The 116,298-nt window shown below is 39.9% G+C and overlaps 3 protein-coding genes and 1 pseudogene across 3 annotated transcripts; all 4 read left to right on the plus strand.

The window, feature by feature from the left end:
- The first annotated feature begins 30,193 nt into the window (after positions 1 to 30,193).
- Positions 30,194 to 63,332, plus strand: SLC30A5 (solute carrier family 30 member 5). Its single transcript, XM_070357550.1, has 16 exons — positions 30,194 to 30,581; positions 39,555 to 39,677; positions 44,905 to 44,971; positions 46,403 to 46,488; positions 49,126 to 49,213; positions 51,815 to 51,902; positions 53,129 to 53,205; positions 53,398 to 53,568; positions 54,076 to 54,364; positions 54,525 to 54,733; positions 55,344 to 55,501; positions 56,321 to 56,450; positions 58,760 to 58,967; positions 59,740 to 59,966; positions 60,928 to 61,056; positions 61,655 to 63,332. The coding sequence occupies exons 1-16, from the start codon at positions 30,493 to 30,495 to the stop codon at positions 61,823 to 61,825; spliced, it is 2,310 nt and encodes a 769-aa protein (XP_070213651.1). The 5' UTR covers positions 30,194 to 30,492; the 3' UTR covers positions 61,826 to 63,332.
- A 14,522-nt stretch (positions 63,333 to 77,854) lies between these two features.
- Positions 77,855 to 87,598, plus strand: CCNB1 (cyclin B1). Its single transcript, XM_005889358.3, has 9 exons — positions 77,855 to 78,014; positions 78,609 to 78,779; positions 78,876 to 79,028; positions 80,697 to 80,879; positions 85,451 to 85,609; positions 85,822 to 86,058; positions 86,335 to 86,475; positions 87,090 to 87,200; positions 87,380 to 87,598. The coding sequence occupies exons 1-9, from the start codon at positions 77,994 to 77,996 to the stop codon at positions 87,485 to 87,487; spliced, it is 1,284 nt and encodes a 427-aa protein (XP_005889420.1). The 5' UTR covers positions 77,855 to 77,993; the 3' UTR covers positions 87,488 to 87,598.
- A 5,513-nt stretch (positions 87,599 to 93,111) lies between these two features.
- CENPH (centromere protein H) lies at positions 93,112 to 114,154 on the plus strand. Its single transcript, XM_005889357.2, has 9 exons — positions 93,112 to 93,358; positions 96,755 to 96,810; positions 103,005 to 103,053; positions 103,426 to 103,500; positions 105,475 to 105,531; positions 107,890 to 107,953; positions 108,279 to 108,330; positions 110,625 to 110,788; positions 111,436 to 114,154. Exons 1-9 carry the CDS (start codon positions 93,234 to 93,236, stop codon positions 111,526 to 111,528), a joined length of 735 nt encoding a protein of 244 aa, XP_005889419.2. The 5' UTR covers positions 93,112 to 93,233; the 3' UTR covers positions 111,529 to 114,154.
- On the plus strand, positions 94,064 to 95,670 carry LOC102265376 (mesoderm-specific transcript homolog protein-like; annotated as a pseudogene).
- Positions 114,155 to 116,298: the final 2,144 nt, after the last annotated feature.

Raw genomic sequence — 116,298 nt, forward strand, 5'->3', positions numbered from 1 at the left:
AGTGTATGTGGCAATAAACCCAGAACAGAGCAATGCTAAGAAGCAGGTGCTGCTCAAAACGATTATTTCTGGTCAGAATGAAAGCAAGTATCTGAGAGCCACTGAGACTCCCAGGAGGGCAGTGGCAGTAGGGTCTCTGCTGGATTCATTCAGTGGAGTAAGTTCTGTTTCTCACATTAAGAATTGAGGCTGATCGTTTACTTCACATTGGTTTCTCTTTCCCTCATAAGCCCCTCCCTCCTCCAACCATAAAAAGATGCTTTATTTCACTCAAATCAGAGAAATGCAAAACAAACCAAAATAAATATTGTTGGCAAAGATGAAAAAATTCGATGAACTACCTTGGTGTGAACATGGGAAAGCGTGCTGGTGGTGGAGAGTAAACCAGAACAACCTTTACAAAGAGACGTGGATTATGAACTAACAAGTGTGAACGAAACCCTCGATCCAGCAATTTCACCTATAGGAATTTATCTTACAGATCAGAGGTGAGCAGACTTTGTCTTTCAAGGACCAGGTAGTAAGTGGTTTAGGCCTCTGGGCCAGGTATCACTGCTGCTATCACTCAGCTCTTGCAGCATGAAAGCAGCCACAGACATTATGAAAACAAATGGGCATGGCTGTGTTCCAATAAAACTTTATTTACAAAAACAAATGGCACTTTGAATTTGGCCCACAGGCTGTGGCTTGCCAACCCCTGCTAGGTACTCTTGCCCAAAAAAACAAAAACATATGTACTATATTCTTCATAGCAATACTCCTAAGAATGGAAACCACCTTGATAACCATCAAGAGAGGACTGATAAGTAAATTATAGTACCTCCATTCAGTAGAATACTTGCAGCCATTAAAGAGAAGAAGGCAGCTCTATGTGCCCTGATAAGGGTTAATATCCAAAATGTATCAGAAAAATTCTATTAATTTATTTACTTATTTTGGCTGCACTGGGTCTTCGTTGCTACAGGGGATTTTCTGTAGTTGCAGCAAGCAAGGATCTCCTCTTCATTGCAGTGCACGGCCTTCTCGTTGCTGTGGCTTCTCTTGTTGAGACTCGGAGGCTCTGGAGCTCAGGCTCAGTAGTTGTGAACACGGTCTCAGTTGCCCTAAGGCATGCGGATCCTCCCAGACCAGGAATCGAACTGGTGTACCCTACCTTGGCAGACGGATTCCTATCCACTAGACCACGAGGGAAGTCCTCACAATTTTTAATATATTAAAACAAATTGTTTTTTATATTTCATTACATTGAGTTTATTGGATGATACCACACTGAACATCTTTAATCCCAGAATCTGCTTATTCTTTTTGTACAATTGAAGTATAGCTGCTGTACAATATTATACAAGTTACAGGTGTATAATGTAGTGCCTCACAATTTTTAAAGGTTATACTATAAGTTGTTATAAAATATTGACTATATTCCCCATGTTGTACAATACATCCTTGTTAATTACTTTATACCTAATGGTTCATACCTCTTACTCCTCGACCCCCATATTGCCCCTCCCCTTCAATTTTTAAAAAAATTTTTAAGTGGGGAGCAAGGGTAGAATACACTTCCAATTTTTATAAAAATTATATACATATACATATATATATATATATATTTGCTCATCCAAGAATAGCACATATCTGATGAACACGAAAGAGAATGAGGAGGGAAACTAGATGGCTGGGGAACAGGAGCATGAGGCAGACCTTTTTTCACCATATGCCCTTCTGTGCTCTTTGAATTTCATACCACGTGCTTTACCAGTGAAGGACTGAACACTGTCCTTCATTGAATGAATACCAAGAATACTGGAGTGGGTAGTCCCTCCCTTCTCCAGCAGATCTTCCCAACCCAGGAATCAATCTGGGGTCTCCTGCATTGCAGGCAGATTCTTTACCAACTGAGCTACCAGGGAAGCCCCACTAATGAAGGACAGATAAATACAATTAAATTTTTTTAATGCAAATGCTTTTTCAGTAGTATTTTGAATCATCAAGTACAGACAGAAAAGTAAAACAGGGCTCCAGATAGCAGACCTAGCTATTTCCAAAGTCCCCTCCAGTACCCAGAGGCTGCATGAAAAGAAAGTGAAAGTGCAAGTCACTCTTGTGTCCAACTCTTTGCAGTCCATGGAATTCTCCAGGCCAGAATACTGGACTGGGTAGCCGTTCCCTTCTCCAGGGGATCTTCCCAACCAAGGGATTGAACTCAGGTCTCCCACACTGCAGGCGGATTCTTCCCAGCTGAGCCACCAGGGAAGCCCAAGGCTGCGTGGTGTCCCTCAAACAGCATCCCAGTGGGAATCAGACTTGGGCTTCAAGTCCACCCTCTGTGACCAACTCCCTGTGCTGCCCTGGACAAGTCACCTCAACTCTCTGATCATCTCTTTCCTTGTCGGTAAAACAGACACAATAGTACTTTCGAGCTACATAATACAAAATAATGTTATTCTTATTGGAGAAATCTCTTAATGTCTCTGGGCCTCTTTCCTAATCTGCAAAATTGAAAAGTTGGACAAAATGAGCCTTTAACTTTATTATTCTGTTATTAAACAAAGTTGTCATTTACAAGAATTCAAGCAGAATCATAGACTTGGCAAGCAAGTGAGGATCTCATTTTACTTATCTCAGAGAGTGACCTCCAATTCCAAAGAAGAAAATAAGATACATGTTTAGACTCAGAGATCTCAGAGGTGGGAAAGGGCTCCTTTTGCCAAGGACACCACCTCTTCTTTCCTTAATCCAGCCAACCCAGCAGGTGTCATCCAGGCAACTTTTTTTCTACCTGCCACTGAGTACAGAAGCCCTATTGGGAAAAAAAGGTTAGAAAATGTGACTCATAAAGAGAGGTGGACACATTAATGTCAAATGATAGACTCCTGAGGGCTGACAAAGAAATGGAAGGGCCGTGCAGGGAGGCCCATCCTAACTCTGTCTTCCGCTAAGAGTTATCATTTGTGTTGTTTCAGGAACTCCAAGGGGATGAGAGGGTGGCAACAAAGAAGAGCACCATTGCACCACCCCATTTCTAAGAATTTCTGGTTATTGTTAAACAAGAGTTTGGAGAAGTTAAACTGACAGGAAACAACACACATGTTGAGTTATAAGGTGGAAAATGTTGGGAAATTTGTTTTCAGCAAAGTTCAACTGGACGAGAGTGTGCTGATGTGATGAGGAGCAGAGCTCTCAACACCATCTCAGTGGGTGGAAGACTCTTTTCCTGTCCCTCCTCATTTCCATGGGCTTGGGATAACTACCTAGCCACTTTGAAAAGGCTCTTCGTGTCTTTGGCTTCAAAGAATGTTTTACTCTTGAATAAACCACGTTTGTCCTCTCAATCTTAGAACCAAGGCAACCAACCCAATCTAAGGCATTTCAACAAATCACAGACTCTACCTGGACATGCACAGAACCTGAGAGGGATACATCCCCCAAAATGATGGTCTGAGACAAGAGAGAAAGAATATGGGCCTTAAGGCATCAGAGGAAAAAGAGAGTGGGATTTCAAATTTGAGTTGAAGGATTGCACTTTATCTCTCTCTATCTCTCTGGGCACGTGGCATCTGGACCAGGGATCAAATCGGCAGCCCCAGGAGTGGAAGCCTGGAGCCCTAATCACTGAACCACCAGGGAAGTCCCAGGATTGCACTATCTTTATGAGAGGTGGGAGGAAATATTATTACATAAAAGATGCAGGACAAAAGGGTTTGCTCAAAATTTCAGTGGGCTGTGGAGCAACTAGAAATAGGATGGAACAAATGAACATATTTATGAAACAGAAAGACAGACTCACAGACAGAGAACAGACTTCTGGTTGTCATGGGGGAGAAGGGGTAGGGGAGGGATGGATTGGGAGTCTAGGGTTAGTGGATGCAAGTATTATATATAGAATGGGTAAATAATAAGGTCCTCCTATATACAAAGGGGGGAGAAGGCAATGGCACCCCACTCCAGTACTCCAGTACTCTTGCCTGGAGAATCCCATAGACGGAGGAGCCTGGTGGGCTGCAGTCCATGTGGTCGCTAACAGTTGGACATGACTGAGCGACTTCACTTTCACTTTTCACTTTCATGCATTGGAGAAGGAAATGGCAACCCACTCCAGTGTTCTTGCCTGGAGAATCCCAGGGATGGGGGAGCCTGGTGGGCTGCCGTCTATGGGGTTGCACAGAGTCAGACATGACTGAAGCAACTTAGCAGCAGTGGCAGCATATACAAAGGGAACTCTATTCCATATCCTGGGATAAACCATAATGGAAAAGAATATAAAAAAGAATGTATATATTGATCAATTTGCTGTACAGTGATATGAATACAACATTGTAGATCAATTATATGTCAATAATAAACAAACAAATAAATTATTTTAATAACTTTTAAAAAGAGAGGAGAAGGGTGGGCGGTGGGGGCGCTTTCCAGGTAGCTCAGTGGTAAAGAATTCACCTGCCAATACAGGAGACACAGGAGACATGCATTCAATCCCTGGGTCAGAAAGATCCCCTGGAGGAGGGAATGGCAACCCACTCCAGTATTTTTGCCTGGAGAATCCCATGGACAGAGGAGCCTGGTGGGCTAAAGTTCATAATGTCACAAAGAATCGAACATGACTGAGCAAATGAACACACACACATGCAGGAAGGGTGGGAAGGAAGGATAGAAGGAAAGAATAAGATAGATACATGCCTATGCTCAGAAAATGTACTAAATAGAAGTATATCAATATATTAATAAGAAGTGAAACTATGGGAGATTTTTTTTTCTTCTTATGGATTATCTGTGTTTTTTACAATGACCATATTTTATTTTCTATTCATTTATCGGAAATGTCATCATGGAAATGAGAATTATGTCTGGTGACCCTATTATACTTACAAGTACTTTAAATAATTTTCATGGAGCTCAAAATAAAATAGAAGAGAGAAAAGAAATCTGTTTGGAGCAGAGAAAGGTTTATCACGAAGGCTAAGCCAAGGAGAACAGGTGATTCATGCTGTAAAGACCCAAACCCCCCAACTGGGCTTTCAGACAAGGGTTTTTAAAGACAACATTAGGGGAGAGGGTCCTAGGATGCATGCTCAGCTCATGGAACTTCTGATTGATTGGTGATGACCTATCAGGGTGATATTTTCAGAATCTCAACCTTCTGCTTCCAGCTGCCATCCGTGTGCTTGTGGTCAGCATGTAGTCACCACCCACCACCTGGGTGAAGATCTTAGTTCCTACAAAACAGCTCAAAGAAATGCATCAGATTGTTATCAATAACCTTTCAGGAGGAAATAGGGGTCTTGTCACTATCGTCCTAATCATTAACTGTTTGAGCCTGCCCTTTAACACTGGAGGAGACTTTTTTCCCCTATAAATAAGAAATAGGGGGAGAGGCACACAGAGGTGCTTTGTACCTGTGAGGACCACTCAGGGTCCTGTGGGGTTCCACTAAAACTTCTATCTCACTTGGCTATGAGTTGGAGCTTTCCGTGACCTCTTCCTGGTGGCTCAGACTGTAAAGAATCTGCCTGCAATGCAGGAGACTCAGTTTTGATCCCTGGAAGGGGAAGATGCCCTGGAGAAAGGGAATGGCTACCCAATCCAGTATTCTTGCCTGGAGAATTCCATGGACAGAGGAGTCTGGAGGGCTACAGTCCATGGGGTTGCAAAGAGTAGGACATGAATGAGCGACTAATACTAATGACCTCTTCTCCTTTAGATTCAGTTATTTCCTAGAACAGCTCACAGAACTCAGGAACACTCGCTTATGTTTACCAGTGTATTAAAGGACATGATAAAAGATACAGATGAACAACCAGATGAAGAGGTTCATCGTCAAGGCAAGGTCAGGAAGGGTTCTGAGCACAGGAGCTTCTGTCCCCATGGAGCTGACAGGCCTCACTCTCCCAGGAAGTGGATGTGTTCAACCCACCTGGAAACCCCCCAAACCCCACACTATTGGGATTTCGTGGATGTTTCATCACATTGTGTGTGTGTGTGTGCATGCACTCAGTCGTGTCCGACTCTTGGCAACCCCCTGGACTACAGCCCTTCAGGCTCCTCTGTCCATGCAATTTGCCAGGCAAGAATACTGGCGCAAGTTGCCATTTCCTTCTCCAGGGGATCTTTCCAACCCAGGGATCAAACCTCTGTCACTTGTGTCTCCTGCATTGGCAGGTGGATTGATAGGCATGAACAATTACTAACTTCATTTCTAGCCCCTCTCTCTTGTCTAGAGAATGGGAGTAGGGCTGAAAATTCCAAGATGTAATCATGGCTTGGCCTCTCTGGCGACCAGCCCCCATCCAGAAGTCTATTAGAACAGCAGATGCTCCAGGACTACAACCCGCCAGGATCCTCTGTCCTCCACTATCTCCCAGAGTTCGCTCAGACTCATGTCCATTGAGTCGATGATGCCATCCAACCATCTCATCCTCTGTTTCCCCCTTGTCCTTTTGCTTTCAATCTTTCCCAGCATCAGGGTCTTTTCCAATGAGTCAGTTCTTTGCATCAGGTGGCCAAAGTATTGGAACTTTAGCTTCAGCATCAGCTCTTCCAATGAATATTCAGGACTGATTTCCTTTAGGATTGACTGGTTTCATCTCCTTGCTGTCCAAGGGACTCTCAAGAGTCTTCTCTAGCACCACAATTCAAAAGCATCAATTCTTCAGTATTCTACCTTCTTTATGATCCAACTCTCACATCCATACATGACCAGTGGAAAGATCATAGCTTTTACCATATGGACCTTTTTTGACAAGTGATGTCCTATGTTTTAATACACTGTCCAGCTTTCCTTCCAAAGAGCAAGCATGTTTTAAGTTTATGGCTGCAGTCACTGTCTGCGGTGATTTTGGAGGCCAAGAAAACAAAATCTGTCACTTGCTTTCTCATAGGGGAGCCGTAAGAGATAGTAACAGTGGAGCTGTCACAAACCACAAAGGAATAAGGGGAAGGAAAGCTTGCCTGAAGCTAGAGATGTTGCTAAATTCAGGCTCAGCTGCTCACAGCTTGATGGAGCAAACTCCGGGCGATAGTGGAGGACAGAGGAGCCTGGCAGGCCACAGTCCACAGGGTTGCAAACAGCTGGACACAACTTAGCAACTGAACAACACCAACTGTTGTGTCTCTTCCTTGAGGAAGAATCAGAACCCTGCTCCGAGGGTACTCTTGTTTCTTGACTGCTCTTCCTTTGTTTCTTCATTCCCTCCTTCCCCCGATAAGCAACTGTTTGAATCTGCCCTTTGGAACTCAGGGAAGGTCAAGGAGAGTAAATACAGCCTTTTTCCTACAAACAGGAAACAGGGGACATGGACAGGATCTGTACTCAGGAGGGCCCCACGGGGTCCTGATCCGTTTCAGAAAGGGAGTAGTTCAGAGTGAGCCACCTAGACAGGAATGATGATCATCTGCTGAGGAATGCAGCAGCCTCTGGCAACCTCCCAGGCAAGAACCAGAGAAATGAACCAGTGGAGCCTGACCCCAGGCTCCACTCTCTCTCCTTCCCACCTCCTGCAGAAAGCCAAAGAACATAGGTGCCTTGATGTAATTCACGCAGGACAGCCTCACAGGAGAGAGAAGAGTATGGAGAAAGGTGGAGAATGGATCTAGAAGGGCACAGTGAAGAAATTCAACCCCTTTGCCCAGCTAAACAAGCTCAGATTCTATCCCATGTGTAGGAAAGGCAAAATGCTGTAAGGAATTTTGAAACATTTTTCTTTCTTCCTGAATATGAGTTTAAATCATGAGTTGCTAAGCCAAAACCTCTACTCTAAACCCTACAGAGCACAGACTATAATAGTGCCAACCCAATAAAAAAGACATTTAATAAAGATCAGAAATGTTGAATAACTCACAGTTCTTAGTAAACCCAAGTGCCCTACTATAAACTTTCAAATGTTACGGATGACTTTTTGAGATTACATAGGAGTTATAAGGACAAGGAAAGCAAAAGAATGGTAATAGGGGCATACTTAGTTCACGGAACATTTCTTCTATTTTCCATCTTTCATCTCTGCCAAGGAGAAAGTTTATTGGACAGAAAATAGAAGAACAAGCATTCAAATGAGAGACCAAAGTCCAAACTGGTTTAGCGATTCTAAGAGAGCACCTGGATTCACTACATCAGTGCAAACCTTCTGGTTCTGACAAACTACATCCCAGCCTAATACTGAAAGAACTTGGAGATAAAATGAGCTACTGTTTGTTATCTCAAAAGAATCTTAGAAACTGGGGCAGGCATGGGTGATAAATTCTCAAACAAGTTATCAAACATGATCCTGAACACAGAGAGAGAAACGGAGGGGCACTCGAACATACCTAGGTGTCAAGAAAGGCCAAGTCATGATTTAGTGAATTCACAGAACTTCCCTCCTTCTCCAGATTGTGCCATATTAGTAAATCAGAGAAATCTGTTGACACTCCGCTTCAGCATTTGAGATCAGAATTTGATAGAGACCCTCACCTTGTGAACAAGATGGACGAATGTGGCTCGGATGATCACAAAGATAAATAATAATTATGAATCAATGTCAGCCCAGAGTCTTTGGTGCCACAAAGAATTCTGTCTTTAGCCTTGACCTGTGCATTGAGCAAATAGCTGAGTGTACAGCCAGCTTGCTTTTCTTCTTCAATGGCTAGAAAGATAACCAAATATATTGAATGACAGTGTGGATCCAAAGGCCATAAAAAACAAAATTCAACAATAAAACTCTTAATTGGAATAAATGCAAAAGCCTACACTTACATTGTTTGATGCATAAGAACAAAATCAGAAAAACATGGCTAGGCTTCCATATAAAAACAGTCATGTTTTACTTCTTACTTTTACTTCTTCTCTCTTCCAAAGCCGACCAAAATGACAGTAGGTAATTTTTAAAATAAAATTATAAATCATAAGAACAAAAAGAATGAGAGGGGATAAATAGAGGACATGAGATGTGGGACTTCCCTGATGGTCCAGTGATTTACAACCCTGTACTAACACAGGGGGCACCGGTTTGACCCCTGGTCAAGAAACTAAGATTCCCCCACGCCACAAAACCCTTAGAAAAAGCAAAACCCTTAGAAGGAAGGAGATGTGAGCAATAATTCAAAAGATGGAAAGCCTACAGTAACTGATTTGACAGAACCCACCACCAGATAGCTCAGTTGGTAAAACGTCTGCCTATAATGCAGGAGACCTGGGTTCAATTCCTGGGTCGGGAAGATCCCCTGGAGAAGGAAATGGCAACCCACTTCAGTATTCTTGCCTGGAGAATTCCATGGACAGAGGAGTTTGGTGGGCTACAGTCCATGGGGTCGCAAAGCGTCAGACACAACTGAGTGACTTCACTTTCGTTCACTTTCACCACCAAAGTACCTGCAAAGAGGGATGCCAGTGAGAAAGCAGGCAGTTCTACATGAAGAACCCTGGAAAGGCCTCGAACCAGGAGGCCCAATAGTGCAGAAGAGACTGGTGAAGCCCAGAGTGAGAAGTAAAAGTATATGAACATATGAATAGAATGAGCTGCTCCGTGAAAGTGTGTTTCCATTCACTGAGGAGGTTCAGGCAGAATTTAGACAGCCACTAATCAAATATACTATAAAAGTGATTCAAGATTTGGATAGAAACCTGTCTCTGATAACCTTTAAAGTCCCATGACCTCTGAAATCCTGTGATTCTAATCCTGTGAACTGTGATGTTGAAGAAGACGCTTGAAAGTCCCTTGGACTGCAAGATCAAAACAGTCAATCCTAAGGAAATTAGTTCTGAATATTCAATGGAAGGACTGATGCTGAAGCAAAAGCTCCAATGCTTTGGCCACCTGATCCAAAGAACTGACTCATTGGAAAAGACCCTGATGCTGGGAAAGATTGGAGGCAGGAGGAGAAGGGGACAACAGAGGATGAGATGGTTGGATGGCATCACCAACTGGATAGACATGAGTTTGAGCAAGCTCAAGGAGTTGGTGATGGACAGGGAAGCCTGGCGTGCTGCAGTCCATGGGGTCGCAAAGAGTCCGGCTGGACTGAACAGCAGAACTGAACTGTAGACAGGACTCCCACAGATTCAACTTTATGCATGTAGTTCCGACAAGAGTTCTATAGGTGGCGCTGTGGTTTAAGACGAGAATAGGCAATGGCTCCTACCTGATTCTTCTGGGCTATTCTATTGGCTAAAAAAGCAGGTCCGTATAGTCAAAGCTTTGGTTTTTCCGGTAGTCATGTATGGATATGAGAGTTGGACCATAAAGAAGGCTACGCCCTGAATGGATGCTTTTTAACTGTGGTGCTGGAGAAAATTCTTGAGAGTCCCTTGGACTACAAGATCAAACCAATCAATCCTAAAGGAAATCAAGCCTGAATATTCATTGGAAGGACTGATGCTGAAGCAATAGTTGTAGTGACGCATAAGCCTTTGAGTGTATTAGTTTGATCACCCTTCTCGGTTCAAGCCTTCTGCCTCATTCATATCGCAGTTGTGAAACTTCACCATATTTGTCATTCAGGGACAACAAAATAAGTCATACACCAAAGCAACTGTTCTTTCACATCCCAAATGTCCTGCTTCGCTATCTGTCCTGCCCTTTATCTCAGGGCTCCTGGGAGTGTGGGACTCTACAAGCTTTATCCCCCTTGTTTTAAAAAACAAGAAGAACAAAACAAACACTGTATTTTTTCAAGTTTAAGTTTAGGCCAGTAACTCAAATATGATGTCTCTGCTCCTCTTCCCTTTTCCATAGCTAAAGATTTATACTCTGCTTTCTAAAAGCTATTTACTTAATATCCAGCTCTTCCTGACAAATTTTGCCACTCATCAATACTGTAAAATTTGGTTTATTTCTCTTATCGGCTTCAGATTTACAAGGTCTTTGGGGAATTTCTGCTTCTCACCAAGGAACGTCTCCAACAACTCCATCAATTCCATAGATTCAAAAGGCTCCTCCATTCAGATCTCAATTAGAGGAAAACTTCTTACCACTTGGAATCTATAAAACTGTTAAATCCACTCACTTTTGGAAAAACTAGCCTCTTCCAACCCACTGATGGGAGTGATTGTTGTTGTTTAGTCGCTAAGTAGCGTAGGGGAGTGCCAAATGTCATTAGTCTAACCAAAAGCCCAGACTGCCTTCCTTCTTTATGTTGAATCTAGTCGAGTGAGAAAAAAAATCTCATACTTCTTTTCTGTTATCGTCACTACTTTGTTGTCTTTTTCAGATTCCAGGTATAAGTGATAGGGGCAAGGGTGTGAGCGGTACAAACTATTACATATGATATAAGCTATGAGAACATATTGTACAACACAGGGAATATAGCCAGTATTTTATAATAACTATTAATATAAACGGAGTATAACCTTTAAAAGTAATCACTGTATTGGGGCTTCCCTGGTGGCTCAGAGGTAAAGAATCTGCCTGCCAATGCAGGAGACACAGGTTTGATCCCTGGTCCAGGAAGATCCTACATCCTAGCCTCAGAGCAACTAAGCCCGTGTGCCACAACTACCGAGCCCATGCACCCAGAGTGTGTGCGCTGCAACAAGAGAAGCCACCACCATGAGCAGCACACACACCACAACTAGGGAGCTGCCCCACTCACTGCAACTAGAGAAAAGCCCGCTCCCAGCAACAAAGAACCAGCACAGCCAAAAATAACTAAGTAAAATACATTTTACAACAATGACTATATTGTACACCTGTTCAGCTCAGTTCAGTCCAATCGCTCAGTCGTGTCCGACTCTTTGTGACCCCATGAATCGCAGCACGCCAGGCCTCCCTGTCCATCACCAACTCCCGGAGTTCACTCAGACTCACGTCCATCGAGTCAGTGATGCCATCCAGCCATCTCATCCTCTGTCGTCCCCTTCTCCTCCTGCCCCCAATTCCTCCCAGCATCAGAGTCTTTTCCAATGAGTCAGCTCTTCGCATGAGGTGGCCAAAGTACTGGAGTTTCAGCTTCAGCATCATTCCCTCCAAATAAATCCCAGGGCTGATCTCCTTCAGAATGGACTGGTTGGATCTCCTTGCAGTCCAAGGGACTCTCAAGAGGCTTCTCCAACACCACAGTTCAAAAGCATCAATTCTTTGGCACTCAGCTTTCTTCACAGTCCAACTCTCACATCCATACATGACCACTGGAAAAACCATAGCCTTGACTAGACAGACCTTTGTTGGCAAAGTAATGTCTCTGCTTTTGAATATGCTATCTAGGTTGGTCATAACTTTTCTTCCAAGGAGTAAGCGTCTTTTAATTTCATGGCTGCAGTCACCATCTGCAGTGATTTTGGAGCCCCCCAGAAATAAAGTCTGACACTGCTTCCACTGTTTCCCCATCTATTTGCTATGAAGTGATGGGACCAGATGCCATGATCTTTGTTTTCTGAATGTTGAGCTTTAAGCCAACTTTTTCACTCTCCTGTACACCTGTAAATTGTATAAAATTTTATCCAACTATATTTCAATTAACAAAAAAAGTATGTGATTACCAAATGCAAAAAAAAAAAAAAAAGAAAGAAACCTCATACTCATTCTTTTATGACTAAATTTTCCATTGTAATGGCATCCTTGTCACCTGTTCCAAGTATTTATCCTAATTACCTTGGTCCTTTATAGTTCCAGGCCCTCAATATCTGATTGACTCAGGTTGTTCTGTTTGTTTTCTGAACTGTCCTTTCTACTAATTTGATCTAAACCAAAGACTATGATGTAGTAGCTCACGACATCCACCATCTGTCCTAATTCTTATACCAACTTTCTAGACTTGATCTTTCTTTCTCTGAAGATAACAGAAATAATTTATGTCCTATTTAGACCAATTAGTAAGGACTTACAGAAACATCTGTGAATTGTTTGTCTCACAGAAGGAAGGGTAGCACCTGGTTAGTTAGTCCTCCAACTAAATCATTTCTATTGTTTCAAAAATATTCTTAGCATTGCCAGCATCATTTGTGCAAGTGAGTACCCCTCCACCTCTATATCACAAAATGGAAAACTTTGAAAGGAGTGCTGTGCATTGGGGCATACTTTTAAAAATTATTTATTATATTTTGGCTGCTCTGGGTCCTCGGTGCTGTGCATGGGCTTTCTCTGGTTGCAGAGAACAGGGGCTACTCTCTAGCTGTGGTGAGTGGGCTTCTCATTGCAGTGACTTCTTGTGGAGCATGGGCTATAGGCACGCAGGCTCAGCAGTTGTGGCGCACAGGACCTAACTGCATGTGGGATCTTCCCAGACCGGGGATCGAACCTGTGTCCCCTTCACTGATAGGCAGATTCTTAACCACTAGACCACCAGGGACGTCCAAGGCATACAAATTTGTTTTAAATTTCTTATGATCTTATCATGTTCATAGCTCATACTTAAGCCCTTAAATGGCTTATGAAGGGGGGGGTAGTGCTCTAGTGATCCTTGTAATCTACTGCTATAAGGCAAATTACAGTGTATTGAAAAGAGAAGAATTTAAACTTTATGGATTCAAATTAAGCATTCAAGTCCCCATTTGAGCCAAATTCATTAATGTTGTGTTAAAACTGTGTGCTGGGAGACCCTAAGGATGAAACAAACCAGCATCTCTGTTCATGCATTTTAAATATAGCTGTGGCTTGCATCAAACCAGGATGTGGGAGAAGCTTCTAAAGCTGATGAAAGAGCTGCTCAAGAAAGCATAAAAGGTCTTAGTTTCAAAGGCAAAAAAAAAAAAAAATCAACAACTTGAGCCTATACTTGCTTCAAGAAAATCTGCAGTGAAAATTAAAACAAACAAATAACAAATGAAAACAGCTTAATAAATGCTCCAGAATTAGTTTCTCACTAGGGCACGTGGAGGGGTACTAGGTCTCTAAAAGTCTACTCAAAAAGTCCAACAAAGATTCTCCACTCTGTGGCTGTTCTGGTGTTTGTCTCCTGATGTTTATAGCAAAAATAAGGCTAGAAATATGAAGATAAGAACTTTTGACTAGGGTTTTATAACATTATCTCATGTGAAGTGTAATTTTATATACACTTGGCCTGCTTGATCAATTAAGAAATAATTTGGAAAGCATCTTTTAATATCTATTTGTTTGATTGCACTAGTCTCAGTTGTGACATGCAGAATCTTCAGTTGGGGCATGTGAGATCTAGTCCCCCCCACCCCCACCAGGGATAGAACCTGTGACCCCAGCATTGGAGTGCAGACTCTTAGCCCCTGGACCACCAGGGCAGTCCCTGGAAAGCTTAATACTGTGCAAAATCAGTTCCTCGAGTCACCTCTCTAAAAAGAATTCAAGCTCCAAAGCAAGACTATCACCTCCCTATTTCACTCTTGTTTCTATGAGAAGCCAAAATTCAGCTTGCTTTACTTCAATTTACAGAAGCTTTTCCATGTTCATACCCATCATGAGAAGGAACTGACTCATGAATGGTACATAAAGTTAGAACATGCAAAGCGTATGAGAATGTCTGTATGTTTGTGTGTGTTTAGGGTTTTTGATGTCAAGGCAACTTCAGTTTGAGTACTAGGGGATTTACTGTGTGTTGCACACAGGGTTAATAAAATAGGAATATGGGCTACATGGCCAGGCATCGTGGGGCTCGGTGGAGCAGGACAGTAGGTGTTACGGGGCCTGAAGGGCGGTTCCCAGAACTAAAAGGCACTGGTGCAGTGGCAGTGACGAGGCACCCAGGCTGCCAGCCTCGGCCGCTGGGTTCTCTGCCTCTCCATCCTCACGCTGATTCAGCAACTCTCTTTCTTCAGCTTGTCAGGCTGAGACAACCTCCTCACCTCCAGAACCAACCACCCCACGCCAAACATCTTTTCTCTCCCTCAGGGCTTACATCACTCATGGCTTCTGCTAGTTCATGGTTCTGTGTCCTCTTGGCATCGATGTACTGCCTTCCGTGGGGGGAATCCACACCCGCTTGCATTATCACTTGGTTGTCTCTTGCCCTTTATTGCCAGCACAAATTCTTGAAAGAGAAAACTGCTTGACTTCGTAACTGTAGGCTACCTCAGGGCTTCCCTGGTGGCTCAGTAGTTTAAAAAAAAAAAATCCACCTGCCAATGCAGGAGACGCAGTTTCAATCCCTGGGTCGGGAAGATCCCCTACAGAAGGAAATGGTAACCACTCCAGTGTTCTTGCCTGGAGAATCCCATGGACAGAGGAGCCTGGAAGGCTACAACCCATGGGGTCACAAAAGAGCTGGACACGACAAAGCAACTAAACAACAACAAGCCACAACATAGGCTACCTCATAGGCCTCTAGCCCAGTGGTTCTCGAATTAGGGCATAAAATCACCAGGAAGATTTATTGAAACACAAATGGCCCACCCCTAGGGTTTCTGATTCAGTAGATCTGTAGTGGGATCCAATCCAATTCTAACAGAACCCCCAAGTGACTCTGATGCTTCTGATCTAGAGATTACACTTTAATTAAAAGTCTCTGCTGTAGCTGCAGCTGATGGTCCTTCATGTGTCGGCAGGGGATAAATGATATGATTTAGAATATATGGCCACCTACAAATAAGGACCTTACCAGTGCCAGTTTCCTCAGCAGGAGACTCTGAACAGAAAAGCCTTAATATGGTCTATGGATAGGCACGCTCTGACATATTCCTGTCTACTCTTCTTCTAAGTGAGGTTCTACAGCATTCAATGAGTGTCTTTTATGTGCCACACCTTTAACGTACTAAGCATTGGAAATACCAAACCAGATGATAATAAATTATCACCAGGGACTCAGCTAAAGCATTTTAATAACATAAAAATCAAGATAAATGTTTGCATTCCCTTTTGAATATAAAGACACATCAAAAGAAAACTACAGAAATCCTCGTTTCCTTTCCAATCATACTGTGATAGAAACAGAAAAAAGTGCATAAGCAGGAAAAGCACATTCAAAAAAGTTAATTAAGATAGGGGGCTTCCTGGGCCTTCCCTGGTGGCTCAGTGGTAAAGAATCTGCCCACCAGGGTAGGAGACTGGAATTCGATCCCTGATCCAGGAAGATCCCACATGCTGTGGAGCAACTCAGCCCACTGGCCACAATTATTGAGCCTGTGCTCTAGAGCTCGGGAACCGCAACTACTGAGCCCACGTGCCCCAACTACTGAAGCTCGGTGCCCTGGAGCCTGTGCTCGGCAACAGAAGAAGCCACTGCAATAAGCAGCCTGTGCAATGCAATGATGGAGAAGGAAATGGCAACCCACTCCAGTGTTCTTGCCTGGAGAATCCCAGAGACGGCGGAGCCTGGTGGGCTGCCGTCTATGGGGTCGCACAGAGTTGGACACAACTGAAGCGACTTAGCAGCAGCAGCAGCAATGCAATGAAGAGTAGCCCCCACTCGCTGTAACTAGAGAAAAGCCAGTACAGCAACAAAGACGCAGCGTAGCAAAAATAAATAAATAAACAAGATTTATTAAAAAAAAAAAAAAAAAGATAGGGGGCTTCCCTGTTAGTACAGTAGTTGAGAACCTGCCTGCCAATGCAGGGGACATGGGTTCAATCCCTGCTTTGGGAAGATCCCACATGCCTTGGAGTGACTAAACCCATGAGCCACAACTAGAACTGGAGAGCTGCAACCACTGAGCCCACATACTGCGAATACTGAACCCCCCTCGCCTAGAGCCTGTTCTCTGTGGCAGAAGAAGCCACTGCAGTGAGAAGCCCACATACCACAAAGCCCCTGACCACTACAACTAGAAAAGCCAGCACAGCCAAAAATAAATAAATGTTTTTTAAAAAGAAAGAAAGAATACATTACAAGTGACTCAATTTCTAACTCTGAGTAAAACCAAAGTATATTTTGATGGGGACTTGCCTGGTCCGACTAAGACTCTGAGCTCCCAACACAGGGGGCCCAGAGTTCAATCCCTAGTCAGGGAACTAGATCCCTCATGTCACAGCTAAGACCTAGAGCAGCATCCAAATAGATAAATAATAAATAATTTTTGAAGTATATTATAATGGAAACAAATTAGGCTCTGTGCTTTCAAATCCAAGTTGCATGCAAAAGAGTCAAGTAAGCAGATGGTGATTACAGCCATGAAATTAAAAGACGCTTACTTCTTGGAAGAAAAGTTATGACCAACCTAGATAGCATACTCAAAAGCAGAGACATTACTTTGCCAACAAAGGTCCATTTAGTCAAGGTTATGGTTTTTCCAGTGGTCATGTATGGATGTGAGAGTTGGACTGTGAAGAAAGCTGAGGGCCGAAGAATTGATCTTTTGAACTGTGGTGTTGGAGAAGACTCTTGAGAATCCCTTGGACTGCAAGGAGATCCAACCAGTCCATCCTAAAGAAGATCAGTCCAGGGTGTTCTTTGGAAGGACGGATGCTGAAGCTGAAACTCCAATACTTTGGCCACCTCATGCGAAGAGTTGACTCATTGGAAAAGACTCTGATGCTGGGAGGGATTGGGGGCAGGAGGAGAACGGCACGACAGAGGATGAGATGGCTGGATGGCATCACTGACTCAATGGACAGGAGTTTGGGTAAACTCTAGGAGTTGGTGATGGACAGGGAGGCCTGGCGTGCTGCAATTCGTGGGGTCGCAAAGAGTCAGACACGACTGAGCAACTGAACTGAACTGAAGCACATCTTAAAAGGAGAAGATGTATCAGCAGCAGATCTGCTTGGGGCAGGAAAAAGCCACATAATATACAGGTTTTAGAAAAGGTCACATTTAACCAGCCTGAAAAGTGGGTGCTGTGAAGAATAGTTTATACTATTTTTCCCTGACAGGAGAACCCCAGAAGATCTGGCAACAGACTTGTCTCTTTCTCTAGTCCAGGTTGCAGTGCTGTCTCTGTCCTTCTCTAACTTTCCTGAAGCATTCACTGCCTAAATTCACCATGGATTGTGTTGTGTTATATCGTCCTCTAGTGGTTTCAAAAATTTCTTATCTCCCATTTTTAAGGACAGTATTTATCACAGGGCCATACACATACATGATGCTTAACATAGGTCTTTAAATGGATGGAAACGACTAACAGAGATCCTACAGGTGACTGCAAACAAATAAGACAACCTACCTCAGCATTCCTGGGAGAATGAGTATTCTCCCAAGCAGGAGTATTTCAGGCTCAGGTCACTTATGCCATCCCAGGCTTTCCTTTAAAGTACATAATGCTTGCATAGTTTCAAGAAATTCCCATGTAACTTTGGGAAGTACAACAGCCTGAGAGTACAAAAATTCCCAAAATGATAACTACAAGCAAAATGTTTGAAGTTGGTCTCCATTCCAGAATATTGTACCACAAGGTACTTTGGAGTGAGGCTTCACTTCTCAGTCATATCTGAATCTTAATAACACCTCACCGAATAAGGAAACCATATAAGTTTATGGCTTATTAATTTTTTTAACCAAGCAAAATGAATTTGTTTGGAAATAGCAGAGAAATTGCAATTCGCAACATGCGAACCATAGACTAGTCCCTCCTTAATCTTTCTTTTGTGTCAGCTTGCTGTATTGTGTGGTTGGGTTGGGTTTGTTTTGTTTGTACTTTATGTATCCATTCTGTAGGTGTTTGTTGTTCTGCTCTGTGCAAGGCATCCTGATGTTAGTTCCGGGAGGAGCTAGAGACACAAATGAGATTCATCCTTCCTTTCAAACTGCTTACCCTGTAGAGAGAAAGCAGAGTACACACTAAGAGAGATAGAAAAGGAATTTTAGGAGTTCAAGGAAGGACGAGGTCCCCTCTGAAATAATTCTTTCTGAATGTCTGGCACATATCTTTCAATCCTGATTGAAGACCGCTCAACAGCCAACAAACCACAGCAAATCAATAATAACCAAGAGCTGATATTATCATCTATATTCAAACTGTGACTAAGGACAAAAAAATCCCACTCCTGTTCTTCAGATAACAAAAATGCCACTGGATTTCAACCCAGGAGAAAATACTCACTCAGAAATTTCCAGCTTTAAAATACTTTAACCAGGTACTGAAATGAAAACCAAAAATAGCTAAGATATTCACTCTGCCCTGAGAGAATTCATCACATCATGGGAAACCTGCTCAGGATTAACAGTTACACAGTGTGTCAGAGCAGAGATCCTCTGAACGACTCTCAAAGCTCAGCTTTTTTTCCCTTTGTTCTGTCAAAATATTTTGTATATAAAAAAAATCAAATAAATAAAAATATAAAAGCATTTTATAAATATCCAGGGGTTAGTATTGAGATTGTTTTTTTTAGGCTTATCTTTTTGCTTGGAAGAAAATACTGCAAAACATTTATTGACAAAGGAATGGTATAATCAGAATACAAAAAAATTCCTACAACTCAGTTTAAAAATACAAATCACCCAATGAAAAATTGGGTGAAATACTCAAATAGACACTTCTCAACAGAAAAATGGCCAATAAGCAAATGAAAAAGCACTCAACTTCTTATTAGTCATTGGGGAAATGTAAATTAAATGAGATATCACTATATACCTATCAGAATTGTAAACAGTTACAATTGAATGATTGATTCCACCAACCACAATGAGGATGTGTAGCAACCAGAACTCATATGTTGCAGGAAGCCTGGAAAATAAAACAGCTACTTTGGAATAACGGCTGGCATGTTCTTAATAAACTAGAACATACACCTACTCTGTGACTTGGCAATTCTACTCCCAAGGAAAAAAAAAACACCTTTCTACACAAAGACCTGTACAAGTATGTTTAAAGCAGTTTTATTCACCATACCCCAAAACTGGAACAACCCAGGTATCCATCAGTAAGAGAATGAATAAACTGTGTTAATTCATGCACTGAACCAGAAGTACCAAAACACACAGCAAGAAAAAATAATAAACTACCAATCTATGAAGCAACTATGATGACTTTTAAAAACATTATGCTGAGTGAAAAAGCCTTTCTCAAAAGAGAACTGTGGCAGGATTCCACTTATGTGTTGTTCTAGAATAGGCTAATAGGCTACTGGATGGTGGGAAAGAAATGAAAGTAGCTGTTTCCTCTGTTGGAAGTCAGATTGATTGAGAAGGGACATGAAGGGACTTTGAGGGGTGACGGGAACAGCCCATAACTCCATAGAGGTGTAGGTTACAAATATTTGTCAAAACTCAGCAAATGTACAGTTAATGTGTGCATTTCATTGTACATAAATTTTATATCAAAAGAAAAAACTGGTAAGCAAATATTGAAACATGCTAGGCTTCCCTGGTGATCTAGTGGTTAAGAATCCAGCTTGCAATGCAGGGGACACAGGTTCAGCCTCTGGCCTGGGAAGATCATACATGCCACAAGGCACTTAAGCCCATTAGCCGCCAACTACTGAGTCCATAGGTCCCAGAGCCTGTGCTCCACAACTAGAGAAGCCATGGCAAATGAGAAGCCCCCACTTGCTGGAACTAGAGAAAGTCCACACACAATAGCAAAGACTCAGCACAGCCATAAATAAACATAAAAATTTTAAATAATAATAAACATGCTGAAGAATTTAGGAAAGGCCTGGATTTGCCCCCCTTTTAATTGCCGATGTGAATGTTTTAAAAGGGTCTGACGCAGGTTGGGTTCTCCAGGTGCAGACACTGGTTTGAAATTTGCACACAAAGTATTTATGAAGCATCGACACCTATGGGAAAGAGTGGGAGGGAAGTAGGACTGGGCAGAGAGAAAAGTGGAACTTCAATCCAACCTGCTAGGAACCTCAACCCCAAGATGTGCTCTGGGGTGCGTATGATCGATCAGAGTTGAAGAGCACTGAGACACAATGGCCAAGCCCTGGAACCCGGCCTTGGTCAGCATGATTGCAGACCACCCGTAGAATGAGGGCACCCAAAAGGAGTCACAGCTGAGGACTGCAAGCTGCCAGCTGGACAGCACGTCCCGCCTTGAAGTGGGATCTGGGACACACATGTCTGTGCCCGCCACAGCATATTTCCTGTTTTAATTTGTGCTTCTTTCATAATTAATGACGCTTTTTAAAATTGATTAAAGTGCAAATCTAACCATGCTCTAAGACATTTCCAAGTTAATGTGCAATCGTGTCTCCAAATAAGGAGCCACTGAAGGCTTTGGTGTCTTGAAGCACCTTTGAGCCCGGATGCAGTGGAATGGAAAAGACAGGGATGAAGTTGGATGGGAAAGGAAGGACAGAACCAAATTAAGGAGAGAGAAGGGAGGTTGAAACTTTACATAGTCTGGGAACACAGGAGTCAGTCACTGAATGTTCCAGAATAGGGGAATGGTGTGATGACATGGGCATCTAGCACAGGGATTCCACCAGAATATGTCAGCACAGCTAACAACAGATGAGCTTTCTCCAGCCATCTTTCAAGTTTGACCTTTCTGACTTCTTCCTTACCTAGTTTTCACTGGCCAACCACCCACCCATCATGAATAAGGTAAGATCAAAGACTAATGTGGCATCAACAAGCAGTGGTTCAGAAAATACAGAAGACAGTGTAGAAATTATACCTCAACATGGCCCAGGCAAAGAATCCAAACTGAAATTAGAGTCAAAGGAATTTCCTTAGTGTATAAATTTATTTTTTTGTATGAACAAAAGATAAGTCCCTTAAGAGAAAAATGAGAAAGATCGGTAAACAATTTCCATACACTTGAAAATGAAGCAGAAGAGTCAAGAAATATGTCAACAGATGTTCAAACTCAATGGTGAAAAAAAGTTTTGCTTTAATTAAAATACCAGTGATATACAATATTTTAACCCATAAAATTGTCCAAAATCTTTGTCCTTTTTCTTTGGGGGTATCCAAAAATGCTGGGAGCATGAACCTCAGGTTTGCATCACGTTGTCTTGTTTCCTCCACCCCCAAATCCCATGGAGATGATGCATGTTAGCCTAGATGGATGCTAACATGCAAGTGAGGGTTGGGGAAACCCCCGTCTTTTAATAGAGCTGCTAGCCCAACCTTGTCCTAGAGGGAAGTGATACCTTTGTTATGTGTTAGTCCTTCAGTCATGTCCAACTCTATATGACCCCATGGACTGTAGCCCGCCAGGCTCTTCTATCCATGGAATTCTCCAAGCAAGAATACTGGAGTGAGTTGCCATTCCATTCTCCAGTTATCTTCCCGACCCAGGGATCAAACCCAGGTCTCTTGCATTGCAAGCAGATTCTTTACTATCTGAGCCATCCAGGCAGCAAACAAATCTTCCCTCTGTTTCAGAAGGAGATATTATCTCTATCTTCCAAGGTTGTTTGCTATACAAACATCCTTGAAAACAGTCTGGGGCAAAAGCTATCCACGCTCCTGCTCAGAAGACATGCAAAACACAACAGACCCATGAAGAATTGCCTTCCAACAAATTTCTTTTTTTAAGTTTTTTTTCCACAGCGTGTTTCTACCAGTTAAATTTCCAATCAGTTTGAGAAGAAGGGTAACACCGTATTTTTCTCCATTCTGGGATATAATTGGTACTGGCACATAGGAGGCCTTGAGTGAATATTTCCTTTATGATTACTGGGTATATGTGTGGGTGAATGGCAGGATAAATTCTTGAAAAACTTGGGACATAATTATGACGAAACTTCTAGATCCACTGTTCTGCTAGTTGAAAATGTCAAAATAGCAATTATTTCCCTCCGTCTCCTCATTTGCACCCTCCCGATCATTCCTATAGATAGGGTTTTTCATTTTTAGCTGCCCACATTTAATGTCTGCTAAAGAGATTACACACTAATGTGCCTAACTGGTAGCACCTCAAACCCTTAAAAAAATCCAGCGCTTCCTTCTATAGCTTAGCATTTGTATTGCAAACTCAGTGTCTCCCTTACAATTCCAGGGCACACACACACTTTCCTTCTTCTTTCTACCTTGTCAGGAAGGATAAGGAATTAGTGAACATTGTCTCATTTCCTTTTTCCACTTTCAAATAGATGACAAGAATATATTTGACATCAAATGAAGTCATCTGATGAGTTTGGGGAAGCTTTCTCCACTATGGTGCAACATTTTAGGAGTTGATTTTTATAAGCATCATAGTGTTCCCCACTCACACTGTGAGTGAAATAAAATGCACTCACAAAATCTGTGAGCTGATTACTGTTCTTAAAGGGTTGCTGCCGTTATCACCTGTACCATTCAGTGATTTAATTACCAACAGCAACCTCCATTCTGACTAGTTTAGGCAGGAATTTATTGAGGGGTATTGGGTAAATCACAGAACTTCTTGGAGGACCAGAGAGCCAGGCTCTGAAGCTAGGCAGCCAAAAACAAGGTCCAACCATATCATGAAGGCCATTCTGCCCAAAACACCAATGGCATGGCCACTGGGCACCAAGGACACCCAGAAATGGACACCAGAAGCTCCGCCACCACTCTTCCAAAGTACTGGGTCTTTTTTCCCAAGTAAAACATCAACTCTCGATTTCCTGCCTCCTCAGCTGAGGTCAAGTTATGCCTGGATAGTCTGATTGTGAAAAACCCAGGTCATATTCCCAAACCCCAGGTGAAAGGAAGTCTGGGAATGTGAGGTTTCTGATTTCAACCTTGAAAAAGTAGACCATATAATGTGGGAAATGATCAAAATATTTGTAGTCTTGCAGTGGACATTATCATCAATAAGTCCCTTGCCCATGCCCCCTTGATCCCTTTCCTACCCTTACACATGCCAGGAGCACTCCTAACAGCCAGCCAGCACCTTCCTCTCTTTGTCGGTGAACTACTCCTGAAATATCCTCATTCCAAATACTATGGTCTCAATGTTGTGTCTCCCTCAGAACACACACATTGAAATCCTAAACCCCAAGGGGATGGAATTGAGAGGTGGGCTTTAGGGAGATTATTAGGTCATGATTTGGGTTAATATCCTTGTAAAAAGGACTCTAGAGAGTTACTCCCTCCTTCCACCACTTGAGGACACAGTGAAAACGCACTGCCTATAAACGGGGAGGACGGCTTTCACCAGAGACCAAATCTGCCAGCACCTTGATCTTGAAAATCCCAGCCTCCAGAACTGTGAGAAGTAAATTCCATTGTTTATTTATAAAACCACTGCATTTACAGTGTTTTGTTAATTACCGCTGTGCAGATGGACTAAGACACCTCACCCCAACCAGGACCCTCTGAAGCGGGACCTTCACAATATCCAAGCTCCCCAGTGGAAGTGAACCTGCTGTCACTTCCTGCTCATCTTTCTTTCCCATCCCACCTTCCCACACTCCTACCAGTTTTTCCTGGGAACACTTTTCACACAAATCCTCATTTCAGAGTGTGCTTCAGGGAAACCCAACAAGTACCTAGAATTGGACCTACACAAAGTAAGCACTCAACAAGTACTCATTAGAAGGAAGGAAGCAGCCACTAATTTGCTCTGCAGGACGATGGCCGCCATATTCTTTGATCCAGATTCCTAGAGGTGGCTTACAAAAGAGGCCCTCCCCGCATTGGGTTCGCTTACATCACTGGAACAGTCGTCACTCGTGCAAGCAGAAGAGAAGAGAGGAGCCAACAGCTGACACTAGAGTGCACTTTGCCCAGTTAGTGGGGAGTCTTGCCTTACCCATTATATAATTTTGGACAGTTTACATAATGTTTTTTGGGAGCCAGGTTTTTCACCCTCAAGGAAGAGAGATACAGACATAGAAAGGGGAAAGTCTAGGATAAAAACATCTAAGGTTGGCTTGCACTTGGAAGTGTTGGTATGAACTTTTGGTTTCCGGTGTATGATAAATAGAAAAATATACTTAGGTACACAAACACACACCTAGTTGTATACATATGTACATACATAATTCCTAACTCTGTCCACTGAGAAGTCAAAGCAGCAATAAGCGCACCAGCAGCAATGCGATACCCAACACCTAGACCTCGGTCTTTGTTTTATTGAAGTATACTGGATTTATAATATTGTGTTAATTACTATTGTAAAATGACTCAGATATATATATATATATACACATATACTCTATTTTTGCATGCATGCTCAGTCGTGTCTGACTCTTTCCAACCCCATGGACTGTAGTCCACCAATTTCCTCTGTCCATGAGATTTCCCAGGCAAGAATACTGGAGTGGGTTGCCATTTCCTCTTCCAGCGTATCTTTCCAACCTAGGGGTCAAACCTGGGTTTCCTGCATTGCAGGCGGATTCTTTACCACTGCACCCCCTGGGAAGCCCATATATTCTATACAGAGAGAATATGCAAAATATATATTCTTTTTTACAGTCTTTTTCATTAGAGTTTATTGCAGGATTTTGAATACAGTTCTCTGTGCTGTACAGTAGGACCTTAGATTTATCCATTCTATATACACTACTTTGCATGTGCTAATCCCTCCGGATCCATCCCTCTCCCTCCCTCATCCCCCGTGGCAACTACAGATGTATTCACCATGTGATTCTGCTTCTGTTTCACAGATAGGTTCATTTGTGTCGTATTTTAGATTCCACATATAAGTGATATCATATGGCATTTATCTTTCTCTTTGGAATCACTTCACACCTTGGTTTCTTTTTTTGGCCATGACATACCGAATCTTAGTTACCCAACCGGGGATGGAACCCATGCCCCCTGCAGTAGAAGCACTGAGTCTACGGGACTGCCAGGGAAGTCCCATATAGACCTCAGTTTCTAAATACCACTCTCCTCAAAAGGAACCAGAGCTCCTTGGAGAAATGGCTAATTCCAGAGCTAAATTAGGGAAAGTATATAATAAATCTGGAACCTCTTATACCAGAAAATATGGAAATTCTGAAAGATTGATAGGAATATTTCAAGACTGTACAAAAACCAGTGGCTTAATTTGGGATAATTTAGCATCAAAAGAGTCATAGCAATTGATTATAATCCATTTAATAAAACAGGAACCCATGAACTTAATAATACTAAGATAGATAGCTACATTGGGGGCAGTATAGGAAATTTTTACCTTACAGTAGAAGGTCAAATAATAAATGTAGACAAGATGATGGAACAGATGATTAGCATGTAGCAAACTTTATAGTAAAAACTGTTTTGATCGAGGACCAAAAATGGATACTAATACAAATGACTGAAAGTGTGATCAGAAACAGAATTTTAACATGGTCTCAAAGTATCTCCAGACAAAACACTCATTCAATAACATTACACTGAAAAATCTAGCAGATGTCTTATCAAATGATAAAAGTTAACTTTTTACTAGTGAATGAGACAAATCAACATCATGTCCCTTCTGATATAATGCAACAAGAGGAATACAGAATCACTTCTGTGCTATTCCTGCCAAAAATGCATACCTAAAATCCAATCATGAGGAAACATCAGACAAACGCAAGCTGACAGACATTCTGCAAAGTAACTGCCCCATTCACTTCAAAAATGTCAAGGTCATGAAAAAAAGGAGAGACCAGGAACTGTTCCAGATAAAATAAAACTAATGAGACATGACAATTAAACGCAATTCATGATCTTGGATGAATCTTGAACCTATAAAAGACTTTATTCGGAAAATAAAAAACTGTAACGTACGTCTCAAGAACCATTTTAGCTCCAGATGCGTCCGTGAGGTTTACTGTGGCTTTGGCTGGTATGCACCACTTCTCAACTTCTTCTGCCCAGCTGTGTCCTTTCCCTCCCCTTTACAGCTGTTGGTCCCCAAAGCACTCCTTAAAAAGTATCTTGCACACTAAACTCCATCTCTCAGAGTCTGTTTCCTAGAGAAACTCAACCTGAAGCAAAAGGAACAAGTAATATCTTAACAATCAAAGGTTGAGATGGGGTGCATTCTACACATGAAAACTGGTCTGAGAAAAGTCTTATATTAGAAAATAAACAGCACAACTGATGACTGGGATCTTGAGATTAGAGGGCAGCTTGAAATGAGATAAAGCTGAAAAGATACATTACGTCAAGCCCATACAGGATGTTGCTGGCCACGTTAATGGCTTGATTTTGTCTTAAACCCTGCGTGCTCAGATCAGATCAGATCAGATCAGTCGCTCAGTCATGTCCGACTCTTTGTGACCCCATGAATCGCAGCACACCAGGCCTCCCTGTCCATCACCAACTCCTGGAGTTCACTGAGACTCACGTCCATCAAGTCAGTGATGCCATCCAGCCATCTCATCCTCTGTCGTCCCCTTCTCCTCCTGCCCCGATCCCTCCCAGCATCAGAGTCTTTTCCAATGAGTCAACTCTTCGCATGAGGTGGCCAAAGTACTGGAGTTTCAGCTTTAGCATCAGTCCTTCCAAAGAAATCCCAGGGCTGATCTCCTTCAGAATGGACTGGTTGGATCTCCTTGCAGTCCAAGGGACTCTCAAGAGTCTTCTCCATCACCACAGTTCAAAAGCATCAATTCTTGGGCGCTCAGCCTTCTTCACAGTCCAACTCTCACATCTATACATGACCACAGGAAAAACCATAGCCTTGACTAGACGAACCTTTGTTGGCAAAGTAATGTCTCTGCTTTTGAATATGCTATCTAGGTTTTTCCTTCCAAGGAGTAAGCGTCTTTTAATTTCATGGCCGCAGTCACCATTTGTAGTGATTTTGGAGCCCAGAAAAATAAAGTCTGACACTGTTTCCACTGTTTCCCCATCTATTTCCCATGAAGTGATGGGACCGGTGTGCTCAGTTGTGTCCAATTCTTTGAGACCCCATGGACTGTAGCCCGCCAGGCTCCTCTGTCCTTGGAATTTTCCAGGCAAGAACACTGGAGTGGATTGCCATTTTCTCCCCCCAGAGGATCTTCCCGACCCGGGGAATAAACCCGAACCTGGGTCTCCTGCATTGGCAGGAAGATTCTTTACCACTGAGCTTGTGTTAAAAAGGATAGAAAGTCACAATGGATAGGAATCCGTCTACCAACGCAGAGGACATTAGTTCCACCACAGGTCCAGGAAGACCCCACATACCTCGGAGCAACTAAGCCCTCGTGCCGCAACTACTGAAGCTTAGGTGCCTAGAGCCTGCGCTCCGCAACAAGAGAAGCCACTGCAATGAGAAGCCTGTGTACTGCAACAGAGTAGCCCCCACTCACCGCAACCAGAGAAAGCCTGCACAATGCAACAAAGACACAGCACAGTCAAAAATAAATAAATAAAACCTTTAAGAAAAGAGTAATGGGAAGCCACTGGAAGGCTGGAGAGTAGGGTCGGGTGGGGCAGGCAGTGCATAATAAGATTTGCAACTGGAAGAGATTGTTACTACTGTGGCAGAATGTGGAAAACAAGACTGTAGAAAAGGGAGAGGACTTGGAAAGACTAGTAAGGAGGTTATGGTAGCCGTCTGAATAAAACGCCACGGTCATTTAGACTAGAGCGTAGCGATGAGGATGGAAAATTTTGGATTGATTCAAGAAATACTGAGAAGGTAAAAAATGACATGACTTCAGTGTTGGATACAGACTGTAAGGAAGGGGAGGTGTTAAGGATGATACTTGAGCTTTTGGTTTACTAAACTAAGTAAATGGTGCCATTGGATGAGAGAGAAGCATCAACAGAGGATCAAGTCTAGTGGAGAGAGCATGAGTTTGGGAGAACATGAACTTCCGCTGACAACCAAATGGGGGGCTCTGGAAACCAAGGAAAGAGAATGTTTCCAGAAGAGGGAGAGATCAACTATGTTCAAAGTTAGAGAGAGGTAAGGTAATACATAGCTCAAAAATACCCATGAGAGAGCTGCTTCAAAGGAATGGTGAACGTAGAAGCCAGGTTGGACTGGGCTGAGAAGTGAGCAGGAAGAAAGAAAAGAGAGTCGCTTTTCCTTCCACTAAGGAAAAAAAAAACAACAACAGGAAACATATCAGCCTAAAAGAACAATGTCCTAATTCTAACCAAATCAAATATCAACTGAATTCAAGCTCTGCTTGGGATAAAAATTAATCTTAATGTATACATGTCATTTTACCTAGTTCTCTGAACTCCAAAGGGATGGAATCAGCTCTAGAAAAACAAGATAGCTAGTTGTTACCACCACCATCTGGATTAGAAAATAACAATTCTGCAAAGAAATAGCTACAAGGAAAAAAATGCTACAAAAAAGTCACTTCAAGAAAGTGAAGCAAGAAAGTCATTCTTTGTTCAGCTTTACCTGATCTACTCCACTCTGAGTCAATGACTAAAATTCAATAAACAAACATCCTGAATTTAAAACCCAATTCACTGATGGAGTATTGTATCTTTGCACTCTTCTTTGCCTCAAATGGGAAAATATGCATCCTTAGCTTTTAAAGTTCGTGCCTTCCCCTCGCACCCTAGAGCCCACGCTACGCAATGAAAGGCCCCTGCAATAAGAAGCCCATTAACTGCAACCAGAGAACAGCCCCTGATCTCCCCAACGAGAGAAAAGTCTGCGCGGCAGTGAAGACCCAGCACAGCCATAAACAAACAAATAAATAAAAATTAAAAGTAAAGTTCATGCCTTCTTCTTTGTTCTACACTTAGGACATATCTTCCCACAATGTTTTTCTCACATATCCAAAACTTAGGTTCCAGATCAGCTTCTATCTGTGAGTCTTCTCTGGTTACACCCCTATCACACCTTTATTGGGAACTCTTAGCATTTGTGCGTTTAAGGTGTAAGGTTGCCAACCAGGTCTTGCTCTCAAATTGCTAAGTATTTTCCACAATAGATTATGAAGTCCCAGCAGGCAGAGACTATGACTCCTCATTCTCTAAAAGGTTTCTAAGACTCTATGTATCAATATATTTGAATTAAGTGGAACATTGTAAACTAATCATAATTTGCACTGCTCAAAAACCCCATTTTTATCTCCATATCCCAGTCCTCAAATTTCCCTATAAATAATAGCTAACATTTACTGATTACTATATACCATTCACTGTTACAGACACCACGTATTAACACTCCTCCCAACAACCCTATGACATAGATATTACTATTCTTGCTTTGCGGATAAGAAAACTGAGGTACAGAAAGACCAAGTCACACAGTAAGTGGCAGAGTTGACATTCAAAGACAGACACTGAAGCCCATTTTCTTAACTTTTTAGCAACAGAAAAATAACCCTAATAAAGTCTTGTCCTACCTTCCCAGATTTACTGATGTGCCAGGATTAAGTAACAAGTTTAAAAGCCAGAATTTAAAAGAAATTCTAGTCTATTAATATTTCATCACAAGTGGGGCATTTTCTGTCTCCTCTCTGCTGCAGAACTCCTTGTAGTTCTTACGGCCCATAGGTGGCGCTGCAGGGACAGGTATGTGCTCAGGCTTCATCTACGGGAGGGGCAGATGGGGTGGGGCCAGAACTCCATTCAAAGCCCCGCGGTAGGAGGAGCCTTGGGGAGGGGAGGGGATGGCGAGTGCTGTGCAGTGCGCAGGCGCAGGACCGGGCCCTCCCGCCCCGAGAGTGAGTGCTGCTGGGCCTGATGACGTGGCCTGGTGCCGTCCGCTCCGGTGAGCCTCCGGGAAAGCCGGCGCCCCCGGAACTGTCCGTGGCCTAGTCCCCACGCACGCGTGCTTGTGAGCCGGGAATAGCGGCGGCGGCGGCGGCCGTCTGGCCTGCGGGGACCTGACGGGGCCGTTGCCATGGGGGAGTGACGCGCCCGCGCCCGCTGTTCCGCGGAGCGGAGAGACATGAGGAGACCCCGCCGCGGGGGTAGCGGCGGCGGCGGCGACGGCTCCTGATCCCCGGGATGGAGGAGAAATACGGCGGGGACGTGCTAGCCGGCCACGGCGGCGGCGGCGGCAGCGGCCTCGGGCCGGTGGATGTGCCCAGCGCTCGGTAAGGGACCGATCGGGCTCCCGCTTCCGGAGCCGCTCTCTCCCTGCGCCCGCCCGGCCGCTGCGCGGATCCTCCCCGGTGCACGCGGGGCCCGGCGGCCGACAGCCCGGAACGCCCGCCTCGGTGCAGTCCGCGCTCCCGCAGCAGCTCTCATTGGTTCCGCCGTTCCCCGCTGCGGGAAAAATGCTCTAGGACCCGGGAAGGTTCCGCCTGAGTTTCTGGTGTTCAGAGCCGTCCGTTAAGCTTACAACTGCTGGCCAGTTCACGTGAGAGGTTTTTCTCACCTGTCAGAAGAATTTCTGTTGGGTGTTCCTCCCTCAAATAGTAGTTTGGTGATATTTAACCTTTCTGACCTTTTAAAGGAAGGGTCACCATCACCTCTTCAGGCGAGGAAATCAAAGTACAAACAGATGAACTTTGAGGTTCAGGTTATAACCCCGCACATTTAAGAATCCAGCCCGCCCTCTAGTTTTTCTTTTCCTTTCTTCGCCTATTTTGTTTTATCCTTAAATAAGAAATGCGTGCGCATTGTCAAAAAGTTCAAACAGTACAGAAATTCATAGAGTGAAAAGGAAAAATTCCCCTTTCCCTCCCTCCCCGTAATGTTCCCACGAACGCCAGAAAGGTAAGTCAGTACAGTGACCACTTTCCAGCTTGTCTTTCTGGACCTGTGCTAATTTCTGAGGTAGTATCGCAGGATGCACGAAATACGGCTCAACAGTTTGATTGAACCTGGTTTTCATCGCCTTTATATTTAATAAGGTTAATGAGGTTAGGTGTTTCTTGTTCTCGGATATCTCCTTTGAGACTGGAAGATTGTTTTGCTAAATTCTTTGGAACTGTATAAATAGCATTACCAGAATAACTATTTTTTTGTGAAATGCTGAGCAACTTAAATCAGCTGCATTTTTTTGTAGTACAAGTTTAATTTTCTGATCTATTTTGAACAGCTCGTTTTTGTAAAATAAAAATGTGGTTTTTATGTAGTCGCTAAGTCGTGTCCAACTCTTGCAACCCCATGGACTGTAACCGGCTCCAGGCTCCTCTGTCCATGGGATTTCCCAGGCAAGAATACTGTAGTGGGTTGCCAGTTCCTTTTCCAAAAGGTCTTCCTGACCCAGGGATCAAACCTGGGTCTCCAGCATTGCAGGTGGATTCTTTACTGACTGAGCCACCAGAGAAGCTCAAAAAAAAAACAAACATCATATCAAATATTATTTACTGAGATGTGACAGCTAAATGCAATAGGCAATTCTGGTGTAGATTTAATACTGGAGAAAATGTAGTAAAGGGTAGGACTGGGTCAGTTGATGAAAGTGGACTGTAGAAGATAGATTAGATAAAAGTATATCCATGTTAAATTTCCTATAGTTTATAACTGATTTCAGAAGAGAATGTCCATGGGTTTAGGAATACAAGTAATTACGGGTAGAGGAGCATAATATATGTAACTTACTCTTAAATAGTTGAGAAAAAAAATTTTGCACCTCCCAATGCAGGAAATGTGGGTTCAGTTTCTGGGTGGGGAAGATCCCCTGGAGAAGGATGGCAACCCACTCCAGTATTCTTGCTCCCAAGGACAGGAGGCCTGGGTCTGATCCCTAATCAGGGAACTAGATCCCCAGATGCCACAACTAAAAGACCCAACATGCTGTCAGGAAGATTGGAGATCACGAGTGACATAACGGAGACCTGGAGCAGCCAAATACATAAAAATAAATATCCTTAAAAAAAATAGTTCATTACAGAATCAAATTCAAATCAGGACTGGTTGAATTTTGAATAGATTACAGGTTGAAAGAATTTTTCTTTATATAGACTGAAAATCAAAATCTGATTATAATCTGCAACAAAAGCTAATTGACAGATTCTTTGTGGATGTTTTTATGCCTGAATTCACAAATATGAATTGTTTTACATGTTTCTATGTTGGCTTCAATAAATCCTCTTGGCAGGAAAGAGCAGAGGGTGACAGCCAGCATTTGTTAAGCACTTCTATGTTCCAGGGACTTTGCATGCAGCATTTCTCTTAAGCCTTCACAACAGCACTGCAGACTCATTAGCTGTGTCCTTGTCTCACAGATCAGGAAACTGGGACATAGAAAAATAATTTTTCTAAGGTCACACACCTAGTAACTGAACTGGGAGTCAGTTCCCTCAGACTTCATTTTTTTTTTTTTTAAGCTAGAAGCTTCCTTTTTATTTATTTTTGGCTGTGCTGGGTCCTCTTTGTTGTGCGGACTTTTTTCTAGTTGCAGAGAGCAGGGGCTGCTCGCTAGTTCAGTGTGAAGGCTTATTGTGGTGGCTTCTCTTGTGGAGCTCAGGCTGCAGGGGGCGCTCGGGCTTCAGTAGTGGTGACTCCCTGGCTCTAGAGCACAGACTCACTGCTGTTGTGGCACAACCACTGAGTGAGTTGCTCAGTTAGTTGGTCCCCGGCATATGGGATCTTCCCAGACCAGGGTTCAAACCCGTGTCTCCTGCATTAATTGATAATTGCAATAATTGATAATTATTGAACTGATTGATGATTATTGGATGAACCCATGTCTCCTGCACAGACTGATAATTATTGAATCGATTTATAATTACTGCATTGATTGATAATTATTGAATGTCTCCTGCATTGCAGGCAGATTCTTTACCACTGAGCCACCAGTGAAGCCCCCAAACTTCATTTACACTGCCCTCTACATAGTAGACACTTAAATATTGAATAAATCAAAGTAGATTTACATACACTGATTCTGTCTTTTTAACTGCGAGCTGCTACAGTGGGCGAAGCCCAAAAGGCAGGTTTGAATCCAAACTCCGATTTCAGTAATTTCAGATTTGAAGAATGAGGTTTTTTCTAACCCTTCACAGAAAATACCAGTGATACCTTTGATGAGGCTAGTTAATGGCAGATAATGATGTACATTATCAGGAAGTCAGGAATGTGGATTGGATCCTGCTAAGTTGCCTGAAGGACCAGTGAGTGGCTCAGAAGCCACTGCCCCATTTAAGTGCCTCCCTTCCTCACTCCTGAAAATTTCCCTTTTGGTATGTTTCCCTTTGCAACGTGAACTAGGGATTGTGTGCTTATTATTAATAGTGTATGGTTACCTGGCCTTAGCTAATGTTTTGTTGTTAGCCCCACAGGAAGACTTCATTAGTTGATACTTTAAAAAGCAAAGTATCTACCTTTCAGCTAAATATTAAAATAGTTTTTCTAATTAATAATGACAACAAAAAAATCTTCAATATATATTACATGAAAAATTACATAAAAATATCAAAATATGTGTACAGTGGTAAATACATGAATGTATCTAAAATATATGTTTGTCCATACATGGATATGCAAAGGAAAAGGTTTGGAAGGATGTCCCCAGTTGGGCATCTGTGAGCAGAAAATTAGGAATGGTTTTATTTAAAATGTTGATAACAAGCAACTACTCAGGAATTACTTTCACAATCTGTTTTTTTGTTTTTGTTTTTTTTAATTAAAAAGGAAAAGCATCCCTGGTGGCTTAGTGATAAAAATCTGCCTGCCAGTGCAGGGGACACAGGTTCAATCCCTGATCCAGAAGGATCTCACATGCTCCAGAGCAACTAAGCCCTTGAGCCACGGCTGTTGAGCTTGTGCTCCAGAGCTGGGGAACCGCAAGTACTGACGCCCACTCACCCTAGAGCCCAAGCTCCAGGACAAGAGAAACCACCGCAGTGAGAAGCCCACGCACCACAGCTAGAGGGGAGCAAGTATTATAGGGACTTCCCTGGTGGTCCAGTGGGTGAGAATCCACCTTGCAGTGCAGGGATGTGGGTTCAGTCCCTGGTCGGGGAACTAAGGTCCCACATGCCTGGGAGCAACTAAGACTGTGCAGCACAACTAAAGAGTCCATGCGCTGCAACGGAAGAGCCCTCATGCTGAAACAGATGCATGCAGCCAAATAAATACTTTCCAAAAGAAATTCTGTGTTTAATGTTCCCTATGACTGAATCTTGCCATCAAAGTGCCAAATGTTTAAGTTTTGTTAGCAATTTAAAGAAAAATTATTTAGAAATGATTTTACATATTTCCTCATCTTAAAACAAGTCTATTAAGTATAGTTTACCTTTTTCTTGATGACAAGACTTGATTTGTATCTGACTGTGACTGCATGGACTATAGCCCATCAGGCTCCTCTGTCCATGGAATTTTTCAGACAAGAACACTGGAGTGGGTTACCATTTCCTGCTCCAGGGGATCTTCCCAACCCAGGGACGGAACTCAAGTCTCTTGTGTCTCCTGCGTTCTTTGCCACCGTGCCACCTGGGAAGCCCAGTTGCAGCACAGACTCTCTAGTTGTGGCTCTTGGGCTTAGTTTAGTTGTTCCACGGGATGTGGGATCTTAGTTCCCCCACCAGGGATCAAACCCACATTTTTTGGTTGGGTTGTTTATTTTTTCTACTTAGTCTTTAATACCCACACACCTGAGACTTGGAAGACTACTTGTGTTTCCCTAGTTGCAATTAATTGCTTCCACATCTGTTCCTTTAGATCTCTGCTAATTAACCTGGGTCACATAAACACTTGTTTCTCACCTGTCTTTAGACCTTAAACTCCTTAAGGGAGGGCCTCTATTACAAGTTTCTTGGATAGCACCTAGAAATGCATTTAATTGTAAGTAACCAAACTAATGGCACCCCACTCCAGTACTCTTGCCTGGAAAATCTCATGGACGGCGGAGCCTGGTAGGCTGCAGTCCATGGGGTCGCTAAGAGTCGGGCACGACTGAGCGACTTCACTTTGACTTTTCACTTTCGTGCATTGGAGAAGGAAGTGGCAACCCACTCCAGTGTTCTTGCCTGGAGAATCCCAGGGACAGGGGAGCCTGGTGGGCTGCCGTCTATGGGGTCCCACAGAGTCGGACACGACTGAAGTGACTTAGCAGCAGTAGCAGCAGCAGCAACCAAACTAAGAGAGCTTTAAACAAAGACGGATATATTCTTCTCACATAAAAGATGCCAGAGGCTGCCAGTGTTGGTTCAGCCCCTCCGTAGTACCATCTAGGACAGATTCTTGGCCTTTGCTCTCTGCCATTCCAAGTATGGCTCTCATATTCAGGCTTATTATCAAATGGATGACTTTTTTTTTAAAGAATGTTAAGACTTTGATAACATTTTAAGATAAACTTTAGATAAAAGTCCTCCTTTGAAGTCAGAATGCAGAACTAGTTGCAAGTGCATCAGGCCCTTTTATCAGGAGGAGGGAAGGCTGTCGTACCTGAAACCAACCTGTCAGACTGGTCTCACTGGACTCCAGTGACACCTGGCACATAGTAAGTGAGCAGGAATATTTGAAAAATGGCTTCGAAGCTCCCTGAGGGCGGTACAAGGCTCTTTGCTGGCATCAGGAATTCACAGATGGCCGGGGTTTTTAATGTATGTCTGTCTGTTTTTCCTGGTCTCTTGTTTTATCCTCCCTGTCTTGTTGACACTGTCGTTCTTTGTGTCCTTGCTTCTGTCCTGCTGCCTTATTTTTGTTTGTTTTTTTGCCTTTTTTTTACACCTTGTTAAGAGCTGAAGGAGTGAAGCGCTTGAGGCTTTGAGCTTTCCTCTCTCTTCCCTATTCTGAATTCATGCCTGAGTGGATGACAGTTTAAATTGCCAGAAGCTTGACAGCCAGTTATGTACTGTATTACTGTGCTATCTGTATTGCTATGCTAGACATCGCTGCATCACACAAATGTTAACAGTAGAGTTAGCATTCTTTCATTTAGGAAACATTTGCTGAGCACATATTATGTAAGTCCCCTTGTTAAGAAGTGGAATAAACAAAAAAAAAAGTGAATAAACAGAAGAATAAACAGAACTGAATAAACAAAAGTAGTATTTTTATTGGCTAATTACAAATTGCTGCCATGATCATTAGCATTAATATAGTTAATTTACTTCAGTCTATCTGACTTTTTTCTCTTAAGTGAAGTTGCTCAGTCGTATCCGACTCTGCAACCAGGTAGATTGTAGCCCGCTGGGCTCCTCTGTCCATGGGATTCTCTAGGCAAGAATGGGTTGCCATTTCCTTCTCCAGGGGTTCTTCCCAACCCAGGGATCAAACCTGCATGTGTCCCACATTGCAGGCAGACTCTTAACCCTCTGAGCCACCAGTGAAGCCCTAGCTTAAATAGAGAACATCTGCATTAATCTTGGGTTTTAATATGCATTTTGTTTGTAATATTTAATGATTTTACCCTTTGCGAGGGCCACTGTGAATATATAATTGGAAATGGTTTAGAAGATGGGAATCCCCAAAGCCTTCTGGATGAACTTGGGTTTTCTGTGTGACCTAGGAAAAGAGCATACTTAAGAGTCAAGGGCTGGGCCCTCGCTAACTCTGTGGGCTTCAACTTCCCAATCTGTGACAGGAGAGGAATTGGACTAGAGAACCTCCAGGGTGTTTTTCAGCTCTTAAATGTTAGTGTTTTGTTCTTTCTAGAGCATATACATTACTTTCATACCTACATAATTGCTAGAAATGTGATGGATTTTTCATGTCGTACTGCGTTTTCAACCAGTCTGCAAACAATCCAAAAACAAAATACACTCAGTTGTTTGTTGTTGTTATAGCCGTAATTTTATTATTTTTTCCAATACTCCTTTTCTCATTGAGATACAAATTACATCTTTCAGCACAATCAAGCTATAGGCCATTTTTATCACCCCAGAAAATCTGCTTGATCTTTTAAACAGAAATTTCAATATTTATACTATTCTATAGGTAGATTAAGTAGGAACCTCTGTGGTTTAGGATTTGAGTTATGTCATTCTGCATATTGTTTTTATTAGCTTCTTGGTGATAATTATCACATTGTTAAAACTCCCAAACGGCACCATTAAAAGTTCCCGCAGATTATGTTCATGAAAAGAAAAACCATTTTGTTCTAAATCTGATTTTCTTTAATGTTACTTGGTCTAAAACAGAAAATGAGCTGTCAGACGGTGAAGATGGTAGAATTGTTGAGATTCATTCTTTCAAGGACTGAAATATATTTTCACAGTTGCATTAAAACTTCCAAAAGTATATATTTTGATGTCTTCTGAAGCAGATTACTGTTTGTTGATTTAGTGCCATGAGGCTTAATGATTTACACTCTGATTTTGGGGACCATCCTATGTACATTGGTATCATTGCAAATCAAACTGTTTTAGCACTACTATTTGAATGACTAAGGTTTCCTTTAAACTTCTGGGTCTGCTTTTTTGTATTTTTCTCCCATGAGTAGAGACTTCTTCCTCTGCTGTGCTGCTTTGCACATCCCCTGTACCTCCTTTTTAATGTATTAACTCCTGTTAGACGTAAACTTTGCAGGTAGTCTCCTGGGTGACTTGTGAAGACAATCTGTTTATCTCATTCTTTTTCATTTCTAATTTGTGTGTGTTTTATAACATATAATATCAACATAGTAGTATATGTTTGTAATATCTAAATAAATAATGGGTTTCAGGTACTTTTTTTTTTTAATACTAGAGGTAATACTAGATCAAAGAAGACTCGGTTCAGTTCAGTTTAGCTGCTAAGTTGTGTCCAACTCTTTGCAACCCCATAGACCGCAGCACGCCAGGCATCCCTGTCCATCACCAACTCCCAGAGTTAACTCAAACTCAAGTCCATTGACTCGGTGATGCCATCCAACCATCTCATCCTCTGTCGTCCCCTTCTCCTCCCGCCTTCAATCTTTCCCAGCATCAGGGTCTTTTCACAGAGTCAGTTCTTCTACTAAGCTGGAAAACAGATAATTTCTTCACTGTTTTCTGATTGCTCTTTCGGGAGTTCCTTTTTCCTTTTTTTATGCAAGCACCAGGTTTTCATGGACGCAGTGTTCTTTCTTGTCCGAGAATATATAGTTCTTTGATGTTCTCTACTATTCCCTATGCTCTCTGTATCTTTTAAATTTCTTTGTTATTTTAGTTTGGTCTGTTGTTATAGACTTATTGTAAATAATTATCCAGATTTGGCTTTTCATATTTGAGTGAGGCATAAAAAACTAGTTAGAAGAGTTGTGTAGGGCTTGTCCCCTGATGGGCTTCCCAGAAAAGGGTTCTTCTGTTGGGAGATTGAAGTCTGACAGTTAGGATGTTAGAGCTAAATGAGGGAAGACAGGTGTCTTGGGGTAAAGAAGGGAAACTTCTTTTTAATCTCTGTGGTTTTAGTCCAACACCTCATGCTTTTTTTTTTCCATTTGCCTTTTGTCTAGACCTCTCCAGAGGCTAAACTTCACTTGTTCTGTCCTCATTGAGGGAAAATGGTTGCCTGGCTGTGCTGGGTGGGATTCTGGAAACCTAACTACTTGGCACATTTCTAATGTGTGTGTGTGTGTGTGTTAGTCACTCAGTCATGTTCAACTCTTTGCAGCCCCATGGACTATAAACCCCCAGGCTCCTCTGTCCATGGGATTCTCCAGGCAAGAATACTGGAATGGGTTCCATTCCCTTCTCCACACCCTTTCTGAGGTGCTTCACATTCCTAAGCTTTTTCAAGACTGTAGGTCAGATCACTTGACTTCAACTATGACTACTGCAGCCACTTAACGAAGCAGAGGAGAGGAGAACTTCAGCATTTGTCATACTCTCCCTTCCTGTATTATGATCTCATTTCATGACAGAGTTTGGTTTCTGTTTTTATTCTCTTTGTTTGGAGTAATTCTTTAAAAAGTGCATTATAAAGTAGTCAAGGCGACTCAGGAAATCAAAAATGTTTATTTTTAGTTTGCCTTTTTTTTTAATAGACTGTACTTATCCATAATACATTCATGTACATGAAAGAATCTGAAAGTATATATACCAGTGTTAGTAGTAGTTACACATGGGGGGTGAGTTGAGTGTTTGTTTGTTTCATCTTTTGTTTATATTTATGGTTTTCATAATGACCTCTATTGTATAATAAGAAAAAGATTTCAGAGTTCCTTGTGATTTCATTGATACCTGAAACTTGTTTCTGTTTTTATTTTTCAGATTAACGAAATATATTGTGTTACTGTGTTTCACTAAATTTCTGAAGGCTGTTGGACTTTTTGAATCATATGATCTCCTGAAAGTCGTTCACGTTGTTCAGTTCATTTTTATATTAAAACTTGGGTGAGTGTGTACAGTTCTTTTTTTCCTTAATGTTTTTTAATGTCTGAAAATTCTGTTAACTGAGGATCTTTAGGAAGTTTTATGTAAAATATTTTGTGCATTTTATTCCTCCTGAAAAGTATTTGAGTTATACATATATATATTTTAAAGATAGACTATCTAAGGTTAGAGATAACAGGCTGGATTAAAAAAAAAAAAAAAAAAAGAATTGTCACACTCTATTAGCTTGCCAAAACATCAACTTTTACTTTAGTTTGTGTTAATGTGTGAAGGGATACCCCACAACCAAGGTAAGAGAAACCCCAGTAAGACAGTAGGCGCTGAGAGAGGGCAGCAGAGGGCAGACAGACTAAAACCACAGTCACAGACAGTTAGCCAATCTGATCACATGGACCACAGCCTTGTCTAACTCAATGAAACTAAACCATGCCATGTAGGGCCACCCAAGACAGACGGGTCATGGTGGAGAGTTCTGACAAAATGTGCTGCACTGGAGAAGGGAATGGCAAGCCACCTCAGTATTCCTGTCTTGAGAACCCCATGAACAGTATGAAGAGGCAAAAAGATAGGACACTGAAAGATGAACTCCCCAGGTTGGTAAGTGCCCAATATGCTACTGGAGATCAGTGGAGAAATAACTCCAGAAAGAATAAAGGGACGGAACCAAAGCAAAAACACCCAGTTGTGGATGTGACTGGTGATAGAAGCAAGGTCCGATGCTGTAAAGAGCAATATTGCATAGGAACCTGGAATGTCAGCTCCATGAATCAAGGCAAATTGGAAGTGGTCAAACAAGGTGGCAAGAGTGAATGTCGACATTCTAGGAATCAGCGAGCTAAAATGGACTGGAATGGGTGAATTTAACTCAGATGACCATTATACCTACTACTGTGGGCAGGAATCCCTTAAAGGAAATGGAGTAGCCATCATGGTCAACAAAGCAGTCCCAAATGCAGACTTGGATGCAATCTCAAAACGACAGAATGGTCTCTGTTTGTTTCCAAGGCAAACCATTCAATATCACAGTAATCCAAGTCTATGCCCTGACCAGTAACGCTGAAGAAGCTGAAGTTAAATAGTTCTGTGAAGACCTACAAGACCGTCTAGAACTAACGCCCAAAAAAGATGTCGTTTTCATTGTAGGGGCCTGGAATGCAAAATTAGGAAGTCAAGGAACACCTGAAGTAACAGGCAAATTTGGCCTTGGAGTACAGAATGAAGCAGGGCAAAGACTAATAGCGTTTTGCCAAGAGAACGCACTGGTCATACAAAGCACCCTCTTCCAACAACACAAGAGAAGACTCTACACATGGAAATCACTAGATGGCCAACAGGGAAATCAGATTGATTATATTCTTTGCAGCCAAAGATGGAGAAACTCTATACAGTCAGCAAAAAACAAGACCACGAGCTGACTGTGGCTCAGATCATGAATTCCTTATTGCCCAATTCAGACTTAAATTGAAGAAAGTAGGGAAAACCACTAGACTATTCAGGTATGACCTAAATCAAATCCTTTATGAAAAGTGGAAGTGACAAATAGATTTAAGGGACTAGATCTGATAGAGTGCAAATAGATTTAAGAGACTAGATCTGATAGAGTGCCTGAAGAACTATGGACCAAGATTCGTGACATTGTACAGGAGACAGGGAACAAGACCATCCCCAAGAAAAAGAAATGCAAAAAAGCAAAATGGCTGTCTGAGGAGGCCTTACAAATAGCTATGAAAAGAAGAGAAGCGAAAGGCAAAGGAGAAAAGGAAAGAGATACCCATTTGAATGCAGAGTTCCAAAGAATAGCAAGAAGAGATAAGAAAGCCTTCTTCAGTGATCAGTGCAAAGAAATAGAGGAAAATAATAGAATGGGAAAGAATAGAAATCTCTTCAAGAAAATTAGAGATACCAAGGGAACATTTCATGCAGAGATGGGCTCGATAAAGGACAGAAATGGTATGGACCTAACAGAAACAGAAGATATTAAGAAGAGGTGGCAAGAATACACAGAAGAACTGTACAAAAAAGATCTTCACAACCCAGATCTTCACACGATGGTGTGATCACTGACCTAGAGCCAGACATCCTGGAATGTGAAGTCAAGTGAGCCTTAGGAAGCATCAATACAAACAAAGCTAGTGGAGGTGATGGAATTTCAGTTGAGCTATTTCAAATCCTAAAAGATGATGCTGTGAAAATTCTGCACTCAATGTGCCAGAAAATTTGGAAAACTTAGCAGTGGCCACAGGACTAGAAAAGGTCAGTTTTCATTCCAATCCCAAAGAAAGGCAATGCCAAAGAATGCTCAAACTACTGCATAATTCCACTCATCTCAACACTAGCAAAGTAATGCTCAAGGTTCTCCAAGCCAGGCTTCAGCAATATGTGAACCATGAACTTCCAGATGTTCAAGCTGGATTTAGAAAAGGCTGAGGAACCAGAGATCAAATTGCCGACATCTGCTGGATCATCAAAAAAGCAAGAAAGTTCCAGAAAAACATCTATTTCTGCTCTATTGACTATGCCAAAGCCTTTGACTGTGTGGATCACAACAAACTGTGGAAAATTCTTCAAGAGATGGGAATACCAGACCACCTGACCTGCCTCTTGAGAAATCTGTATGCAGGTCAGGAAGCAACTGTCCAGTTAGAACTGGACATGGAACAACAGACTGGTTCCAAATAGGAAAAGGAGTACAGCAAGGCTGTATTTTGTCACCCTGCTTATTTAACTTATATGCACAGTACATCATTAGAAACGCTGGGCTGGATGAAGCACAAGCTGGAATCAAGATTGCCGGGAGAAATATCAATCACCTCAGATATGCAGATGACACCACCCATATGGCAGAAAATGAAGAAGAACTAAAGAGCCTCTTGATGAAAGTGAAAGAGGAGAGTAAAAAAGTTGGCTTAAAGCTCAACATTCAGAAAACTAAAATCATGGCATCCAGTCCCATCACTTTATGGCAAATAGATGGGGAAACAGTGACTGACTTTATTTTTTTGGGCTCCAAAATCACTGCAGATGGTGACTGCAGTAATGAAATTAAAAGACACTTACGAGAGTTGGACTGTGAAGAAAGCTGAGCACTGAAGAATTGATGCTTCTGAACTGTGGTGTTGGAGAAGACTCTTGAGTCCCTTGGACTGCAAGGAGATCCAACCAGTCCATTCTGAAGGAGATCAGCCCTGGGATTCCTTTGGAAGGAATGATGCTAAGGCTGAAACTCTAGTACTTTGGCCACCTCATGCGAAGAGTTGACTCATTGGAAAAGACTCTGATGCTGGGAGGGATTGGGGGTAGGAGGAGAAGAGGACGACAGAGGATGAGATGGCTGGATGGCATCACTGACTCGATGGACGTAAGTCTGAGTGAACTCCAGGAGTTGGTGGTGGACAGGGAGGCCTGGTGTGCTGCGATTCATGGGATCGCAAAGAGTTGGACATGACTGAACGACTGAACTGAACTGAACTCCTTGGAAGGGAAGTTATGACCAACCTAGATAGCATATTGAAAAGCAGAGACATTGCCAACAAAGGTCCATCTAGTCAAATCTATGGCTTTTCCAGTAGTCATGTATAGACGTGAGAGTTGGACTGTAAAGAAAGCTGAGTGCCAAAGAATTGATGGTTTTGAACTATGGTGTTGAAGAAGACTCTTGAGAATCCCTTGGACTGCAAGGAGACCCAACTGGTCCATCTTAAAGGAGATCAGTCCTGGGTGTTCACTAGAAGAACTGATGTTGAAGCTGAAACTCTAATACTTTGGCCACCTGATGGGAAGAGCTGAACTGATGTTGAAGCTGAAACTCTAATACTTTGGCCACCTGATGGGAAGAGCTGACTCATTTGAAAAAACCTTGATGCTGGGAAAGATTGAGGGCAGGAGGAGAAGTGGATGACAGAGGATGAGATTGTTGGATGGCATCACCAACTCAATGGACATGAGTTTGGGTTAACTCCGAGAGTTGGTGATGGACAGGGAGGCCTGGCGTGCTGCAGTCTATGGGGTCACAAAGAGTCGGACACGACTGAGCAACTGAACTAGACTGAATGCAGTTTTTGCAAATTTAATGTCTGGCTTAATAGAACACAGCTGGATTCCCACATCTGAGTCAGCATTCAGTCGGTTACAGTCAGCATTCAACTGCTTACGGTTGCAGTATCCCACATGAACTAGCCTCTGAAAAGCTCTCCTGTACAGCCCTGAGAGAATAAGAGTAAAAAGAGTAAATAATATCTAAATACTTCTTTAAAAATAGTGTGACCTCACAGCTTCCTAAAAGGGCCTCAGGGGCCCTAGGGATTCCCAGACCATCCTACTGGGGTAGTCTAACCTTCCAGCTGGCATGGAATGTCACCTGAGCCTTGTCTGGGCACAGATGGTCCTCATTTTCCAAGTTGAACCACACTGGTCTGTGTTCACTATATGTCCCTTCGTAATATAGGGTAGGCTTGAAAAGAAAGTGAAAATATTAGTCGCTCAGTCATGTCTGACTCTGCAACCTCATGGACTGTAGCCCGCCAGGCTCTTCCGTCCATGGGATTTTCCAGGCAAGAATACTGCAGTGGGTTGCCATTTCCTTCTCCAGAGGATCTTCCTGATCCAGCAGTCTAACCTGGGTCTCCTGTGTTGCAGGCAGACTCCTTACTATCTGAGCCACCAGGGAAGGGCCCGCTTACAGTATACCTTTTACATTATTCTGCAGGTAGTAAGAAATTGTAAAAGTGCGCAGGACCTTGTGAGTGATGGTGACCAACCTCTGTATTAACACAAGTTGTTACACTCCTGGCAGTATAATTTTAGTAATAATGAAAAGTGGTTCTTGACTAGGAAATTTTAAGCACCAGTTATATGTATTTTTAATAACTATTTTGGGTATGTGAAAGGTAGGGTATATAATTAGTACTTTCTTCAGTTCTATTTCAAGATTTGTTATTACTAAATTTTTGAGAAGGTAGGAATTATTTTCTTTGGTATTTCAGAGTATAAAAAAATATCAAGGGTTCTTTTGTGGCTTGTAAACTGGGTTTTAAAGGCCATTACAAAAGAAAGAAGAGTTCCCAAGACATCATGGCGGAAGCCTTATTAAAATAAGTGGTGTTCTCTAGTATAATTTCTTTAGAGGCTAACATATCCTTCAAGTTCTAATATATTTAAGTGTCTTTACTTTAAACCATACCTTGTATATAAGATTAATATTAATTTGTTAATATTTCAATATTCACAGGACTGCATTTTTTATGGTTTTGTTTCAAAAGCCTTTTTCTTCTGGGAAAAGTATTACCAAACGCCAGGTAAGTCTTTTGCAGAATCCTTTTGTCCTAGAAGTAGACCAGGAGGCAGTGTTCTTTCCTTGATCAGGGTTACTTATTGAATGATTTTAGGTGCACAGCAGAACATTTCTAGAGTTAACTTGCTCTTGACTTAGCTTTTCAGAACTGAGGCTTTAAGAGTAAACTATAAAGTGCTAAGATAATGAAGTATTTAAAAATGTAGTATAGAGTAGAAAATGTCTCAAGCATCCATATAATTATTTTCTTTAATACACAATCCATATTTTGAAAAGATTTACAAATCAGGCATGTAGACATGCCCACAAGACTAGGATAGATGTCACTGGGGAACAGATTAAGCATAAGGGTTAAGAACAAGGCATTTGGAGTCAGTCAGATTCTTGGCTGTTATAGTTACTAACTCTGACTTAAATTAAGTTACTTAATTTCTTTACCTTCAGTTTCTCACCTGAAAATGCAGATGGTAATGCTTTCCTAATGAAGCTATGAGGAATAAATGGATTAAAATATGTAAAGTTCTTTAAATAGTGCTGGACATGTTGTGAGTGCTAAGTTGCTTCAGACTCTCTGCAGTCCAGTGGACTGTAGCCTGCCAGGCTCCTCTGTCCATGGGGATTCTCCAGGGAAGAATACTGGAGTGGGTTGCCATGCCCTCCTCCAGGGCATCTTCCAAACTCAGGGATCAAGCCTGCATTTCTTACATCTCCTACATTGGCAGCCGGGTTCTTTACCACTAGTGCCACCTGGGGAAACCCAAGCAGTGAGTGTGCAGTGCATACTAGCCGTCTCCCTTGTCATCACTATTATTTTCTTTAAGCATCTGAGGTTCAGGATGCATACCCAGAAATGTCCTACATTCTGCATAATCATCTCACATTACCACCTCTTTGGACAGCACTTATACCCTACTACATGTTTGCTTTATGCCACAACTTAGAAACCTGTGCTGTGGTTTTTATTAGAAAGAAATTTAAGTACCTCTGTTTTAGAGGACCAAGAACATTTTTTAAAACAGGATTAATTTTTAAACCCCATCTTAACTCCCCACCCCCCGCCCTGCCCTGCCCTCTTTTCAAATAATTGGAGAATTGACTATTCCTGCTGGAGAAGAATTTGAAGACTAAAACATTTTATGTTCCTGGCAAACTGGTGAGAACTAATGTAAAAAATGGAGAAAATTGTACTATATAGAAAAAGATTTCAGGATCTAGCACCAGAGAAGAATATAGAAAATGCAAAACAGAGTAATATCTTGCAAATCTAGATTTAGTCAAGACGTCTTAATAATTTCTGCTTCATTTCAAAATATGTAATTATTTGGCCTTTAAAATATTTGTGTTACCATTATCTTCCCCTATGTGTTTTGTTTAAGATGTTGAGATATCTGGCGAAACATGACTGAAATTTCTAATTTTTTGTTTCCATTTGTAGTGGATCAAAATATTTAAACACGCGATGGCTGGGTGTGTCATTTCACTCTTGTGGTTTTTTGGCCTCACGCTTTGTGGACCACTAAGGTAAATAGAAATGCGTGTTTTGAGTGTTTTTGTTTCTTCATTTTGAATATTAGTTTTTTGCCATTATGTTTTATGTCAAATTTTTTTGTCAGTTATATACAAATGCTTCTTTCACTTCGATAGCATTGGGTACAACTAAGTGAGTATACATGTATATTGAGGACCTGTTTAGTCTGTGGACCATTCTTTGTTGAATAGCATTAATCTATTGTTCATGATCTGTCATAGACATTTTACTAGAGTCCACCAAACAGTTTCAGAAAAATTTTAGCATAAATGGCTTTTTTGTTATTCATTGATTATATCCATTTCAGCAGCTGATTTTAGAGATGAAAAGTCTAAAATGGTAAATAAAATCAGCCGATAACGAGGAGAGCAGAATCTTTTAAAAATGCTCTCCTCCCAACTCTGAAAGTCCTGTAGTACCACAGAAGATGTGTGAAAGGCATGGTCATAAACAAACGCCTTGGAAATAGTGTGCCGGTCGTCAGATTTAAGATGCGTTAACTCGCGTTTCATATTCCCCAAGTCTATATAGATTCTTTTATGTAAATTGGTCAGTTCAGGGGGCAATAATGCTTTAGGGCCACCTAATTTAATAAGAATTTGATAGGTGCAACTGTGTCTAAGTCTTAATGTTTCTCTCTCAAAATTATAAGAAAAAAGTACCCTGCCATTGATGAGGGAGGAACATGGGGACAAGAAGCAAGTAAGCCGAAGGGTATTCTAAAGAAATTCTCTCAGGGTGATGGAGTGGACAGAGTAGAAAGTGATCAGTGAGACCTGCTTTGTGAAAAGGCTTTTCTCCTCTCCCAGCGAATAAAGGAGCTCTGGGTTGTCTCCCTTTAGCTTGTTTACCCTGTACTTTTCGAAAGAGGAATATATAGAACTCCACTGTCACATCGCTGTCCACGACGGCAGTAGGATCCTGGAGTGGTGGGAAAGCTGGCTGGAATTTCTCAGCTTGGGGAAAGCCTTTTCAGTTTATGTTTAAATATGACTGACTGATAATTTCTTACCCCTAAAGTGAGCCTGTGGTCTGTTTGTTACTAAATCACCATCACTGAGTGTCAGGGAAGGAAGGGGGAAAGTTGTTAATTGTTAATTCTTATTTGGCTCCTCATTTAGTCATCTGTTTCTGCCCTTACAGCCCTCAGTACCACCAGCTCCTCTGCCAGCGCTGCCCCTCTCATTCTTTTACTAAAATTGTCATTCAGTTTCTTGATCATAGACTTCTTTGGTGTTTCATAGCCTGTCTTATTTCAAGTTACTGTCATTCTGCTGATATATTTATTTTTTTAATTGTAATTTCCCAAATGTTAACAGAAGTGAAATAATCACTGCCATGTTTTCATTACAGATTTTTGAGTACAGAGGAAAAATGAAAATTGTCTTAATGAGAAGCTCAAGATCTGTAGATCCTATAAGCTCCCTTCAGCTGGCAATAATTTTTTAATATTTCATACATATAAAACAATAAATCTAAATAAATATGAACATTCATGTGTTCCCCCAAATAAAACCTTACCAGTTCTTCTGGTGCCTTATGAATCCCCCTCCTGATTAAATCCCTGTCTCTGGCTACCATCGGATGTAACCAGTATTTCTTTTTTGCAGATTTTTTACTTGATATGAATAGAATTACATTGCGTGTACTTTTGTGCAGCCTACTTTTTACATTCAGTGTTATGTTTGAGATTTGCTCATTTTGATGCATGTAGTGTGTGTGTATATATATACATATGTGTATATAGTTCTTTGAGTTTTATGTTAGTTTTTTGAAATCTAATTCATATACCATAAAATTCACTCTTTTTGTCTCAGTCCATTTGGGCTGCTGTAACAAAAATACCATGGGCTGGGTGACTTAAAAAAAGGCACATTTGTTTCTTATGATTCTGGAGGCCAGGAAGGCCAGGATCAAGGTACAGGTGACTGGATATGTGATGAGAGACCTCTTCCTGGTTCATAGAAAGCTGTCTTGTTTCTTCACTGTAACCTGACATAGCAGAAGGGGCAAGGGCGCTCCCTTTGGTCTCTTTTTATAAAGCCTTTAATCTCATTTATGAGGGTTTCACCCTCATAACCTTACGCACCTCTCAAAGGTGTTCCTTACCTCCTAATACCATCATGTTGGGGATTGAGTTTAACCTTGGGGAAGGGAGGGGGACACAAACATTCAGTCTGCAGCACTTCTAAAGTATACAATTCTGTATTTCTTAGAATTTGTGTATATTCATGGAATTTCCTTCATTTTTACCACTGTATAATAGTCCTTTGAATGGATACATTCTATATTATATTACCCATTCTCTTATCAGTGAGTAGTAAGGTTGTTTCCAGCTTAGGGATATTGCAAACAATGCTGGTATCTTATAAGTGTTTCCTGGTACATGTATATAAGAAATATGTATGATATAATCCTACAAGTAGTATTGTTAGATATTTATAGTTACAACCTTCTAAGATACATAATGACAGAATGTTTTCCAAGGCAGCTGTACATGTTTATTTTTTCCATAATGGTTTATGAAATCAAGGGGAAAGATGTTTTTTCTTCTCTCTTAATCCGGTTGAATTCCTGCTTCCTGATACAGATCAGACATACTTCATGAATTACGGTGCTTTATTTTGTAGGACCTTGCTGCTATTCGAGCACAGTGATATTGTTGTCATCTCACTGCTCAGTGTTTTGTTCACTAGTTCTGGAGGAGGACCAGCAAAGGTAGAATTTTCCGTTATTTGAAAATTGAAAGTATACAAGTAAAATATTATCCAAGGCAATAAAATAGTATATCCTTTCCCATTTAAAAGAATGCAGAGGCTTTTTGCTAATTATAAATTTTTCTCACAAGTCTTCTATTTTTTACTGTTTATTTTGAAATCATTATAAATTCCTGCATGTGTGTGTGTGTGTACTCAGTCATGTCCGACTCCTTGAAACCCCATGGGCTGCAGCCTGCCAGGCTGCTCTGTCCATGGAATTTTCCAGGCGAGAATACTGGAGTGGGTTGCTACTTCCTCCTCCAAGGGATCTTCCTGACCCAGGGATTGAACCCACATCTCCTGTGTCTCCTGCACTGCATATTCTTTACCACTGAGCCACCTGGGACCCTAGGAAGCTGCAAATACAGTACAGAGAGGTCCCTGTGGCTTTACTCAGTGTCAGCAGTAGCTTCTTACCAGCTCAAGTACACTGTCAAAACCAGGAAACCGACATCGGTACAACCCATAGACAGTATTCAGATTTCACCAGTTTTACATACACGCGTGTGTGTGTGTGTGTGTGTGTGTGTGTGTGTGTGTGTGTTTAGATTTGTTTAACCATCACCATAGTCAAAGATACAGAACTGATCAATCACTGCAAACATCTCCTTCACGCTTTACCCGAGCCCTCCCCTATTTCATTCTTAACTCCTGTACATCATTTTTGGAAAAGATGTCCCTAAAAACTTGTTATATTTAAAGTTTGATGAACATTTGCCAAGTAGGCAACCCTATTCATCTTATATAATTTAAGTATTAATCTATTTTTAGTAAATTTATCAATATGCAATTAAAAGTTCTTGCAGCTACAATACTTTGACTTACCAAATTAAATGCTTCCTGTGTTACACAGGAAAGGAGAAATAAAGGCAAATAAGCTATAATAGTCTCTTTTCTGAAAGGGACTTTCAGGCTCAGTAGTGAATAAAATAAAGTGACCAAAGCAATGTGCCAAATAGAGCGAAGTGAGTCTGCCCAGCTTGTACATTTCAGATTGGATCTATGGGTGTTAAAGTATATGCTACTATTTAATCTTTTTCCTTCACTCACAGAGTATTCCAAAATAAATGTTTAAGTGTACTCACAGCATACTCCAAAATCAATGTCAAAAAATCACAAAAGAGAAAACCCGAACTTGTGACTTCATAATGATTACAAACATCTACATAACAGATACCATTGTGCAGGGATTTCCCTGGCAGTCCGGTGGTTAAGACTCTGAGCCCACTGCAGGGGACGCTTTCCTGGGAGGGGAACTAGGATCCCACGTGGCACAGACAAAAGAATAAATAAATAAAAATATTTGAAAAATAATTGTGCAAACTAACAATGGTAACAAATTGCCACAAAATTTTACATTAAATATATATATATACTCAGATCACTCAAATAGTTTAAAAAAATGCTGAAGATCTTCAACATAAACAAGCTAAGGACAAAGACAACTCATAAAATAAATACAAATGACTTTAAAACATTAAAAATTTTACTGCACTAAAATGAGAGTATAGATCTTACATATCCTCTCGTTAGTGTCGGTAATGAATCTGGGCATCTAACCAGAACTGTGGTGGTTTTTTTTTTAGTTCTGACTGTGAAGTACTACAGAATCCTCAGTGCCCTCTTTGCAACAAAAGTCTTAAGTTATAGTCTCCATGTTTGGGTATTGTTAATTTACCATGTCCTGATTGAATTAAAATTAGGAAATTTTAAATTGTATGGCTTATGTATACTGACTTTGTCAAAATACACACCACACTAATAGGGAATTTATCAAGTATAGTGGTTATCTTGTAATGAACAAAAATCCTCATTTTGCACTTAACATTTTTATTTTCTGAAAGTATCTGGTATTATACCTGTACATTTGTAACTAGAGAATGTACAGCAGTGCTATTTAGATTGCTTGTGTATGAAAAATTCTGAAGTATTTGCATAAACCTGGATAGTATGTCCTTCCTGTAATTTTCTTTTATCAAAATCCTTTCCTGGAATGAGAACTTAAGAAGTGTGTCAGCTTTTAAGTGCATTATATCTTTACTAGATATTAGAGATGACTGCTGATTTTCATAACATGTCCTCTTAGTTCTTTTTCCCTAGAAGAATGATAAGTAGAGTACTGATATTATTGTAAACCAACTGCCTTCACTATAACTGTTGCATGTTACAGAATAAAATGTCACTACTAATTATTCCTTAGCTACTTGGGCTTTTCAGACAGAAGCAAAGTAACATTTAAGAAGATTAGTTCTGTGAACATGTAACAGTTTGTGCATAGTAATATCCCTATTCATAGTAGCAAAGACACAACTGAAATTGTCATTATTAAGTGTCTTCAAGTGCCCTGAAAACATACTGCAGAATTTATGGGAGCTCTTTACTTTTCATCTTACTGTTAATACTATAAATTTACATTATATAGTATAAAGATTTTAATGTCAAATGTTATTTTATCTTTAAATAGGTATTTGAAAAAATTTTCTTTAGCATTTGTATAGTCATGGTCTTAAAAATCAACACTTGAAAAAGCCACTCTTGGTATTATTCTCTTCATTTTCAGACAAGGGGGGCTGCTTTTTTCATTATTGCTGTGATTTGCCTGTTGCTTTTCGACAATGATGATCTCATGGCTAAAATGGCTGAACACCGTATCCTTTTGCAGAAGATGGGAGTTTTTTAGTCTTACAGAAAAACAGAAGACTGGCAGAATGGGAAAGAAGGAGTAACTGAATTAAACTAATCAATCGTGAATGAAATTTTCATAGATTAATGTAGGTATTCTAAATCAGTATTCAAATAGTGAATAAATTCATTCTAAGTTAAATATCTTTTAAAGCACCCTAAATTTTCAGCAATTTTGGGACAATGAAAGAATATTTTAGAATGTTGTGGTGCTAATGTATGTATGTGTATACATATATATGTATGATTTACTCACTCAACAAAATCAATCTGTTTGCTCCTTGTAATTTAACAATTTAAATGCTCCCTTTAGAAGGCAGTGGCAGTTATTAAATATAAACTTTTTTGAAATTAAATGAAAAAACCTTTGGCATCTTCTTACTTGAAAGAAGTTTAAATTCCTTAATCTGGTATTCACTCTCTTGCTCTAAATTATTTCCAACTCAGCCCCCCACTCCTCTCTCATACTGACTAAACCCAGCTTCCAATTAAATATATCTACTCATTTTCCTCTGCAGACATGGCTTGTTCTTTCCTATCCACATACCCTTTAGTTACCCTTAACCCTCTCCATTTAGCAGGGCTCAGAACACCAGTTTTGAATCTTCTGGTGATTGATACTGCCCTAAAACCTATTCATTAACTAAAACCAGTTTACTGTGTTACAGTGAAAGAGAATGGCATGACTTTTGCAAAACTTTGGGTTGACTGTTAAAGAACTGTTGCCCACCCTACCCTCTTTTGCTTGCTGCTTATTTTGCTGAGGCTTATGTTATCAACAACTAAGAAGCAGATTTAGGACTGAGTTTTACATGGCATTCCAAAAGATCAACCTTAATTGAATCAGATAGGAGTGGTCTAAGGAGGTTCCTTGTTCTCATCACTTTGTTCTAGTATGTATGCATATGTCTTTTGGAGGTTGTGTACTAAAATTTAACAACTATGCCTTAAGCACTATTATACTTGTCTTGGAGACAACAAAAGAAGTATAACACAAGCCATTCTAATTTATGAATCATGTTCCCTAAATTAATTTTTTCATTATTTTCTTTTGTTTTTAAGGGAAACATTATTGAGGATAGTCAGGTTTGGGGCCCTCGGACTAATAGTCAACCCAAAATAGTAGGTAAATTCCAGGAGGACTTCAAGATTCAAAGAGTTAAATTTTTTTCCTTTACTCCAACTCACTTAGCTGAAGGACATCATGACAGTGCTCTAACCCACATGCTTTACACAGCCATTGCCTTCTTAGGTGTGGCAGATCACAAGGTATGTTTTCTTTTCTTTGTTCTTAACATGAGAGATTCTGAAAAGTTAAAGCAACGATAACTTTAAAAGTGCATTTAAAATTATTTACAATACTGCCAACCATTTGAGTAGTTCAGTAATTTGGGTTATGAAAAAAACATGCTAGCTCTTGAACTCTGTGTTTCTAATAAGATTTATCTACTTTTCTCACAGGGTGGAGTATTATTGCTAGTACTGGCTTTGTGTTGTAAAGTTGGTTTTCATACAGCTTCCAGAAAACTCTCTATAGATGTTGGTGGAGCCAAACGTCTTCAAGCTTTATCCCAAATCGTTTCTGTACTTCTCTTATGCCCATGGGTCATTGTTCTTTCTGTGACAACTGAGGTAAGAGCAGGAATTTATTGGTAATAAGTAAAATAACTATTACTTATAGATTTTGGTTCAATACATTATATTTTATTTCAGTTTGATGCTGCAAGTGGCTTAAATTTCTTTGCATTTTCTTTATAGGTTTTGAAAATTTTTTAGAGTTAACTTTATTGTTTATAGAAAATACAAATCAAGTACTATTATATTTATATACCCCTCCCATCCCTGTGGCCTGAAGGAATCAGTTAAATACTACCCAGAATAATTTAATACTTAACCAAAAACCCAAGGATTGTACATCACCAAGTATTTATAAAATTATTAAACCATAATGCTTCTTTTTTTAATACTTTGGGGAATACTAGGAAACTGTGCCAATATCTTATAACTCATATTTTGTTATTTTACAAGTTGTATTGAATCATGGAAATACTTGTGTACACATAAACAGATTAACTAAAATATAAGATGTGAACTTTATACCCATATGGTATTAACAATTTTTTTTTTTTTAATTTCCAGAGTAAAGTTGATTCTTGGTTTTCTCTCATTATGCCTTTCTCAACGGTTATTTTTTTTGTCATGATCCTGGATTTCTATGTCGAGTCCATTTGTTCAGTCAAAATGGAAGTTTCCAAATGTGCCCGCTATGGATCCTTTCCCATTTTTATCAGCGCTCTACTGTTTGGAAAGTTTTGGACACATCCGATAGCAGGCCAACTCCGGGCTGTGGACAGAGCAGCACTCCAGGAGGGCACGGAGCACGTGCTTTCTGGAGGAGTGGTGGTCAGCGCTGTGTTCTTCACCTTATGTGAGCATTTCCCCTAGTGGCTCATTCATTCAACTGGGGAGTGTGTTCAGTGCTTACATAGTGCTGAGAGATACTGTTGGGTTCTGTAGGTTAAACTTTTAAAATTTTTGTAATATATATATATATATATATTTTTTTTTTTTTTTTTCCTTTTTTTTAGCTGCCAACATCTTATCATCTCCTTCTAAGAAAGGACAGAAAGGTACCCTCATTGGATATTCTCCTGAAGGAACACCTCTTTATAACTTCATGGGTGACGCTTTTCAGCATAGTTCCCAGTCCATCCCTAGGTTTATTAAGGAATCACTAAAACAAATTCTTGAGGAAAATGACTCTAGGCAGATCTTTTACTTCTTGTGTTTGAATCTGGTAAGAGTTTTAATGGCATATCTTGAAAGCTTAATCTTTTTTTTCTTTTTGAAGGCTTAATCTTTTAATTTGGACAGTTCTGGTGTAATTTTTGTTATTCCCCAAAATTTTAATAGTTAGAGGTGGGCCAAAATATTTTCTCTAGTAGAAAGATTACAGGATCATATTCATACTGCTTAAACACTTTTGAGGTATTTTAGAGACATTGGTTTTGTGTGCCATTCAAATCAATAGAGTAGCTTATAAAGATTCTAATGTACTCCTTATGGGATCTCACTCCCAACCAGATTGCTAACATTTTCTAATCTAGTTTATTGAGTTCTAAAGACATGTAGATAAAGCTGCCTCCTTTTAAATAGTTTATAAGATGGACATATCTGATTTAGCATGATTTCTTACCATTTATATGAAGTGAGATTTCTTGTGTGAGAATCAGTTAAGTAATGAAAGAGGCGGTATATCTTCAAGTAAGCTTTGCGTAATTAAGCATTAAATTCCTTATGATCAAATTCTGATAGATTTATCTTAAAACAGTATTGCCCAATTGTTCTTTTGGGAAATAAAAACTATTCCCCTGTTGTTTTTTGTTTTGTTTTGGAACATGGTTTAGCTTTTTACCTTTGTGGAATTGTTCTATGGCGTGTTGACCAATAGTCTGGGTCTGATCTCGGATGGATTTCACATGCTCTTTGACTGCTCTGCTTTGGTCATGGGACTTTTTGCAGCCCTGATGAGCAGATGGAAAGCAACTCGGATTTTCTCCTATGGGTAGGTACACTGACTATCAAGGCTTGTGTTAATAGCAAATTCCATCTCATGGGATAAAATTCTACTACCTTGAATACAAATTTAATTTTTCAGAGCCTAATTTTTCTTTAAAGTAGATAAGAGGAAATAAACCAAGCATTTGATAAATACTGAATGGCAGTAAGCTTAAGACCATACTCCCTGACAAATCCTTCTCATAGATAGGTAGCAAAAATCAGTTAAATAGCGAGCTATTTGGCCAGCGGTGTTTCTTTGAGGTCATGGAATGTGCATGATCATTCACATCTTTGCTGTTAGGAAGAGAATTCAAACTTTGAAGTGATTATGCATGCAGTATCCTTTCATTAAGTGAATCATTCGGTGAATACTAGAATCCCTGATTTGTTCAGAGTATTTTGATAAAGACCTACTGTAAATAGGTTAATAAATTCAGCTTATTTTCAGCTGTTTATATTTTGAAAGATGAATGAGCCAAAGATACAAAAAATCTTGATACAAGTTGAATCTGTGTGTTGTGACAGATACAGAGAACATCAAAGTCTTGAAAGAGAGAAAAGTAACTTCTTGCTAAGAAATTAGGACATCTTTATATAAAAGGGGACACTGAAGAAGGACTTTGATAAACACATAAAATCCCAACAAACATATAAACCTTCCAGCAGTAGTATGATATTTAAAATCTTGGTAATTTTCAAGTCTTACTGTTTGTGTAGTTGAAAATCTGGACTCATTTCCTCATTTATAACATAATAATGTTTATATTTTAAAAATACTTCATTTGTTAACTTCCTTTTCTAAAAATATATTCTCCATTTTTAGGTATGGCCGAATAGAAATTCTCTCTGGATTTATTAACGGGCTTTTTCTAGTGGTAATAGCTTTCTTTGTGTTTATGGAGTCAGTGGCCAGGTTAATTGATCCTCCGGAATTAGACACACACATGTTGACAGTAAGTCTTTTCATTTTACTATTTAGTTTCTACTCATACAGCTTTTTCCCTACTAATGTTTAACTACTTGTAATTATTGACCTAACAAGGTTTTATTTATTTTTTTTTAACTCAGCATAACTTCCTATCGTGCTATTTACATTTACACTGCTGACTCTTAGAAATTAATACACCTTTCTCCAGTACATTGGTTGTCAGAATATTAGATGACATTCTAAAATACAGATTTTTTTTCTGCCTTATTAAATGTTTTTGTTTGAAGATGTGTTTTTAGGTAACTGAGGAAATTTGCAAAGACTTGATTACTCTAAATTAGTGCTATGGTAACTTTTAATGTTCTCCCTGTGCCCCTTAACCTTTACATGTGCTTTTCCTTGTAGTTCTCGTACCTTTCCCACATTCTGCCCTTTTAGCCTTTACTTCTAATGTCTCCTCTGGTGGGATACCTTCCCTTCATCCCTCTCTTCGCACCACAAAGTATGTTAGATTTCCCTTTCTGAATATTCCCATTGTATCTGTGCAGTCTTCTTACAGCAACACTGACTTAAAGCTGTTGTTTAATTTGTCATTCTTCCACAGTTAGGATGTATTTTCAGGACCTGAATTGTGTATATTAACTCTTAAATTTTAGCACCTGGCTTACAATAGAAAGCCAACTATTATGGTAGGGATTATTTTTTTGTAATATAGTAGAATTTTTATTATAATGTTATGTTAGTTTTAGATCTACCACAAAGTGATTCAGTGATATATATATATATATAAAAATACATATATATATATTCTTTTTTTTACAGTCTGTTATTAATCATTAAATGACTAAAAACAATTATGAATCTTGTTGATGGAAGCATGTAGTAAATGTTTTTGAATTGTAATTTGGATATATATTTTGGATTTTTAAATGCTTATATCTTTGACCTTTAATATTTGCTACAGAAATATTCACACAAGGGTGTAGGGGTGCACCATTCATTGTACCACTGTTTATAATGGTACAATGGCAGGGAAAAAGAAAAACAGTGTTCACCAATGAAAGGACTAGTTAAATGGCACTCATCCAATAGAATAATACACACCTACTAAAAAGAAAGGTGTATCAATATATGCTGGCATGAAAAATATTTACAGTATGCACTAAGTGAAAAAAACATAAAATAGTATTGAATATGATCCTGTTACTGATTTTTAAAAGGTATATATATATATATGTATATTAGTATTGTGCATAGAATATACACCATCCTCTTAGGAGAGACTAACTCTTAGAGGGCAGAATTAGAGGGGCCTTTCACTTTGTTATTTTTTTTTCATTCTGATGAAATACAGAAAAATGAAGTATTTCTCAACAGAGGAGAGTATTTATGATCTAATGAAGTCTCTGCAAACAGTATTTTATTTCATTCAAAATTCATTAATACTCTTCAGGATCATAAAGCTGACTGAAGTTTTTAAATCTGACAGACAGATGGTCTGAATCATGAGAAGAAGTAAATAAGTTCTATACATGTTTACTACAGACTACAAAGCTAGTCTCTTACTAGCTTTGAAAATTAATTAAAATATTCTGTGCCCTTAATTTTATATGTTCTTTTTATAAAACAAATGGATTTCTCTAAAGGAGAAATTGTAGATATATGTAAATTAAATAGTGCCATGAGCTACTATTTCAAATCATCTTGTAAGAGGTGTTAATGAAGGTAAGTAACTTTGTTTATCCTCTGAGGTATTATTGTGGCACCATTAAGTAAAGATAATCCCGCTTACTTTGTTTTTGAAAAAAATGCTTTTTCATTACACTTTTTTTTATTATGGTAAATCTTACTATAGTTAAGACACAATAAGACTATGTTTATTTGGAGTCCACTCGTTAGTAAATTACAGTCATTGTCTTTTAAAGTATTGAAATTTACCTAGTAATATAAATGAGATTTCAGGTACAGTGTATACATGCTCTAGTTAAGCAGTACTTTCAAACTCTTATTTAAACAAGACAAAACTTGAGCATCATTTATTTATTCATAAACCCTGAATCAAGTACACTTTTATTCTTAATCATTTAATTAAAGCAAACCTAAATCCTTTTACTTGTCAGCACTTTGGTATTTGAAACTTAAGTGCTGCTTCTAAAATATTCTAAAATTCACACTTTAAAATTTTTTCTCATTGAATTTAGTGAAGTTTTACTATATTTTCAAAACTGTGAACCAAAAAAAACATATAGCTGTATAGTAAGTTTTTGATAACAAATTTGTTTTGGTTTTTTTTTTAATTACAAATTTAAAGGTTTCTTTCCTCTTTTTTGCTAGCCAGTCTCAGTTGGAGGGCTGATAGTAAACCTTATTGGTATCTGTGCCTTTAGCCATGCCCATAACCACAGCCATGGAGCTTCTCAAGGAAGCTGTCACTCGTCTGATCACAGCCATTCACACCACGCGCACGGCCACAGTGACCATGGGCACGGCCACAGCCACAGCCACGGGTCTGCAGGCAGAGGCATGAACGCTAACATGAGGGGTGAGTCCTGGCCAAGAACCGCCCTACCTTTCAACTGTTCTCAGTTGATACTGTACTAAGAATTGGGCTTCTGGTACAATTTTATTTAAAAAAGAACAATCTGTAGCTAAGAGATCTAAAATCATCTGTTATCGAAAATGCCCACAAATGTTCATAAATGTCCATTTTTTTAAATGAATTATTGTAATTATAAAGTCCCTTTCATAGTAACACTTGTATAAATATTAGTTGCGAGGGAAACTGTGTTATTATGCACTTTCATGTAAAAGAATTAGAAAATGTTTATTGTACTGTAAAAAAAAAAATACAGGGGAAGTATTTATCATTTATGTGATATTTGTTCTGATATTTGTTTGGACGTGCCATGCAGCTTATGGGATCTTAGTTCCCAACAAGTGATTGAACCTGCACCCTTGATGGTAAAAGTGCAGAGTCCTAACTTCTGGACTCCCAGAGAATTCCCCATTCTGATATTTTAATATAAATAATTTGAGTAATGTCAAGAGTTGGCACATGTATGATTTCTAGGAGTCGTTCCCAAACAAACTACACCATCGTAAAACTCACCACTTTGTTAATAGTTGCCCAAATCTTTACTTTGACCTCTATGCCATGAATTCCTTGATGAAGTGAGGAGGTTTAATCATTTGGAAGTACCAGCCCCTAGCAGAGTGCCTGGTGGATAATAGATACCTTGTGACATTTGTAGAATGAATAAAAACCTAAATTAGATGTGCTTTAATTTTTAATGTTTTATGTACCTTACTTGTAGGTGTGTTTCTACACGTTTTGGCAGACACGCTCGGCAGTATTGGTGTGATCGTATCCACCATTCTTATAGAGCAGTTTGGATGGTTCATTGCTGATCCCCTCTGTTCTCTTTTTATTGCTGTATTAATATTTCTCAGTGTTGTCCCACTGATTAAAGATGCCTGTCAGGTTCTACTTCTGAGGCTGCCACCAGAATATGAAAAAGAGCTACATATTGCCTTAGAAAAGGTACTGTGTATAATTTCCTTACTATTCTTCTTCCTTTTAAAATAGTATTTGAAATTAAGTTGGCCAAACGAGATGAAAATGAAAATGACAGTCTTGTAGAAAATGAACTGAAAATATGGACAGGCAATTCATAGAAAAACCAGACACAAATAGAATATATTTCAACTTGTAGTTCACCATTTAATATTATCTGCTGATGAACAGTTGGCATCTTGAATATATAAGATATAACATTTTAACCACACTGGTTTCATAAATAAAATTAGTAAAGTTTTCTCACTTTCTCATAATTGGTATTTACTACAAAAAAGTTTTTACTATGTCCTACTAAAAAAAGTATTTTACTTCAAAACTAATATACATCCATTACAGAAAGTTTTAAAGTATAAAAAAGAAAAAATATATATAGTTAGTTTCACCACCTGGAGAGAAATACTTTTGAAGAGTTATTTTTCTATGTAAAAATACTTTAAAAATATTAAAAACGGCCAAAAAAATGTTTTGTACTGCTTTGTAAATTTTTTCCCATTGAATTTAACCAGCCTGTATTGTTGAACGTGAAGGCTGTCTTTTGAATGTGTTATCTCAAATATAAAATAATACTTGAATGTTTGTATCAGTATAAAGGAAAAGAGGTAGTTCACTAAACATATCCAGTTTAAAACAGGGAAAGTGCATGTTACATAGGTAAAAATAGGTGTGCACCATTGTGTGTAAAGGCCTGTGTAACCCTGCTCACGTCCTGTTCCAGACTTCCTTCCTGGCATCACTGCCAGGTCAATACTGTAGACGCCTTTGCTTGTGGTTGTCCCTCCTGTTCCCTTCTAAATTCTAGGCTCTCCTTATTATTGTTATTATTTTTAATCAGCTTAATAATGGTTCCTGGACCAGAAAGACTGCTTTGTGTTCAGTAAAGTAGCCTTTCAAGTCCATTTGTATCACCTTTCCTTTTATTTGACAGCTACAGAAAATTGAAGGATTAATATCATACCGAGACCCACATTTTTGGCGTCATTCTGCCAGTATTGTGGCAGGAACAATTCATATACAGGTGACATCTGATGTGCTGGAACAAAGAATAGTACAGCAGGTAATCCTCTTAAGTTTTAAAAATAATTTCACTTGAGGTAATTCATAAGTTAAATTGTACACATTATAAGTTCTACAGCTCGATTGTCACTTAATTTTTTTTAAATATCAGCCTTACAGCTGACCAGGGACAGCTTTCTTTTTTACATTTAGATTTGTTTTATATCCAAAAATAGTAAAAATAAAGTCAGTCTTTATTATGTGGAGGACAAGCTTAAGTTAATGTAAAAAAAGTTCATTTGTAATCCACCTTGATTACCAACAGATGGTCAAGAAATAAGTTATTATAAATAGTCCTAAGTTAATAATAATAAAGTTGGCAGGGTGGCGATAAGGATGAAAACAGGTCCTGTATCCCTATTCTGGACCTACCAAATTGAAAACAATCGCTGTTCTCCTTTACTCCTCTGAATGTCAATTCAGTGAGCTACTGGCCTCCTGACAGATCCTATGTAATATTTGACCAGCTAAATAATAAATGTTATTTTAAGGACGTATCACTGACTGGCTGTTTTTTAAAATGTGATATTCATTATTTAATCCATGTGCACTAAATGCATTAATCTAAATGCTTTTCAATGTATGGATTTTTATAACAGGTTACAGGAATACTTAAAGATGCTGGAGTAAACAATTTAACGATACAAGTGGAAAAAGAAGCATACTTTCAACATATGTCTGGCCTGAGTACTGGATTTCATGATGTTCTGACTATGACAAAACAAATGGAGTCCATGAAATACTACAAAGATGGTACTTACATCATGTGAGATAACTTGGGAATTACTGCTGGGGTTTGAACAATGAAGATTAAAAGGCCGGGTATTTATAATACCACCAGAAGGAAGAAAATTGCACATAATTGTACAGAAACATTTTGTTGCTTTTGAAAAAATTTTTAAAGCTCCCTACAGTTGGATCAAGGAATCTTTCTTAAAGGAAATTTAAATATAGAATGAAGCATTAATTGTACAAGTAAAATAATTGTTGAAATTATGTGTAAAATAGCAAACCTGAAATTTGAGTGAATGTGATGTAATATCACATCATCTTCAAAAATGAACATATAATGATGGATTCAAGTGAAGACCAGAATTACTTCTGTGTGTTTACTTTCCTCCAGAAAGCATCTCCACTGTAAATAATGTATGTAACATGTTTATTACAAATACCCAAATGAAAAAAATTTAGTCACTTTTTTGCATAGCCCTAGGATAAAATAGGAATAAAAGATCTATATTTATGGACTTTCTGTATATAAAACTGGTTTCTAATTATAACTTAAATCCATTAAGTAAAACCTTGTTGCCACTTTAAATGTAAACTGAATTACTTGGGAGAGACCTCAGCCATTGATAGGAGGCAGCAGTGGGGATGTGAAGGACAGCATGACAGATTTTGATGCGTTACAGAAGTCAACCACTCTGTAAAATAAATTTTTTTTTTTTACTTTTGGTAATATTTGCAAATGAATAATTGCTTTATTAGGGTAAAGAACTTAGACTAAGTTGTGTCCATGTTATTCACTCACTTGTCTTCTTCTAAAGTAGAATATTCCACTCCTTGTTATGCATCTGGCATTCCAAGTTGCTTATTAAGCTGGTATCCAAGCAGTGCTAGGCTTTTCATCTTTTCATTTAGCTCCATATACTGTGGAAGAGCCAGTGGAGAGAGTCATAGATAACTGTCAACTCAGAGTTGAATTTTCTGCCTAAAAATGTAACTTAAAAAAAAAAAAAATTTCTGAAACATATCGCTATAAAAGAAACATCAAAGAATTAGGTGGTTATTTTAAAGTTTAATAAGTAAATCTTGTTCATAAACCCTTGGGCACTATGAAATCAAAATACCCTATAAGTACTTTCTGTAATAATATCTAATTTATATTTTTTCATTTACGATTTAAACTGAATGTATAGTCTGAAAAGACTGTATGATAAATAGATACGTAATAATATATGCAGTTCTATGAACACCAAAGAATGTTGTCCAAAAGAACTTTTGAATACCTATTTATAAGCATCTGAATATTTTCTCTCTTATACTAGGAATTTTGATGAGTAGGATGGATTAATTTTAGTATGGGTACTATTTTCTTATCTATACCATAATGGCAAACTTGTATTGTAAATCATATTTTTGTCTTACAAATTTTAATATGTGAGAGGTTTTAGAAATTTGTTATAAGTTATTTTGATATTCCTTGTCTTCTCTTTACACATTTTCTGGTCCAGATTCTTCAATACATATTAAAACTTTGGAGTGGTGGGAAAATAATTGCATATGGATGTTTTAATGTAATTTTTATACATTAAAAAATTTAGATAGGTACAATATTACATCATTTTTTTAAGTTGTATTTCCCTTTAAAAATAAAATTGTCATCTCCCTTAGAAGGCATAAAAATAGCAAGAAAATTAAGCTAATGTGATTGACAACTATCAAGATGAAAGAGAAGGCAGCATGAAGATATGACTTAGGCAAATCAGCTTCTGGTTTGTATTTTTTTTTTTCCTTATACATAAAATCAGAATACAGTCTGCTTAAATTCCGGAGCAACTGGAACCCAGACACTACTAGTAGGAATATGAAATGATGCAGCCACTTCGGAGAACTGTTCAACAGTTTCTTTTAATGTTGAACATACATCTGTCCTGTGACCCAGCAGTTCCACTCCTAGGTCTTTACCCAAGAGAAATGGAAACATGTCTATAAAAAGAGTGGAACAAGAATGTACATGTTTGTGACAGCCAGAAACTAAAAGAATCTAAATGTCCATCCTCAATAGATAAGTAAATTATGGTATATTTACAATAGACTACTACTCAGCAGTTTTTTAAATTACTGTTAGAAACTATATAGGTGAATCTCAAAAACATAAGTGAGGGACTTCCCTGAAAGTCCAGTGGTTATGACTGTGCTCTCAGTGCAGGGGGTGAGAGTTCAGTCCCTCGTCCAGGAACTTAGATTCCTACATGCCACAGGGTGCAGCCAAAAAAAGAATAAGTGAAAGAAACCAGCTACAAAAGAAGGCTGGGTTTCCCTGCTGGCTCAGCTGGTAAAGAATCCGCCTGCAATGCAGGAGACCTGGGTTCAATCCCTGGGTTGGGAAGATCCCCTAAAGGAGGGCGTGGCAACCTGCTCCAGTATTCTTGCCTAGAAAATCCCCATGGACAGAGCAGCCTGGTGGGCTACAGTCCTTGGGGTCTGAAAGAGTCAGAGATACGACTGGGCGACTAAGCACAGCACAAAAGAGGTCTATATGGTTCCATACATGTAAAGTCCAACAACAGAGAAGATTACTTAACACAAACTTATCTTATACTTCTGCAGTCAGAAGCTGAAGATGGGACTTAGTGGCCTAAAATCAAGTTGCCACAAGGCTGCATTTCTTTATGGAGGCTCTCAGAATCCATTACCTCATTCATTTCAAGTTGCTGGCTGAATTCAGTCCTATAGTTGTGATTGAGGTCACTGTTTCTTTGCTGCTATTCCCAGATTCTAGAGACCACCTATATTTTTTGACCACCCCCTTCCTCCATCCTCAAAGCCAACAAGAGTAGGTCATGTGCTTCTTACACTTGAGATCTCTCCTGCCTCTTTTTTCACTGTAGCATCTTTCTCTGACCCACTCTTCTGTCTTCCTCTTCTATTTTTAAGGACTCTTGTGGTTACATTGGGCCCACCCAGGTAATCCAAAATAATCCCCTATCTCAAAGTCCCTTTTGCTATGTAACATGGTCACAGGTATGTTCATATTCACAGGTTCTGGGCATGAGGACAAGGACATCTTTCAGGGAGTTGTTATTTTGCCTGCCACACGGTTGCCTTGGGAAGACAGGGAATTGTTCCAAAAGGGCAGGGAGATCTTTTTGGAGTGGTAGAAGTGTTCTATACCTAGAGCACAGTGGTGGTTACACAGGTATATACAGGAGTCAGAATCTTAGTTATAATTTAACTTCTGTTACTGCATTTTTTTCAAGTGCTTTTATATTACTAATTTGCTAGTAATTACTCAAAGCAACTATATGGTAGGCACACAATTATCCAGTTTTTTTTTTAGTACTCTAGTGTTACCATATAATAAGTTAGCTTTAACTGATCTAGTTCAATAACACAGTATAATGGACTAGATTTTTTTCCAGATACACTGTTCCTCTTTGTGGCTGTATTCCTCTTGAATATAAAGGCTAAGGAGGTTTCCCCCGAAGCAAAGTACAGTACATAGATCTGTCAGTATTCACACAGTTATGGAAAGCCCATTTAAGAAATAATACAATTTAGTAGTTTATGTTTTTTTTAACATTGAATAAATCCATTCATTCTTAACAAAACTCACTGAAGTTCTTTATAGCAAGACACTGCTCTAGAAGCTAGGGGTAAAATCACCAATAAAACAGTCCTGCCCTAGAGGAACTTACTTCTACATGTAGAAGACAGACCAATATGTAAAAATACCAGTTTGTGATAAGCAGTATGAGGAAGAGCAATAACTTACTGAACCCTTGTTATGTACTACGTGGGCACTGTTCTAAGCAATCGATATGTCTTAATTGTTATTCGCATTTTACTGATGAGGAAACTGAGGAAGCAAAAGGTTAATTGCCCCAAATCATACACCTAATAAGTTGTAAAGCCAACTTTCCAAACCAGGCAGTCTGGTTTCACTCAAGAGAGGTGCTAGAGCTAGCCAAAGAGGATCTCCATGGCAGGGAACAGAACCAGATTTGAATAAGGAACCAAACAATATTAGTATCCTAAACTGTATTCTATTAATAGCCCCTATTCTACCCTGAAAGAACATCAAATGCACGGCATTTGAGGCAGGCGGTGGTTAGCATGTGGCATCCCACTCCAGTACTCTTGCCTGGGAAATCCCATGGACAGAGGAGCCTGGTAGGCTGCAGTCTATGGGGTCGCTCAGAGTTGGACACGACTGAGCGACTTCACTTTCACTTTTCACTTGCATGCATTGGAGAAGGAAATGGCAACCCACTCCAGTGTTCTTGCCTGGAGAATCCCAGGGACAGGGGAGCCTAGTGGGCTGCCGTCTCAGGGGTCGCACAGAGTTGGACACAACTGAAGCGACTTAGCAGTAGCAGCAGTATAGTGAGGACATGGAAAATCTGTGGAGGGCTTTGAGTAAGGGGCAACTTGAGCTGATTAGTTTCAAAAGGATCAGGACAGGAAAACCAGAGTGGAATCCAGGGAACAGTGGCCTTTGCCAAAGCCCAAATGAGAGATTTGGGCGGACTAAACAGCATGTTCATTGCCCCTTATTCATAAGCTCGCTGTTTAAGGTAAAAAATAAATCAGACACAAACCCTGCCTTCACTGTTTGTTACACAAGGAAAATAAGGTGTACATAAGGGTAATTCAAGATTTAGAGAAATTTGGTGCCATGAGGGAGTGGCAAAGTTCAGAAAATGGAAGTTACTTTTAGCTGAAGGGACAAGGGTGAGTCTTCACAAAGGAGGTGGCATTTGATAGATCAAAAGGACCAATAGGATTGGAGACAGAAGGCAAGGGGATTAATTTCCTCTGGAGTAAAGTGTATAATCCCATTAGGGGTTCCCTTTTGTGCAATCACGGCTTGTGGGTGTGGGTGTGGGGTTAGCAGTCCTACGATTAGGAAGGTTAGGAGCACAGCATTGAGGATATCTGAAAACCAGGTTACAGCTAACCACAGACCTGTTAGGTAATCACGCATGCATGCATGATAAGTCGCTTCAATCGTGTCTGACTCTTCAACCACATGGATTGTAGCCCACCAGGCTCCTCTGTCCATGGGATTCTGCAGGCAAGAGTACTGGAGTGGGTTGTCATGCCCTCCTCCAGGATAAGGTAATCATATAGGTGTTCATCGCTAGCCCTGTAAAAAGGGCTAAGTTACAGTGACTTATGCCTTATTTCAAGTAGGGTTTTCCATTGTTGGTTGCCTTGGTTTCTCACAGGAGCAGGACAGGAATGCCTAATATGAAAGACTGTAGACTGATAGTGGGCTGGACACTGGCGGGCCTAGGAATCAGACTTTGCCCATAGCTGTGATCCAAGTGTCTGTCACTTAATCTCTGACCTAAAATGATAGGGTTTGGATCCAGTGAATATAAGGTGATCAAGCCCTTGCAGTCCTGTGCAATCAGGGTAATAGTCCTAAATTCATCTACAGGAACCATTTTTGTTAAAGGCAACAAATGCATTAAAAGCCTAAAGTGTACAAAGCAGGGTGCATGATACAAAGAAGTAATACAGTCTGTGCCCTCATAGGAACAAAACAGTTTATAAAAATATAAAAATATGTAAAAGCATCAAAGAGATACATGCTGAGAGAAAGGTAAGTTTAACACTGCTCCGAGTTCAGAGGAGGAAGAGAACCATTCCTCTTGGAAGATTGCAAAAACCGTTATGGAGGAGAGGGCATACATTTTCAATAATCAGGGAAGATCAGTGCACTTCGTTATGATTTTGAAGTTTGACTTGTCCATATCTTGGCTATGTAAATATTTGAATCTGCGTAAACTCTGAGCCTTAGGTTCATCAGCTAGGATCACCAGTGAGTTCTGGGGTGATCAGCGGCAACTTTCACCTACTCCCACTTCTGACCTCATGAAACAGCCACTGTAAAGTATAGCTGAGCACCAACAAAAGACTATTAAATTGTGCTTTAATTTCGCTCTGTACTGTACCCCATGTTACTCAGCCCCAGTCTTAAGAGTCTCAGGCTACTCAGCCTTCTAGAAAGACTACTCACTGTGCAAAGACTCATTACTGTGCAAACAGAGTAAGAACAGATATAGCAGGAGTGGTTTGCAGAAGAGAATCCTTTCTTCAATTTCCAGGACCAGTAGACTGTCCTCTCATTCTCCATCCGTTTTTTCTTGGGCTTCTTTTATTACTTGCCTTTCTTCTTCATTCCCTTTTATTTTCCTCCATCTCCTTGAAAGTGAAAGTTGCTCAGTCATGTCGGACTTTTTGTGACCCCATGGACTATACAGTCCATGGAATTCTCCAGGCCAGAATACTGGAGTGGGTAGCCTTTCCATTCTCCAGGGGATCTTCCCAACCCAGGGATCAAACCCAGGCCTCCCACATTGCAGATGGATTGTTTACCAGCTGAGCCACAAGGGAAGCCCAAGAATACTGGAGTGAGTAGCCTATCCCTTGTCCAGGGGATCTTGCTGACCCAGGAATCCAACCAAGGTCTCCTGCATTGCAGGTAGATTCTTTACCAACTGAGGTATGAGGGAAGTCCATCTCCTTACCACAACTTAACCTAACAAACTGAAGGCCCTACGAGGTGTGAAGTTTGACTTTACAACAGATTTCTCAAATGTGTGAGACATTTAGCTGTAAAATACTTCACCTCACTTTGCTAGCTCTTCCCTTGTAGCTCAGTTGGTAAAGAATCTGCCTGCAATGCAGGAGACTTGAGTTTGATTCCTGGGTCAGGAAGATGCCCTGAAGAAGGAAATGGCAACCCACTCCAGTATTCTTGCCTGGAGAATCCCATGGACAGAGGAGCCTGGCAGGCTGCAGTTCACAGGGTCACAAGAGATGGACACAACTTAGCAACTAAACCACCACACAGGGCATAACTTATTCCCAGAGTAATGTCTATAGGAAAAAACAAATGTATTAATATTTCCCTTACTGGACACTGCTATAATTAATCACAAGTTTCAACAAAAATTCAATTAATAATCAAGAAGAAAAAAGGGAATGTTATTCAAGTCAAACTAAGGATCATAACCTGGGAGATAAGACTCTCAGCTCCTAGAACTGTTTCAAAGTTAGAAGTTGAAGGCACAGTCATATACATTTTCAGGACAACAGATTATACATCAAAATGACATACAGATATTTTGCACAAAGTTCACCAAAGATACATAGACTAGATAAGCCTGTACAAGGGCTTCCCTGGAGGCTCAGTTGGTAAAGAATCTGCCCACAATACGGGAGACCTGGGTTCAATCCCTGGGTTGGGAAGACCCCCTGGAGGAGGGCATGGCAACCCACTCCAGTATTCTTGCCTGGAGAATCCCCTGACATAGGGGCCTCGTGGGCTACAGTCCATGGGGTCACAAAGAGTCAGACACGACTGAGTGACTAAGTACACACACATACAAACTTGTACAAAGTGAACAGCAAGTCACCGTGACCTCCTACAGAGTTGGGAAAGAATGCTGTTCCTTTTTGACAGTACATTGCTAGCATCAGAAGAAAGAACAAATTGATCTTCACAGTTAAGCAAACACTTCTGTATTTAAGAAGGTCTAGTTAATGTGTAATGCAGATGAACACTGGATATTAGGGAAGGGGGAGACCCAGACAGACGGGAGGGAGACTTTTATGTTTAAGTTTTCTTTCCCTGCCTTAAAATGTAAACACTATTTCATCACAATAAATAGAGCTTCAACTGTAACATGTTTTTGCATGAGACCAATTCAAGAAATATATACAGACCATATTCTAAATATAACAAATTGTATTCTAAATAAAACGTTTAAAAACAAGTTTCTCACTTCCTTCTCAAGTACCAGTTCATTAACACCCTTACTTCTGTAAACCAATTTTTGTGTTCCCCATGGCCACACACCCACATATCCACTGTGGGATAGAAATAGGAGCAGACGTACCTTGCAGCTTTAAAATCTGTGTACTTTTACATGGGGCTTATCTGATGGTCTGGGCGGTTAGGACTCTGCGTTCCCCCTGCAGAGGGCACAGGTTCAATCTCTGGTCGGAGAGCTAAGATTTCCAAAAAAAAAAACCTGTGTACTCTTATATGTGCACAGAATATTCCTGAAGGATACCCAAGAACCTTTTAATGTATTTTCCTTTGTGGAGGTGGACCAACTCTTTATTGTATAACCTCCATGACTATTAAACACAGTATCCAAAACCTAAAATAACAAATTTAAGGGACAATGGCAAGGGGTTAAAGTATACATCAGCTTTACAAATCTATGGTCAATATACAACTGAAGAAAATTATTTTATGGTGTTTTTCTGTATACTTTTTTTTTTTTTGGCCACATAGCTCGTGGGATCTTAGTTCCCTGATCAGGGATTGAACCCCAGCCCTCAGCAGTGACAATGCAGAGTCCTCACCATTGGACTTCCAGGGGATTCCCTATACTGTCATCTTTTTCAACTCCTGTTTCTATCAACATTTTAGTGTGAATGTCCCCAATTTTCAGTCAATATATCAACCACCCTAACCTTAATTTTTTTTTAAGTTACACAGTGTATTGTTTTAAAAAGTCAAATAGTTCTTTAAAACTGATAACAAAATCATTACACCCCTGTCTACCATTCCTGCTCTCTAAAAAGAACCATTTTCTATTTTTGTAGCTCTGTGATCTGCTATTTACAGTCATAATTCTCAATAATGTCCTTATACTGTTATTTTTTGTAGTTTTTTTTTTTACCAGTTTTAAAAATCATCCACTTCTAACAATGGAAGGCAAGGGTTCGGCGCTTTTACACTATCAGCACACAAACATACTCACATCTAACACTCCCCTCCCCAACCTCTCAACAGAGTTGAACCATAATTTGGGGTTAAATCAATCTTCAGTGTTTTAATTATTTTATGATTTACCAATCTGCACTAAGTCCCATATTATGATTACATTTCCAATTTTTCTTTTAACTAGCTTGTTATAGATTTAATAGTGCCTTATTTATTTTCATTTGCCTAGTTTTTCTGTACCTATTACTCATTCATCTCCAATTCCACCAGAAGTGTAAGTCTCTTCTCAGTATATTCAAATACTTCAAGTAAGGTATTGATTTAGTTTTTTGCCTGGAGATGTCCCACTTAGAACCCACCATCATCCTTGTCATTCTATTCAATCATACTGCTCTCCAGGCCTACTAAGAAGAGTCAGCTGAGGGTTACCTAAAGTCTTGGGAATTCTCTTTGCCTTTGTCCTGTGGTGGAACTACTGTTTTGTTTTGTTTGATCCCACACCTTCCGCTCTTATTTTGGCCTTGCCACACCACGCAGGCTCTTAGTTCCCCAAATCAGGGACCCAGGGAACTAACCCACGCCTGTGCAGTAGAAGTGCAGAGTCCTGACCACTGGACCACCAGGGAAGTCTCCTTCACCTTTTAAATTTTTCATTCTTGTTAGAAGACTACACACTCCAATAACTTTCTACAAATGCACATGTGGAAAATAATTTTTAGACTTTGCCCATCTAAAAATGTCTTTATTCTACTTTATGACTGTTTAATGGTCTGACTGGGTACAGAATTATGGATTGAAAATAATTTTCCTACAAAATCTTGTAGCTTTCAACATTGTTATTGAAAACCTCATTCCATTCTGAGTCTAGATCCTTTGTATCTGATTTTGTATCCTTAAGAGTCTCCCCTTTGTTTTAAATGTCATATGCCAGCAGAATATGCCATGAGATGAGCCTTTGGTTCACTTATTGTGCAACTCTAAGACATGGACCCATGAAACTCATGTCCTTTAGTCCTGAGAGGTTTTCTTGTTTTCTCTCTTTAATAATTTCCTCCTTTCATTTTCTTTTGTCTTTTTTTTTCTAGAACTCCTCCATCTGTTGTATGTCAGATCTTATGGAATGAATTTCTTATATAAATAAATTTCTTATATTTGCTATAGTTTATCTCTTTGTCTTTTTGCCCTTTCTGGGGGAAATTTTCTTGACTTTCTCTTACAAACCTGCTATTGCATTTTTAATGTTTGTTATCATATTTTTAATTCCTTAGAGTCTTTCTAAAACTTGTTTATGGGTGCATTATTATCTTTTCTTTCTCTGATTATATAACTTTTATACTTATTTTTTTAGCTTTCTTCTCCTTGAATTTTCTGTCCACTTGGGAGTTCTTTTTTTTTTAAATATTTATATATTTGCTGTGCCAGGTCTTAGTTGAGGCATGCAGGGTCTAGTTCCCTGACCAGGAGTGGAACCCAGGCTCCCTGCACTGGGAGTGTGAAGTCTTAGCTACTAGACCACCAGGAAAGTTCTAGGAGTTTCTTTTTATGTATTCTTGTTAGGTCTCTTTCAAGTTGGAGGACTTCCTTCAATTGTCCAGTGCTCCTTGACTGGCTGTTAATAGTTAGGAGTAAGAAATTAATATATTGATTAGAAACCCTTGTCAGCACACAAGTAGGTCAAACGGTATCACTTTAAACATGTCCCATCCATTTCACTGATCATCCTTCCTAACCTTCTGTATTTTTAAGACTTCTGTTTCAGGCTCTTCACTTCTCAGAGAAGCACACTTTGATCTCACTTAGGAGGGCACTTAGTAAGTCCAGCTGCCTGCATTTAGGGGACTAAGTGGAAGAGGGAGCAGGAGGTCTCACTAATTTGGATGAAGAATTTCACTTCATCCCCTTTCAGCTTGCCTGGAGTCTGAAATCCTAAGTTCCATTAGTTCAGCCTCTAATCATCTGCCAGGACCAAGAAGATGTTTCACTCTAACCATGCTCCCAAGTGCAGGAGGTGATCAAGCAATCCTGCTCTCAACTCTACCTACGTCACCAGTTTCATAGACTCCCGGTGCCTCCAATTCCCAAGACTAGCTGGAATCCACAGTATGAATCAATTTGCTTCTTTAATCTCCATTGCCAGCCTAGATTCTAATTTCCTTGGTCTGGTACTTCCATTATCACTCTTCAATGTGTTTCCTGCTTCCAAAATGATGTCATTATTGTTTCCTCACTCATCTTTGACAGTTTGTGCATTAAAAAAAAAAATCCCTCTATTGCCTTCAGGAAGAAATATGTATATTCAATCTGCCATGTTAAACCACTACTCCTTCTGTGAAACATCACCTTCTCTTTTGTGAGAAACCACTGTTTGGTGCCCTACCTGTATGGTGTTCTTCCCCAATCTTCCTCACTTCCTGACAGAGAAGGGCTCCCCCTCTCTGTTCAGCCTTTAATATGGAGGGCCCTGGGGCTTGCTCCTGGGCATCTACTCTGCTTTACATTCTCTAGATGATCTCACCTGCATCACAGTTACAATACTATCTACAGGAAAAGAGGCTTTAGCTCCCACCCTGACCTTTGCCTAATAGACTTCTCTTGTATATCTCTAGGCATTCCAAATGTAGCAGAATTCTTGATCTCCTACCCAAAACCTGCTACTCCCTAAAAAATGTTCATCTCTTAGTCTTCTGTTTCATTTACTCAAGTCAAAACCTAAGCGTCATCCTTGACTCCTTTTCCTTCACTCCAAGCATGTAAACCATCAAGACTCAGCAAGTCTACTTCCAAAATATATCCAGAATCTCTCTCTTTCTAACACTACTAGTACCATCAAAGTCATCATCTTTTATCTGGCCTCCTACAGTAGCCTCTTAATGGCTCCCCTGCTTCTCTTCCCCTCCTCCTGCTTCCCCCTCTGTCTCCTCCCCACCTACACTGTGTAATCTCTCCACAGTCACTATCTTTCAAAAGGACAGATTATGCCACACCTTGGCTTAAAACCCTCAAAGCCTTCCACTGTACCTATCATAGCTTGGCTTAATAAGGCCTTATATAATTTTACCCTTTCCAATTTCTTTAATCTCATCTCTACTCCTACCTCCCCCCATGCTCTAGCCATATGGGCTTTTCTTAACATGACAAGCTCATGCCTATTTAAAAAATTAATAAACAGAAACCTCAATTAAAATAGAATAGGAGGTCAGAAAGGAGACATTTCATGCCCTGTGACTGTTGTTATTTAGCTGCTAAGTCGTGTCGACTCTTTTGTGACTGTTTGGACTCCTCTGTCCATGGCCAGGCTCCTCTGTCCATGGTATTTTCCAGGCAAAATACTGGAGTGGGTTGCCATTTCTTCCTCCAGGGGATCATCTGACCCAGGGACCGAACCTGAGTCTCCTACACTGGCAGGCAGATTCTTTACCACTGAGCCACCTGGGAAGCCCAGCTATAGCAGGGCCCAACAGGAAGAAGAGGGAGTTCTTACCGGGCATGAATGCAGTCAATAAAAAGCCACAATACTTCAAATTCTCAGTTCCTTCAATGGACTCTGTTTATTATAGTCCTTCCAACTTCCTTTTCCCCTCTCTGTAAGAGTCCTCTAGTGGCATGGAACTTGTATGGCTTGCCATGGATACAGATCCCAAATTGCAAGTCTTTGTTGATTGTGAATAAACCCATTTTTCCTGGAGAAATAACTGGCAGTCTATTTTAGGGCAACACTATCATTGGGTTTTCACAGACTATTTCCTCTCTCTGGAGTGTTTTCCTTCTTGTCACTTAAGCCTCAGCTTAAATGCCAACTTCTCAGACTATCTCTCACCCACCAAGTGTAAGCCAGCTACCAAATGGCTCTATTTGAATCCCTTGCTTTTTCGTCTCTGCCTTGCACTTAGTACTATCTGATTTTTTCCTACTGTACTTATTAACTTAGTTTCTCTCCTAGAATGTACACTCTCCTGGAATACACACTTAATGAGAGCAGGGATCGCACCCGTTTTGTTCAGAGCTGTTTTCCTAGCACCTAGAACATTGCCTAGTATGTGGTTGGCACTAAAAACCAGGCCAGGGGAGAGAACATGGAGTAGTTCACCCAGGAGAAAAATCAAGTTTTTAAGTGTTATAAAGAAAGGAGATGATCCATGAAACTTGTGTTAATTAAGCATCAAAAGTTAACATTCTGGTGATCCAGTGGTCAAGAATCTGCCCTGCAACGAAGGGGTTCAATCCCTGGTCAGAGACCTAAGATCCCACATGCCTTGGGGCAAATAAGCCTGAGTGCCACAACTAGAAAGACTTTTTACCGAAAAAGATCCTGCATGATGCAACAAAGATCCCGAATGCTGCAACTAATGCAGCTAAATAAATAAAAAACAAACACAGCTCCTAAAAACAGATGTTAACATTCTCAATAGAAGTGACTCATAAACTACGAACACAATTTGCAAAATTTCTCAAGCCTGCACTCCTAAACTGTGTACATTTGCTGTGCTTAGTCACTCAGTTGGGTCCCACTCTTTGCGACCCCAGGTACTGCAGCCTCCAGGTTCCTCTGTCCATGGGGATTCTCCAGGCAAGAATACTGGAGTAGGTTGCCATGCCCTCCTCCAGAGGATCTTCCCAACCCAGGGATCAAAGCCAGGTCTCCCGCATTGCAGGCAGATTCTTTACTGATTTGAGCCACCAGGAAAACCCAACTGACATTTGGGGCTGGATAATTATTTATGTGTGTGTGTGTGTGTTTAGGGGGTAAGGCTGTTTTATACATTGTAGGATGTTTAGAAACCTCTCTGATCTTCACCTACTAGATGGCAGTAGCACCTTGCCAGTTGTGACAATCAGAAATGCAAATCTCCCCCTCCCTGCAGCCTCTCCCACCCCGAGACAAAATGTTCACCAGTTAAGAACTACTGTGTTAAAAGAAGTTCCACTGTGCAATGTTCACAAAAGGGTTGTTACTTAGGTCTGCTAAAGGCCTGGCATCCTAGGATCATTCAAAGTGTATGCTTTTTTTTTTTTTTAAATCAGCTTCAGCTAGTGGGAGAGGGCCCATGGCACTGGAACAACAGTGTCAACATTTCCTAAGCAAGTGCTGCTGCTTGGGGAGGTGAAACCTAGGGGGAAATCTGATGAAAAGCATGGTTCTAATGTGTCTTCCCATAGACACTTTATTAGTTGTAAGAAACAAACAACTAAATACAGTGGAGAAAGGAGGTAAAAGCGTAACCATGTGATCAAAATTAATCTCATTTATGGAGAACACGTGAACACCATGTGTCTGCAGAATTAATTCCCTGAGAAGAACACGATGTCACCTACATGGCTTAACAGCCAAGAATGCAAATCACAGGGAACAATTATACAAACACAAAAATAAGAAAGTTCTCTTTTCTAAAAAGTGGCAGGGAGTACTGTATTCTTCAAAACCATCAGTATTATAAAAGAAAAAGAAAAGCTGCAAGAATTGTTCCGGACTAAAGGAGACTACATGAAACATTGCCCCTAGCTGGGTCCTGTACTGGAGAAAAGAAAATGCTGGAAAGGACATTATTAGGCCAACTGATAAAAATTGAATACAAACTAGGTTGAATACAATGTTGTGATAAAGTAAATGTATGAAGTTGATAACTGTTAGGAAATACACACTTAAGAACTGAGGGATAAAGGGCCATGATAACTGTAACTTATCCTCAAGTATTTCAGGGAAAAAAATTTATATACAATTATATAAGGGAGAAATATCAATAACCTCAGATATGCAGATGACACCACCCTTATGGCAGAAAGTGAAGAACTAAAGAGCCTCTGGATGAAAGTGAAACAGGAGAATGAAAAAGTTGGCTTAAAACTCGACATTCAGAAAACTAAGATCATGGCATCTGGTCCCATCACATCATGGCAAATAGATGGGGAAACAGTGGAAACAGTGTCAGACTTTATTTTTTCAGGCTCCAAAATCACTGCAGTTGGTGATTGCAGCCATGAAATTAAAAGACGCTTACTCCTTGGAAGAAAAGTTATGACCAATTTAGACAGCATATTAAAAAACAGAGACATTACTTTGCCAACAAAGGTCCGTTTAGTCAAGGCTATGGTTTATCCAGTAGTCATGTATGGATGTGGGAGTTGGACTATAAAGAAAGCTGAGCGCCGAAGAATTGATGCTTTTGAACTGTGGTGTTGGAGAAGACTCTTGAGAGTCCCTTGGACTGCAAGGAGATCTCATTAGTCCTAAAGATCAGTCCTGGGTGTTCATTGGAAGGACAAATTTTGAAGCTGAAACTCCAATACCTTGGCCACCTGATGCCAAGAGCTGACTCATTTGAAAAGATCCTGATGCTGGGAAAGATTGAGGGCGGGAGGAGAACGGGACGACAGAGGATGAGATGATTGGATGGCATCACCGACTCAATGGACATGAGTTTGGGTAAACTCTGGGAGTTGGTGATGGACAGGGAGAGGCCTGGTGTGCTGCGGTTCATGGGGTGGTAGAGTCGGACACGACTGAGCGACAGAACTGAACTGACACATAGATGGGTAGTTACATACATAAGAAAGAGATTAAGTAAATGAGAAAGCAAATGGGATAAAAGGTTAAGGATGTTTGAATCTGGGTAAAGGGTATACGTGTGCATTCCTTGCGATATTTTTGCTTGCAACTTTTTTGTTTGAAATTATTTTCAAATCAAAAAGTAAAACATTATTTTCAAATCAAAAAATTGGCTTTGGGAAACAATCTGATTGAAATAATCTGGCAGGTTAAGAGGCTGGCAATATTCTTAAGAGACTATTAGTGTTGTGGAAACATCACGGATCTAAAGAAATCTATGTTTAGTCCCGTGTTACTAACTTATGATCCAGAGAAAGTCACCCAAAGCCTCTCTAAGCTTCAGTTCCTCCACCTTAGAGAGCTGTTGGGATGATCAAACGAAAGAACGTGTATATAAAATTCTTTCCTGCTACATGCCACTGCAGAAGAGGAAAGTTTGTTTAACAACAGGCAGGACTAAAGCCATAACTGTCTCTTACGGCAAGCCAGCGGCTCCACCATGTCTTTTCCAAGGCCCTGAGGCCAACTACGGTGTTTAACAGTCTCACCTCTTCAAGGGGGCGGTGAAGGCACCACTTCCCTCTCCAGGTGGATACAGCCGCTGCCCGAGGGCGCAGGCGCCGACTCAGACCACGTGACGGCCTGGCCCTAGCCCCGCCCCCGCCCGGACGTCTTCGCGGGATCGCCCTGGAAATGCATTCTCAGAGGAACCAGCCGCCGCCAATGGGAAGCGAGCGAGTGCCACGAACAGGCCAATAAGGAGGGAGCGGTGCGGGGTTTAAACCTCAGGCGGGGCCCGATTCCTCCCGGCGTGCTGCGGAGGAACGGCTGTTGGCCTGTGGTTGATTCAAGCTCCCGGCTGGTCGGGGGCTCCAGTGCTCTCCTCCTCACTGAGCTGCTGCCTGGTGCAGAAGAAGCCATGGCGCTCCGGATCACCAGGGTGAGCTGCGGGTGGTGAGCAGACGCGGCTCTCGTAACTGGCTGCGCCTCCTCTCCCTGTCTCTCCTACCGGAGTTTCCCTGGCAGGAGCGGACCGGGACCGAGATTGGGGGGAAGGATGTGGAGGATGGGCGCCGGCGAGCCCCTAAAGTGGTGGGAGAGCTTGGGGGGCGGACGGTCGGATAGAAGATGAAAAAGGGTAGTGGACAAGCGGGGGAGGGGCAGATGGAGGGTAGACGCGAAACCTTTTGTAAAAAGGCAATGGAAACCCCTGAGCGAGCTCCCACCAACTGCGCAACCACCCACGGGAAGGTGCCTGCAACTGAAGGCTTTTTAGATTTCCTTTCAAATGTAAATTCATGGTATTTTAGGTCCGGCAGGGACTAAGCAGGCGATCCCTCAATAGGTGAAATACAAGGTTCCGGAAGGAAATTGGCTTGTCACAGCCTTAGCGTAGCCCCTGGAACCCTGGTTTTCCCTGGGAACCCATTTACAGTTCGCTTTCCTCCTGAAAGCTTCTGTTTTGCCCCCATTTTAACCCTTGATTACTCTAACCTGGCTGAGCCAGCTCTCAAAGTGGTCTTGATTCTTACAGAACACGAAGATTAGTGCTGAAAATAAGGCGAAGATCAGTATGGCAGGGGCCAAGCGCGTGCCTGTGGCCGCTGTTGCAACATCTAAGCCCGGGCTGAGGCCCCGAACAGCTCTTGGAGACATCGGTAACAAAGTCAGTGAACAACCGCAGGCCAAACTGCCTCTGAAAAAGGTATAACTGTCTCCCTGATTCAACTACTCTGTGAGAATGCCTTCCAGCTGTGACCCGTGATGGAGAAACATTCCATTCTCTCCTTTTCATCCACAGGAAGCAAAAACTTTAGCTTCTGGAAAAGTTACTGCTAAAAAAGTACCAAAACCTCTGGAAAAGGCTCCTGTACCTGTGCCGGAGCCCCAGCCGGAGCCAGAGCCGGAACCCGAGCATGTTAAGGAAGACAAACTTTCCCCCGAGCCTATTTTGGTAAACTTGACTCTACTATTTGAGAACCTGTTGTTTCTTTTCCTTCATTTTACTAATGGATGGCACAGTATTTGAATAAATATAAATAATAGTAATAGTTACAGAGTGCTTAGGAGGTAGGCTCTGCTAAACACTTTGCATGAATTAGCTCACAAAATCTTACTCTCAGCACTGGTATTGTCATCTCTAGCTTTGTAGATAATGGTGTAGAGAAGTATTAAGTTTGAGCAAACAATTCATAGGGTCGTAAAAGGGTCGGACAGGACTTAGCCACTGAACAACAAACTCTCTTTTCTTTTCAAACTTTCTTTTGAGTCACTTCTCATCAGTGGCACAAAATTGGGTTCAAACACAGACTATCTGGCTTCAGAATCTGTGCTTTTAATTGTCATACTGCCCCGCCTTTGTTTACTGTATTGAGCTGCCTGGACTAAAGATTTGACTGTATTTGGGTACAAGCCATCTCTGTCTGAAATTTATTGATTGAAACAGATTGTTCTCTTGAGTCCTTTTTTTTTTTAAAAACTCCATAACGTGGCCTTCAAACAATAAGCCTGTAACTTTGGAATTTATATAAGGATGTAAAGCAGAAAACGGAGCTCTTCAGAGTAGGCAAGAAGATGAGTTAACAGCCTCAAAACCAAGAATTTTAAAATTAAATATCAGGCATGTAAATGTATTTACTTCTGTGAGGGAGACTATACCATCTTTGAAAAGGCTGCTTTCCTGAAATTGCAATGAACTCCATTCTTAAGTTTTAATTTTTAAAACTTTATTAAAGCTGGTTGGGCAAAATAGTCATTTTGCCTAGCTCTCTATATCTAAGGGAAGTGGATATGAGGCTATGGCTTTAGTATTGACCTTGTGAACATAGCACAGAAACCTGTAGCATGCACAGTCTTTAATTGGCCATACTGAGCTTTTCATCAAAATCCCATACTGATTGTTGCCTTTGCTTTCCCACCCTCTTTTAACTGATAACCTTTTCACCCTTCAGAACAGCTCATGCATCAACATTTAAAGCTTTCCCTAATTTTCCAAATTCCACCCTAACTCTCCTCACCCCTACTTTTGTTCCTAGAATCAATTTCTTTTACTTCATTTACTTATTTCTTCTGAATCCAAATCCCCTTGAGGACACCATAAAGCCAGTACTTAACACAAAGCTTGACTTGATGGACGTGCTCAATAACTGTTTGGACAACGGGGTAACTGGAGCTTGAAGAAAATGATTCATGATAACGAAGTCAATTAATCCTTAGTAGTCCGGATAGAACTTGTGTTCTCCTGTGCAGTGGGAAGCAGTCCCTGTTTTGAAATAAAGACTGAAAGCTAACTTGTCATTCACTTGGATTAACTTTACATGACCTTGCTAAACAACGCATTACTAATCAGCTCCCTTTGGAGGAAAGTCTAGATATGAACTTGCTTCCTCTCTGTTTTACCTGTTAGCATGCTCATGATTCTAAATTGGTTCAGTCTAAGTTGGCATCTCACTTTTCATATTATTCACTTCCTGAAGACAAATGGAATAATAGATTTGAGAAGATGAAAATAAACTGCACGTCTATCCGGCAGATAGTCTCTTGAGTTGATACCAATAATCTGTCCATTCTCAGACAGTATGCTCCTTTTTGCAATTATTTCAAAAAGTCTCTCTGTTTCCAGGTCGATACTCCCTCTCCAAGCCCCATGGAAACATCTGGCTGTGCCCCTGCAGAAGAGTATCTGTGTCAGGCTTTCTCAGATGTAATTCTTGCAGTGAGTGATGTGGATGCAGAAGACGGAGCGGATCCAAACCTTTGTAGTGAATATGTAAAAGATATCTATGCTTATCTAAGACAACTTGAGGTCAGTAGTATTAAACCATTGTTTTTTTCTAAACTGCATCTAGTTTGGAGATTTTCCATTAACAGTTTTAAGCAGGATACAAGCAGCGTTTCTTAACAGTAGATTCCACTTTGAAGTTCTTTGCAAAATGTCAAAAGTGGCACCAAATGCCAAGAAGGTGGGATTTGGGGCGTTTTTTTTTTTTGGTGAAAGTCCTAACTGTTGGACTGCCAGGGAATTCCCAATGACAGCTTTATTTGCCATTTTGAATGGGGGAAATTCAAAGTGAAAGATATTACCATGGCTTTTCTAAAGGAAAGTCCACAGATTGAAAGATATTTTATATCCATCACAATTAGGAGTGTTCAGTTCAGTTCAGTCGCTCAGTCATGTCCGACTCTTTGTGCCCCTGTGGACTGAAGCATGCCGGGCCTTCATGTCCATCACCAACTCCCGAAGTTTACCCAAACTCATGTCCATTGAGTCAGTGATGCCATCCAACCATCTCCTCCTCTGTCGTCCCCTTCTCTCGCCCTCAATCTTTCTCAGCATCAGGGTCTTTTCCAGAGAGTCAGTTCTTCGCATCAGGTGGCCAAAGTATTGGAGTTTCAGCTTCAGCATCAGTCCTTCCAATGAATATTCAGGACTGATCTCCTTTAGGATGGACTGGTTGGATCTCCTTGCAGTCCAAGGGACTCCCAAGAGTCTTCTCCAACACCACAGTTCAAAAGCATCAGTTTTCTTTATAGTCCAACTCTCACATCCATACATGACTACTGGATAAATCATAGCTTTGACTAGACAGACCTTTGTTGGCAAAGTAATGTCTCTGGTTTTTAATATGCTATCTAAGTTGGTCATAACTTTCCTTCCAAGGAGTAAATGTCTTTTAATTTCATGGCTGCAGTCACCATCTGCAGTGATTTTGGAGCCTAGAAAAATAGTCTGTCACTGTTTCCATAGTTTCCCCATCTATTTGCCATGAAGTGATGGGACCAGATGCCATGATCTTAGTTTTCTGAATGTTGAGCTTTAAGCCAGCTTTTTCACTCTCCTGTTTCACTTTCATCCAGAGGCTCTTTAATTCTTCACTTTGTGCCGGAAGAGTGGTGTCATCTGTATATCTGAGGTAATTGATATTTCTCCCCGCAATCTTGATTCCACCTTGTGCTTCCTCCAGCCCAGCGTTTCTCATGATGTACTCTGCACATAAGTTAAATAAGCAGGGTGACAATATATAGCCTTGACGTACTCCTTTTCCTATTTGGAAAAGGAGTTGTTGTTGTTCCTGTTCCTGTTGTTCCATGTCCAGTTCTAACTTGTTTCTTGACCTGCATACAGGTTTCTCAGGAGGCAGGTCAGGTGGTCTGGTATTCCCATCTCTTTCAGAATTTTCCACAGTTTATTGTGATCCACATAGTCAATACAGCAGAAGTTGATGTTTTTCTGGAACTATCTTTTTCTATGATTCAGCAGATGTTGGCAATTTGATCTCTAGTTCCTCTGCCTTTCCTAAATCCAGCTTGAACATCGGGAAGTTCTCTGTTCATGTACTGGTGTAGCCTTGCTTTTGGACAATTTTTAGCATTACTTTGCTAGTGTATGAGATGAGTGCAATTATGCAGTAGTTTGAACATTCTTTGGGATTGGAATGAAAACTGACCTTTTCCAGTCCTGTGGCCACTGCTGAGTTTTCCGAATTTGCTTGCGTATTGAGTGAAGCACTTTCACAGCATCATCTTTTAGGATTTGAAATAGCTCAACTGGGATTCCATCACCTCCACTAGTTTTGTTCATAGTGATGCTCCCTAAGACCCATTTAACTTCACATTCCAGGATGTCTGGCTCTAGGTGAGTGATCACACCATCGTGTGAAGATCTGGGTCCTGAAGATCTTTTTTGTACAGTTCTTTGTATTCTTGCCACCTCTTCTTAATATCTTCTGCTTCTGTTAGGTTCATACCATTTCTGTCCTTTATTGTGCCTATCTTTGCATGAAATGTTCCCTTGGTATCTCTAATTTTCTTGAAGAGATCTCTAGTCGTTCCCATCTGTTGTTTTCCTCTATTTCTTTGCATTGATGGCTGAGGAAAGGCTTTCTTATCTCTTCTTACTATTCTTTGGAATTCTGCATTCAAGTGGATATATCTTTCCTTTTCTCCTTTGCCTTTCGCTTCTCTTCTTTTCACAGCTATTTGTAAGGCTTCCTCAGACAACCATTTTGCGTTTTTTGCATTTCTTTTCCATGGGGATGGTCTTGATCCTTGTCTCCTGTACAATGTCACGAACCTCCGTCCATAGTTCTTCAGGCACTCTATCAAATCTAATCCCTTGAATCTATTTGTCACTTCCACTGTATAATCGTAATGAATTTGATTTAGGTCATACCTGAATGGTCTAGTGGTTTTCTCTACTTTCTTCAGTTTAAGTCTGAATTTGGCAATAAGGAGTTCATGATCTGAGCCACAGTCAGCTCCCAGTTTGTTTTTGCTGACTGTATAGAGCTTCTCCATCTTTGGCTGCAAAGAATATAATCAGTCTGAATTCATTATTGACCATCTGGTGATGTTCACGTGTAGAGGAGAAGTAATGGAAAAGGCTAATTATCCTTTGCTAGTTTTGTTTTGGTTCAGATAACTAGTCTATTTTAATTTTATGGGCACAATGATAGTGTTTCTCTCAAGAAGGCAGGTCAGTAATCTTAAAAATCAAATTTGTGCACTGCCTTGCGTCAAGTGTCTGATGTTAATTTTGCATAGTCTTACTCTGGACTCCATCTTATTTATTTCATTACTCTTACTTCCCATTCTCATAATTAATTCTTCCTTACTTTTAAATGGCTTTATTTTGTTCATACATTTATAAGCCACCATGAATCATTAAATGGCTTATAAACACATTTTGTTTTACTTTGGTAGCTCATTGTAAATTCTAACAGCATTCTTTAATCACTAGGCTCTCCAACGAAAACTGATAAGTGCTACTGGTTTGTATTAACTGGAACCTTCAGTTCACCTCTGTGCTCATATCATAGGGTTGGTTATAAATTATATATAAATTATATATCATAGTGTTGTGTATGGAGAAGGTGGTAAAAAACCATAGCCCAAACAAGGCATTTTGGGTCAGTGTGGCTTATGAACATGTGATATCTGGGAAATTGTTTTTGTCCAATAAGAATATACTCAAAACTAAAACTTTTGGTCTTCTTCCATTTCATCTCATTTCTGAAACTTTCTATTGGTGTCCTTTGTCCTTTCCCCCAAACAAGGAGGCATTCTGTATGTTAACAACATAAGCAATACAGTTAGCAAATTTACTCAGTTGCTTGTTTATAATGCATTCTATTGTAGTGGCATCATTAATATCTTCAGCAGGCTGTTGCCTGGTTATTTTGGGTATCTCCATCTTCTACAGGATTGTCCTGTAAGACTTTCGCCAGAACCAGCCTTCTCTGAATTTTTTCTCCTTTGTTTTTGTTTTTTATTTATTTGGCTGCTGCTAAGTCGCTTCAGTCGTGTCCAACTCTGTGCAACCCCATAGACGGCAGCCCACCAGGCTTCCCTGTCCCTGGGATTCTCCAGGCAAGAACACTGGAGTGGGTTGCCATTTCCTTCTCCAATGCATGAAAGTAAAAAGTGAAAGTGAAGTCGCTCAGTCGTGTCCGACTCTCAGCGACCCCATGGACCGCAGCCAACCAGGCTCCTCCGTCCATGGATTTTCCAGGCAAGAGTACTGGAGTGGGGTGACTAGGTCTTATTTATAGTGCTCAAGACCTAGTTTCCTGACCAGGGATCAAACCCAGGCCCCCTGCATTGGAAGCAGAGTCCCACCCTCTCGACCACCATGGAAGTCCCTTCTCCCTTGTTTTTAAAGTTAGTGGTCTAACTTAGCAGGTGTGTGTGCTGGATTTTGATGGTTAACTTTTCTTACCCATGCTGTTTGGGGGGTTAAACCTTGAAGCACGTGTGGTAGCATATTAGTTCCAGCTGATCTGGGAGCTGCTACTATTATTTTCTCTTAACTCCGTGAAGCTCAGGGGCTTCCCAGGTGGTGCAATGGTAAAGAATCTGCCTGCCAATGCAGGAGGCACAAGAGATGCAGGTTCGATCCCTAGGTCGGGAGGATCCCCTGCACTAGGAAATGGCAACCTGCTCCAGTATTCTTGGCTAGAAGATCCCATGGACAGAGGACCCTGGTGAGTTATAATCCGTGGGGTTGCAAAGAGTCTGACACAACTGAGCACACACACATAAAGCTCAAGGTTCTGGGTTTGGAGTCTTAAAAAGATCTGAGGTGATAGTACGGTATCTTTATTTGTGAAGGAGGGACAGGATGTGGGCCAGTAGTAGTGATGGTGAATTGGGTATAGTAAGATTTGCCAACATGAAAACCTGTCACACTGTCCTGTTTGACATGTGCTTTCTTTGTTTCTCGGTGATGGAGCTGTTTGCAATGACCAAATGATAATAGAGCTTAGAGCTATTAAAGATTTTAAATGTTCCAGAGCTGTTCTGAGGTGACCAGTTATTTCTGGTCAGAAATGTAACGTGGACTCTTACTTCTTAGGATAATCAGCATTTCTTTTGCAGGAAGAGCAAGCAGTCAAACCAAAATACCTAATGGGTCGTGAAGTCACTGGAAACATGAGAGCCATCCTCATTGACTGGCTAGTGCAAGTTCAAATAAAATTCAGATTACTGCAGGAGACCATGTACATGACTGTTTCCATAATTGATCGGTTCATGCAGGTGAGTGTAATTCAGCAGTTGAGGGTTCTTCCTCTCAGGGTCCTCTCTGAATCATAAGAAACAGACCTTTTCAGCTAAAATCTGTCTTGAGGCATGGGGTGTCTTTGAGATTTTGTTGTGGGAATGTGTCTTTCCTATCTCTCCTTCACAGTTCTGTGCTTCCTTTTTCAAATACCGATAACTTATTCATTGACTTGATATTCCCACTGTAGGATACCTATGTGCCCAAGAAGATGCTGCAGCTGGTTGGAGTCACTGCCATGTTTGTTGCAAGCAAATATGAGGAAATGTACCCTCCAGAAATCGGTGACTTTGCCTTTGTGACTGACAACACCTACACCAAGTTTCAAATCAGACAGATGGAAATGAAGATTCTAAGAGCTTTAAATTTTAGTCTGGGTCGCCCTCTACCCCTGCATTTCCTTCGGAGAGCATCTAAGATTGGAGAGGTACAGGTTTCTTGAAACGTCTGGTATGGAACATTAGGGAATACTGCTGGCCATTGAGATCTAATTCAAGTGCATTATATTTATACCTAACTGCCTGAAGAAGGCATAAAGGTAGTCTTTATTTCCAGTCGGTCTGTGTGTTAATATTATTATTAAAGCCTTTCATGGGCAATTGCATTTGAGAATTTATAGGCAAACAATTGTAGGTACAGTGATGGGCATACTAGTTACTGCCAGTGCAGAATTCTCTGACAGAACCTGTGGGTTTTATTCCAGGTTGATGTTGAGCTACATACCCTGGCCAAATATTTGATGGAACTAACTATGCTGGACTACGATATGGTGCACTTTCCTCCTTCTCAGATTGCAGCGGGAGCTTTTTGCTTAGCACTGAAAGTTCTTGATAATGGTGAATGGGTAAGCTCTGTCCCACAAACTGAGATTATCCTGAGCTTTGAAATTTCACTATTTGCTCAGGATAGAGCTGTTGTCATTAAAGGACAATTCATATAGCTCCTACATATGGCATCTTCTGAGGCAATGATTAGAATATCTTGTGATATTTTCTTAGAATGCTTCCATTTCATTGCCTAATCTCATCTTGCTATACCCCTTTGAGAAAGGCAGAGCAGCTGCTGCTGTTTATAGAGAGAGTAGCTCAAGCAGGTCAAATAACATACCAGAAGTTCATTCATATTCGTTGAGTCAATGAGTATTTCTCTTATATGTCATTTGATAATACTATAGGCCCTAGCAATAGAGTTGTAAATGAGAAAGTCAGCTCCATAACTTGGTCTAGCTTTGGGGTGGAAAATTCGGCAATTACAAAAGTGTAATTAAGTTTGAGCACAGGATCCTAGAGAAGCCACAAAAGAGGAGTAATTGGGGAAGAAAGGGTCTTAAGCTTGTCTTAAATTTCAATTATAATCATATAGAGTATCTACTTCCCTACCTACTTTTGAAGAACATCTAGAAATTTTATGAAAACCCTTGGTGATGAGCATTTTCAACATTAACTTTTGTTTTCTTAGACACCAACTCTACAGCATTACCTGTCATATACTGAAGAATCCCTTCTTGTTGTTATGCAACACCTGGCAAAGAATGTGGTCATGGTGAACCGTGGGCTCACAAAGCACATGGTGAGTCAATCAGTGGTACTATAGGGTGTCGGGGAAAGTGGAAATCATTGAGACTTTATGCCTGCCTGTAAATTCATAGCCTACTTTTTTAAGGAATTGATTTTTAACTGAATATCTGTATCATTGATTCTTATGTTTTCCTCTTTTCCATCATTAACTTCTGTACTTTTCTCTTCCAGACTATCAAGAACAAGTATGCCACATCTAAGCATGCTAAGATCAGCACTCTAGCACAGCTGAATTCTGCACTAGTTCAAGATTTAGCCAAGGCTGTGGCAAAGGTGTAACTTGTGAACTTTGGAATACTATCTGCAAATAAAATTGGCACCATGTGCCATCTGTACATATTATATGTTACATTTATTTACTTTTAATAAAGTTGAAGTTCTTTTTACTTATCCTTTAACTATTTGAATGTGGCTACTTTGCGCTTGAGGATAAAAGTTGTTTTAAAGGTATGGTGGGGATTGCTTAAAAACAGTTTTCAGTTACCTGGGGACCCAACTAATACATACAATTGGTTCTTCTTGGTTTTTGTTTTATATGCCTGGCTTTACTTATGATGATTTACTAAGCTCTTGAAGGCACTTAAAATCTAGATGTACTTTACATGTCATACTGTATGTAAGCCCAAGTCACCTTAAGAAATTCTGCTGCCTAGTTCTACATAAGGAAAAGTCTACCATTTCATTCCTAGTCCTCCTGATTCCTATTTACTCTGGTGGTTGCTACCATAATTCTAAGTAATCTCCTAGTACCACTTTCTTAAATTATCAACTTTAGCTAGTATCAGCATTTTCACTTGGAAAAATAAGAATTTTAATTTATATTCAAAGCCTAGTTTTTGTTCATTAGTTAAGAAAATAAAACACTCCTTAAATATGAAAGTATCTTAAAAACTTTATTTACCCACCTGTTCTTACTGTCCTGTCTCAGTCGCATGTGAAGGATATAAGGAGTTAGGAGTGTATCGATCCATGAATATGTGCATAGACCTGCGTATGTAGTATTATGGGATGTATTAAAAATGGGGTCATTTTGTATACTTAGCAATTCATTTCAACATGGACAGGCCTTACCTGTATTTGGGCATTACAGTCCATTGTATGGATATGTTATAATGTATTTAACCGTCCCTCTGTTTACATTGATTGCTTTTTCTCTTTGTTCCTATAGACAATGCTGTTTAAATGTCATTATATGCCATACTTTCCTTTATGTACATTGACTGAGTTCTCCAAAGAATGTGTGTTCTAAGTTCTGGCCGGTGTAGCCAGCTGACGTTCTCAATGTCATCAGCAATAAATGTACAAAAGTTCTGGTTTTCTCAGCATCTGTGCCTGAACTGAAGCTAATCATTCGCTTTAGTTTCTGTGACTTTTTTTGTGGCAAAAAATACCCTATTTTTTTACTGTCTTAACTTATACTTTTCATGACTAGTTGAATCAATTTTTGTTGTCGTTAACAATTTGTAAAAGCTTTCCCACTTTGTCATTTGCCCTAAATCTGATTATGCTGTTTTTCCCTTGCAGACAGTTTTAAACTTGGGTCTTACTAGATATATATTTTTTGTAGTTGCTTTTAGATTTTCAGTGTTAAGTTCAATTCCATCCCCAAACCATTAATATCTCTTAAATTTCTAAATTTTTCCTGTTAGGTGTGTAAGCCCTCAGTTAAACTTTTTGTATGTGGTATGAGGTAGGACTCTTAACTTGCAGATGGATACCCATTTGTGCCAGTACCATATGTTTAAACCCCCCCTTGGACAATTGAAACGCTAGTTTATTGTTCCCTGATCTACTTTTTCCCTGTGATTAATATAGTTTTACATTAAGTTTATCTGGAAAGATGAGGCTACCACTATTTTTCAAATATTTGTGGGGAAAATTTCAAAGAGGAACTTTGCAGTTACTGATAAGTGCTTTTAAATTTTGACTGAATGTTGTATACATACATATGTGTTAGCTCTGGATAGACTGACATTGTCTTCCATTCAGAAACTTTTCTCCAGTAAGGCTTGTTGCATGCCCTTCACTGCAGTGTTAGAATTTAATTATGTAATTGCTACACTTTTCTTGTCAAGTTAATTGCTGGGTTTAGGCTCTGTTACCCACCCCTATTTTTTATTGCTTTGTGTATTTTTTCTTACCTAGTTGATAGTTTCCTTCATTTTAGTGGTTTTCTAGGTTTTAAATCCCCAAAATTTATTTTTTCAACTACATGGTTTTTAGGTTATTGTTTTAGAATCTCCAAAATAACATTGTGAATCGGTAGATCGCTGTCTTATTCCTGGATTGTACACCTCCTCAGTATTTTTACCATCTAATATTTTTGCTGTTAGTCTGTAAGTGGTCTTTATATTTTAGGTATTTTTCTCTTACTGTTGAGAAAGGCTGTGGAATTTTATTTACTCTTTCAGCTTTTGATAACTTTTAAAAATATTACATTAATTTGAGGTTAATGAATTCTTGCTTACGATATACAGATTTAATCTGCTAGTATTTCATTTAGGAAGTTTTGCGTTTTGTGGGTAATTGGCTCAGTTTTTGTAACCATTTTCTAATTTTTATCCCATCTACCAGCTTTAAGGTGGATTAAAGAGGTTTTCATATTCAAGTGTTATAATTTGAAATCTTTATTCATTTGTTGAAAACTAGCTAAATTAATATGTAAAGTCACCTGGCCTGTGCTTATAGTGGTAGCTTTCTATGGTTTGGTGTTTTTTAATGAATTCCCCTCCTGTATCACCACCACTTTAAAAGAAAATCATCCATTCTAGATTTTCTTAATTATAGCTGTAGAGGTATAGGATATTAGTTAACCTCTTCTGTATTATAGTTATATCTTCTTAGTTCTGATGTTGAATACTTGTGTTTTCTAATCATGCTTGCCTAGAGGGTATTATTGGTGTTTTGAAAGAATCAGTTTTTGGTGTTATCATTTCTACCACCTCTGGTAGTTTTAGCTACCAAATGTTAATTCTCACCGTCTGCTTTTCTCAGTTATTTTCTAGTTAAATACTCAATGTATTTTTAGTAATAAAAGCCTTTGTATATACATTTTCCTCTGAGATAACTCATTTGTAAAGTTCTCTTTTTCATCAATATGGTTTTTAGAATTTCTTTTGTAATCCTTTTTGATCTGGAGATTATTTTACTGCTTATTTTCTTAAGTTTATTGTTTTTTGTCAGACACCTATATGTTGGTGTTTTCTTATTTCATTGGAGAAGTCCATGTAGTCGTGTCCAGCTCTTTGTGACCCCATGGACTGTACCCCGCCAGGCTCCTCTGTCCATGGGATTCTCCAGGCAAGAATACTGCAGTGGGTTGCATTGCCCTTCTCCAGGGGATCTTTCTGAACCAGGGATCTGAACCCATGTTTCCTGTGTCTCCTGCATTGCAGGCAGATTCTTTACCGTTGAGCCACCCAGAGATGGTCTGTAAAAAGCCTTTTGAAACTTCTATGCGGATTAAGTACATGATTGACTTATGTAGATAGTCCGTGGACAAAAGAAAGGGTTTTATTTCCTAACAGACACAGTTTTAGTGATTGAGGATGATATTCCCTTAAAATACTTCCATCGTGTGTCTAATGTCCTAAGAATTAGGATCCTCCAGAGCTGCAATCTTTTTGTCACACTAAAAAAGTTAACTATTTGGCTGTACCTGGTCTTAGTTGCAGCATGTGGGCTCTTAGTTCCCTAACCAGGGATCAACCCCGGGCCCCTTGCATTGGGAGCAGAGTGTTAACCACTGGACCACCTGGGAATTCCCCGTTTCAATTTTTTTTTTTTTTTTTAATTTATTGTTATAATCCACCACTGCAGTGGTTCTTAAAGTGTCATCCTCAACCAGCAACAGCAATATCACTTGGGGACATGAAGTGCAAATCAGAATCAGTAACGTGGAGAGGCACCTAGCTATATGTTTTAACCAGTCCTTTCCATGATCCTCATGTATGCTCTTGAGGAAAAGCATTGTATAACCTTTGGCCCAAATTTGGCCTGTGGACTCCTGATGGGCAGCTGCTTAAAAGGATGAGGTTGATGTGAGATACCAGAGACATGCTGGATAAATTAGTTCTGAAACATTGTAAGACATCCCCGACAAAGTACTTAAGTGAAAAAAGAAAACAGTAACTTTCTTGTAAAAGGAAAAATGAAGCAAAATGTTCTTCCAAGGAATTTGGGAGTAGCGAAGGCAATGGCACCCCACTCCAGTACTTTTGCCTAGAAAATCCCATGGACGGAGGAGCCTGGTAGGCTGCAATCCACGGGGTCGCTAGAGTCGGGCACGACTGAGCGACTTCACTTTCACTTTTCACTTTCATGCATTGGAGAAGGAAATGGCAACCCACTCCAGTGTTCTTGCCTGGAGAATCCCAGGGACAGGAAGCCTGGTGGGCTGCCGTTTCAGGGGTCTCACAGAGTCGGACACGACTAAAGCGACGCAGCAGCAGCAGCAGCAGTGGTGAACTTAACATTTTACATCCTACTATGCCTTTTGCATCTTTTACCAGGAGCAGAATTACTTTGATAATAGGAAAAAGGGTACAGCAGCAGCATTGTGTGAACAAGTTTAACTCTGGAGAAACTAGAGACTCTCCTGTTCAAAGAGCCCCGAGCTGCTTGTGCCACAAAGATCGTGTCACTTATGGGACTGATCATAGTGAAAAACTGCAAACCAATCAGGCATTTATGCCCTGCGTTTTCTCCATTACCTGGTCACTGCTCAGCTAAGCACTGGAGCATTAAATTCAGCTGAGAAAGGTCGATTGTAATCTGTCGGATCAAAAAACTGACACTCGGGGGCACGCAAACCTGTTGCAGCATGTGGGATCTTAGTTATCTAAGCAGGGATCAACCGCCTCTCCCCACAAAAAAGTGAAATAAAAAGTTCGAATCTTAAGCTGAATTTCACACTGAGAGTCTGCACTGCCTCCTGGAGGGCAGTGGGTATCTCTAACTTGGGCCTCTGGTTTCTCTGCCAAACGAGGGGCCTGGACTTACCGAGCCCTGAACAGAACTCTCAAATGCGTTTCTCTACCAGCCTGCCCTCCACACCCATCTTACAGGGCAGCAGATGGAAGGAGAATTCTAAAATGGATCAAGAATCGCTATCCCAGCTCAAAGGCTGAAAGACCGTTGATGTTGGGGTTCTCCCCTCCAGGTCGCAGTGCCACAAGCCTGAGAGTGCCCCCAAATGGCTGCAGCATAGCGCTTAGCCCAGCTGGACAGAGCTGACGGTTAACTTTTACTAGTCGTCTGTGATTGATGCCTTCAAACTGTGGTGCTGGAGAAGACTCATGAAATCTCTTGGACAGGAAGGAGATCAAACCAGTCAACTTGAAGAGAGATCAACCCTGAATATTCACTGGAAATACTGATGCTGAAGCTGAAAGTGGAAAGTGAAAGTCGCTCAGTCGTGTCCGACACTTTGTGACCCCACGGACTAAACATTCCATGGAATTCTCCAGGCCAGAATACTGGAGTGGGTAGCCTTTCCCTTCTCCAGGGGATCTTCCCAACCCAGAGATCCAGGGAATCCCGCATTGCAGGCGGATTCTTTACCGGCTGAGCCATAAGGAAAGCCCAAGTCCATCTGATGCGAACAGAAGACTCACTGGAAAACTCCCTGATGCTGGGAAAGGCTGAGGGCAGAAGAAGAGGGCGTCAGAGGATGAGAAGGCTGGATGGCATCACCCAGGCAATGAACTTGAACTTGGGCAAACTCTGGGAGACAGTGGGGGACAGGGAGGCCTGGCGTGCTGCAGTCCACGGGGTCGCAAAGAGTCAGACACGACTGGGCGACTGAACAACAACTTTAATTACTAAAGCTGGAATAAAAGAAGGTACAGCCGCAACTATGGCAACCAGAGACGGGGGGAGGAAAGGGCGGGGCCATCAGGCGGAAGGGGTGTGACCGCGCGCGAAGACCCTCCGGCTGGTTCCGGGTATCAATTTTGTGGCGGGAAAAACGGTCCCTTCTGTGGTAGAGTCCGCCAGTCCTGAGAAGTAACTCTTCGCGCCCGGAATGGAGACGCAGTCCGAGGAGCAAGCCGTCACCAAGCCTGCGGACTCCGGAGGGGAAGGCGGGCCGCCGCAGGTCGCCGGCGCCCAGGCGGCGCGTCCGGAGGACCGCATGACCCTGCTGCTCAGGTTGTTCCCTCTGACCGACTGGGCAGGAGCCAAGTGGGCGTCTTGGCCAAGACTCTTTGCCGAAAATGTCTAGGGTTCTAATTCAGTGTCGGTCGCTTAATGGCTGGCGACTAGAGCATTCACTTAAGCTCTTTAAGCCCCTTTCTTCGTCTTGGAAAAGAGAGGGAAAATGACAGCTTCCTAGCTAAGTTGCCGTGGGAATTAAAAGAGAGATTATGGGGTCAGCGTTTAGCAAAGGGCCTACGGAGCTATAATTAACATCGCCTTTCTTAACCACTCATGCCCTGCGGTCCTGATTTTCAAGCCCTTTGTGGGTTGCATCCAAGCCCAGATTTATACTGGAGGGAGGTTTCTCTGCCCTTCTCTGTTATAGCTATGACCCTTTTCAATCCAGAAGCTGCTTGTTTTGTATTTTCTACCAGGAAGCAATGTCTGTACGTTGCTAAGGAAAAGACTTAATGAGAAAGGTCATCAGTCTTCTACTCCAGTGGGCAACTATGGTCCTGGGCCTTATCCATCCTACTCTTTGTTTCTGTGTGACCCCTCAAGCTGAGATTAATTTTCATGGGTTTAAATGGTTGGGGGAAAAGTTACAAGATGTTAATAACAGGTGAAAATTATATGAAATTAAATTTCAATCTCCTATGTAACGTTTTATTGGAACACAACTTTCAAAGAAAGAGTTGAGTAGTTACAGCAGATACCATGAGTGAGAGTGAGTAAAAGTCATTAAATTGTGTCTGACTCTTTGTAACCTTTATGGACTGTAGTCTGCCAGGCTCCTCTGTCCATGGAATTTTCCAGGCAAGAATACTGGAATGAGTAGCCATTCCCTTTTCCAGAAGTCTTCCCGACCCAGGGATTGAACCTGGGTCTCCTGCTTTGACAGGCAGATTCTTTATCATCTGAGCCACCAGGGAAGCCCACAGTAGGAAGCCTATAGGATCTACTATAGGACTCACAAAGCCTAAAATATTTACTTTCTAGTCCTTTACAGAAAAAAATTTGCAGACCTAAATTATAACAAGGGAATTTTTAAAAAAAATAAGCTTTGTAACTGTATGTATTTCAACTTCATCACTGCTTTGAAAGGCCTCACCTAATAATAAACCTCAGAACCTCACCTTCAAAATTACCCCCCTACAAATGCACAACAGGTTCCTGCAAACGTGGAATCTTATAGCCCAGGTCTTACCCTTCCTTCCCCACTCCCACAGTTTTCCCCTTGCTCCTCACTCATGAAAGTTGCTAGGCAAATTTTTCACCTACAAGGGACTGAATATCTTCTATTAAAGACTCTGTGGGTATGGTTGGAAGTCTCCAGATAGTCATGCTTTTACATGGCTTTCCAACATCCAGCTCTGATTGGTACAAGACTTGGGTAGTTCTTCTTACCCTTAGATTTCATCAAGTGATTGCTCTTAATTTCTTTGGCTTTGGCTTCACTGACAACCAGAGCCCAGACTATTCCATTTGGGGGCAGGTCAGCTTCTTGGAGGCATTTTTGCAACCTCTGGTGCTCCAGAACCACAGGATCAACCTTTGTCTCATGATTATTGAGATATTGTTGCCCAGGAGCTGTTCTGTGGGTTCAAGTGGAATTGATCTGGCTGACTTACCATCAAGAGTCTGTCAAATGGAGTTATATTTACCAAGACTCACCATCCTTTCCTTCAAAATTTTCTCATGGAGGCATGCTGTCACCCATCCTCACGTGACTGATGAACTTCTTTGTATTCTCTCAAAGTCTCACCCCAGTCTTTGGGCCATACACCTAACCCTCTGAGAGTGAGTTGTGGGACCTGTGGGCAGAGATGGGCAACAATGATGGGGATTTAATTAACAATAGTCTCTTAAACAGTATATATAGGAAGAAGTTTAGAAGACACTGAGTGGGAGTTCTTTCCTTTTAACTATTCCCATTCATTTTATCTATGGGCCATCGGACCTGGTGAATTCCTATCCAGAGTTCTCAGAGCTATATAGGAAGTGCTCATATAGTCCAGGGTCAATTCCAAATGACCATAATAGCCACTGTTCACAGCTAGAAGATCCCATGGGTTTCTTGAAGGCATATAAGGGCTTCATCAGCTCCTGAACTGGAACGAGTAACTTTCCTGTATTACTTTCCCCTGTTCCCATCTGTTGTGTATTACACTTAGGAAGAAATGCCCCAAAGAGGTCCTGGCCACCAGACACTATTCTCTCACAAAAGTCCACCTGACTCAACTGGTGAACAGCATTTAGTAAAAAAGGCAGCAGAAACTCTGGGGGTGACATAATAGCCCACTTCCCATTCCTTTGACCTTTGACCAAGTGTGTGGACTTGCCTTCATCTTTTTGTTCTCAGAAAACGCTGATGAACACTACTCACTGATGAAGAAAGACATTCTTTTGTGTAAAAGTCTTTGAAACAGTTCTAAAAAATGAATAAAAATCCTTTTCTACCTACAATATGAAATAATAAAATATTAAAGATATAACATCTCCTTTTCCATCTCAGCTAAAAATGAATTATTGTTTCAGTGCGTCATAAAATGCTATCTTAAAGTCTTAAGAAATTGCCCTTTTCATTTGGAATTTTAAAACAGGGAACTTAAGCTGCGAAGCTTTAAAATTTTGTCTAATGTTCCTTAGCTGCTTAACTAGATCTCAGAGTCACAAAACAAACTCAGAACTGGGGAATTACCAGGTAAATATGAAACACCTAATAAGTAGTTATCATTTTACCCATAGCTCTTCTACCCATTTTTTGTATGATTTTTAAGTAAGTAGAGTCATAGGATGACTAAGAAACTATATAAATTACTTATTTATCCAAGGGTTAGTATCTTTGATATTTTTCTGTATCTCTTAAGAATGTTTCAATCTGTTTGTAACTCATTACTGTGTTTGGGAGTTTACCACTTTGATCTATTTCTTTATGTAGTCTTCTCTTTAAGCTTTATTTCAGTGTGGCCCATTAAAAATAAATTTAAAAATCAAATTTTTAACTTTTCCTTACAGATGCTGTTTTCCTACTGTATTTCATTTTGTGTATTTTTCTGAGGCATAACATCTTGTATGCCTATTTTAAATGAGGCCAACCTGGAAGATCTGTTTTTTAAATATATATTTACTTATTTAGCTGTGCCAAGTCTTAGTTGCCATGTGTGGGAGGGAGCTTTCATTGCAGCATGTGGGATCTAGTTTCCCATCCAGGGATTGAACCTGGGCCCCTTGCATTGGGAGCACTGAGTCTTAACCGCTGGACCACCAGGGAAGTCCCTGGAAGATTTTAGTGCTGTTTATTTATACTCATTTTGTTGCATCAGATTCCAAAAAAGATGAGTTGATTTATCATAGTAATGAATAAAACCTCAATAATTATATAACTCTCTTCTTATCTGTTTTCAGGCTAAGAGCACAGACCAAACAACAACTCTTGGAATATAAGTCAATGGTTGATGCAAGTAAGGATTTCCATTTTCAAATAAGGTTTTATGAGTTTGATGATGAACAGTACTCCAGGGAAAAGATCAATTTTACAATTATTTATCTAGGGAAGTGGGGGTGTTAGGAATTCAGGAAAATTAAGTTCTATTGATTGGAAATTCCTGTAGGCTTAGCTACCATCAACAACTTGAACATTAAATTAGGAGATTAGATGATTGTTGAACAAGTGATCTGAGATCTATACTTTGAGAAACACTGGGTTAATGACATGAGAGCAGAAGGGAGATAGGCATAAAAGTGTGATAGACAATTTTCAATTCTATATAAAAATTTTTAATTTATCTTTTACAATTATTAATCCAAAAATCTCAGGGCCAAGAGAGTAGTTAAATGATGGGTTTAGTCATCTTAAGTAATAAGCACCACCTGATTTATTATAAGCCCTTGGGTCACAAAGATAGATTTTGGTTACTTTTTCTTTCTCTATGAAATAAGCTTATAGAATAAAACCAAATAGTACACTGTGTTGAATCAAGAATTGTGGAAAAGCCTAGGCACCTCATAGATGTTTTAGTTACTTCCCTGAGTCCATGTTTGAACCTCGATAATTTTTGTGCTCTGTTCAAGCTCACTTTAAGGCTACAGATCAGAAGGCATTTCTGGTATGTTTTTCATCCCCATTTTAGGGTTTCTAAAGTCATCTTAGGCAAAAAACAGAACGAAAGAAAACAAAACCTTAAAAAAAGATGGGCCCCCAGCCTCTCTTCTGCTTACCATAGCTAGTAACCATAGGAGTTAGGAAGTGAATCAGACCTTACTGGCTCTAAAGTCATGTCCCTTTTGTAACATCAATAATGCCTATATAAGAATATATATTATCTATAAAGTACTTATATTTATATATATATAAGTATATATGTATTACAATCACTTTGCTGTATACCTGAAACTAACACAACATTGTAAATCAACTATAATTCGATTAAAAAATGCTTACCTCAAAGATGATCAGTAGGTCACTGTCCTTCCCCTGGAGGAATTAATGGTGTCCTTCTTTCCAAAGCCTGTGTTCCTTTTATTAAACAAATTATATTTATCTTAGAGAAGAGAAGTAGGACTTGTCTAATCCTTTTACTGGCATGAGAGCCCACATAATACATAAAAAAGTATAACTGATGTTAGACGATGAGGTGTAGGGGAAAAGCTATTCAAAATTTGAACCACTGAGGAATTATCTCTAGAGGTAATCATGCAATCATAGTTGAATGAATGGATGCTAGGAATGGAGATATGGTGTTGAACAAGGCTGACTTTATCCTCATGGAGCTTAAATTCTATGTAGCAAAACAGGTAAGTAAAGAGACTTGAGATAATTATGAGGTGAAGTAAATGTGAGATGAAGGAAATAATGATATGATAAGAGGGAAGGGCTACTTTAGATACAGTAATCAGAGATGGATTCTTCAAGAAGATGACCTTAGAGCTAAAATCCAAGTGATAAGAATCTGCCTCCTCTTGCAGTTCTTGTTTGCCCTGTATAGCTAATTTTAAAGGAGTTGTGACATCTGAAAACTTGAGTAGATTTAATAGTCTGCACTCTAGAATTTCTACAGCTAAAGGAGAGGACCGATTGCTATGGCTTCCTGGTGGCTCAGATGGTAAAGAATCTGCCTGCAATGCAGGAGACCTGGGTTCGAACCTTAGGTTGGGAAGATCCCATGGAGAAAGGAATGGCAACCCACTTCAGTGTTCTTGACTGAAGCATTCCATGGACAGAGGGCTTAGTCCATGGGGTCAAAAAGGATGGGACATGACTGAGCTCCTAACACACACATAAGAAGTTAGGTTTTAGTTTTGAAGAGAAGATATGTATCTAAAATTGATTAGTTTTTACCACTAAAAAATACTGAGACTTTATTGCTTGAAGGCTTTTTTTTTTTTTTTTACAATAAGTGCATCTATTTTGAGGGTATAATTGGATGAGTTTTTTGTTGTGATGTTGTTTTAAAGATTTGTTTATTTTTTGGCTGTGGTGAGTCTTCATTGCTGCACACTGGCTTTCTCAAATTGTGGCAAGTGGGGGCTCGTCTCTAGTTGTGGTGTGCAAGCTTCTCATTGCGGCAGCTTTTCTTGTTTCAAAGCATGGATTCTAGGTGCGCGGGCTTCAGGAGTTGCAGCACATGGGCTCAGTTAGTTGTGGCTCCTGGGCTCTAGAGCATAGACTCAATAATTGTCACACAGGTTTAGTTGCTCCACATGTGGGATCCTCTCGAACCAGAGTTCAGACTGATATCCCTTAGCTTACAAGGAGGATTCTTAACCACTGGATCACCAGGGAAGCCCAGTTTGATGAGTTTTGACAAACATATACATCTCTTTTGGAGAAGGCAATGGCACCCCACTCCAGTACTCCTGCCTGGAAAATCCCATGGATGGAGGAGCCTGGTGGGCTGCAGTCCATGGGGTCGATGAGGGTCGGACACAACTGAGCGACTTCACTTTCACTTTTCACTTTCATGCATTGGAGAAGGAAATGGCAACCCACTCCAGTGTTCTTGCCTGGAGAATCCCAGGGACAGGGGAGCCTGGTGGGCTGCCGTCTATGGGGTCGCACAGAGTCGGACACGACTGAAGTGACTTACATCTCTTTAATCAAGATCACCACTAAAATCAAAGATGTAAATAGAAAGAGACTCTCACAGACTTAGAAGATCAACTTATTTGATGTGTGACTAGTACAACTATTTTACTTTAGTTTTACTTTAGTTGTACTACTCATATATCAAATGCTTCAGCCACCATGTGGCTGGTGGCTACCATATTGGACAGTGCAGATATTAAGCATTTCATTTATCACAGAACAGTGCTTTTGGACAGCACTGTTCTAGAATTTGATGTAAATGTATTTATATGGTGGTTTTGTTTTTTTTCCAACATCTTTCTTTTGTGACTTAATTCACGCAACAAAATTCACCATTTTAAAATGTACAATTCAGTAACTTTTAGTATTATTTACAATGTTGTGTAACCATTACCACTATCTAATTGCAGAACATTTGCATTACTCTATAGATCAGATCAGATCAGATCAGTCGCTCAGTTGTGTCCGACTCTTTGCACCCCATGAATCGCAGCACGCCAGGCTTCCCTGTCCATCACCAACTCCCGGAGTTCACCCAGACTTACATCCATCGAGTCGGTGATGCCATCCAGCCATCTCATCCTCTGTCGTCCCCTTCTCCTCTTACCCCCAATCCCTCCCAGCATCAGAGTCTTTTCCAATGAGTCAACTCTTCGCATGAGGTGGCCAAAGTACTGGAGTTTCAGCTTTAGCATCAGTCCTTCCAAAGAAATCGCAGGGCTGATCTCCTTCAGAATGGACTGGTTGGATCTCCTTGCAGTCCAAGGGACTCTCAAGAGTCTTCTCCATCACCACAGTTCAAAAACATCAATTCTTCGGCACTCAGCCTTCTTCACAGTCCAACTCTCACATCCATACATGACCACAGGAAAAACCATAGCCTTGACTAGATGAACCTTTGTTGGCAAAGTAATGTCTCTGCTTTTGAATATGCTATCTAGGTTGGTCATAACTTTCCTTCCAAGGAGTAAGCGTCTTTTAATTTCATGGCTGCAATCACCATCTGCAGTGATTTTGGAGCCCAGAAAAATAAAGTCTGACACTGTTTCCACTGTTTCCCCATTTATTTCCCATGAAGTGATGGGACTGGATGCCATGATCTTCGTTTTCTGAATGTTGAGCTTTAAGCCAACTTTTTCACTCTCCACTTTCACTTTCATCAAGAGGCTTTTTAGTTCCTCTTCACTTTCTGCCATAAGGGTGGTGTCATCTGCATATCTGAGGTTATTGATATTTCTCCCGGCAATCTTGATTCCAGCTTGTGTTTCTTCCAGCCCAGCGTTTCTCATGATGTACTCTGCATATAAGTTAAATAAACAGGGTGACAATATACAGCCTTGACGTACTCCTTTTCCTATTTGGAACCAGTCTGTTGTTCCATGTCCAGTTCTAACTGTTGCTTCCTAACCTGCATACAAATTTCTCAAGAGGCGGATCAGGCCCCAGACCTGTCAGTAGTCACTCCCAAAGGGTCTGGCTACTTTTTGCACAGTGTAGCATTTTTGTGATTCATCCATGCTCTTTTGTTTCAGTAATACATTCCTTTTTATTGTGAAGTACATTTTATGATGACTGCACCACGATTTGTTAATCCATTTACCTGTTGATGAACATTTGAATTGTTTCCAGTGTTTGCCCCTCATAAATAAAGCTGCTATGGACAGTTGTCATTTGTATATATTTTTGTGGACATTTGCTTTCATTTCTCTTGGTTAAATACCTAAAAGTGAAATTTCAAGGTGATATGGTAAGTGTATGTTTAACTTTTTAAGCAACTACCAAACTGCTAAAATAATTATACCATTATGGCAGATTCCTCCCCAGCAGTGTATGAGATTTCCAGTTACTCAATATCTTCTCCAAAACTTTGTACTGTCAGTCTTTTTAAATTTTAGCCACTCTAGTAAGTATGTAGTGATATATTTATGTGGTTTTAATTTATATTTTCCTAATAACTAATGTTGTTGATCATCTTTTCATGTCTTATTGGTAGTTTACTTTTTTGAAGTGTCCTTTCAAATCTTTGCCCATTTTTGGTTAGATTGTTAGTCTTACTGAGTTTGAGTTTCAATTAAAGGTGAAAATATTATATATTCTCTTAAACATTCACTTCAAAAAATAAATACAGTCCTGTTTCAGATGAATAAATATATATATATATGTGTGTGTGTGTGTGTGTGTGTGTGTGTGTATATATATATATGGTAGAAATTTTCTCCTAGTTTTTTTGCTTTTTTATTTTCTTAACAGTGTCTTTTCAGGAGCAGAAGGCATTAATTTTTATGAAGTGTTGTTTTTTTACTGTTTTTCTTTTGTGATTTGTGGTTTTTGAGTTCTAAGAAACTGACTACTTCAAGGCTGCAGAGATTTTCTCCTGTGTATGTTCTAGAAGTCTTAAAGTTTTAAGTTCAGCATTCAGTGCTGTGATTCATCTTGGGTTAAGTTTTGTGTATATAGTGTGAGCTAAGTAAGGGTCAAGACTCATTTTTTTCGTGTGTGACCCATTGTATATGTGTAGGTCTATTTCTGGACTTGTTCTTCTGTTGCTTTGAGTAATTTGTTTGCCTTTACAATGGTCCCACACTGTTCCGATTACTGTAGCTTTATAGTAAGTCTAGATTATCAGCCACTATAAGTCCTTCAAGTTCATTCTTTGTCAAAATTGTTTTTACTGTTCTCAGTCCTTTATTTTTCTATATGCATTTTAAAATCAGCTTGTCAATTTCTGGGATTTTGAGTGGGACTATGGTAGCTCAGCTGGTAAAGAATCCACCTGCACTGCAGGAGACCCCGGTTCGATCCCTGGGTCAGGAAGATCCCCTGGAGGAGGACATGGCAACACACACTAGTATTTTTGCCTGGAGAATCCCCATGGAGGAGCCTGTTGGGCTACGGTCCAGGGGGTCACAAAGAGTCAGACCCGACTGAGCCACTAAGCACAACACAGCACGTAGATCAGTATGGGTGAGTTCGTTATATTAGCAGTTGTTATATTAGCCATGATTCTCCCAGTACGTATAGGTAGTATATCTTTCCATTTTACTGTTTGATGGTGTTTAGTGTAGAGGTCATACATACATGTATTTTGTTAAATTTATCCTTAATTATTTTGTGTTTTTGGATGTAATTTTACATATATTTAAAAATTTTTATATATAGACATAGTTTCTATATTTTTACATTGATCTTGATTTTTTTACTCTCTTTTTGTATCATTCTAATCTGTGCTGTCTAATATGTTAGTCACTAGCTCCATGTGACCACTGAACACTTGAAATATGGTCATTCCTCATTGAGAAGGACTAAATGTAAAATATGAACAGAAGGAGAGATTGTGAACTATTTCAACAGTAATTCTAAATGGCTTACATGTTAAAGTGACAATATTTTGGATCTACTGGGTTAAATAAGCTATATTAAAATTAATTTCACTTGTTTCTTTACTTTTGTAATGTGGAAACTAGAAATTTTAAATTACATATTTGGTTTGCATTTGTGGCTCACATTATATTTTTGTTGGACAATGCTTTTCTGAAATATTACTAACTTCAAAAATTTATTTATTTGTAGATGAAGAAAAGACTCCAGAACAAATCATGCAGGAAAAGCAAATTGAAGCGTATGTCTTAATTTTAAATTTTTAGTTGTGGTTTTTACAGATTTAATAATATTATCCATCTTATAATATTGTCTTTCTGTTTCCTTTCTTTGTTTTTCCACGTAATTTGTCATGCACATGTTGAGAAGTTACTGATGTGGGATGTCGACTTAGATGCACATGAGTGAGCTACCACTAACAAGATATTTATCAAAGTAACTCAGTGGGAGTCAGGTTACCAAATCCGGAAATGTGTCAGTATGGGATCCTGTAGAATACTATTATTTAGTTAACAGGCATTTTACTTTCTTCAAAGATTTACTTTAAACCTTTATTCCAGTAGTTACTTTATCTGACATTGCTGACATTCTTTGGTTCATGCTTCTTTGGCAGTAAAATTGAAGAACTAGAAAATGAAGTTGAAGAGGCAAAAACTGCTTTTGAAATGAAAAAGCTTGCGTTAGACAGGTAATTATTACATTTTAAGTATGCAAGATGGGTATGGCTCAGGGTGGGGTGTGTGTGTGCTAAGTCGGTTCAGTCATGTCCAGCTCTTTGCTACCCTATGGAGCCCACTAGGCTCCTCTGTCCATGGGATTCTCTAGGCAAGAATACTGGAGCAGGTTGCCATGCCCTCCTTCAGGGGATCTTCTCGAGCCAGGGATTGAACTGGAATCTCTTATGTCTCCTGCTTTGGCAGGTGGGTTCTTTATCACTAGTCTGAATTAATCAAAATGATGATTAGTTGATGGTCCCACAAATTTTGAGCCCTGAGAGAAAAGTTACATCATTAATGTTTTCATTTGAAGAAGTTACATAAGACAGTGTTAATAAGAAAATGTCAATCAAGACAATAGAAGTGTGAGGTTAAATCACATTCGGTGTTTGAAAGGATTATACGATTTATTTTTGGTTGTGCTAGGTCTTAGTCGTGGGACGAAGAATCTTTAGTTGTAGCATGTGGGATTTAGTTCCCCAGCCAGGAATTGAACCCAGGCCCCTGCATTGGGAGCTTGGAGTCTTAGCTACTGGGCCACCAGGGAAGTCTCATATTTATTCCAGTAACTCTTAATGGAGTAAGGGAATTGTCATTGAGTTTAAATGTATTTTTAATTTTAGACTTTGGATCTATATTTTAGAATTCATTCACCAAATATTTGAGCGCTTACTGTGTCAGAGCTTTGTGCTGGACGCTGGTATACAGCTGTCAGTAAGACAAATGTAGTCTCTATTATAGACTTGTGATCTGAATTAATAATCTCAATTCAATGAATGACTCTAATTGTCTTTCCCTTGTATTTCTGACCTTCCCAGATACATTTACTTATATTTAATTGAAAATAGTTAAAGTCCTTTTAATTACTTCTAGCAGTGAACTTTTTCCCCTCATTTAATGTGCTGGCTCATTATATAGATGATATTTTTTGACTAAGATCAGAGCTATTAAGATATCCTCTTTAATGAAATGACTAATATTGCTGAGCTTATTGCCTTTTTATTATTATTTACTAGCTATTGAATTTAAAAACAAATTATAGTGCTTGCTTATACATAGACATATTTTAAAGTTTATAGTCAAGTATGGCTTTGTATTCCCTAACTCTACCTAATTTGAGCCTGCTGATCTGTATGCCTTTTTTCCTTCTTCCAGTTTTATTGAGATATAACTGACATACAGCAGTGTATAAGTTTGGGCTTCCCTTGGCAGCTCAGTGGCAAAGAATCCGCCAGCCAATGCAGAAGGCATGGATTCAATCCCTGGGTCAGGAATATCCCCTGGAGAAAGGAAGTAGTAATCCCACCCAGTATTCTTGCCTGGAAAATCTCATAGACATAGGAGCCTGGCAGGCTACAGTCCATGGGGTCACAAAAGAGTCGGACACAACTTAACGGCTAAACAATAACTGTATAAGTTTAAGGTGTAGAACGTGTTTTGACTTACATGCATCCTGAAATGATCATCACAGTAGGTTTAGTGAACATCAACCATCTCATATAGATAAAAAATTTAAAAAATAGAAAAAAAAATCTTTTCTTGTGAGAATTTTTAGATTTATTCTCCTAACTTTCATATGTAACTTATAGCAATGTTAATTATATTTTATCATATTGTGCATTACATTTTGTAGTGCCTTATTGCTTCCTCCCAGCCCTGCACCTAGGTGGATGGTTTAGAGAGCAAGTTCAGGCAGGGTGTCAGGTCAGCTCAGCCCCTCTGCCTGCCCATGCACAGCCACATGTAACAGCCCCCTCCCTCTTGGTGCTACTTCATGTTTCTATGACTGACTTATCAAATTATTTCCCATATAATACTGTTTAAAAACCTACTTTTGTTTTATGTTACATTTAAATAGAAATCAATCCATGTTGTATTTTTAAATATTCTTTTCACTGTACCATAAATGTTACCCATGTTTTATAATGGATTTTTTTCCTCTATAGGATGCAACTTTCAACTGCACTTAAAAAACACCTGGAGAAGGTTGACATCAAGACTAGGTATGTTTTTTTTTTTGTTTTATGTTTTCTGGATTTGGTAAGGATGGCAGTAAGGGAGATCACATAATGATTAGTTCCATGAATTTTTTTTTTTTAATTGTCTGTCACTGTTGACCACCTTTATCTGGGAAATAAGAAAAGTAGGCTCGTCTCATCATTACAAACTTTATAGTCCTACTGACATCCTGTTCCAAATGGATGGGACCCTGAGAATCAATGGAGGTTTTACCCAGATGATCTATAATTTTGAAGGAAGCTTTTGAAAGTTAACTTTTGTTTGGTACTTACTGTAAGACAAGAACAATGCTATCTCATTTAAGCCAACAATAACCCAATGAGATAGGAAATATACTCCTCATTTTTCATGGGCAGAAATGAGCAACTTATATAATTTGCCAAGGAATATAAAATAAAGACTCTGGCATTCAAGGTCATCTGTGATCCGATCCTAAGACGGGAAGCTGGCAACCCACATATAACAAGCCTCCCAAAGGATGGTGGCACTAGGAAATACGAGAACCGCTCTTCTTGCCCAGTCTTATTTCTGCCCTTTTACTCCGGCTGTACCAAACTGCTTGTTAGGTAGTCTTCATAATTACACTTGACCCTTGGACAGCATGGGTTTGAACTGCTTGAGTCCACTTCTATGCAGGTGTTTTGTGTTTGTTTGTTTTCAATAAATATAGTACCTGTATTTTCATTTTACAGATCTTTAAGTATGGGGGAAAGTTTGTATTTATTTAGAGGTCACGGTATGTGGAATCAGTGAACTGGGGTTTGATCCAGACTGTTTCAGCTTTCTGTCCTCGGGTGAGCCATTTAATTCCTGTGTTTTTGAGGCAGAGGTAGCAGTGCTGTGCACTGTGTGGACAGTTGGTAACTAACCACCCACTCTACCTGCATTCTTCAAGGATCAACTGTACTTTTCCATCCTTTAAGACTCAGGGTTTCCTTGTTCTACCCTTTCCACAACTCTTACACAATCCATTACTGATTCTAATGAAGTCATAACGATGGTTGTGGATTTATTTTTTTCCCCCATAAGATTCTTTCCTCTTTGAAAACAGGTACTGTGTTTTATTCTATTTTATAATCTTGGTGCCTGGCACAATCTTGACATGAAGTAGTCTCTCAGAAATACTTGTTGAAGAAATGGGGAATAAAAGCAGTTGATTTAGTGAAACTGTTCTGTCTGATATAGTTAGATACATGTCATTATACATTTGTCAAAATGCATAGAATGTACAACATCAAGAGTGAACCCTAGTGTAAACTCTGGACTTTGGATGATAATGATGTGTCAGTGCAGGTTCATCATTTATAACAGATGGGCTACTCTGGTGGGGGAGGCTGTGCAAGTGTGGGGCCAGAGGATGTACAGGTTTCCCTTCCACTTGGTTTTGCCCTGAACCTAAAACTGGTCTAAAAACTAACATCCAGGGACTTCCCTAGTGGAACTGCTGCTGCTAAGTCACTTCAGTCATGTCTGACTCTGTTCGATCCCATAGACGGCAGCCCACCAGGCTCCCCCGTCCCTGGGATTCTCCAGGCAAGAACATTGAAGTGGGTTGCCATTTCCTTCTCCAATGCATGAAAGTGAAAAGTGAAAGTCAAGTCGCTCAGTCGTATCCGACTCTTAGCGACCCCATGGACTGCAGCCTACCAGGCTTCTCCGTCCATAGGATTTTCCAGGCAAAGGTACTGGAGTGGGGTGCCATTGCCTTCTCCATCCCTAGTGGAACAGTGACTAAGAATTTGCACTCCCTATGCAGGGGGCCTGGGTTTGATCCTTGGTCAGGGATCTGGATCCCATGTGCCTCAACTAAAGGTTCCACATGCTACAATGAGGATGGAAGATCCTGTGTACCGAAACTAAGACCCAGCACAGCCAAGTTAATTGATTTTTAAAAAATCCTAAAGTCCATTTCCAAAAAAAACATTATGTATTAGCAAGTTATTAGGGTTTTTTTCTCCCTAAGTATGAGATTTTTAGAAATGTTCCTGGGGACTTCCTTTGCAGTCCAGTAGTTAAGACTCTATGTTTTCACTGCAGAAGACACTGGTTCAATCCTTGGTCAGGGAACTAAGATCCTGCATGCTATGGGGTATGGCCAAGAAAAAAAAAAAAAGAAATGTTCCTACATGCTTAAATTTTATATTCTTTGTTGTCTATGAGCAAAAATTTTTCTAGGGAAATGCATCAGAAATTTAGTTTACACCAAACTTTTCTAGACTTATTTTGTTAAACAATGACTATATTGAAGTGTACATTGGATATAATGAAAGTATATATATACTGATTTCTTAATTAATGAAAATTTTTAAACTTAATAAATCATATTTTTTATTCCTTTTCAGTGTGCTCATGGATAACATGAAACAAATACTAAATCTGAATAAATTAATAATGAAATCACAGCAGGTAATTTTGAACATAAAGCTGCTTATGCATTCTCATGATTTCAGTAACACATTCTTGCTGGTAACTGTATGTGACTAAATAGGATTGCCCAAAGACTGGTATGTTTGGAATTCAGTATCCTTAAGTTTTCTCTCTTTTCATAGTTTCATTATTTCTAATTATCTGCTTATCATTTAAGCTACTCTTTCTTTCCCTTTTGTTATGTAAAAATAGAGGAATTGAAAACTGAAGCTCTAGAAAATATGAATAGATAAAATTCAATGATTTCAATATTATAGGTGTATTCTTAGGTTATGTGCCTTAATCTTTTTATTTCTAATAACAGGAAACTTGGGATTTGGAGGAAAAATTGCTTGATGTTAGAAAGAAGAGATTGCGTATGTAGAACACTTTTTGGCTCTTTTTTTCGAGAACACATTTTTCACTTAATACGAAGATCTCCCAATCACTGAAAATTTTAATTTTCAAATTTTCTTAAAACTTTGGACGTGGCAATTTAAAGAGTAGTATACAGAGTGCAATTTGTTTGATCCATTGTTTTAGAACTTTAAATCACAAAAATTAATACTTTCTCAGTGGGGGTAAAATATCAAGTGATACAGAAAAGTATAATGTGAAAGCCATACCTCCTTGTGTGAGCACCATTAGATATACATCATTTCAGGCCTTTTTCCACATTCACGTTAACATTTATAATTTCTTTTAATTATTTATTTATTTTGTTTTTTGCGAGGAGTTTTCACTGACTGTGGTGAGCAGAGGCTATATTCTTTGTTGCAGTACTTCACTTCTTATTGTGGTGGCTTCTCTTGTGGAGCACAGGCCCTAGGTGTCAACGCTTCAGTAGCTGCAGCACACAGGCTCAGTACTTGTGGTGCTAGGGCTTAGTTACCCCACGACATGTGGAATCCTCCCAGACCTGGGATCAAACCCATGTCCCCTGCATGGCAAGCAGATTCCTGGGGAAGTCCATACATAATTTTATTTTTTTGGTACATAATTTTTAAATGATCACTTGATACATAAGGTTCTATAGTTTAACTTAACATGAGATGGCTTTTTGTATTGAAATTATTGAAATGTTTTATTGAAATCTATTTCAGAGAGAACTAAGGCTAGTTCTACATATTCTCTATAAAGAATTTGAAAACAAACATATACATAAGGAAAATGTTTTATTTTATCAAGAGATAATCAATCTTCAGTGCTTTTTATTTATAAAATTGGCATAATTTTATTCTGTAGTACTCTTTTCATTTAACAGTTATAGGCATGATTTATTATTTTAAAATACTATGTATATTTCCCTTTTAAAAATTATTGATTTATTTTTATTATTTTTGGCTGTGCTGGGTCTTCACTGCTGCACGGACTTTTCTCTAGCTGTGGCAAGCGAGGGCTACTCTTAGTTGCCATGCCGGGCTTCTCATTGCAGTGGCTTCTTTTGTGGAGCAGAGCCTCTAGGGCACAGGGGCTTCAGTAGTTTGGGCACATGGGCTCAGTAGTTGCAGTGCCTGGGCTCTAGAGCACAGATTCAATATTTGTGGCACATGGACTTATTTTCTTCCACGGCACATGGGATCTTCCTGGATCAGGGATCGAACTTTTGTCTCCTGCATTGGCAGGTGGATTCTTTACCACTGAGCCACCAGGGAAGCCCCTAGATTTGCCTTTTGTAAGTAATCTCAGGGTCAGAAGTAGTCCTGTCACCTGTCTAATCACTCTTTGCTTTTTTTTCCATTGCATTCCAACCTACTTTAGATACATCAGTGTCAAGGAACTGAGCTCCTGAGATATACCCATTTATATTTTTAAATACTGTCTGTCCCCAACTTACGATGTTTCAACTTACAGTTTTTTTACTTTATGATGATATGCATTCGGTAGAAACTGAATTCAGATTTTGAATTTTGCTTTTTTCCTGGGCTCATTATAGTCTCTCATGTGATGCCAGGCAGCAGCAGCCAAGTGATCATGAGAATAAACCACCAATACATTTACAACTATTTTTCACTTTTAGTATTCAATAAATTACATGAGATATTTAATATATTGTTATAAAGCAGGCTTTGTGTTAAGTGGTTTTGCCCAATTGCAGGCTAATGGAAGTGTTCCAAGCATGTTTAAGGCAGGCTAGACTAAGCTGTGATGTTTGGTGGATTAGGTACATTTTTGCCTTAGGATATTTTCAACTGAGGATGAAAGGAAGATCTCTAGTGTAATTCTTAGAATATTTCAGGAACAACAAAAAAAATGGTTGATGATATTTATCCCTGGAGAAGGGGATCTTACCTTTCCTTGAAAATTTATTAATATGTAATTTTTGTAAATTAAGGGGGGGGAGCATTTCCTTACTTATATCACCTATTTTTTGGCAACCCAGAGGAAGTCCTCTGACATGATGCCATGGCAGACATTTGTAGACAGTATCATTGTCATGCATGCACACTTGAACATCTCAAACAGGGCATTGCCAAGTATGAAATTAAAATATTGGTGTTTTGCACCAGAGAAATCATTTCATGTCAGAATGGAACTGCAACCTAAAATGCATATTAAAATTTTTCTCTTGACTGAAATAATGAGGAACTGTTCTGCTTCATAAGCTTTCAAGATTCTTGTTTATAGGAGCTGTCATATATAGTATATTGCTTTATTTTTAATCCAACAGAATTAAAACAAGCTTCAGAAAGAAAGCTTTTAGAAATACAGACTGAAAAGAACAAACAGAAAGATGATTTGGATAGTATGGAAAATTCAGACAAAATAAAGGCCATACAACAAAACCTGGAGACAGAGATACAGATTACTACAGTTATTCAACATGTGTTCCAGGTAATGTTTATATAAAGTGGGAAGAGGGATAAAGAACTTTTAAAAAAGCGATTAATTCTATTGTTTTCAGGCTTCATATTTTTATATATAACTGAATTAACTCAGTATCATTGAGCTGCAGTTTTTCAAAGACTAATGACCAGAATTTTCATTAATTATAACCCTAATCAGTCCTCCATTGCCTACCACAAAAATAATCTTCACCTTTGTCAAAGTCTTGGAACTTTGCAAGGGCTGAGAATTAAGCTCTTTAACCTCTTGTCAAAATAATGCATGTTACTTACAATTTAATTGTTTTTCACTGCAGAAATGCAAAATGAACTCTGAACCATAACTGTAATCTTTTTCCTTTAGGAAACACTGCAAATATCCTTCCTTAAGAGGTAAAAACTATTCACAAAAACTGGCAAAGTAGAAAAATTGTTATAAACATTGTAAATATTTCCCTAGCATTATGGCGATCAAGGTTGAAGCCTTACTGAAAATAGAAATAAAGATACAAGAATGTATTTACTGTTTTTTCCCATCATCACAGAGTAAATGTTCACACCTACTTCTGTAAATATTTGATAAATGAAAGATGACTTTTTAAAAATACTGCTGAGAACTTTAATTTTAAAACAATTTTTTTTTTTTTTTAATTACAGAACCTCATTTTGGGGAGTAAAGTCAACTGGGCAGAGGATCCTGCCCTCAAGGAAACTGTTCTGCAGCTTGAGAAGAATCTCACAATGATCTAACAGGAATTCTAGTTTGATATTTTTTGTTTCTGTTTTTAATGTCATTTAAATAGAAATTTCAAGTGAAATGCTTTTCAGTGTTTTTGGAACGATTCTAATACTGCAATTATTTTTTTTAGCTTGAGTTAAGTGTTACATGGAATCTATTGTTTTAAATATAATAAAGTGACTGGCATAGTCTAAACCTGAACATCTTAGCCTTGGAAGGGTCCCAAAAGACATCTAGTCCAGCCTTCTACTGAATATGGACATTTTTTCTACAGCATTCCTGGAAATCTCAGCTCCCATTTGTAATACTTCTGTGTATTTGTTTATCAACAAAATATTAGAAAGTTAGAAAAGCATATCCACACACATCTTTGTTTTTTTTTTCAACTGTCAACTGTATTTTATTCAGGTAAATCTCATTTTGGTTCAACTCACTACAGATTTTTTTTTTTTTTTTTGCCTTTTTTAAAAAATCGAGGGGACTTCCCTGGTGTTCCAATGGCTGAGACTCCATGCTCCCAGTGCAGGGGGCCGAGGTTCAGTTCCTGGTCAGGGAACTACATCCCACATGGCTGCAGTGAAGAGTGTGCATGCCACAGCTGAAGATCCCGCATGTGGCAGCTACGACCAGGTGCAGCCAAATAAGCAGTTTTTGTAAAAAAATTTAAAAACTGAGATATAATTGATACCTAACACTGTGTAAGTTTAAGATGTACAACATTGTTGATCTGACCACCATTAGCTAACATCTTCATCGTGTCACATAAGTATCATTTCTTTATCATGGTGAGAATATTTAAGATTATCCTCCTAGTAACTTTGAAGTGTGTAATGCAGTATCGTTAACTAGAATCACAGTGTTGTATGTTACATCTCCAAAAGTTATTCATCTTCTAACTGCAAGTTTGTACCCTTTGACCATGATTTTCTCAGTTCTCTCACCCCTCCATCCACATTTTTAAACAGATATCCAAATAAAGCACCTCAGTCATGCAAAAAGAAGAAAAAGAAAAACATACTCTGATTATAGAAAAATTGTGACTTTATTTTGCATTTTTAGGTTTATTATGTTATCACTTTTATTTAAAAAGTAAATGTTATTCTATCTTATTAAAAAAATAGAACTTGAAGCCTTTTATAGTATCCAATTTCATTTTTTGAAAACTCTGATTTGAGCTCTTTATTAATTTGGAGCTGTTGATAATTTTTATAGTCACTGTAGTCTTTTCAACATTATTTTAAGAAAGACTTTAAATTTGAAAAGATGTACTACAATGGACAACAGTATTAGAAATCTGTTCTTTAGATCAGTAACAAAAATGATATTTGCCTAAATTTGAATTCTGAAAGCTTTTCTTTGGAATATTTATAGTTTGGCTTCATTTGTTTTGATAAATCATAATTTGTGTAGCTTTTTATACGTACCCTTTTTTCCACAGTGTATTCTTGGAAATTGTCCATGTGAATTATAAAACAAGTTATATTTTTCTCATAGAAAAACTTTCTGGAAAATACTTTACTGATCCAAAGACATGGCATTAAATGTTATCATAGATGCACACTTTATTAGTGAGTCCCAACTCAGAGGATTATCACCATCCTCAAAAAAACTTGCTGCATTTTCCTAAGAGTTTATTGTCCTGTAGTGTGCTCCCTCTTAAATCTCAGCTCTGAGAAAGAAATTGTATTAGTTATCTTTCTTGGAAATCATGCTGAATAACCACCTCAAATCTCAGTGACTTACAAGAAATACATTCTCTGTTGGATCCATGGTTTGGCTCATTATCCTAGGACCCAGGCTGAGGGAGCAGCCACTATCTGAAACACATGCTCATGGCTTATGAGGCCAAGTCAAATTATGCAAGCACATTTGATTTCTACTGAGAGCAAGTGTACATATCCACCCAGGTTCCATTGACCAAGCTCAACACTCAACCTCTCTCACAGCAGGAAGTGCTGAGTTTCAGAGTAGGGGAAAGCAAATGGATATTTGCTGAAAAGAATATAGTCTACCACAGCCTGCTACCTTGGTCTTAAATATTAATTTCCCTTCTGCATGTAGAAGATGCGCCTTTCCCCAAAGATGGTAAGCCAACAATGTCACCCAGGCATACCAGTTTCAAAGAGTCTCCAGTTATGTTCAGATGGATTCTTCCTGATCTGAAGACCCTATGACCTGAAAAGACAAATGATGTTGCTTCACACAGTCAGCAAATAATGGTGACTGGGGCAATTCTGAAATACTGCTTGGCAAAGGAAAGGAAGAGCCCTTCTAAGGGGACAGGGAATACCTTTGGGTTTGGCTCTTGTTCTTCTGTCAAGAAGCAGTTCTTTATCTGTGGTCCTTCACTCTGCCCTTTGGGAGGTTCTCCCTGTCCATTACTAACTTGGACCATATCTGAAGAGGGCATCAGAGATTATGCCCATCTGAAGAGCTTTCTCAATTGGGGACCGAAATATTTTACATCTCAAACACAGTCTAAAAATCCAGGCTAGTGGTGTCTGTGCTAATACACTTTTTCTCAAAAATGTGGGAATGATGGTTGTTTTGGTTGGCTATTTCCTCATATCAAACTGATTTACCAGCTGCCTGAGTTTGTAAATAAAGTTTTATTGGAACAAAGCCACACCCACACGTTTACATATTATCTATGGCTGCCTTTCTTCTACAATAGCATACGTTGGTCCCCTGCTTATGATGGTTCAACTTAGGATTTTTCAACTCTATGATGGTGTAAAAGCTATATGCATTCGGTAGAGACCATACTTCAAATTTTGATCTTTTCCTGGGCTAACACTCTCAGGATCTATAGTAATGGGGGCAGCAGCAGCAAGCCACATCTGTCAGCCACACAGTCACAGAGGCGAACACCGATATACTTACAACCATTCTGGTTTTCACTTTCAGTACAGTAGTCAGTAAGTTACATGACATACGCAGTACTTTAGTATAAAATAGGCTGCATTAGGTGATTTTGCCTAACTGTAGGTTAATGTAAATGTTCTGAGCACATTTAAGATTAGGTATATTAAATGCTTTTTGACTTAGGATATTTTCAACTTAGGATGGGTTTATTAGGATGTAACCCCCTCATAAGGAAGATCTGTAGTTGAACTGAACTGAGTAGCTGCAACAGATTATAGCCTCCTTCCCCCCACCCACCCCCTACAAGTTCTTTTTTTTTTTTTTTTTTAATTTTATTTATTTATGTGGCTGCTCTGGGTCTTAGTTGTAGCATGTGGGATCTAGCTCCCCGACCAGGGATCGAGCCTGGGCCCCCTGCACTGGGAGCTCAGAGTCTTAGCCACTGGACCACCAGGGAAGTCACCCTACAAGTTCTTAACAGTCATTGTCAGAGGAAGCGATTGCCCTGTAGAAAGGTCTCTTCTGACTTGTCCAATTGCTTCCTAGTAGTTTACATAGCTTGTTTCACCTCTGTTTTCTGGCAAACCAGAAGTTAGATCTAAGTGCTTTATTAAATGTAGTTTCAGATTTTTTTTAATCAAAAAAATCCACAAGTTGTTCTGGGCACTTTGTATTCGATCACATCAGGAAGCTGTCATGCATACTGAGTTCTGCCCCACAGATGTACGGCCACTGTCAGGAACAAGGTACATGGGACAAGGAAGGAGTCAAAGGCTAGGTAAGATAAGGATATTAAGAAGACACAATAGATGAGGTAGAACTGGGTGCTGTGCTCCACAGGTCCATGAAAACAGCCAAAGAACAGCAGTCAGGGTATAGACTGTTGACTAAAGAAGGATGTACAGTGTAACAGCTGAGAGTTGAGTTTTAGTCAGTGTCTTACTGAGCACTAATAGCCTCTCAGATAGCTCTGAGGAAGTGCTCTGAAGAGGTAGGGAGGAAGAGGCCAGTATATATGAGATTTTGGCTACAAAGTATGTGCAATCCAGCATATATCTTAGCAGTTTAGTTAAGGGAAACAGATACATCAGTTAATGATATTTTAGTGCTTTTCTAAGTATCGGAGGATGCAAGAATCCAGATTCATAAAACACGTCCTAAAGTATATCTAAGGGCCGTTTTTGTTTGCCTGTTCTCCCAAAGCACTGAGTGCTCCTGTTCTTTGTCCTGAATTCTTACACAGTGTCCTAGAGGTTAGCAATCAATGACTTGATCCTTGTAGAACTGGAGGGTAGACAACATTCATTGTTTCATTAATACAAGACAAAAATCACAGGACCTGGACCTCCCTGGTGGCATAGTGTGTAAGAATCCGCCTGCCAATGCAGGGGACACTGGTTCCATCCCTGATCGGAGACGATTCCACATGCCACAGAGCAACTGAGCCCATGCACCGAAACTACTGAAGTCTGCATGCTCTAGAGCCCGTGAGCCACAACTAATGAGCTTCTGTGCCACAACTACCAAAGCCCAAGTGCCCAGAGCCTGCCAGTCGCAACTACTGAAACCTATGCACCTACAGCCTGTGCCCCGCAACAAGAGAAACCACCACACTGAGAAGCCCTCCACTCGCCACGACTAGAGAGAGGAAGACCGCACACAGCGAGGAAGACCCAGTGCAGCCAAAAATAGATACAGCAGTGTATATACGTGTCAAAAAAAAAGGAGAATGAGTAATCAAATGGTATGATGACAGGAGGGTGATTAAAATTGAGCAGGAAAATAAAATAGAATTTGGGAATCGAGGCAGTTTGCTGTCTCAGGTTCAGCTCCTATTGTCATTTCCATCCTGCTGCTGCTGCTAAGTCGCTTCAGTCGTGTCCAACTCTGTGTGACCCCATAGACGGCAGCCCACC

This window comes from Bos mutus, chromosome 20 (genome assembly GCF_027580195.1).
Source record: "Bos mutus isolate GX-2022 chromosome 20, NWIPB_WYAK_1.1, whole genome shotgun sequence".
Classification (NCBI taxonomy): domain Eukaryota; kingdom Metazoa; phylum Chordata; class Mammalia; order Artiodactyla; family Bovidae; genus Bos; species Bos mutus.

Coding starts and splice junctions, on each gene's coding strand:
- SLC30A5 (XM_070357550.1), top strand. CDS start 30,493: ATGGAGGAGAAATACGGCGGGGACGTGCTAGCCGGCCACGGCGGCGGC. Junction 44,972..46,402: donor AAAGTATTACCAAACGCCAG/GTAAGTCTTTTG, acceptor TTCCATTTGTAG/TGGATCAAAATATTTAAACA. Junction 46,489..49,125: donor ACGCTTTGTGGACCACTAAG/GTAAATAGAAAT, acceptor TTTATTTTGTAG/GACCTTGCTGCTATTCGAGC.
- CCNB1 (XM_005889358.3), top strand. CDS start 77,994: ATGGCGCTCCGGATCACCAGG. Junction 85,610..85,821: donor TAATTGATCGGTTCATGCAG/GTGAGTGTAATT, acceptor TTCCCACTGTAG/GATACCTATGTGCCCAAGAA. Junction 86,476..87,089: donor TTCTTGATAATGGTGAATGG/GTAAGCTCTGTC, acceptor TTGTTTTCTTAG/ACACCAACTCTACAGCATTA.
- CENPH (XM_005889357.2), top strand. CDS start 93,234: ATGGAGACGCAGTCCGAGGAGCAAGCCGTCACCAAGCCTGCGGACTCC. Junction 96,811..103,004: donor TAAGTCAATGGTTGATGCAA/GTAAGGATTTCC, acceptor ATTTATTTGTAG/ATGAAGAAAAGACTCCAGAA. Junction 103,501..105,474: donor AAAAAGCTTGCGTTAGACAG/GTAATTATTACA, acceptor TTTCCTCTATAG/GATGCAACTTTCAACTGCAC.